The sequence below is a fragment of the Struthio camelus genome, chromosome 10, assembly GCF_040807025.1.
Source record: "Struthio camelus isolate bStrCam1 chromosome 10, bStrCam1.hap1, whole genome shotgun sequence".
NCBI lineage: Eukaryota > Metazoa > Chordata > Aves > Struthioniformes > Struthionidae > Struthio > Struthio camelus.
The window spans coordinates 352,233-472,474 of record NC_090951.1 but is presented as its reverse complement, the minus strand read 5'-3'; the positions used below and the strand labels follow the sequence as shown (position 1 = coordinate 472,474).

Genomic DNA, 120,242 nt, shown 5'->3' with positions numbered 1-120,242 from the left:
GCCGTGCCGTGCCGTGCCATGCCAAGCTGTGCCGAGCCGTGCCGAGTCGTGCCGTGCCGTGCCAAGCCGTGCCATGCCAAGCCGAGCCGTGCCGGGCCAAGCCGAGCTGTGCCGCGCCGGGCCGTGCCGTGCCGAGCCGGGCCAAAGCCGAGCCGGGCTGTGCCAAGCCGTGCCGGGCTGAGCCGAGCCGGGCCGAGCCGAGCCGAGCCAGGCCAGGCCGGGCAGCGCTGAGCCGAGCTGGGCTGAGCTGAGCCAGGCAGTGCCATGCCAAGCCGAGCCGTGCCGAGCTGTGCTGAGCCGTGCTGAGCCGTGCTGTGCTGTGCCGTGCTGAGCCAGGCCGGGCCGGGCCGGGCCGTGCCGTGCTGAGCCGGGCTGGGCCGTGCCGTGCTGTGCCAAGCCGTGCCGAGCCGTGCCGAGCCGTGCCGAGCCGAGCCGTGCCGTGCTGAGCCGAGCCATGCCGAGCCGTGCCGTGCTGAGCCGAGTCTGCCGTGCCGTGCCGAGCCGAGCTGTGCTGAGCCGAGCCGTGCCGAGCCGTGCCGAGCCGTGCCGTGCCGTGCCGTGCCGTGCCGTGCCATGCCAAGCTGTGCCGAGCCGTGCCGAGTCGTGCCGTGCCGTGCCAAGCCGTGCCATGCCAAGCCGAGCCGTGCCGAGCCGTGCCGAGCCGAGCCGAGCCGTGCCGTGCCGTGCCGTGCCAAGCCGAGCTGTGCTGTGCCGTGCCGAGCCGTGCCGTGCCAAGCCGAGCCGAGCCGTGCCGAGCCGTGCCGAGCCGAGCTGTGCCGTGCCGTGCCGTGCCGAGCCGAGCTGAGCCGTGCCGTGCCGTGCCGAGCCGAGCTGAGCCGTGCCGAGCCGTGCCGAGCCGAGCTGTGCCGTGCCGAGCCGTGCCGAGCCGAGCCGAGCCGTGCTGTGCCGTGCCGAGCTGAGCCGAGCTGAGCCGTGCCCGCGCTGCGCGCTCCGCGGCGGCGCCATCTTGCCCGTCTGTCTGTCCGGCCCTTTGTCTGTCTGCGGCTCCCGGCGCGGCGCGGCCGGGTAAGGCGGGTCGGGTTGGGCCGGGCCGGGCCGGCTGCGAGGGGCGGGGGGGGCGCGGGTCCGTCCGGGCCGGGTCGGTCTGTCTGCGCTGCGCCCCGCTCCGCCTGCCGCACCCGGAGCCCCCGGGCCGCTGCCGCTGCCGCTGCCGCCGAGCGGGATGCACCACTGCCGGAGGGTCGGGGGTCCGGGCGGGTCCGAGGGGATCCGGGGGTCCAGGCTGGATCCCCCCGTCCATGTGTCCGGGCTGCATCCCCGGGTCTGTCTGTCCACCTCGGGGAGACTGGGGGCTCAGCGCCTGCTTTCGTCCCTCTGTCTCGAGTTGTTGGGGTCACACCCGGCCTCCCAGTCTGGGGGATGCGGGGGTCAGCGTGGCCCCCTCCGTCCCCAGGCCCCCGACGGGGGGGACGCGGGGGTCGGCGCAGCCCCCTCCGTCCCCAGGCCCCCGACGGGGGGGACACGGGGGTCGGCGCGGCCCCCTCTGTCCCCCACCGTCCCCAGGCCCCCGACGGGGGGGACACGGGGGTCACCGTGGGAGGCAGCAGGCCCAGCAGGGCAGGAGCAGCTGCATCGCTCCCCTCCGTGTGTCCGTCTGCGGTGGCCCCCTCGGCTCCCTCCGCTGCCAGGCCCTGGGCTGTGGCCGTGGTGGGGCCACGGCTATGATGGGGCCGTTGAGGGGACCATGGCCGTGGTGGGGCTGCGATCGTGGTGGGCCATGGCCATGATGCACCATGGTGGACCATGTCCATGATGGGGCCATGGGGGGACCATGGCCGTGGTGGGGCTGCGACCGTGGTGGGCCATGGCCATGATGCGGCCGTGAGGGGGCCATGATGGGGCTGTGGGGAGGCCACGGCCATGTTGGGGCTGCGAGTGTGGTGGGGCCAGGGCCATGGTGGGGCTGTGGCCATGGTGGGGCTGGGGCTGGGGCTGTGGTTGGGCCACGACCGTGGTGAGGCCATGGCTGTGGTTGGGCCATGGCTGTGGTGGGGCCATTGTGGGGCCATGGCTGTGGTGGGGCCAGGGCTGTGGTGGGGCCATTGTGGGGCCAGGGCTGTGGTTGGGCCATGGCTGTGGTGGGGTCAGGGCTGGGTGGGGCCAGGGCTGTGGTGGGGCCATGCTGGGGCTGGGGCTGTGGTGGGGCTGTGACCGTGGTGAGGCCATGGCTGTGGTTGGGCCATGGCTGGGTGAGGCCAGGGCTGTGGTGGGGCCATTGTGGGGCCGTGGCTGTGGTTGTGCCATGGCTGTGGTGGGGCCATGGCTGTGGTGGGGCCATTGTGGGGCTGTGGCTGTGGTGGGGCCATGGTTGTGGTGGGGCCATTGTGGGGCCGTGGCTGTGGTTGGGCCATGGCTGTGGTGGGGCCATGGTTGTGGTGGGGCCATTGTGGGGCTGGGGCTGTGGTGGAGCCGGGGCTGTGGTTGGGCCAGGGCTGTGATGGGGCCAGGGCTGTGGTGGGGCCATTGTGGGGCTGTGGTGGGGCCAGGGCTGTGGTTGGGCCACAACCATGGTGAGGCCATGGCTGTGGTGGGGCCATGGTTGTGGTGGGGCCATTGTGGGGCTGGGGCTGTGGTGGGGCTGCGACCGTGGTGAGGCCATGGCTGTGGTTGGGCCATGGCTGGGTGAGGCCAGGGCTGTGGTGGGGCCAGGGCTGGGGTGGGGCCATTGTGGGGCTGTGGTGGGGCCAGGGCTGTGGTTGGGCCAGGGCTGTGGTGGGGCCATGGTTGTGGTGGGGCCATTGTGGGGCTGGGGCTGTGGTGGGGCTGCGACCATGGTGAGGCCATGGCTGGGTGGGGCCATGGTTGTGGTGGGGCCATTGTGGGGCCAGGGCTGTGGTTGGGCCATGGCTGTGGTGGGGCCAGGGCTGTGGTGGGGCCAGGGCTGTGGTTGGGCCATGGTTGTGGTGGGGCCATGGTGGGGCTGTGGCCATAGTGGGGCCAGCCCGCGCCTGCCCCGGAGCGTGTCCCCGGCGGCCGCGGTGGGGCCTCGGGCCCCGCCAGCGCCCGGGCAGGCAGCGAGGGCCGCGCCGGCGGCCGAGGTCGGTCGGGGCCCCGGCCTGGGCGCGCGGGGGAGGCGGGAGGGCTTCGGCCCGGGTCCCGGCCCCCTGGGAGCGGGGCGGGCTCGGCCCCCGGCCGCGCGCGCCTGACCGCCTCTGCTCTGCTGCGCTCCGCTCCCTCAGGCGAGCCCTCCGCCGCGGGACCGGCCCGGGGAACCATGTCCCGTCGGAAGCAGACCACTCCCAACAAAGTTCCCTGTGAGTATGGTGCCTCAGAGGACGGGGCCGGCCGGGCAGCGGGCCGGCCGGGCAGCAGGGGCGGCGGGACGCTGCAGCTGGCGGGGAGCGGGCCCTCCGCCGCGCTGCCGCCCGCCTGCGGCCCGCGAGCGGGGCCGGCCGCCTCCGGGGCCGCCATAAGCCTGGGCGGACGGCTGACGCGGCGGAGAGAGGAGCGCGCCCGGGGAGGGCAGCCGCGCTTTGCGTCCGCAGCGCCGCGGGCGCGAGCCGCTGTGCTAGACATGTGACTTTGGGGAGCCGAGGGACTTCTGGGCGGGTGGCTGGAAGCCAGCGCGTGCTGGCTCCTCAGCTTCGCCCTGCCACAGGCTCCGCTGCCTGGCCCCGGCACGACACCTCCGCGCGCTGTACCCCCGTTTCCTGCCGGATGGCGTAGAGAGCCGTGTGCCCGTTCCTTGCGGGAGCGGGCAGCGACCCAGTCAGCGAGCGGGCAGATCTTTCTTGATCTCAGCTGAGAGGACAGTTCTCTGGTCGTCCAGCGCTGTCGAGAGCCCGGCCTTTGTCCTGTAGCGGAGCAGCTGAAGGTGCTGCGCATCAGGCTTCCCGCGGGCAGGCTACTGCGAGCTGTTAGAGGCGCCGGGAGGCAGCCGTACCGGTGTTGGGCCGCGGAGTGGAAACCGCACGTCTACAGCTGTTGTTCGGCTGTAGCAGAGGAAAACCAGGAGGGGGGACGGGAGATACGCTCTTGCATAAGCCCGGCCTTGTGGCTGGAGACATGTCTGAACTCAGGGCGGGAGAGAGGACAAAAAGTTCCCGCTTTTGGGACAATGTGGAAGCAAGGCTGCTGAGGTGAGAAGGCAGAGGTATTGCTAGGGCGTCGCAGCTGCTGCGAGCACGGGACTGAGCGCTGAACGCTGCAGCCCTCACAGCATCTCACTTTGCCGATGCTGCTGCCTTGCATGTCTCTGTGTTTCTCTGCGCTCTCTGTATGTATGGGTAGGGCAACAGAAATCTATGCATGCTGCTCTCTGCACACTCAGCAAGTGTAATGTGGAAAATTGCCTCTGTTTGGGATTGTATATTGGGGAGAATTACCTCTGTCTGGGGTCTGAGAGCCTGCTACTAGGCTGCTAGAGCTGTGCACGGGTGGGCTGACAAAGCTTTTCTTGGTGGCTGGTGTAAGAGCATTGAGGGCTGACTTTCGGCAGCTGCGCTGTGACTTGTGCTCTCCAATTCCTGCTTCTCTGTGCTGGGTTCAACGCTGGGCACAGTGCAGCTTTGATTTGCCTGCTAGTACATTAATGGCTTTGGAATTGTCCTCGTTAGAGATATTTGATACGTCCTGTGTTTTCTCCTACCATGCCAGTAACACATCTTGCATCCACGTGTACTTGCTTCCAAGAGTGCACAGCTATTACTTGCTGCTGTTTAGATTAGACTTACATACAGCACGCTCTTGTGCCATCTCCGCTGGTGTAGAGTCTGGATGTATGGAGACCGAAGGGTAGCAGGTAGCTTTCCCATGGTGTTCGGGTGGACTCTCTGTTTGCTCTTCTGCACTCCACTGCATTAGGGTTACGTTCCTCAGAAGCTAGTACTGTTATATACAGAACTACGGAGTTCAGTTGTGCACTGTTTTCACAGTGAACATTACCTTTAATATCTGCAACAGAAGTGATTGCATCACTAGTTTTGGTCTCAGGGGAGTCTGTCTGACAAGCGTGCTACCAGCGGGCATGAGGTTGAGGTATGGTATCTGATACGCCTTAGAGAGAGGAGGTCTGGGACCAGTTTACCTCCTTTACATGCAATACATTAGCTATCAGAGCAACTATTGGATGGGAGTCACCAAGAGCAGCAAGCAGAACCACAAGAAGATAAAGGGACTGAAAGATACAAGGCAAATGACAGTGATGATGTCTCCACCTTGCGATGGAAAACTTGTCTGCCTTATGATGAACACCACCGTTCACCATCGTTGGGACTTCTCTGTCTACCTAGCCTGCTGTGTATCTGGAGGGCCCAGAAATGCCATGCAGAGCACTGGTGAATGACGAGGATGATCGGAGAGAGCGTCAGCTCCAAGAACTGGGTGAGCCAGCAGAATAAGGAGTCAGGCTGAGAGATAGCAGGCACGTTACTGAGACTTCTTCACAGGGACTGAAATGGTTTGGGAGGAGAGGAATAAAAGGGATCGCAGGTATGCAGCTTTTTATGCAGTTGTCTGCAACTGGGGTCTGATTTGCCAGGCTTTGGGGCTGGGGAACTGCTTTTTGGAATCACAAAAATACCACTGTGAATGCCTAATTGGACACATTCATGGAAGGATTGTGCCTACTTCCTTGCTTGACCGCTCCACGTTATCTTCCTTCTCAGATTCACTTGGGCAACAGCTGCAGAGCTCTCCCTGGCTTGCTCAGTGCCACCCCTTGTAATGTCCCAGGCTTGGCATGCCCCTCATCTAACCTCGCTCTCACAACAACATGGTTTGCTGTCCCCAATTAGTACAGAAGCACTTTGTTTGGCGTGCAGAGTGACTGGCTGGGAAGTTGTATGGTTACAAGTCAAATGGTTTGAAATGGAAGGTGAAGTGGGAGGAAATTTAAAATTATACAGAAACAGCATAAAAGTTACTGTTATCGCAAAAGTCTCATTCTGCACAATGGCCAGGGCTTCTACAATTCTGACTGTAGCCGTTTCCCCTTTGGCAGGGCTGCAGCACATAAGTGGCTCTTAATAATTTCATTTTGCTTGGCCACATGGGCCATGAAAAACACCTTCACCCAACAAAGCGATTACAAATAAAACTGCGATACTGGGATATACTTATTGCATTGCCCACTCCTTATTGAATTGGAAAATACAATGCAGTTCTCTTGTTCATGTGGAGAAATCTTCATTAGTTCAATTTGGTCTTCATTTTTTCCCAGTCTTGAAAGTATAACATCTCTCTGAGCAAATCATCTGATCTTGCACTCAAGCCCATCCATTGCTGCGCTCTCACTCCATCAGTTGTGAGCTAGTCCACTGTTCTCGTGCTTGCCAAAAGTTCTGCTGCAGGTTTTAGGGTTTCTTTTTCCCCTTCTCTCCCTGCTGTCCCATGAGCTGCTTGTCTTTCTATGGCTTGTACCCTTTGCAAGCGATGCTTATTTGAGAAGTCTTGAAAACAGCCTTTGCTAGTCAAATTAATTACCACTTCCTAGCTATTTATCATGTCCCAATATCCCATTAATCCTGCATTTCCTTCCCTCGCCCTCTGATACACACATACCCTATGCTCTTCAGTGTTCCTTGAATTCTGCTGTCTTTAATATCCCCACCTTGAGGAGAAAGTACCTCGCAAGAAGTAGCACACAGCATTCCAAACTAAGCAGAAATTGTTACTTGCATCACAATCCTTCATTCTTAAAGTGCTCTGTGGGCTGTGGTTATTAACTCTTTCAATTGTTGTTTTTCATTTCAGTAACCACTACAGCAGTGTGGACAACCCAGAATAGCGATGGGGCAGGTGGACTAGATTCACAGTGGTGGAAAGACTTGCAAATTTCAGGTCCAGGAAAGGAACACAGAGAAGACCTACATGAACAGGGACTTTAAACTGATGTGGGGAGAAAGTGGCTCATCTCTGAGAGACCTTTCCGTTTAGGAAGAAAGACAGGGGAATGATGCAGAGTTTCTTTTGATTTTGTTTTGTGGGTTTTCAGGTGGGGGTTGTTTGTTTATTTGTTTATTTTCCAGAACACCTGAGAGTTGTCCTGCATTCATACAGTTCAAGAAGGGAAGGGCTCAGGAAAAATGATTTCTGGCTGCCAAGCTGATACACCACCAGACCCTAGCAGTCATGACTGCCCCTGTTGCACAGTTCCACAGGGCTGCCCCTACTTTTACAGCTGCTCTCCTGGCATCCCACTCATTTACAAGACTGTGGAGAGGAGAACTGGAACACAGAGCAGAGGCATTTGTATGACCTTTCACTGTCCTACATCTCTAGCTGTTTGTAAAACAAATACAGTCACTTGTTTTGGTGTTGCAGTCAGCCTGCAGCCCTTTTTGTATTTAATAAAGAAACTTCTGGAGAAGAGTCTGTGCATTCAATATTGAGCATAATGTTCTTTACTGATAGTGGTGATCTTAAAGCTATTTCCTCTCTTATTCCATTCCAAATGAATATAACTGTAATTGAACGGGATGAGGGGTAAGTGTTCGTGTCTGAGCATAAGTGTGCAGAAACAATAAAGGCGTAACACTGTACCCATCAAACATTAAAGCAGTAAAGCTACATCAAAGTATGACTTAGTCCGTAAGTGGATGAACAGAACGCTCCTCCCTGGATTCTTTGGGAAACAATATTAGTTTAATACACAAGAAAATCCATATCAGCAAAAGATAGAGTTTTAAAAAGTTTTTTTCCCAATGCCATGATGCCTTTTAGATAGAGGCTAGTGGGGAACATACAAGATGTTGAGTGCCAACAGCAGTGGTTTGGTTAACAGTTTGCATTTCTAGCTGTAAGCCGATAGTTCTTTGCACTGTGCTGAATCAATTTTAACCTGGTTTTGCATGTGTTATACAGAAAGAGACTCGACAGACGTGATCACTCTGTTGGTTGTTGTGATTTACGTTAGTTTTCCTGATAGGAACAGAGTCCCCTCCTCTGTCATCTCTTACAAAGATCACAGCGTTTTAAAACCCTGACACTACAGACTGTCTGCACAGTCTCTGTCTCTGAGCAGGAACCTACCTGCTGTTATGCTCTGGGCTGCTGCTTAGGGGAGACGTAAGCCATCTGGAAGGGGAAAGGGGGAAGAAAACAAACACAAAACTGTGCTTCCACTAGCAGTTGCAGTGGTGTTTGGGAGTCCTGCTTTGTAACTCTGACACAGGCTGTCATGCCTGTCTTCTGCTGTAGAAGACATGCCTGTCTTCTACACGCTTGTCTTCCACTGTAGTTTTACATCTGTTCTGTGTATCACAGGTTTCCTCATTTCAGCATACTTTCCCTTTTACTTGCAACGCTCGTTTTGTCTCGGGGCTCTTTTCCTGGTTGGTTGTGGAGACCTGCTTCTCAGAGAGACACTGTAATTCTGTGGTCTCTGCTGTTAATACACGACCTGTATCTCAGTCCCACCAACGTGGGGCTGTGGTGCAGACAAAAGCCGCGCTCCAGGTTATGAAAACCATTCAGTGTTGCTTGAATGGGTCCTGGCTGGAGCACGTGTGTCACAGCAATAACCGGGGCACCTGCTGCTTTCAGTGGCAGGTAAGATTTAGGGTGCTCTGCAGCACCTCTCTTCAGCCCATGTGGATTGTGTTCCCAAGCCCTCTACAGAAATCTTTCTCGCGTTTCTGAGAAAGAACGCTGAAGGCCTTCAAATGCTTTTGGAAACCTCCATGGGGATGCTGGGAACTCAACCTCTTCTCCCCCAGTCTCCGTGAAACTTCTGAAGGTCTTTGAAATCTGACAAAAGTTACTACTTTGTAGAGCAATGCCAGAACCTGTGAGGTAAGCACCAGAAAGGCAGTGTGAGTACGGGGCAAAGCTGGCTGAAACAGCAGAGCACGGGGGAAAGCACCGGTTGCTGTAACCAAACTGGTCCTCTCTCAAAGGGCCAAGAATGCAACTCCCTGCTTATATTGGTGCTAGTTGTGACCCTATACTGAAAGGTTCGATTTTGTTCTGAAAGCTGTGTTTTGACTTCTTTGTTACATGTGAAAAACATATGTCATCTTCCTTGGCATATGTGTATTTGTGCTTTGAGTAGTTCCTGAGAACTTACAAATTGGTTGATAAATGTAATTAAAAAGCTGGAACTTTGGGAACTTTAGCACTTTGTCCCAAATACTCCCAGCTCATCCACTGATAGAAGCAAGTCATGACTACCTCTGGAGGAAGGCCATCTGTTTTAATGTGAAAAATAATGTTTGGCTTTTGCCGTTATTCTTTGGCACTGAAAGTTTTCCTTAGCAGAGATTGCTGCCATAAGTTTTCTTTCAGAGAAGCTCAAATAATTGCCTTCTTCCAATGTGTTTGGCATCTCCTGTTCTGCTGTTGAGTTGAGATATATCAGTGATCAGTGTCTGCTGTTGGCAACAAAGCAGACCGCAAGCTCTCCTCCGAAAGCATCTCAGGTGTCTGGGCTCACTCCCTTACAGTTTTCCCTTTCGAGCATGTATGGTGTCACCCAGAGTGATGGTGGCCAGGATAAGGCAGGCTGGTGAAGCAAGTTACCCATGACGCGAGCGGGAGAGCGCCAGCCCCGAGACGCCTCCCCGCAGGGCAGCTTGTCCGCGGCCCACGGGGGCAGGAGGCCGTTGGGGGCGGGCTGGGGACAGCCTCTGGGCTGCGGCGGGAGGAGGTGCCAGGCCTTTGGGAAGAGACCAGAACATTTTCATGTCTGTCTCTCTTGAAGGAGAAATATACGTGATGAAAAAGAATACCAATAAACGGCAATCCCGAATATCTTGCCTGCGAATGTCCAGGCCTACCTGTTGAAACATTTAGTCAGGAGACTGGGTGAGAGGAAGAGACCAGCGGGCTCGGCAGAGCGGAGGGGGAGCTGGATGCTGAAGGAAGGCTGCTTGCCCTGTGGAGGAGGCCGGGGGAGCAGGCTGTGCGTGGCCGCAGCCCCAGGCCGTGCCGGCAAAGCTCCTCCTCCGTAAGCTGGTCAGGCTGTGCCAGGGTTTGTGCTCTTCCGCTGCGCTCCAGCTGCTCCTGATCCGTACCCAGCTTCTGGGCCGCCAGCGTGGACCACCGGACAGAGCCCAGTCCATTAAGCTAATTAAAAATATATATAATTTTCTTTCTCCAAATAGCTAGGAAAAGCGTAGGATAGCATTTTATCTGGTTAATTATTTGCTGCCTATGGAACTTTTTAATAACTGCAGAAAAAAATTCACAAACAAATGTTACATGATGGCTATGTTAAGGATGAGACTGTTGCAGTGGGACTACACGGCAAGGAAACATGACAAATATTATAAGCAGGAAATGCCAACCTAGAATATTTAGAGTTTGGCTGAGGAGTTGTAATGATTTTAAGCTATGGAAGACCGCAGTTAAGGCAGGCACACAGACTTAGTCTGCCCTGTAGTTACACAGCAAGGAAGTACAGAGAGAAAAATAGAGCCTCTATTTAAACATTACTTTAACCTAGCTTGGGAATCACAAAAGCACTAATATCGGTGCTTTCCCAAACCTTAATACAGTTGGGCTGCTTTCTGAATACCCTGGCCAGTACCGCGGTCTGCTGCAGTACAGCTGGCTGCCTGTTACAGCAGGGAAGGATTTCGAAGAGCCTTAGAGCACTGTGCTTGGCTTGGGACGTGGCCATCACCCCTGCGTGGCGCCCGCGCGCCTGTGCTGCAGTCCCACCGGCAGGCAGGGGGCCTGTGTGGGGCCTGGCAGGCTCCTGACACGTGATGACACCTCCTCATGGTACATAAGGGTATGCCGTGAGCAGCCTGATGCCAGACATTTTCACTAGCGAGACTGTTGGAGACCTGGGGATTGGCCTCGTGTCACAGGTGCGGGAGGTTGGTGTTACGGGACAGGCGGGCACAGAGGTTATCTGCGTGTTTTGGAAGAGGTGGCTTTAGAGGTTCTGCACAGCGCCCGTGAGCAACCCCATGCCTTTGGTGGTGGAAACAGTGGGATGGCATCAGTCTGACTTTTTGTCCTTGTGGCTGCCAGGGGAGCAAGTCTTCGCAGGGCTGGAGGAGCAAGCCCGCCAAGCCATGATGAAAAACGACTTTCCTGCAGCTCTTGGGGACCAGAGGCCAGCTATTCCTCAGCTGCAAGACCATGACTCCAGCAGCAGTGAGTTTTGCCCCTTGTAGCAGTGGTGAGGCAGTGGCCTGGGAGGACGTTGAGGAGGGGTGGGGCTGGGGGCAGCACAGCTTGGGGAGGTCTCTGAGGCCTGCCCCATCCACCTCCTCCTCTGGGCCAGCCCTCGGCTCTTGCATGGGCTTGGAGCAATTGCTGTGTGTGTTCCAGGTGACAGTGACGATGAGGAAACCACACAGGATGAAGTTTCTTCCCATACGTCTGAGGAGGATGGCTCAATGGTGAAAGTGAAAAAAGAATTAGAGAATGCAGAACAACCTGTGGCTGGAACCCCACCGATGGGAGAACACAAGGCAAGTGTCCTGGCACCGCACTCTCTCTCTCCTCCCTGGGAGAGAGAAGGGCACTGTCTAAACACCCTCCTCTCCTCACCAAGATTTCTTATCTTCTCCTTCCCCCTCTCACCTCCTCCAAAGAGCCTCTCCAGGCAGGAGGAAATGGTATGAAGAGCTCTTGGGCTGCCAGCCACAGGAGATAGCAGGGACAAGCTGCCATTCTCCTGGCTGGCCGAGAAGCTGTCTCTGCAGAGTGTGCCCAGTTCCAGCTCCTTTCTCTGGCTGACTTCCCCTTCCCTCCTACGACAGAGCAGGTCTTATCTACCAGACCCACTGGGCTGGCAAGAGCTTAGGTGCAAGTAGAGGCCATGAGGCCTCTGTTTTTGTTTTTCTTCCCTGAGACCACAGGAGTTTTGCTCAGAGGTTGCAGAAAGGAAATTTTGGACTGTCTTCCTTATTGCCAGAGCAGCCAACCAGCCTCAGCGGGACTGGGCATCGCACCTGGTCTGTGCAAGACCTGTGCGCAGCGCTGAGTAGATGCTGAGGGAGGGTGGGGTGGCTACATGAGGATCTGCGTGCCTTACACCAGAATGGCTTTCCCTCCCTTGTAGGCGCCTGAGGGTTTGAATGCTGACCCCATGCTGGGGCTGTCACAGTGCCCCCTCTGCCAGCTGGAGTGTGGAAGCAGAGAGCAGCTCATTGCTCATGTATACCAGGTAGGGGATGGTTCCAAACCATGGGATATCTCTGGCCCTAACCCCCTCAGCTGCCCCAAAATCCAGAAACAATCCTCAAGGGGCACAGGGTGACTTCCTTATGGTCTTTGCAGCCACAGAACTGAGCTTCTAGCTAGGATGTGATTGAAGGTTACAGCAGATAGTCCAGAGAGAGTCCTGGGGCAAGAAGCAGCAAGACACCTGTGCGGTGATCTGGAGAACGCAGCTCTTTCCCAAGGCAGTCACTGCAGCAGTTCCAGGCAGTTCCTTCAGATTAAACGCAGAAGCAATTTTGCATCACTCAGTGAGATAAGGAACACTCCTCATCGCTCAGTTCTTTATTCTGCCCCTTTATCACAGTTCCTACCCATGACAACGGCTGTTCTTTCTCTGAAATGACTCCAGTGTTGCAGGAAATCTGTGCTGGGATCTCACAGGTTTTGTTGTCAGGGCTCTCTTCATAGCACATCAAAGTCCGTAAAAGGAGGAATGAAGCAATACTGAACTGGTCACCTGTCACTAGCTCCAGCTACTGTTATCGTGAGCGCTTCCTCATCGGCATCCTGCCCCCTGTTAGTCCAGTCATGCTTTGTCCAGCAAAAGCAGCTCCTCAGAGCTGCACTCAGGAGCAGCACTCCTGAAAACAAGGGCCAGTTCTTCTGATCCAAGTGTTTTGGCCCTGTTTCTCTTGTACTAGGGTGGAGCTGTAGGAAAGGTTTCCTCCTTGCTGTTTAATCTGTGACGCCCCAAATGTCTTGCGCTTGGACAAGGAGCTCCCAGGCAAAGGTTTTAGTGGTCAAATGGTCCTATTTCAAGAGGCTGAACTAAGTGGTTTGCTGTTGAGCGCGCCTCAGGCTGGGCAGGGGGCTGGACAATTTTCACTAACAACCTAATGGTTGCTTTGCAGCACACTGCAGCTGTGGTGAGCGCCAAGAGCTACATGTGTCCTGTATGCGGCAGAGCCCTCAGCTCACCCGGATCTCTTGGGCGACATCTCCTGATCCACTCAGAGGACCAGCTGTCCAACTGCGCAGTGTGCGGAGCACGCTTCACCAGCCACGCCACATTCAACAGGTCAGGGTCACCCTGGCTGGTGAGTGGGCTAGGGCACCCATGGTAAAGATTAAGCGAGTTGCTTTAAATGATGCGGGAATCATGTCTCTGGCCCTCCTAATGCCTGGAGAGCTGTGAACACCCCCAGCAAGCAACAGTCCCTCAAGCCCTTCCTGCCTACCGTTCCACATCACCTGCTAAGGGCTAGACCTCCCTAAGCCATGCTGCTAAAACGTTCCTACCGGTTCCTTAGGTCTGCGAAGAACTAGAACTGTGCAATGAGCACTGGCGTCTCCAGCTGCTGGAGAACAACCATTGCTTCCCTTGCCCAGCAGTCCATCAGGCTAGGTCGGCGCTGGCCAGTGTTTTTGAGTCCGCCTAGCAGGTTTCTTATTTCCAGGGCAGGACTAGAGGCAGAAACCAAAACGTTCCTAGTTTGCGTACTGCCTGGTGGAAGTTTAGCCACTGGCTAGTGGAACAGGGCTGAAGAGAGAAACCCAGCGATGATGGGGAGGAGCAGCTTGCTGGAAAATTCCTGCCTTTGCTCTCTCCCAACCCAGACACTGTGCTGGGCTCACTAACCCCCTTCCTACTCCTGTATATGATGTTGCTTGGTTTTAGCTATGCAGACACGTCTTGGCAGGAGCAGGGGCACTGTTCCTTGCATCCCCTAGGCAGAGCATGAGCTGGGGACTCTTTGTCAGCACCAGGTCTCTGATTCGCTGCTCTTTTGCTTTCCAGCGAGAAGCTGCCAGAGGTGCTCAGTGCAGAACACCTGCCCCCACCGCAGAGTGAAGGCCCCTCCAGTGTTGAGGGGAAGGACATTGCTTTTCATGCCCCTGTGTATCCTGCAGGCATCCTGCTAGTGTGCAACAACTGTGCTGCTTATCGTAAGCTGCTGGAGGCACAGACACCTGGTGTGCGAAAGTGGGCGCTTCGTCGGCAGAACGAGCCCCTGGAAGTGCGGCTGCAGCGTTTGGAGCGGGAGCGCACAGCCAAGAAGAGCCGGAGGGACAACGAGACACCTGAGGAACGGGAAGTGAGACGTATGCGGGATCGAGAGGCTAAGCGGCTGCAGCGAATGCAAGAGACAGATGAACAGAGGGCTCGACGGCTGCAGAGGGACCGAGAAGCCATGCGGCTGAAACGCGCCAACGAGACCCCGGAGAAGCGGCAGGCCCGGCTCATCCGGGAGCGTGAGGCCAAGAGGCTCAAGCGGCGCCTGGAGAAAATGGACATGATGCTCCGGGCACAGTTTGGCCAGGACCCCTCTGCCATGGCAGCTTTAGCAGCTGAAATGAACTTCTTCCAGCTGCCAGTGAGCAACGTTGAGCTGGAGAGCCAGCTGCTGGGCAAAATGGCCTTTGAGGAGCAGAACAACAGTGGACTGCATTGAGCTGCAGGTCAAGGACTGTGCCACCTCTGCGGCACCTGTCACAGGGGCACTAGCAGGCTTCTCTACTCAGTAGCTGCTGTGGGTGCCCTGGCTGACTCTCCCAGGCCCAGCCTCCCTCATACGGCCTTGTTTTCTCCTGGACATGGGAGGTGAACAGAGCTGAGAGATGTCTGCCAAAGTAGCCCTGGGGGGAGGCAGGCAGATCCTGTGGAGGCAAGCTGCTTTGGGGGGGGGGAGGGTGTGACACCACAGCCTGTGACTAGAGGGGAAAATAAATTAATTTTCACATTTATTTAGTCCCCTTCCTTGCCTTTTGCTTCATCCTGAGCTTGGACCCTTGCACCATAGTTGGGGTTGGGCTGCTGTAGTTCTGCTGTAGGCAGCAAGCCTACCTTACTGAAAAAAGAGCTTCTTTACTGCAGCATAACTTATGGAGCTGAGGACTTTGCCAGTCCTCCGGGAATAAATCTCTCGCTCTTGTGGCAATAAAAAGGAAGCAAAGGAGGACTTAATCTCCCTGGAAATGGCTGTGTACACCCTCTCTCTTAACTCTGTTGTTATGTGCTTATTTGCAGTAGCATCCATGGGAAAACTAAGAGGAAATTGAGTTCCTGTTCTAAGATACGCCATGTAAAAACTAACAGAAAAGCTGCCTGAGGTAAGCGCACAGGGAACAGAAGTTTGCTGGTCTACTCATGAGTTAATTTTTCACTTAAATAGTATTTCAAGTTTGCAGATGAAAAAGTTGATTGAATGGCAAACCATTAGGACAGATCAGTTCTCTCATACTGCATGGATTTCTTAGTAAGCTGAGCTTGTTCAACCATTTTAATACAGCCAAATGCAAAGATGCTCACCTGGAACCACTGGTCACACTCAAAGAACTCATTCCCATATTAAAGTCCTCTGTGACCAACAATGACTTTCAGTGGTCACTGTGAACAACGAGCTCGTAGTGGGGAACCATTAGTAAACAGAACAGCACAGGCAGAAAGAGAAAGCTGCTCACACTTCCACACGCCGCAGCAAAACCAATGGGACAAAGGCAGACAACTGGTGAGCCGGGGAGGAGCTATGGAAAGGTACGATAATTGTCTGCAAAAATGTACGTGATGGTAAGGAATTCAAGCCTCCTTTACTTTATTCAAGATGTAGCCAAAGGGAATGTCATCATAGCCCATATCTAAATGACAAGGTGCCCGATGTTACAGAAATTATAAAACTATGTAAAGTTAAATCTAGGCAGGTTCAAATTGAAGAAGGCAAAACATTAGCAGCAAAAGGGCTCACGGGGGGCAGAAGGGTGGTACATTCTCCCCTCTTTGGCTTCTCTAAGAATAAGGATCTAAAATGTATGCTTTAGCGCTGTGGTTCCCAAACCGCAGCCTACCGAAAACTGATGTGCTACACACCTGTGTGTTGTAGCCTGAAGAACCCTTCTGCTTCCATAGCATTTCCACTTAAGGTCTGCAGTACAGTCACATGGTGGTCTAAATACACTGAAAACCCCTGTTGTCTCTCTGATGACTGTTTCTCTGCATCGAGTCAGAAACGGTGACCACAAGACACCTCCGTGAGACCAAAAGAGGAAAGTTAAAACAAAGCAAAACAAAACAAGGTTTCAGCTACACTACTTAAAGATTTAATCAGAAACTTGATTTTTTCCCTTCTGTTTGTCAGTTTGAAAAAAAAAAAAGTTTTATAGAAGTCCCTGAAATGCTGTACTTAGTGTGTACAATAGTTGCCTTCAAAGTGCACAGTGTTGCATTTTTTCTGAAAGTTAACTAACCTAATAGACAGCCTTGTGGGTACTTGCTACAAAAAGCATTTCATCTTTTGAACCCCACAGGTTCCTCCAAACGCCACTGTAACATCCTTGTTTCCTCACCTGACAGAAATTGTTTTCACAAATCATTCATCACATAGAGCTGGCTTCCAGCAGCCACCCCTGCCCCTCTCAGCCTGGGAAAAGGTATCAGATCTTGCAAGGAGCCGTCCGGTCCCACGCTACCTTGTTCATATCTTCCTATGTTCTTTGAACTGATCTCTCACTTTTATTCTTACTTCTGTCCATTTTCATACTTCAACCGCTAAAGTTTGCTCTTTGCAATATTTGCTGTTACCCCATGTGTTTTGCTTGTCCAGTAGACATGTGGCTACACTATGCAAATTGTGTCTAAAATTTTCCCTGCGGCCTCACTGGGTAGCTGATGATTATTCCAAGCTTCACTTACTGATGAAACCACGGTATGAAAGGGGTTCATGAAAGAGCACATACAATCAGAAGCATTTGAGTACAGATATGGCTCATAACCCATCTGTCAGGCAGCCTTTACCAAATGCACGTCACAGTCTCCAGATCACTCTGCGTAAGACCAGAAAACCCACATCCAAATGATCACTGATGCCACAGACAAGCAAAAAGTCTCAAACGCCAAAGGAAAAGCTATTGGTTTATATATAGATATATATATATATATATATAGATATATACTGTGTTTACAGAGTCAACAAGTTAAATGCAATATTCATAAGAGCATTAACAATAAAAATACAATCTGTGTGTAGCCAAGTACAGACTTAAAATGGTAAAACAGGAAAAAGGATCTCACCAAAAGTACAAATATACAGTACAAATTGATTTATTTAAAACAGTTACAAAAAAAGCACAACAAAATAGAGATTATCCTTAGAATTATTAATGCTTTGTTAAAGATCAGGTAGGAAGAAAGGGGCAGGAACAAGGTCGGAGGGGAGCACCTGACTAGTTCTAAGGCTTTAGATACAATGCAGTTGGTTACATGTTAATACAGCCATTACATAACTGGGATTATAGTTGAGGGATCAGCACTTATCTACAAAGACCTCCTTGCCTCAGGGCAGCCCAGCCAGTTCCCCCAACACGACACGTCTGTTTCCCTGCTTTGTGTGGGCAGACCCTCCCCTGGCTCTAAGGTGCCATGAACGTGGAAAGCAACTCGCGTGTGCCTGGGTGCGTTTGCAGGGCGGTGCGGCAGCAGCCTAGAAGGACGTTAGGGGCAAGTTCTGTCCCCCGTGGACAGATATGAAGGCCGTGAAGGGGCCTTGACCATCAGCATGTTAAGCTACACATGGAACACACCCTGGGCCAAACTCTGTGCAAGAATGTGCATTCGTAGCCATCTTAGCAGCTTCCGCAAAGTTTCAGGCCCTAGGACAGACTGAAAGACAAAGAGCAGTTGTGAGCGATGCTAGGGAAAGGCACATGTACTGCTGTGGGCAGGAACTAGCATCTGGGCTAATCATTCATTTAAAACACTTTCTGAGTAACAAGGATTATTAGTTCTCTACTGGGGAAAGTGACTTCAAGTCGGGGGGGGGGGGACGGGGGGACGGGGACAGGGACACTGAATGTGAAAAGTGCATTATACTTGCGCACCTGCTGGGAAGGGGAGGCAGAGGGACCTCTGCAGCTTTCCTCCTTTCCAGACAGAGCTTCCTCTGCATAGTCTGGTAGTGATGAGTGCTCGTCACTCGGAGCAAGTCTCACGTTCCTGGAGGAACAATGTACACATAGCCTAGAAACAGGCCTGGCCTCTGCTGGGCAGCTGACCCAAGGAATGTTTCACGAGATGGAACAGATGGTTACAGATACTCATTATTGCATCCTACAGACTCTTCTCGCAGCCTCCCTGCGAGCTGGAGAGAAGACCAAGGCCAGGAGGTTCCCTCCTCCAGGTAGGACAGACCACAGCTCTCCCTCCTTTCACAATAGCAGCAGGGAAACGGTACATTCCTCCAAGTAGCCTGTCACATCTCTGCCAGCAGAAAAGCCTGGATAACCCACTCATTCCACAATGTCTTCTTAGTTTCATCTCCTCCTTTTCCTGTAAACTTAAGTGAAATAAAAGCCTCCTCCTTGGGCTCACTCATAGGCTCTGCTATAAGCAGAAAGGCTGTCTCACACACTCCCTCTCTCAGGAGAGCCTGAACACTCGATGCAACAACCCTCACCACAGAAGCTGAAGCAACACGGCCCAACCCAGCAAAGACGGGTTCCAGTGATTATGAGTACGGTTAAGCTGGGCCGGAGGACCTCCAGTGCTCCCTTCTCACCTCTGGCCCCTGGGGCAAGCAGCCAGGTGCCCAGATTCTTCATTGCAATACCCCCGCCATGAGATGTGCCCTAACTGTTGCTGCCACGGAGGAGCCGGCAGCTGAACCATGCACAAGGGGACTGACAAGGAGACTGGGCAGAAGCACCAAGGTCAAACTCACCCCGGCCTTTTCTACAGAGCTCAGAGCCGCGCTCCCCAACCGACGCACAGAGAGGCCACAGCCGAGGCCAGCGGCCAGGTGAAAACAAGGGAGAGCACCTGTACAGCCCTTCAGCTGCCTAGGGTACAAAGTTACTTTAGCCTCACAGCAACTTGTCTCATGTGTCATGTCTGCCCTTTCAGACCACTGATTAGTGCAGCTGAGATCTATGACTAGTAGGTACAGCAACACACGAGATACGGCAGGCTCTCCAAATCCTCTCTCTAGCAGACAGAGATTTCTGTGCTCAGAGAGGCACACGAGAGGCTCTGCACCATTCAGATGCTCAAAAGTCCCCTCTACGCATGCAACCAGCCCTTCCACATTCACACGCCATACACAGGTAAGATCCCTTTCTCAGCTGCCTGCCACAGCCTTGAATTCCTCTGCATGCACCATGCAAAGAACAGGCAACAGAACGTGGGCTCCTTTGCTTTCTGCTTGTGGCCACGGACATCCCGGATAGCCTGAGCATTATGTACCAACCGACACTGATTGAGGTCTTTGCGTAGGAGAGTCCAATGAGTAGCAAAGGAGAGACACATAAGGAAGAAGGCGATGCGGCCAGGCACCTGGACCCAGACAGTATGTTTTACTGACAAATAGTGCCATGAAAACAATATCTGTTCCCACCGCTGCTGCATCCAAGGAGGCAGAATCTTCACATGACAACGTCACCGTGACTTTACATTCCCACATGCAGTTGATGAGACTGACTGGAAGCAGCGCGTCATTTAGGGGAAGCTACAGAGGATACAGGCAGCATCCTCACTCTGGAAAAAACCCTGTGAGGCACAAACACTGAAGGCAAGAGCAGAGCACATCTCAACTAAGACCTGAAAGGAAACTGTTCTTCTAGCGCAGGCGTTTCAAAGGCAACATAAGCAGCTAGCAGCATGCTAGGACAACAGGCCTGATGCCCTGGAGGGAAGGAACATTCTGGAGACTCTCTAATTAGCAGAGCACCCCTTTGCCACACAGTCAGTTCCAGGGCACGTTTCTGCACAGTAGACAGAACAGTCGCGAGAGACAAAACCACTACGAGCTCAGCAGAAGGACAGTGACACAGACGGGAGGTGCTGACACACAGGGCGCCCACGCAAGGAGAGAAGCAATGCCCTAACAGCTAGGCACGCCTGACAGAAAAGCTCAGAAAGATGAGAAAAAGGAGACAGCAAATGGGATGCTAAACATCAGGAGCAGCAACAGGAATCTAGTGGGGGCCTGCACGCTAAAAAGAAACCCAACACCCTCTCGCAAGCATGGTCCTAGTACAGAGCCGGGCACCTTAAATACAAGGAATACTTAAACCCAAGTTAAGTCAGAGCGAAGACCCTTCTCCTCAACATAGCAGTGACTTTTTTTTTTTTAATTCTAGCTAAGCATTTAGAGTTGGTGTCATAACACGCTGTCAGAGAGGGCAAATTAGTGTAACTACAGGAACCTTTGCTTGAATGGAGTGTTATTACCATGACGAGGTATTAATATGCATTTGATTCGATCTCACCGTGAAAGAGACTACTCTCGATTTTACCATGTTGTTCTATAGAGGAACTCCAAAGCGAAGCACCAGAACAACTAACAGAAAAACACCTAAAAATGCCCTGTGATGCTGTGATATTTTTAGAGTCCCTATATCAATCACGGAACTGTAATTAAGAGAAGCTTTGTACCTTGCCTGCACATGCACAAACACTTGTCTGTTTTCTAGAGTTTATTCAGGAAACTGCCTGCAGTGAAGAATTAGCCATCTGGAAAGTTTTCTCCTGATTTAATTACAAAATAGTCTCAGTCTCCTCACAGTAGAAGAGTGTGGTTTAGCTTTAGGCCTAAGAGAAGTTTTTTTTGTTTTTTTTTTAAAGGGGTATGAACATGGGAAGAAAGATTTGATTTGGTGTCAAATAATTGAATGTATTTCTTAGCAGGAAACTGACATCTCTCATCCCAACTCATGTCCCATCCCAAGTGCTCAAGTCTTTTCCACAGTTTCCTATTCACCTGCACCCAAACCCATCCTTTTGGTCCTTCCTCTCCAATTTCTGTCATTCATGCAGATCTCTGCAGATTCTTTGCAAGAAGAAAGAACAGTTGGATTCAGTGGAAGAGACATTAAACAGAACCACCAGAGAAGCTTCTACAGCCTGCCCTCAAGAGCTCCATCGGTGAACGGTCCTTTTAAAGTGCATGTGTGAAGAAAGGGGATACTGGGAGTAGTGCCCCCTAAACTCCAGTGGGGACCCATCTTTCCCCATCATGAGAAAGGAGGAATAAAATCTTCAGCAATTTTATCTGCTACCTTAAGCTGTGTCTGCCCTTCTCATCTCCCCACCTATCCTGAATGCTCAGACCCTGCCCTGCAGGGAACCAGGTATTCAGGAAGGTGCAAAGCCCCAACCTCTGGAATGCTCTTGTCACAAGCTCTCAAGCACATCCCCCGTTCTCTACCCCAACTAGCCTGTTGCTGCTCCCTGAGGCACTGGAGCCCTCTCGATTCCCCAAGAGGATCTGGTCAGCGACCAAACTGGAGTAAATCCAGTTCTGCAGGGCAGAGAGCAGCCTTGCTGGTGAACCTGTCACAAAGTCTGTGCAATTTCTCCACCTGATGAAGGTGAGGCTCACGCACAGGGCACGCCCTAGCTCACAGCCTCAACGGGATCACTTCCCTGCATTAGAACGCCCTTCAATAGACAGCTTGACCTCCTGGGGAATGAAAGAGGGACGGAGCAGAGACGGCCGAGGCTCCTCTGCCTGCGTGCTGTATCTTTGGAAGCCCGGGGCTGTCCAGCTGTGCTGACTGCCAGTCTCAGGCTGAGAGGTTTCTGCATGAGAGCCCTGGGCTGCACTGTCCCTTTCTGCGTGGCTCTTCCTTTCAGCAGCTCTGTCAGGTGGTTCTCTGGACCCCTGCGCTGTTCTTTCAGATCTCTCTCGAGTAGATATCAACTGACCTGTGAGAGGGTAGTTAGCCTGAGAAGCAGAGTTGCCGTTCATGCTCTGTAAACTGATTGATATGCAGACGTCGCCCACCTGCAGCCTGTGACAGGGCAGAGCAAAGAGCTGAGCGGTCCGCCCTGGGCTACAGGAGGACCAACCCTGGCCATACACAAAGAAGGGATGCTCTGGGGGCACATCAATGCTCACTTTACTTTGTTGCTCCCCAACTACAAAATGCAACGTGACAAACCCAGGCCACTGGCTGTCCTGAATATCCACCACGGTGCTGGAGTCGATCTTCAGGCCCCCGCTCACCTCGGCACTGCGAACGAAGTCTTGAGTCTGCAGGTCCTCTACCCGCTTCAGCTCTCCTGTAGCCAGCTGGATGATGGCTCCTTTCATGAAGTGAGAGGGCAAGTGCGAGGAGCTGGGAGGCTGCAGTTGGGTCAATTCCTTTTCAAGCATGCTTCCTCGAGCCTGCGCATCTGGGCTCTGCCTCACCAGGGTATCTGAAGAGGAAGACCTGATGGGCTCAGACACAACGGGCACCAGGACTGGCTTGCCGTTGGCTATCACCATTCCTTTGGTTAATTGTCTTTGTCTAACCGTCTCTTCAGGGGACATTACATATGGACTCCTGGACTGGCTTTTCTCAGCAGCAGCCCTTTCCACCGTGCTCCTCAAAACATCCCTTGACTCCCCCTGCTGATCAGGGATGTTATGGCAAAGGTTTATAGGGCTCAGGTCATCTTTCCTCTGGGCTGCCAGAACATGGTAATCCTGAGATGCCAACACCCCCACCACCCTCTGAACCTCCAGATCAGTGTCTGGGGTGCTTCTGTGAGCTGGCACAGAGACCTCTGTTCTCAAAGTCTGGTAACCTGAAAGGAACTGTCCATCGACCACACATCCCACTGCAGTCCCTGGCAGACAGTCTTCAGCTTTACTGCCGGCAGAGTCCACAGCCTCACTGGTCCTCCTCACCACGTTATGCTCCAGATGTCTTTGTCCACCATTGGCGGCAACTGCCTCTGAACTCAGCTGACTGTCTTGCTGAGGAGGATCTGGGCTTCCACTTGCTGTAGGTGTCTCATATGCCGAATACCCTGGTGGGAGGCGGGACATCTGATAATAAACAGGAATTCTACCTGGTGCAATATCTAACGGCTGGGTCCCAGCATGGTGCTGCATCTGGCCAGAAGGAGAAATGGCAGAAGCAGATTTGTTGAAGGTGTGGGTAGGAGAGGTAGTCTGGGGGGAAGGAGCGGCTTCTTCCGTGAAGAGAGAGGCATATGGCACAAAGTGAGGGACGTGAGAGGTGGTGAGGTTGGTGGAAGGAGACAGGAGAGGACTAGGCAGGAAGCCAGGAGGGACAGCATAGGGCACCGTGTAATGGGAGCCGATGAACTGCAGAGACGTCGGGGGGATCTGCGCGTAGTGGATGGGAGGGTAGGGCACCCCTGGGTGCTGGATTAGCGGTGAGGTCACGTTAAAGGCCGGGGGCAAGGGGCTCACGTTCACCACGGGGTGCAGGCCCGTGGGGGAGAAGGTGGCGGGTGGCACCGCCACTTTGTAGAGCATCCCATACTGGTCCACCGTCAGCCCCGCCACGGCCTCTGCGCCGTCGCCAGGGCCATAGCGCAGGGCCGCAGGGCCCGGCCCCGCCGCCCGGCCCCACTCGGGGCCCTCGCCCGAGGCCTGGGCGCCCCCGGCCCGCCCTGCCTCCGCACCCGCGCTGGCAGCAGGCAGTTCCCGCTTCTTGGGCGGCAGGCACTCCTGGCTCCGCTCGTGGCCCGCTCTCATGGCGCCACACGGTGTCCCGGCAGGCCCGGCCGCGACGCTCGTTCATGGGGGCACCCCCAGGCGCCGCCACACGCCAGCTCCCGGATCCCCGCCGCCAGCTGCCGCCTCACCTGCACCGGGAACAGAGGGAGCCGTAAGCCCCGGTCCCCCGCCGGGCCGGGCACCGAGGGAGCCCCGGCCCCGGCTCCCGGCAGGGCGCCCAGAGCAGAGGGGCGGTGAGCCGCGGCCCCGGCGGCAGGAGGGCCCGTGACTCCCGGCCCGGCCCGGCCCGGCGGCGCCGCCACCCCCGGGGCCGGGGCCCCACCCCGCCGCCGCCCGCGGAGCCGGGATGCCGCAGCCGCGCCCGGGGCCCGGCCCGGCCCGCGACTCACCCGCCATCGCCCGGCGCCTCCGCCGCGGCCCCCATCGGCCCCGGCGCCGCCCGCCGCCGCCGCCGCCTCCGGCCCGGGCCCGGGCCCGACCCCTCCCCGCCCGCCGCGCGCCGCGATGACGCGCCGCGCCGCGCGCCGGAAGTGAGGGCGCTCGCGGCCGGCGTGACGTCACGGCGCCGGCGGCTGAGGCCGCCCCGGAGCGCTGGTGCCGGCGGGGCGGGGAGCGGCCGCGTGTCGCCTCGCTGCCGGGCTCGCCACCGCCCTCCTCCGCCGGGGCCGCTCCCGGGCCCGCCGCCGCCGCCGCCGCCCTTGGCCGCTCGTTGCCGCAGGCTGCGCTGCCGGCCCGGCCCGGCCCGCGGCCCCCGCCCGTCCTCCCTTAGCGCGCGCCGCTCTCTGCGGGGAGCGCGGGGGGGGAGCAGGGCGCGGGGCCGCTCGTTCGGCTCCTTCTGCCGCGGTATCTCGTCTGCGAAGCTCCTCTGGCTCCGGGGTTCGGCGCCTCCGTCCGCACAGCGGCGACCTGGAGGCTAGGGCCGGCGAGGGCCCCTCCCGGGCCCCTGTTCGTGGGTGCGCACAGACCCTTCCTCTTCCCGGAGCGCGAACCGGGACAAAGCGTGGCCGCTCCGCGGGCGCGGTGCTTACTGCCCAGCCCGCCCCGCTGCCCGGGCTGCAGCGGGAGCCGCGGCCCGCGCCTCTGCCGGGGCTGCCGCCACAAGGAAACCAGCGCCCGCTGGAGGCAGCGCCGCGGGGAACCGGCAGCTCGGGAACGATCTCGGCAGCCGCGGGCGGCCCTCTGCGCCGGGCCGGGCCGGGCCGAGCTGTGCTCGCCTCCCCCGGGACGGGACGGGACGGGGCGGGCCCAGCGCCGAGCGGACGCGGCTGGCGGCCCCGGCGGGGCGGCGGAGTCACGGCGAGGGGGCGGGGCCCGTGCCAGAGCCCGCCGCGAGGGGGCGGGGCCCGGGGAAGGGGCGGGGCCCATGCCAGAGCCCGCCGCGAGGGGGCGGGGACACGCGGAAGGGGCGGGGCACAGGCCAGAGCCCGCCGCGAGGGGGCGGGGACACGCGGAAGGGGCGGGGCACAGCCCGCAGCCTGCCGCGAGGGGCGGGGCGGGGCCGTGCGCGCTGCCGGCGGCCGCGGGGGCGTCGTGCTCCGCCCTCCCGCGTGCGCGGCCGGAACCTCCGTTCGGGGCAGCGCGACCCGCCCGGCCGCACCACGGGGCCGCGCTCGCCGCGGGGGACTACCCCGGCGCGTGACGTCATCAGTGACGGCCGCGCGCTGACGCGCCTCACTCGAACGCACAGTCTCGCGGATGCTTCCGCCGAGCAAAGTAGTTCCGGGAGCCCGTCCCGCGCCGCCGCCGGTCCTGCGCCGCCGCCGCCGCTGAGGCCGCTGCCGCCGCTGAGGCCGCCGCGGCCCTCCCCGCCACCGACGGCGGCCGGGAGAGCGAGGGCAGAGCGCCGGGCCGCGGATCCCTCCGCCTGCGGTATCGGTGCTGCGGCCGCGCCGCCGCCATTTTGAATGCCTGGCTCCTGCCGCCGCCGCCGTCTCCGCTCCAGGGACCGGCCCGGTGAGTGGGGCCCGCGCCGCCCGCCGCCCCCCACCCCCGCCCGCTGCCGCGCCCGGGCCCGCCCGCTCTGCTCTGCTCCGGTCCCCGCGCCGGGCCGCGCCGCGCCGCCGGTGCCCGCGGCCTGCAGCGGCCCCTGCCCCGGCGCCGCCGCCGGCTTTGCCCGCTCTGCGGGCCGCGGCTCGGCACCGGCACCGGCCTCGGCGGCCTCTCCGCCCTGCCGCGGCCCCCGCCGGCGAGGCCCGGCCCGGCCCCGGCGCGGCCGGCTGCCCGCGCCCCCCGTCCGGCCCCTGCGGGCCGCCCGGTGCCCCGCGAGGCGGCGGACAGCGCTGGCGCCGCGCTCGCGCGCTCGCTCGCTCTGCTGCTCGGAAGCCGTTGCCGACCCCTCTGCTGCCCCCGCCGCGCCCCTCCGGCGCTGGGACTCGGGGTTCCTTGCGCAACTTGTCCGCAGCGGAGCGCGCAGACACGCCGAGGAAGTTCCCTCGGTGGGAACACGGCGTGGCTTCGCGTTGGAGGCCCGGGGGGCCTGGGAAGGAGCTCGGACGTTTGCCTCCGGCCTTCCTCTGGCTTTTTCAGTACTTGTGCTGCACAGCGGCCCGGAGCGTTGCAGTTAGTTTCTCTGTGTCATTCTGACGGTGTTTGCACGTACTCTTACAGTTGCATAAGTTTTAATAGAGGCAAAAACGTCTTGTTTTTGGCCAGAGGCATTTACAGTAAATTGCAAGTACAAGTATAGGTTTGCCCTGGTCGTAGAATACTGCTCAAAAATCTGTTACTAAAGACAGCTTCGCGTCCCTTCTTGAGGGTTGGAGTTCTCCGTTTCCCCTTCTCTCCTCTCTCGAATCATAAGACTAGCTATATTTTTCTGACGCTTTTTGATGTGTGTAGGCATTCTTTTGAAAGTCTGCAGACAGAATGATTTTGTATTTTGTTGCATTGTAAATGATAATTTTTTAAAAAAAGCTTAGTGATGGATTTTCGTTTCTGATGCCTGAATCATTGACAGAACGGCATGGAATCCTGGTGAAACCCTTTGGAAAGGTGGCATTTCACGTGCAAGGCCTGAAAGTGTGTTTGACACCTATTAGCTTAAACAGAACAAAAGACTTTTTTTCCTGTACAGTGCCTTAGAATCTTACATTAAAACCTCACAGGTAGTGTTGTTAGTTTTCTTTATTCTGTTTTGCTTCTCTGCAATAATGTCTATCTCTTGTTTTTTCACGTGCCTACTTCCTTTCTTGTCGCTTTGTCTGAACTACACTGGTTGTCTTTTCTTTTGTTTATTTGCACGTCCCACTCTGCTGCCAAATTCTTTCTTTTGCCCGCTCATGCGCACTGTAGTATTTGGCATGGGATTTGAAAACTTTACTGGATACCTGAGCTCAGCAAAGGCAAGAGATTACGTTTTTCTGAGGCAGCATGCAGTGTAGGTTTCTCTCCTTCCTTCCATGGCAGGAGAAGGAAGGAGGTGTTTAAATTAAGGTATTTAAATTTCTGTGTGTTAAGAAGGAGAAAGAAAGGACGGGATGATTCTTTTGCGAGGGGATCCAGCTTTTCTTTCTTTGTGCATAATATAACTTTTAGATTTCCTCCTCCTTTTCATAGAAAGAAGAACATTCTCTTCTACTACTCCTGTTAATCTGACTTTTTTCTAAAGCTGATACAGTAAAAGTGGACAGGTCCTTCAGTACCTTTTCTTGCTGTGTCCTGGCCAGAGATTAAGGAAGATAAGATGTTCTGATTCTTGATAGTTTCTTTGTGCACAGAGCTTTGAATTAGCATCAGTGTAAACTAATGATATCAGTAAGCTTGACACGCGATGGTGTAGAAAGGTTGTAAGCGGCAACACAGGAATCGAAGGTCTCTGTTGAGGCATGCAGACAGAGACTGCGCTGGTTAATGCAGTTCAGGTTTGGAAAGCTGGCTTTCAAAGTGCAAAGGCTAATAAAAACCTTAGCTGCTTCAAGCAGCGCTCATTCAGAAAAGCTTCTTGTGCCTCTTTTTGTTTGAATACTTATGTTCTTATTATTGAGTTGGCAATGTATGTAACTTCAGAATGTGTTTTGGAGATGGGCTGCTTGTGTTCTTAATAACAGGGCAAAAAGCTCTTCTGATTGAAAGTGATATTAATTTGTTCTATGTGATATTTTGGCGTGTTCTGGGGAAAGGGGTCTAATCTACCTTGGTAGTAGTATTACTTTATTGGATGAGGTAGTAGTATTACTTTATTGAATGAGGGTTTTGAGGTTAATAAAGTAAATATGTGATGAGTCTTATTTAAATCTAGCCCAGGTTGCTATTACTCAAAAGTCAGAGTTACTGTAGCGTGCGCGCAAATGAATCTCTGCTAATATAACAAATAGTATTATTAGCCTTAATTGCAGTTTGGCAGAGATGCTCGAGGTGAACTCTAAGGTTAGAACTTCCTAGGACATGGGAGAAGTTACCTGAAGATATCACAGAGTTTGTGTTAATGCATGTTTTAAAAAAAAAAAAAAAGCAGCTATGTCTCATCTTTCATCTGGCATTAACTCTGTAAAGAAATATTTTTCTTTTCCATAATGTAGTAGCAAACAAAAGATTTTATTTCTTTTTTGGAAATCTTAAGTCTGCAAGAGACTGAACAGGAAATAAAATAACCAGATTACCTTACAGATAAAGATAGTTGGGATGCTGGAAGCAGATGAGAAAGACAGAGGTAATGCAGGTCAGACATGACTGAAGTATAGGAACAGGAACCAGGAAATCTATGTTGTCTCTCACACTGATCAGCTGTGTAGGACTTGTTAACTCTTCTCCCATCCCTTGATTTGTTAGCCTCTAAAAAAGAGGACATACTTATTTGCTCTTTTGGTAGGCGTTAGAGGATAACTTTTGCGATGACTTTTCCAAGGGCCAGAGACGCTCTCCTTCTCCCCTCAGTTTCTGAACAGCATGATGGCTTGTGCCTCTGGAATACTCTTGTGCTACGTTTCTTGATTTTAAAAGTAACTGGAAATAGTACCGTCGCTTTCTCTGACACTGTTTCTCAGATTTTGTTTTTAGGTGGGTTTTTTTCTTCCGTTTTTTCCCCCACGCTATCTTTGTGTAACGCGTGTTACTTTGCCTTTTATTATCATACTGTATTTTAACACCCTCCTCCCCGTTTATTTCTGGTTTCTCAATGTTACTTATTTTCCATGTTACAAGTTTCTCTGTTCCATGAAATAGCTATTTGTCAAAAGCGATTATTTTTCCACTTTTAATGTTGTATGATTGGTTGCTTTTCCTGTTAACTCTTTCTGTTGTCTTTGCCCTTCTTGATGGTGACCATGCTCCTTGGTTGCGTGTTTACCATTTCCTGTATAAATATTGATAGCACTAAACAATGTACCAGTAGCTCTAGTATTTTTCTTCACAACTTAATCCCTATTTGTAGTATGTATTTGCACTTCTGTCCTTACTGTCAATATATAATTTTTTTGAAGGGTCTGATCGTAGAATGAAGCATACTGATAGCAGTGTGGAGGTGAGGCCATCAGTCAATTTTAATTAACTGTTGCAGTTACTCCCCTCGTACAGTCTAGGCATGTCTTTCCGTTTCTGCACAGGAGGCTTGATTCAGTTCTACTGAAGCAAGCGGGGGAGTTCTGTTACTGATTTCAGTGGGAGCTGGGTCAGGCTTTAATTATGCAACTTCCGAAAGTCTGTTTTTGCTTGAGGAGTACGATTGCTTATGCATGAGTTGGGGTACAGCAACTTAATTCATCTATTTTAGATTTGTTTGAAAATACATGCTTCTGCAGTCTTGGGTTGCTTTTTAGAATGAGCCGAGTTCAGAAATACTACTTTCAGGAGGCTCTATTAACTGCATATATATCTCGTTTGGATTGCAATTGAGAAACATTTCCTCAAATGGTAAAGCTGTTTTATGAATAATTCCAGGAGCCTCAGCAGGTCTTATGCCTTATTGCTTCCAGAATTCAAGAGTAAATAATAATGGAATTTAAAAATGCTTGTGACTGCTACATTGAAAAAAAAAAAAAGTTGCTTAACAAGGCTGTTCATTTCATTAATATATTGAAAGTGTGATTTCAATATTTTTAGAGATATGCTGACATTTCTAAATACATTCCAGAGGGTAGGATTTCAACTTAATTGAATGTTTAAGGATTGTAAGTCCTTTTAACTTTACATACGGTTCCTGGTAGATGAATATAATTTAGCTGAAGCACTTGAGAGTTGTTTACATGTGGAATTTTGGTAATTTCGGATGCTGCTTGCAAATATCACAGAATCACAGAATGGTTGAGGTTGGAAGGGACCTCTGGAGATCATCCAGTCCAACCCTTCTGCTCAAGCAGGGTCCTCTAGAGCACGTTGCCCAGGATCATGTCCAGGTGGGTTTTGAATATCTCCAGGGAAGGAGACCCCACAACCTCTCTGGGCAACCTGTTCCAGTGCTCTGTCCCCCTCACAGGAAAGAAGTTCTTCCTCGTGTTCAGACAGAACTTCCTGTGTTTCCGTTTGTGCCCGTTGCCTCTTGTCCTGTCGCTGGGCACCACAGAGAAGAGCCTGGCCCCATCCTCTTGACACCCTCCCTTCAGACACTTGTATACATCTCATATTGTATACAATACATCTCATATACCCTCAGCCTTCTCTCCAGGCTGAACAGGCCCAGCTCTCTCAGCCTTTTGCTCACGTGAGAGATGCTCCAGTCCCCTCCTCATCTTTGCAGCCCTCTGCTGGACTCTCTCCAGCAGTGCCATGTCTCTCTTGCACTGGGGAGCCCAGAACTGGACACAGTACTCCAGGTGAGGCCTCCCCAGGGCTGAGGAGAGGGGCAGGATCACCTCCCTCCACCTGCTGGCAACACTCTGCCTCATGCAGCCCAGGATCCCATTGGCCTTCTTGGCTGCAAGGGCACACTGCTGGCTCATGCTTAACTTGTTGTCCACCAGGGCTCCCAGGTCCTTCTCTGCAGAGCTGCTTTGAGTTCCCAACCTGTCCTGGTGCCTGGGGTTATTCCTCTCCAGGTGCAGGACCCTGCACTTGCCTTTGCTGAACTTCATGAGTTTCCTCTCTGCCCAACTCTCCAGCCTGTCCAGGTCCCTCTGAATGGCAGCACAGCCTCCTGGTGTGTCAGCCACTCCTCAGCCAGTTTAGTATCATCAGCAAACTTGCTGAGGAGGCACTCTGTCCCTTCATCCAGGTCATAACTGTAATATCTAATAGAGGTATTTTATATATATATAAATATATATTTTGGTTATCAATTGTATTTGGTTATCAATTGTATTTGAGTATTATGGTGCTCTAAGAGAAATTTTTAGCAAGATTCTATAGTTAAATCTCTTTGGCATGCTGACCTCTTGAGTAAAAACTGAAAATTTGAAACAACACATGCTGAAGTACTAAAAGACTATATAATGGGGAGAAAATAACCATTTACACTAAATGTTTTTAATATTTATATTCTAATTTTTGTTTTCCTGATGATAATGTTTTCACTTGTGCATAGTTTAATAAGATGAGTTGGGTAAGGAAAGAAAGCCTTATTTGTTTGTTTGGGGGAAGAATTCATGAACAATAGAGGGAAGATAACTGAGTTAACACCTTTCATGACATCCAGAGAGTAAAAGGAAAAGCTGAGAAAAGGTGTGTGTGTGTGGTTTTTTTTTTTCCCCCAATTTTATTTATTTATTTTGTAAAGGCACCATGTTTCGGAACAGTCTGGCCTTGACAGTAGGTTACTCAAAAGCATGTAAGGCCTTGGAAATGAGAAGAGGAAAATAAAAATCCTCCACCTCATCAAGTCTGTGTTTGACCCTACCAGATTTTGTAAATATTAACTGCAAGTTTCTTTCCAGGTATTCAGGGACCATCCCTAAATTCTAGAGCTTGCAGTTAGTAAAGAAAAGGCAGAGGAACACAGCTGATGTAAGCAAAATGAGGAAAGAGATAATTACTTTTAAAACTTGCCTTGTCGTTTACATTAATGTGTAAAGAATAAACACATATGGCTGTACTGGGGGAACATGTTAACTAATCCTGAAAAACAAGACCTGCTACTTAGAGGGAAGTTCTCAACTGCTTTTAGCCAGCTGAAGTTAAACTTGGAGTCTGTTATTCCCAGACAACGTGCTTATCCTCTCTCTGCTAGTAAGTCAGTCATCTTGTGCAATAAAATGCATTTCTGTAACATAGAGAAGCACTTAACAATTCTTTGTTCTTGACAGTTTGGTATTTGATTGCTTTGTAGTTGTCACCTGAAGTTGACTTAAATTTTTCAAACGCTTCATAGACATTCTGATTTCAAGACAGAAATTGTGTAGTCAAAAATGAGTAGATCAGTTACTAAATAAGTTTTAATTGTTCTTAGCTCTAAATTCTTTAATCCCGTTCATCTTTTGGTCTTGTAATTTTTTAGTATTTTTTGTTCTAACCCTCATTAATAATCTGTTCAGTGGTGTATAGCTCTAATTCCTTCTCTTAGTGAAATCTGCATGGTCATATTTCAAGTCCCAGTGGGATTTTGATACCATTACCGTGTCACTGCTTTGGCAAAGGCATGCTCTGGTGCTGTGTGTTGTCCGTTCTTTGTCCGTGTGATCAAGAAAATCATAAGTATTTGTCAAAGCATCTTTGGGGGCTTGCTGGAGCCCTCTTCCATTTCTTATGCCTTTCGCTATGCTGCAGCTTCCTAGAGTGCCAGTCGTATATCCATGGAGGACATGAGAGACCTTGTGCCCTTTCTGTTACAGCTTGTCAGTGCGCTCAGTGAGCCTAGTCTCCAGTCGTGGATTGCTTGGCAGTGTGTACCTGAGAATTGTTTTTATTTCTTACTCTTTTCCTGTAATCAGTCAGAATGCTAGAAAAATTCATATACAAGGAATGCTTAAAGCTAATTTGACTGAAGGGAGGGGAGGATGCTTAGGTGTGTTTCTTCTAGAAAAGAACAGGAAAAGTAGAGCCAGTGCAGTCTTCACTTGCAGTTTTTTTTTTTCTTAGCTGTGCATTATGATCTGCAAGTACCTACTGGTTTGATTTATAACCAACATTAAAAGTACTTGGTAGCTTGCATAAATTAATGCTTCGCATCTGGTAGGAATACTCTTTTAACTTTCTCATTGCTTCCATTCTGCCTCTTCTGATGGCTTTTTCCACCAAGTCTGCAAAATGCATGCCTCTGGCCTGCAGTCATGCTACTTTAAATGACAGTTTTATGGGCTTATTAATTAAGTTGCAGTCTGCCCCCTGAATAGGAGGCATCCAGAGGAACATGGGATCGTACAGGAAGTGTTTTTGATGACTCATTGGGTCACCTTGGCTGAGTGTAACAATATATGGACCTCATGAAGCTAAAGGAGTTATCTTCTAAGAAAAAAGTGAAATTGAGGTTCTGAAAAATGTTTTAGCAAATCCTGTGATACCTGCACAAAACTTGATTTGTTGGCACAGATGGCTTGGAATTAGGCTGACTGACTTTCTTGACCCCTACCAACTGTGAATCTTGGTTTGCTTGATGACCGCAAGACCTATGCTGCCAACCTTTGCTTGTTTATCCCTCCCAGAGCTAGACATGAAAATAGCTGCTCAGACATCTGTGGCCCCCTTCACCAAATGTGTCTGAGCTGTGCGTGCAGCTGTGTCTTTGAATGTAAGTGGTAGTACCTTCCTTGGTAGTACCTGTTGGCTTGCTTTTTCCCTGTCTGGTAATTTACTCAGAAGACCCTGTGTCAATACCATCATCATGCTTGTCACCTGATGTAGTCACTGACATAAGAGCTGCAGTTGTTGGCAGTATGTGACTCTTAAGGTTAGCCTTGGCCAAAAAGAATAGTCAAAGTCTAGGTTGTTTGCTCTTTAAATGATTTAAACTTTTATACAGGAGGTGAAAAATATCGATCAGCATGTGGTTAGCATTGCTCTGTATTGTAAGAAGTGAGGAGCTGTTTAAGTCAAGCAGTAGAGAAAGTGTGATGTGGCAGGCATGGTATGGGTAAAAGTTTTTTTTTCAATGTAGGAGGACTTCAGTTTAGGAACCTAACTTCAGACTCTAGAGAAAGTCGCACAACTCCTCCCCCCCCCACCCCCCCCCCGAAAGTCCTTGAGCTGATGGGGTGTTGCTTGCAATATTGCAGTGGCATGTGGTTGGACAACGTGCTGTAGGTGACCTTGCTCGAGAGGGGCATTTGACTAGATGATCTCCAGAAGTCCCTTCCAACCTCAACTGTGTGATTCTATGACTTGTATGAGGTGAAAGAAGTGAGTATGGACAGACTAAGTATCAGGCAGTTCTGCTGCTCAGTTCGCAAAATCCATGTGGAGGTGTTGTATTAGGGACTTCCTTAATGATGGTGTAGAAGGGGAGAAACTCGGTTGATGATGGCTAATTTTAAGCTTTCTTTTTTAAAGGGAGGCTAGGAAGAATCTTTTGTGTGCAAAAAGGAAGTTTGGATTCCTGTATATGCCTGATGCAAGTAGTAGGAAGAAACTATTAAGTCTTTCTGTAGGTTGTAGCAAAACTGACCATATTTGATTGACCTTGGTGCTGCTTGGGATCGCACCACAGTAACAGAGTTACTTAAACTATTATCCCTTCAAAACCCCAGTGTGGTCAACATTTATGTTGTAGAGGTGGGAACTGAGACACTGAGGTGGTTTAGGAGAACTAATTTCCTGGTGGTTATGTGGAAGCGGTGTACGAATATGTCTTTCAAATATAACAAACTTTCTGGGAGAACCCATAAAAAGGAAGTGTAGGAACTGCTAAGTTGTTTAAAGACTCTTCTTGATGTATTCTTAAGCAAGATTGCTTGATTTTCCTGGCCTTACTGTTCTTAGTTGGTGTTCAGAACTCACTTTCCCAATACCACAGTGTGGAACAGAAGTAGTTATAGATGCATTTCTTTTATGTTTCAGTAACCCCTAAAGACTTTGTGCCTGGATAGGGCTCTGTTTTGTTACTCCAAGGTAAAATCAGTAATAACAAATTTTCAACAGGAAGTCAAACTCACCGGTATTTCTAAAGGACCTAAGAACTGTTCAGCTTGCACATCTGGTGCGTGGCCATCTTAACACCTTATTTACAACTGAACTAGGTAGTGATTTGTGTGATGCCAGTTTTCTAAAGGGGCTCCGGTATGGGACGCGGGAACTGCTGTGATTCTTGACAGTTATTAGTAAATGGATAAGTGTGGTCTGGATTATGAGATGGTTGGATTTTTTCAGAAGCCTTGACGGAGGCCTTGACAGAGGTTTTTATCGCGTGACTGTGCGGTTTTGCAAGGGAGATCCTCTTGTGAATTAATAACTGGCTGAGGGATAGAAACAAAGGTGGCCAGACAATGATAGCAAATCTGTATGCTTTAATGATAGAGGTTATTGAGAGGCTCTCTGAGAAACTGTACCATTAAGCATATTCATAAGTGATTTGGAAAAGAGGAGTGAATAGTAAGGTGATAGTTTGATTCTAAAACTATTGAAGGATTTCATGATACTAAGTGAGTATGCAATCAGATGGTGAATTGAATTTGTTGGCAATAAATGCAAAGCAATGCTTGTGGTGAAAAGAATTCATTATAATGATAAATATACAGTAAAATAAGCTATCACTCAAGAAGGGCATCTTAGAGCTATCTGTAATATCGTTATTAAAAAAACCTAGGTCAACAGGAGCCAAACAGGCAGTTAGTTTTCCCTAAACTTTTTTAACTTTCTAGGTGCAAAGAAAAAAATCTATGTAAACCTAAGGTGCACTCATTGCTTGAATACTTTCTTTAGGTCTACTCTCTATTAAAAAATATGTATATGTATAAAGCAAAATAAATTCATTTTTAAGGGAATTTATAATTAAACTGTGCAAAAAAAGAAAAGCTTGAGTGCTTTCAAGAAGTGATTAGACAAATCCACAGAGTTGTAGAGAGGTGTGCCACACACCTTTGGGTCAGGAAGTCTCAAACTGTAGCAGATCCTGGAAGCAGGGAAGATACTGAGGAGATATGCTCTCTCTGTTATTTCTCCTACACGCTTGCTACTTCCCATTCTGAGACAGGATACTAGGTTAGATCAGTTTTATGCCTTACCTGCCGCGGTTGTTCTTTGTTCTCTGCGGTTTTCGCTTTACTCCCTGTACTGTAGCGATACAGGGCAACGAGTATGTGATTGTGCAGTCCATTAGTGAGAAAGCTCTCACAATATTACTTTAATTGTTTGGGTGTATGCACATTGTGTCCTGTGCAGAGTGAGTCTACTTGAGAGAGTCAGCAGGAGTTACACAAGGTATATCACGTTAAAGGTTTGTTAGCATTGTGATAGGCTTTGGAATAGTTGGTATTAGGTAAATGTTAATCTGTTCTAGGACACAAGAATATTTATATTCAAAAGTATTCCAGATTTCTTGACACCTACAGTATCTACCACTTATACTTGCTTTAAAAATCCCAAGCGTAAACATGAGACAAGATTTCTGGTTAGTGTACAAACAGTCTTAAAGTTCCTGAGGGCAGAAATCAAATGCCTGATGTGAGAATTTCTTGGTTACAAGAGAATCCTTTCTTTATGAAAGGAGGAGGGGGGGGGGGGAAAAAGTCAACCTGATGTGTTGCATAGAAGCTTCTACATATTGGAACGCTAGAAAGATGTATGCATGAGAAAGCATCTCAGGGCCCAAGGAGTAGGTTCGTGGAATGATTAATTTTTATGAGAGGGGAATACTGTTATGTGGATTGGAACATGTGCAAAACTTTTTATGGGAAGAAATCATATATGTGTTTGAAAAATGCCAAATGATTTAGCATCGATAAAAGGATATGGAGTTGCAGCACAAGGACAGAAGTCATGCGTGTTGGAAAATAAGCAATAGTTTTGTCTTTTGCACTTTATGATGTCCTCCTTCAGAGCAGTTCCTAATTGTCCTGCTTTTATCAGACAAGAAGTGTGCAAGAGAGAGATGATTGCTCCTAGGAGGTAGTTCAGGTTGAACTGTCTGTACTAACTGCCTGTTAGCATATTACACAATTAAATGTAAAGTAGAGGTAGCCTCATAATGTAGTTATCATTTCATCAGCAGTATTTATTTATTCTTGAATTGCTTGCTTTCCTAAATGCTAGCTTCTGCTAACTTTCCTGTGGTTGTGATGTGAGGAGGAGAAATAATCTTTACAATGTGATTTGCTAATTGTTTGTTTTATGCAAGAGCATTTGTAAGTATAGGTTATGCATTTCTGTTCAGTTCAGTGAAATGGATTTCACCTTGGGGTGAAATCGTATTAGATCTCCAGCGTTTGCTTTCGTTTTACCTCTCCTGTCAGTGAGGTAGGAAGTCTTGCCTAAATGTCTGTGAAGGAAGAAGAATTAATATTCATAAAAAGCTGTGCTTAGAATATATGGTAACTTTGTTCAGTGCTGTTTCCCCTTGACTAAAGGGCAGTTTGTCCTTTTACTTTGTGTTGTCTAGGGCCAAGCTTAATTTAAAATGCTTAAGTCCTCTATGGGCGCATACCTACAGAATGAGTTTCAGGCATGTGGCCAGGAAAGCTATGCTGTTGTACAAGTCTCAGGCTGACGGTATCAGCGTTCAGCAGTTTATAATCTCTTCGAATACAGAATGGGAGCTAAAAGGATTTCTGATTTTAAAACAACTCCTTGCCAAACTTCAGTCTATTTGCAAACTATGCGTTAGAACTTTTCAAAAAGTTTGCAAAGAATTCTTTCCTTTAAAAAAAAAAAAAAAGTTTCAACTTGTAATAGCCCCTATCTAACTTTTCAGGAACATTAAAGATTTAGATCAACTTAACTAGACTGCAGAACCATAGCCTAAGTGTGGTTTACTGCCGGAGGGAGAACTTCACCCCAAATCTCCCAAAGCTGTAGTTTCTTGATGCCGCCTTTGTGTCGGCGCTAGCCAAACCGATCTGTCTGAAAACTGCTCTTTTTGGGAGGAAAGCGGCAAGCTGGTTTCCAGGTGGACAGGTTGCCTGAGCTGATACTCTGTGTCTCAGGAACGTGAATGTCAGTACAATGGGGGACAGAGTGAGACCACCTCTTTCAGCATTAGCCTGCACATAGGTCACCTTAGTGATTTTGAGACTGTTGCCTCAGACTGCAAAGGATTATTCTGGCAGTGGAGTGTTCTTACTTTGTTGTGGTTTAATTATTTTTTCCAAATTTTTCAGCAAGTGTTTGGGTGGACAAAACTGGTGGAGAAATGCATGGTGTGTACGTGTGAGGGCAGTCTGAACTTAATTATGAGCTCTGAGCTGGCCGTTGCCATCCAGGAATGAGATTTTGGATTTATGAAAGACTGTTCTATGAAAAACACAAGCCGAGCGCTTTGTAGCAATCGGAACCCCAAACTGATTGTTAGGAATGAATAGGAAGTAATGGGGGGAAAAGTAGAAGACGTTTATAGGACGTATAAAAACAATGGCGCCTCCATCTTTTAAATCCTGTCTGTAGTTTTACTTTCCCCCTTTCTTCCTCCCACCCCTTCAGAAAGGTCATAGGAGAACTGTAGGATGCACAGATAATGTAACAAAGATAACCTGGAGTCATGGACTGGAGAGAGTGAGCGGGAGACAAAAATGGAAAATACAAGATCATGAGTTTCACATAAAAGCTACATGGGGAATGACTGTTATTGTCTCTCCTAACAGAAGAATTGGAAGCATCAACAGAACCAAGCAGTTGGGAAAATACAGAGCAAGTGAAGGAGGTGGTTCTCCACAGTGTGCAATCAAGCTGGAACTCTGTTCTGCAGGATGTTGTTGATGCTAGAAGTTTACCTGGGTTCCAAACAGAACGAGGCAAATCTGGTGAAGATTTGATGCAATGTCTGGCTTTGGAAGTTCTTGAGCCACAAAATGTTGGAGACTGCAAGAGTATTCTGGGGAAGTGTTGCTAAGTGCTTGCCCTTGTTCTTATACTCTTCCCTAGGCTTCTGCTATTGGCCATTGTTGCAGACAGGATACTGAACAGGATGGAGCTTTGGTCTGACCTGGTATGGCCGTTATGTTTCTTTTGCTTTCTGCCACCTTTGGCTGTGCATTCAGTAAACACAGAGATATAGTTCCTTCTTAAGTTAGAAAATACTAGAGACGTTTCTAGTGAAGGGTGCCTAGAACATGTTCTTCATGTAAATTAGTAGAATGAGTTGACAGAAATGAGGGTTCAACTTGAATTAAGAATAGCTTTTGTAGGAGATTCATAAGACCAGATTTTATTTGTTTATTTATTTATAGCCTAGGTTCAACCACTTCTGATGTGATCATTTTAAAACAAACTTAAACTGGTGATGTTACAAGGATGCACAGAACTTGGGGGACTGTATCCTATCTTACTTCAGAATAGCCTCCCAGGTAGATAAACCCTGTGCCTTAAGTTTTATTCAGAGTTTCAGCTCTGAAGGCTCGCTCTAAGGATAGGCCTAGGCAGGCAAGTTACTGAGGAATGTGCTAGGGCGTAGTTGACAGCAGGTTAACGACTCTCCAGTAACAGCATACACTCTACTCTCTCTATCTCTTTTCACTAGGAATAAATTACCACAGAGTAAAGCAACACAACCAGGCAGCAACTGTGAAGCAAACATTGCACACTAAACCGACGCTCTAGCTTTCTCTGCAGTAATTAACTTTTACACAGTTACCTTAATTTTACATGCTGTTTAAAACCATGCTTTCATTTTTTTTAAGTTATTTTCAGATTTTTTTTTTAATATCTCTGCTAGTCTGAAATTTCTCAAGTAAGGCATTTGTCAGAGGCTTGTTGCAGGATTTTAGATAAGTCTATTTTGTCCTTTCAGGGTAGGAAAAGTATTTTATTATGGGTAGGTGAGAGGATATAGGGGGAGGGGGGAACCGATAGAATTAAACTGCCTTTTATTTGAAAAGCTTTGGAACCTTCATGGTTCTGGCTGAACCTATGCAAGTGGTAGGGGTTGTCCTTTTGTTTTGAGGATATATTGTGTTGTTTCTGTGAAAATCTTGTTCCAGTTTGGCCAAACAACGTTTGAAAAGTTGGTTTGTGCATGCTCCTTTGAGACTTGCACTTTAGAAGCTACAGCCTCCAGAGGCAGTGTCCAATAAACGTGTTCCAGTGCATAGCTCCCGATTCTCAGCAGGGTTTGTATGTTCGGTCTCTCGCGATCATAGAATTTTACCTTGCTGCTAGAAAGATGGTGCTCTAGGACTGTCGCTTGCAGTTGTTAGCTCAAGAGCAGAGCTCCGTGTTACCAGTCTAGGGAGTCACACCCAGCCAATGGTTTCCCCATGTACATATTGATATGATGCTGCCTGAAGAAAATCTTTCCAGTTTGCTTTCAAAAATTCAGAAATGTTGGGCAAGCATCATTGAAAGAACGTGACCGCAGCACTCAACGGCCTTTTTAATGCACGTTCAAATACTGTTCTGAAGACTGATTTCGTACTTTCCCTTGACCGTTTCTCTGATGCTCGTTAGTGCAGCATCTGAATGATTAGGAAGCACTAATTTATTTCATATCACAGTAATGTGAGGAACTGTTATTAACCTCATGTATGGAGAAGCGAGGCAAGACTAAGGACTAAAATAGCCAATAATCTTGATCCTTCACTTTGAGGCATCTTAGGGCAGAGTTTCCTTATGCTGAAAGAGCAACTCTTCATTTTCAAAATTGAATGTTTCTGCCAATTCAAGCTCTAGATATGAAGATGGGCAACTGGAATATGAGGCGCTACATAGTTTGACTGAAGTAACTTAATGTTATGTGTGAATTCTGTAGCAGATCAGGTTTATAATCCAGATCTGTAGAACAGCACTCAGCTGTTTTACTGTGAGGCCACCTTTACTCATTGTTTGTGTTTAATTTCTTTAGCAAACAAGTCCGCTACTAGCTCAGTATGCTTCTCAGCCTGCCTAGTCCCTCGTGCATTCCAATATACTGCGTCGTGTGTGCAAGTGATTCGTTGTGATACGGCAGCGCTTGAAATGTGTGAGACACTGATTTGGGAGAATGGTGACCCAGACAAAATCTGTAACAGACTGCCATGCTGAATAAGTTCTTGCAAGTTGGCAGGACATTTATGTGTCATCAGAATAGTTATCTTCAGTCTTGCATGCGTGAAAAAAGATTGTGAGGTACATGCATAGCCTGGTCTTCCTAAAAAGTCAAGAGACTGCTTTGGTGAGTATAAGAACTTGAATGCTCAACTGTTGGATATAATTCTTAAGTTTGACTTTTTTTAGAAAGCCATTTCTCTCTTGGGTATTCAAGAAAACAAATTGCTGTCTGGGTCAGACAGCTCAATCTGTGTTTCATCTGGTAAAATGAAACTGCTCAGAGTTCATGTAGGATAGACTTTCCTTTCACACAGTGCCACCAGATGATAATGTGAGGGGCTTATTTGTTTTAGAAAAGATTGTTCTGGCTGGTGTGTAATAAAGGGACAGTGTCAACTTGCCTTTTTTTTTTTCTTTCTTTCTTTCTTTTTTTAAAGAAGAGTCTCTGAAATGTATCCACACTGTCAGGATTGCTCTTGCAGTCTGCTTTTTTCTGCCTACTTTTATCCCTCTAAGAAAGAAGTGTGCATAGCACAAGGAGGCAGAATTTTTGAAGCATAGATATCAGAAACACCTCTCTGAAATTTTGTGTTCTTTATTAAGCAGCATTGATTTTTTTTCGTGAAGGATTTGCGTCCTAATTCATCAAGGTTTTGGGATCATCTCTATTTGAGCGTGACTTCTGGAGAAAGTCAGAAGATGTGAACGTGAGAACAGGCATTGCCAAGTTCCTTTCCTTCCCCTTTCAAGTGGGGAGTCATGTTATGTTCACTTGATAGCCAGCTCAGAGCATAGCAACTTCTGTCTGTAATGTTCTGTGAAAATGGAACAGCAAAGATGAGAACTTAAATTCCTGGGGTGTATAGAGAATTCCTCTGGTGTTCAAGTTTCATTTTAACCAAGCCCTGAAGCAGTCTATATTTTCTTGTTCCTTACATTTTTGTAATTGTGGGATAAGAAATAAATTTTCTTTATGCTAAAATATGAGGCAATTATGATGTCATCAGGTACAGTAGAGGGTTTACAGATCTTTCTTCCTCCCAGAGGATGCCAGCCCCTATCAGACTGCGGGAGCTGATCCGGACCATCCGGACAGCAAGAACCCAGGCAGAAGAGCGTGAGATGATCCAAAAGGAATGTGCTGCTATCCGATCATCCTTCAGAGAGGAAGATAACACGTACCGATGCAGAAATGTGGCAAAGCTGCTGTATATGCACATGCTGGGTTACCCCGCGCATTTTGGACAGGTAGGTCAGACTTTGGTGCTTGCTGTGTTATGTGCGCATGCCAGTCTGCTTTGTGTGTTTTGGGTACATTGCCTGGTTTAGAGCGTTATTAGCTGTAGTTTTGTTGTCTGCCGTTTGGGGGTCTGTCTTGACACGTTCTGAATCTGCATTAGTTTTTGACCATGTAAGTGGGATTTGCTATTTGAGATTTGTTCTTAGATAACTGTATGAGTTTCATAACAAAATATTCTGCTTTTGCCAGACTGTCTGCTCCTAACTGCCCATGTTTCTGCCGCGCCCAGTACATATGGGTATTTCTAGATGGGTTCAAAACAGCACTTCAGGGTTATGTCTCTGATGATGGAAATTGCAAGATGCTTCAGAGGAGGTTCTGTAACCACCACCTTCTACAGTAATTTGTTCTAGGCGGATAATAACTAGTCTATGCCCTGCTGTAAGACATTGCTGTTCCTTACCCCTATTTTAATGATGTGACCTGGTGAATGCTGGTTCCAGTTTTCTCAATCTCTTAGCTTATTTTTGGCACGTTATTCCTCCGGTAGACTATGGAAGAGGGAGACAGGAAAGATGAGAGTTCTTGATCTACAGAACATCTCTAAACATGTTTTTTGCTTTTGTACTCTGACTTAACTGGCATATCTGGTACATCAGAGGTCATGGAAGGTCAGCAGTGAATGTCTACTTCAAGATAAAGGAGCTGCTACTGGCTTTGCCCCGGCATTGCTACTGGCTTGCTGGGAGCTTCGGGCAGATCATTTAACCTTTGTTTGTTGTTTTTTCCCTATGACCAAAATGGGAAGAAAATATACTTTTTTTAGACACGTTCTCTGAGAGACCTAAGATGTGAACGTAAAAGTTCAAATCGCTTCTTCTTTAGTGAAGAAGTAATCTAAGCTAATTCTGTCCTTTTTATTTGTTTTCCAGTTGGAGTGCCTCAAGCTCATTGCCTCTCAGAAATTCACAGACAAGCGCATTGGGTATTTAGGTGCCATGTTGCTGCTGGATGAGCGACAGGATGTCCATCTTCTTATGACCAATTGCATCAAGAAGTAAGGGTGCCATCTCTTTCTCCATGAACACCTGTTTTGAGGTTTCAGGGTCTCAGAGTTTACTCCTGATGGTGATACTTTGAGTACTTCAGATTTTTTTCATTATGTTAGAATAATGGTATCTTCAATCTAGAAATCTACTGCTGTTGACTGTACAAGACTGTTTTAGTCTTGTGCTGCTTTGCATGATCCTATTCAGCTTCCTTAGAGGGAAGAGAATATAAAGTTGCATTGGTCCTGAATGCACATGGCAAACTACATTTGATGTAACCACTGTTTCAGAATGGTAATGTATATTTTCTGAAGGTCTGTTTAAGATGAATAAAATCAGGAAGCTGAAATAACCACAATAAGCTGCTCAGCCAGTGCAGAAAACCTCAAATTGCTGTGAAGAACTCTCTCCTAGTTCTGTAAAATAGTTACCTGCTAGCTTGCAGTAGGCAAAAGCCAGGCAAGGAATTAGTAATGCAGCATTATTGAAGATTCATCCACATTTTACATACGATTGAACTGGAAGATGTTTTTATAACACTGATAAAATGTTGTATGCTGGACATCCTATGGGCATCCTATGTCCCAAAATTGTAGATGTTGCTGTGGCCATGTTTTCTGGTATTTGCTCACTTGACTGTAGTGCTGATAAGCTCCGAGTTGCCTGACTTCAGAGATCAAGACTGTATATACTGACTTCTTTTTGGGACTGGCCTAGCAGTCTTGATGAATGTTTTTTCTTGGAAGCAAGGCAGCAACTTGGGATGTGCTGTCTACTTGGCATCTTGCTGAAATCAGATGGTGGGGGGGATTAGGATTCCCCTATGTGCCCCCTCCTTCCTCCCACTTTCTCCTGAGCAAAATGCCGCTAACCTGAGACTGTTTTACATTACAGTTTAGTAGATGATGGTGGTTGTGTTTCCTGGTGTTTTCAAGATGGAAGGGAGCAGGAGCGTAACAACTGGGGTCTTACTAGATTTATCCAAATGCCAGCTTGGTTGATGTTTTTTTGTTTTTATAGCACAACTTAGATTTTTTGCTGCAAAAATGAGCACCCTTCTGAAGCATATACTTGCTATATGCAGAGCGTGTAGCTGCCCAAAAATTTGTTAAGGAAAGAAGAGAAAAATGAACCCATTTAGCAGCATGTGCCATCTGCTCCTTCATCCACATGTTGCCATAGCACATGGTTGCTTGATGTCACAACCAGAATGCTGCCTCTTGTTTTTCTGCATGTTGTACGTATTTGGTTACATACCACTCATTTCCCATGCTCCCCCATCATACAAAAACACCTCAGACTAGGAACCATATTTTTACCTTCTTCACAATAGGATCATCATTTGTAACTGACTCCTGGATGCTGTGGTGACACAAGTACCAAGTAGCTTGATGAAAAGTGGTGAAGAAATCTGTTTTAAAGGCTCTTGGGATTGCCGTGTAGAAGCTCTGTTGTCCAGCACTCTGATGCTGGTGAATGGACACATAAATAGCATGTACTGATAGGTGATTTAACTTTTTATTGAGCGCTGTGGTGACTTCCTCAGGCACGGAAAGAGCTAGGATTGCTAAACAAAAGTCCTGCATTGATTCTTCTCAAGGTGTTGCTGTTTTTGTTTTTTAAGCTCAGGAAAACGAGGTATGTTGGAAGTAAGATAAATTCAGACAGGATATTCTACATAGATTTTTTTTTATATATATATATATACTGTCTGATTTGTAAGCGCAAATCCCATTTCTTCTGATCAATATTTGTGCTAAGTGTATAAGCTTTAGTAAATCTAGTATAAATTCTAATTTCACGTTATAATATAGTAAGTGCATACGAATTGTAGGTTACCCTTTTAGGACAAACCTGTATGAAGTTTTATAATTTATCCTTCAATTAACACTAATGAAATAGTGAAATAAAGCCGTGAAATAAGAGGAAGGGGACCAGCCAGAATTAAAAGGCACTGTAAATATATGCAGGAAATGAAACTACACAGAAATCTTAAGGCATAGAAACTGTGAAATAGGGTGTATAAACCAAAAGCCAGAGCTTATTCTAGAACACATTTAACTGGGACAACCACAAAGTCACTGCAGCACTGTATTTGATGTTAAGTTCTTTTCTGCATGCAAGTGCCAAAATACAAGGGTTTTCTAACTTTAGTAGTTTTAGTGGAGTTCTATGCGGTATTCCCCCTTCTTAGCTCAAGCATTGGATGCCCACCTGATGGTTTTACCCAAGTCTTAGATCTTTATAGCGGAGAATTCTAAATACAAGTAGAGGCAAACTCTGTGGTACATGCACTTAAAGCTGCTACTGCTCCTTACTCATACTCCCAAATAGCTGGGTATCCAGAGAGTTCTTCTGGGCCATGCATACAGCTGGCCAAATGACTATATGTACAGATACCATCTTTTCCTGTGTTCAGGTTTTCTGAGCGTGCTGATTGGCTTTTTTGTTCTTCTTTACAGTGACCTTAATCACAGCACACAATATGTGCAGGGGCTAGCACTCTGTACTCTTGGCTGCATGGGTTCCTCAGAGATGTGCAGAGACCTTGCAGGAGAGGTGGAAAAACTCCTGAAAACTTCAAACTCCTATCTTAGGAAGAAGGTACTTCAGGGAACTGAGTACTTTGTTGTGAACTAAAACTTAAGATTGATGGGATACCTTACTGATATCTGAAATGCTAAACAGGTTAGATCACACCGGCTGAATATTTCCCAGTGTGTGTGACATAGGTAGAGACTGGACCCCCTGTGTCTGTCCATAGCAGAAGTAAAACAGTGGATAGTAGGAATGTTCGTAAGCCTCTCCAAGACATGCCTTCAACAGATGAGGCAACTGTTTTTACTTTGATACTCTGTATGTTGAAGTTATTGATTATAATGTAAGCATCTCCCTGTTATCAGGCACTAACCCCAATCTTTTAGTGTTTTTTTTTTTTTTTTCCTAAATCTTCTCACATCAGTCCAGAGAGAGAGTTTTATTGAACTCTTCTCCATGATGCTGTTTGGCATTGCTGCTAGCAGTGAGATAGAATATGGTACCATGAACTTTCTAGACCTTTGTGTTTCAAGAACATTGTGGTAGTTCCCACTGTTAGGTGTTTTCAAAACATATATTGTTGCCATTGTGGTATGTGCTAATGGAGCTGTTTTCCTTTACAGGCAGCGTTGTGTGCTGTTCATGTCATTAGAAAGGTGCCTGAACTCATGGAGATGTTCCTGCCAGCCACCAAAAACTTGCTTAATGAGAAGAATCATGGTAATGTCTAGCAGAGCTATGCCATTTTTTATGGGATGGCACACCTGCTACCTAAGCTTTTTGTTTAGCGAGAACTTTTGAGGGGTAATTATATGATGTGTGTGTTCATATTGTTATGCAGGGAAAGCAAAGGTCGTTCAGGTGCATATGACTACGTTATTTAGCAGGACTTTACATGGCATAGGTGACAAAAGGATATCTTTCACTTTTTTTGTTGTTATTGAAACACTTAAGAGCAGGTGAAAACAGTGAAATTTGTTGTTTTTTTTTTTTAATCTAATACACTATCTAAAGGAACTTTATTATATTGTTTAATCTGTTGTGTGTCCTCTGTTAGCATAACACTATAGGATTTTTCAACATCATTTTACCTCCAGGTTATATTTGTTCAGTATGCAGAAACAAATTTCTTGGCTACCAAGGTTGCACACTCCACCTGAGACTTGAGAAAACAATTCCTGTCCCTGACTTTTTTGTTTATAAAGATAATCATAAAATTCCTAACTGAAATGGCAAAAAGTTCAGCAGGCGTTCCCAGGACGGAGATACTATAGCGCTGTCAGGAAAGAGTCTTTTCTCAATGCTATTTTTGAACAGAACCTCATCATAAAACAAATTCTCACTTTAATAATTTTTTGCTAGATGAGACTTCTGTTTTAATACATTTTTTTGTACACGTTTCCAGAAAACTATTGAAAGAGAGTTACAAAAATTATTAACGCCTTGACTAATTTGGATCAGCCCAGCGCTCGCTTTGCAAAATCTTTGTCCCATAGCATATGTACAATGAATATATGCCTTAAGAAAATAGGCAGGTATGCTAGGAGGAGTCTTGCAGTAGATGTTTGCAGTGCTGGAAACCCATTACAGGGAGAAATTCTCTCTCTCAAGCCCTGGTAGTTGTTAACTGCAACACTATTAACGTGCCAAATTAGCTCCCTGAGAAGCTGTTAATTCCAGTTTTTTTGCTGCATGTGTTGTGCATCTTTGAGGTACAGGACAGTTGACCTGTGGAGTGTGGTTCATGTATGTGCAACTAGTTTATTTTGAATTAAAATATGCTGATTTAGAACCCTTTGTCCAGGCACTGTTTCAGATAGGCAGTGGTCTGTAAGACTCTGTTCATAGGTGATGCCTCTGTGGTCCCCCATGGTAGTGTAGCATCCTCTGTCTTTGTTATGCAACCCTGAAAGGCAGAGAGCTGCTCTTTTTCCTCTTTAAAAATGGGAGTGGAGGCACTGAGTGATTTGCCCAACTTCTTTAAGCCTTGGCCAAGAAAAGAATTGAGTCTAGGCTCACCTGAATCCCAGAACAACTGGGTCATCCTTTCTGCTTTCCTCATTGTTAAAAATCAGCTTCTGCTTTCCAGCAGAGTCTTTAGTGGTGACCTTTGTGATGGGCTTTCTCTGAAGCCCGATATATATGAAACCCTTTTATCAGCCTTTTAGGAAGCCTCACTTTTGGGAAGCGTCAGTGTTAAGAAAGCTGTAACACAAGCTGTAGGTACTTGTGCACTTCAAAACAGACTTTGGATAGGACCTGCAATGGGTGAGAAGCCAGCATATCTTCTGGAATATCAATATTTTCTTTCCTGTAGAAAACACTGCTTGGTAAGCAAACTTCCAGTCTTTTCTGAATCAGGAACTCTCAGGTACAGACTTGGCAGCTACAAAAAATAGATAACTGAGAATAATTGTATCCAAGAAGAAAGATATTTGTGTTTCAGCTGAATGTGAGAGTAAAATAATGCTTATTGTTGAAGGTCCATACCTTACACATTTATATCTCACTAACAGTAGTTATTTAGCATTAACTTCTAGTTAAATGGTTTGTAGCTGGCCTGCCTTTTCTAACTGTTTTCAGAGATACTTTAACTGAGTTCCATTAAGGCAGGATACACAGCAGCTGGCTGGCTGTGTACACATGCTAACTTCCCCAGTGTTTTTCCAGACTGAGGTCTGGGATGCTCTAAGGAATGCCCAATTCAGGTCATTAAGGTTGGCTAGGGCCTTCAAATCAGGAGGAAACTAGGAAGCATGAGTAACCAAACATCTAGAAAGCGATTAGCACGTTTTGCCCTTCTGGACTCTTGTGTTTGCGTGTCTGTTACTATCTTTCTATGTATTTAATATGCAAGTTGCTTCAGACAAGGTCAGTTTCTCTCCTCGCTTTAGCTCCTACTCTTAACACATGAACACACAGCCGTCTACTTTCCCTTGGGCACAGCTGCAAGCGCAAGTATCTTTTGGAGCAGATGTGTTGGATTCAAGCAGTGTGTGTTTTGTATGACTTGTTATTTTCCTCTGATTTGTGTCATATGCCTGGAAATTGTCATATGCACTGAAACTGTGTTAAATACAGATTTTTTTTTTTTTTCCTTCCCCTGACCTTTAGGTGTTCTTCACACATCAGTTGTCCTCCTCACAGAGATGTGTGAGAGAAGCCCAGACATGCTTGCGCACTTTAGAAAGGTAAGTGCAAGCTGCTACATTGTAGAGTTAATAGTCATGTTTTATTTTTTGACCGATATGTCCTCTTAGCCTTCCTAGTAAAGGCAGAGTGCACGTTTTTTTAATAAAATCCTTACACTTATTTGAGTGAAAAAATTGATGATGCCCTCTGCTTGTTTTCAAAATAAAAAATTTAACTTTCTGCACAAAACCATCAAAATCTTTATATCTGGGAGTTTTGGGGGTCTCTAGCCATAACATCTACAAGAAGGGGGTAAGTTATGAAACATCACTGTTAGGGCGGTGTAGTATGATGCTCATACTAAAGTTAGAATTACAGTATCCTCTTTGATTAAGGTCCACTTTTGTTGCTTTGTCAGTTTTTTTGCTCTTTGAACGTAATTGCATAGTGGTATTGGGGATGGTATATGTATTGCGTAAAGAAACAAAGATGAAAAACTCAGGCTCAAACTGGCACTTGAATGCCTTAACCACAGGCATACAGTGTTATAAACTCAGGTCAAAAATACCAATGGAAGTTCTGACTCTGTAGATACCTCATCTCTGGTGCATGCCATGTTAAGTCATTTCTCCTCTTAAGTTAAGAGCTTGAGAGTCAACATCATTTCTCCTCCTCTGATCAGGAGGTTTTTTTTCTTCCCTCTTAGCATGAACTTCCTTATGCTGCTTGCTGTAATTTGCTTTGCAGTATTTATTGCCATATTAGAGAGTCCTAATAGAAGAGTATCTGAAAGCGTTAAGATTCTGATCTTGGGGCCAAAGAAGGAACTAGAAATTGAACAAAACTGATAGAACGGAAGTGGCTAATTGCTCCTCTGAAAAGTCTTGAAGATGTTTGTTTATTTGCATGTCCGGTTCTTCCTTGGCTTGTCTATATCGTTAGGAATCTCAAACCATACATCCTTGCATCTTGGCACTTTAGCATGCATCTTGCCTTGCCCTGGTTGTATATGTCAGAGCAGGAATGAGTGTGGAAGTGGCACTGGGGCCATCTTGAAGGTACTCATCCCTGCCGCTAATTGCTCACTTAAGATAATAGTCCTGGGAAAAGAGCTGAGTTCACAGCCTTTAGGTATGTTCTTTTCTAGCTATCTCTTGTGGTTGTTTATGCTGTAAATGGTATAACACTGATCTGTCCCTAATGCCTGCTTCGTCTGTTTTGTCCCTTTTGTCTGTTTGGAATCCTGCTGTGTGTTAGAATGAAAAGGTAAGAGTTAATTATTCTAGATGGTGCATGCTTGCATTGAATCTGTAGAGGTTTCTGTCTCTTGTGAGGCAGTGCCTGTTAATACCACATTTGTGATTAATGCCGCAAGCTAATCAACTGTACTTGTCTAACGCTTTTTGTGTTCCGATCTCATCATTAAACTTCCATACCCATGGCAGCCCTGAATCTCAGTTGTGGCCTTCTCCAAACGTGAGCCTGCTTTTTCCTCAAGCCCTCTCTCATTCGAGGAATACTAGGGAAATTCTTGTGCACTTGCACACCATATCCCTGGGCTTTCTTTCCGCAAACTGGACTTTATGTCTTTGCCTGCAACGTGGGATAGCTACTTTTATACAGAAAGGAGCAGGAGAGGCACCTGGAAGCGGGCTCACTGTGCTGCAAAGACTACTGGGTACAGCTCCATTGTTGATATTTTCTGTGGGTGTAATTTGACTGTAGAGGATAGGTGGGAGCCTTCAACTGATCTCCATGGCTGTAATGTTTCCCTTTGTTTGTCCTGTTCTCAGTCCTGATAATGCTGCTGCATGTAAGAAAGCAAAGAAAATGTTAATCAGGCTTCCAAGAATGCTCCAGCAGGTCACTCCACTCAGGTGTTATTCTGTCTTGAGGCAAGATGGTACAGCATCCTCTGGTTTCCTCTTGAGACAGGCAATACGAGAGTCATGGTTTCTTTTGTTTGTAAAACACACGTTTTGTGAAACACGTTTTCAGAGGAGTATGTGATTCCTGAAGAGCAAAGGTAGGAATAAAAAGAGACGATGGGGAAACTGAGCTGGTTTCCTTCTTGCACAGCACCACAGAAATACAGGATATTACTCCAGAAAACATTGCCTGTGTAGTACACCTGTGCGCAGCTGTTGGGCTCCATAAATCACATAGTTGCAGCAGTTGCTAAGAGCACAATCTGTCCCAAAGCTGAAGCCCCATCTTGATGTGATGTTGTCAGAAATGGCAAACTTTACTTTAGGAAATCTCTGTTCTGGTAGAAATTCAGATTTCATAGTGAGTTCGTTAGAGTGCAGGGGCAGCCAGTCTCAAGGGTGGGAGACTCCATTAAGTCTTAGGGGTGAATTGCGAAGAAGATTCTTTTAGAGCATGCTTTGATAAACTGTAATTGTCCTACATGAAATGAGAGAGAGAATGATGCTATCCTGGTGCCAACTGCGCTCCAGGAATGAAAAATCCACTTCAGTACAACTGCCACAGCACCTCTGTATAGTCTATAACCTCATCTCCAGGCAGCATCTGGATTTTTTTAATAATATGAGCACTGAGAGGAATGGAAGAAACTTCCTGTAGGAAAGAATAGATCTTGGAGAGGTCTACAGCTGTACTCCATCCACCAGGAATGGTTTTCTCTTACAGCTCAATGAGAATTAGTCCAGTTTCTCTCTTATAGCCTTGAGGTTTTTCTTAGTATGTGTTGGCAGCGGGCTTCTGTTTCATCCCTGAGACCATTTTCATATTCACAGCTGCTGTGAAGATTTTTTTTTTTTTTTTTTGCAGATAAATATTAGGTTTGTTACAGCTTGCCTGGTTAATTGACTGACGTATTTGCCACGTTCTGCCCTAAACCGCTTACTTGCTGGGCATATGCGTGCTACCACAGAGCGATTCTATTATGCTACTTCAGAATTGCCCTGATGGTTGAGAGACCCACTGCTGGAAATGCCTAAGGTGGAGGGGTTAAGCCGAACCTTTACAAGCAAATGACGTTTCTTCAAAGCTGTTTACAAGTCCTGAAACATGACTTACTCTTGTGGAGTAGATGCCTACCAGCAGATCAGTGCAATCAACATCTGAGGGATCTGAACTTCTTTTGAAAATTTTTAGCGCTCCCAGTTGGAAATAAACACGAGCAGTGTAAATTGATATGGTTTTGTGCTCCCGAGTCTGGCAGTAGCATGCGTAGGAGCAGTGCTTCAATCAGTTTTTCTGCTATTATGCAGAAGCCTTCTAATGGCAGTGAACCAAAGAGTTGGGGTCAATTTAGTATTGCAGCTCTGGTTGAAAAATTTAGGATGAAGAGGAGGAGAATAGACCCTGAAACTACTTGCGGGGAAGGAGGAGCCTAGCAATAGAGCCCTGGGGGAAGGTTGGGGGGGAATCTACTCCTACGCAGGAGCTCTTGGAGAAGAAGCAGAGCACTAAGCTTTTCTTTTTAGAACCTAGGTCGGATGGAGTGTCAAACTTGAAGCAATCTTTAACAATTGATTCATAGTAGCACCTGAAAGGATCAAATCTCTTAGCTATGCCTGGTGTTCCACACAAGCAGATGATGCATGCTATATGGAGATTTGCTGGTGTAAGAAAGCTCCCAAGCAAGGTCCTGGAACAATGCCGTTCTAATAGTCCCGGTAGCCCCCCTTTTCATGAGAAGCTGAATTTCTTAAGTTGGTACTTCTTGAGCATCACCTGTTGTACTCTGGTAGATTTAGTAACTTAAAGATACAATGTGCTGCTCAGGTCCCTGCTTAATTGTTTATAGTTGTTCTCTAGCTGAAGTATGGCTGAACTTTGTGGAAAAACCTGTGAACTGATTTTGCATCTAAACATAATATTTGTTGTTTGGACCCCTACTTCAAAAACTAGGAAGAAAAAACCCTACTAGGTAAGCTTTCTGACAACTCTCCTCTTCACAGCTTGTTCCCCAATTAGTTCGTATTCTGAAGAACCTTATCATGTCTGGATACTCACCAGAGCATGACGTGTCTGGGATCAGTGACCCCTTTTTGCAGGTAAGAACTGATGTAAAGTGTAATCTGTAGCTTTAGTCCCAGTACTGTGTTTTGAGACTTAGATATGGTGAGGTATTTACCTGAGGGCAGCTGTGTTGTCCTTGTGCGAGTGCTCTTCATCCACCTCAGTGCAAGGACGCCTGGCTTAGTTTAAACAGCAGTTACCATGCTCTGTAATTTTGTGCTAACTTATGGTAGAAGGAGAAAGAAACAACTCCTGTGTTGGTCTTTAAGGCTGTGCCTACTGGGTAGTGGGAGTACTCTTAACAGCCCTGGGTAGTGGGAGGAAGCATAAGCATAGCATGGGTCTGTACTTGCTGGTAGAGATCTTGTTGAGGATAGAATCAAATCCTCGTTTTGCTTTGGAACAGAAAATCAGGAGCTTGTCTTGCTTCTCTGCCACTCCTCAGGAGGAGTACTGGACGTTTAATGGTGCTCCCATGTAAAGCACGTCCAGCCAGTGAAATTTCCTTTGCTTTACTTTGTGACATAGGTGCGAATCCTGCGGTTACTAAGAATTCTAGGGCGAAATGATGATGATTCAAGTGAAGCAATGAATGATATACTTGCACAGGTGAGGTTTGCAAGGTTGATAATCAGCCTAAACTTTCCCTTTCTTATTTCTTACTAATTCAAATTTGGCATCGCTGGGGAGGAGACAGCTGCTTGCAGTGCTGGGGTGAATTTTATCACCAGAGGTGCGTGTTCCTAAGCAACACGGCTAGTTTGTCAAAGATCAGCTAGTGTAGCTGTCTATTGTGCAGAGCCGCACACAAGGGGTCTAGGTAGCATGTGTTGGAGTGATTTATATTCTGGGGTGTTTTTTTTACCCTCCAGGTTGCCACTAATACAGAAACGAGTAAAAATGTGGGGAATGCCATTCTCTATGAAACTGTGCTGACTATTATGGACATAAAATCTGAGAGTGGACTGAGAGTAAGTTGCCTTTGCTAGAGTTCCCCCCCCTCCCCCCCAAGCCTATATTAGAGGGAGTAACTCACCTAGGGGACACATGAGGCAAAGTCATTTCACCCAAAGGTAGCTGCATGGCTGGCTCTAGACAAGACTAGCATCTTGGGAAAATTTAAAAAAGGGCTGGGGGCAGGGGTAGGTGGATGTTGGAAAAACCCTTCTGCAGACAGTTCCCTTGAGTGCAGGAGAGAACCTTTGCTGTGTTTGTCTTGGCTTTGCTTCTGCTTAGCCAGCCTGTAGAGTTCTTTGTGTTATGCTGTTGGCCAAGAACCCCAGTGGTAGTTTTGACATGTTGCCTTTAAAAGTCATCTTGAAACAATGATGAAGGCTAGCAACCTTCTCTTATCACTGACATTCCCTAACTTTTTCTGCAGGTGTTAGCCATTAACATCCTAGGCCGTTTCTTACTAAACAATGACAAAAATATTAGGTAAGTTGTATGAAGCACGTTCTGGTTACACCCAGTTAAAAATGCGTGGGAGGGAATTAGTCAAAGGTTATGCTGAAGTAGAGCTTCCCAGAAGAGTATTGGGAAGTGCAGTTGGTGGGATTAGTATCACTGATGAGTTTGCTCTTTTTCTCAGCTCCTTCTTTTCTCTGTCAGAGTCTTATTGTGGCCCTCTCCTTAGCTGGTGAGTCTAGGTCCACAATCTAATTCTTACCAGGTGGTTTCTTAGTCTGGTCCAGAGTGTTTTTTTTGCAAATAGCCTGTGAATCTCCTGTCTTGTCCCGACTGGTTTCTGGTAGCGTTCAATTCAGAATTGGCATTGGAGATCTGACAAATTAGCCAGAGAATATGTTTTTTTTTCTGATTGCATACTGTCAGCAACAAAGTCTGCTTTGTGATTTTTGAAAGGGTGTGGTTATTCCGAATCTGGAGACGGAATTTATTGCAACTGCCAGAATGAGGTACCATCTCTAGGAATTTTGTTTGCAAATCATGGTGCTGGTAGAAGGCTCTAGCCTCGGGAATTGCAGCTCACGTGCTGGTTTCAGAATGTGATCTGAAGAGTTCTAACATTTAATTGTTTACACTTTCCGAAACGTTCTGTGAAAACAGAGCAATTGGCATGAGCCCAGAAATTGGGACAAATGCTTGTCTGGGCAGCAGGATATTGTTAGGTATGTTACACTTCTGTATGGTATCTTCCAGGCAGTCCCCTGGAAGACTTCCATTTCTTCTGGAATGCAAGAGAACTCCGTTCTGTCACAAAAGAAAACTAAATTTGGGAGGGTTGCATAGAAATTGCATGGCTGCTGTCAAGTGATGTTTTACCTTACGTCCTTATCCCAGATATGTAGCTTTGACGTCATTGTTGAAGACTGTACAGACAGACCATAATGCGGTACAGCGACACAGAAGCACGATTGTGGACTGCCTGAAGGATCTTGATGTCTCCATTAAAAGGTAATTGAAATATCAGTGAAATAGACTCTCAAGGTTGACAGCCTATGGAAAGTGAGCAGGATGTAGGAGAAAATGGAGTCGTGTAAGGGAGGCTAGTATTAATGCATAGCATGGTTTCTACTTCAAAGGGGATGTGCAACCACCTTTATGGGGAAGCTGCTCCTATGTTTTAAGCATCTTGGATTGGAGGAGGAGAAGCACTACAGCTTTTTTTGGTGGGCCTAAATTTCTCCACCGACTCCACTTTGGAAATCAGATTGTGTGCTCGCAAGAAGATGCAAGGTCTCCACTGAAGCATGGTCCTAGCGAAAGCTACATTGATGTGCTCAGTGTTTCTTCTCTTTCTGGGATGAGAAGGCAGTGCTACATTTGTTAAAAAGCAGCGTTAAGCCATCCAAATAACGGATGCTAGATTAAATGTGTGTGAGACAGTGGTAGAATTCAGACTTGATTGTTTGGGTCTTTTGCTTACAAACTGTTTCCTGTTGTGTGTTCTTGATGTTCAGCTGTCATTTAACTAGTGATACGTTGGTACTTCTCTGGCCAGCGAGAGAGCTTGCAACCTGACACATCTCACTACTGCTCGCCTCAGAAAGGCTTCTTCTTGATGCTCAATCTAAATGTTGTCTCTTTCCTCTTATTACTTCAGTTATGTTCGCTTTATTCATGACCCCTAAGAGTTTTTTTTAACTCGTGAAATCTAGCTTTCTTCTGTTTCTGTCAGGCATTCATAGGTAGTCTTGTAATGCTTGTTCCCATTTTTTGCCAGCTTTTGTGAAGTTACTGTTGCTCTTAATCTTTCTCCTAAATTGAGTCTTTTAGGCTGTTAATTGCTTACTCTTTCTTTCAGAACTCTTTCATGCTCATCATTATTCTTTCTGTGACTGGTGATCTGAGCGCAGTGCGCCATACAACATGTGTCAGAGTGACAGGGACTGTTGCATCCCTGTTGCATCTTGTGGAACATGTCTGCAGCAGGCCAAAATTTCATTAACCTCTGGTCACGTTACCAATATATTTTGATTCTTTCAGAACTGCTGCACATCCTCTTTTCTCCACCCTGTCAAACGGTGCTTAAATGTGCCATAGATATTCATGCTGATTGGCCTTTTTCAAATTTATGCCTCTGTTTTAATCTCTAGATTTGTAACAGTGCTGCTCGGTCTTTCTGATTTCTTTCCTGTTCTTGTCATATTAGATCTTTCTGCTGAACCTTAGTTTGAATTATCTCGTGATGTTATTTTGCAATCTAGCTTTACAGTTGCATTCCATCCCAAAAGGTAAACTTGCATCTTACATGCTGAGCAAGTCAGGCTGTTGCTGCTGTTCTGTGCCAGAGCCTGCATGAGGTTAGAAGGCTGTGGAATAAAAAAGCCCCACCTAGGTTTTGGATGGAAGGTCACAAAAACATTTTATTGGTGCCTGCTAGGAGAACACAGGTATGCTGAAAACAGTAGAGCTTCAAGTCTGAGTGCTGTTGGAGGATGAAGCCTTTGAGTGATCCATCGACAGAGCACGATGTTGCCATGCTGACACTCACGCTGCTGACAACGCACTGGCCTTGTTGAAGTAATAAGCTGACTAGATGTCAGAGTCCCCAAGGAGCAAGTTCAATGGCTGGGACTTGATGGAAGGACGTGATTCTCTACCTGGTTTTGGTTGTCATGTCAAGTATTGCCTGTTCCCATCTTCTTTTAACCGTTGTAGTGTATGTTTGGTCTCGTACAGTTCAGAATGGCTTTGGCCTTTAATTCAAGTCTTATCTGTCTGCTTACTATGATCAAATTACATGATTAGGAATTTTGTGATATAAGTGAATTCTGTAACATAATTGAAGGTAAGCACTAGGTGTTGAGATAAATGCCCTGTGTTAAGATTGCAAAGGACCTCTGTGCACCTGTAGTGTTGATTCATTTGCTATAATGTGACTAAAATTTATGCTTAAACGTGAAACTCGCCAGGGTTAGGTGTTAAGAGTTGGAAACGGATTGGAAGAATGAAAGCGGTTCTAGTAATGGTATAGGTTTTCACCCAGCCACAGGTGTAGATGATAAAAGGTGACAATTACATATTTCGACCCTAATTTTGAGCCCTTTAAAAAAAACAAAAAACAAAAAAACCCCACCCTCCCCTCCAAGTCACTGAGTATTAGTTTGGGGAAAAAGCTCAGTAACACATTTACAATTCACAGTGTTGTAGAAATACTTCTTACTACAGCAGGAGCTAGGGAGATGTTAAAAAGCAGTGCAAGCTGGATGTCTTCAGATTTTCAAGAACAAATGGCTTGTGCCCAATACCATTGGATTGGACAATGCACCTGGTATATTTTACTGATGTTTCACGAACACTGAGAAAATCTTAAGCAGCTAGAAAAAATTACTGTTTCCATGTAGCGGCAGGTTGACTAGCTTGACACTGGAGCTAGTCAGAATCAGTGGGACTGCTTAGAGGTTTGCTGCCAATAAGTATGTGAAAAGATGGCGGCTTAATTTGTGTTAGTCAGTGTGATTTTAATGAAAATTGAGGTTAAATTCTGAAATCTGATTTGTTTAGAGATAAAGTATATAAGTTATGTAATAGACTTTAGGTCATTTGGCCTAATCTTTTACAACATTCGTTTTACAACAAAGACTACACAATCATTGTACATAAATAGTTCAGAAACTGGCTAGATGATTTTCAAAAGCTAATTGAAATGGAGGAGGAAGTTTCTAATGTGCTATAAGGGTCTTATGTGTTCTGATAGCCTGTCCCAACGACAGGCAGAGAATAAAGTTCCTGACGGTATGGGGGGCACGGTTTGGGGGTGGTGGTCTTGCTGACACTGAACGTTCAGTTTTACAGTGTAGTCTCTGTTTAGCGAGGCTGTTTTAATGCATTATTTTAATGCATTTTAACATAACCTGTTGCCAAGGTTGTACAGTCATAAGCCCAGAAAGCCACTGCATTTAAAGATAGTAGTTTTCATCCCAAAAAGCTGGGAAGGACTGAAGAGCTGTGCTAGATCCAACTGCAGAAGCTTCAGGTAGAAGGGCTAAGGGCTAACCTCTGACCTTTGGGTGAGTGCACCAAGGAGTATCAGATTGCCAGTACTCTGTCTAGTTGTAGTGTCAATTTATGGGGGAATAAAAATGAAATGGGTTCGAAAAGAGCATCCAGGGTAATGTTGGGTTCTAGAGATCTTATATAGGCTATCTGCCAAGATATAATAAAGCTTATCAGTTAGTATTTTATTTGGAAATAAATCTCTAATGTATAGCGATTGGAAGAGGTCCCTCCTAGATCCCTGAAATTGGAGGAAGTGTGTTTGGATAAGTTTCTTATTGCAGCTGTGTGTCAGATGTGACCAGCATGTAATTACAAATACCTGGATGATCAGAAGTTTAACAATACCTGGATGATCAGAATTTAACAGTGGTTACTGAAAGATATTTCTAGCCTCTCAGGTGTCTGGATGGGTCTTTCTAGAAGTGCTGGAGACTCCCCTCACTCCATTCCTGTTTGGTTTTTTTTCTGGTGGGTATTTAGTGTCTGCCCATGAACTGGAAAATACTGGCACGTTAATTGTGGAAGGCCGTTCTCATAGGATTAATGAAGACTGCTCTCTTCTTTGTTGAAAGGTAAGTGGAGTTGAGTAGCTGGAAGATATTTTATTGGTTTTTCTGTCTCTTGCCCTAGGCGTGCAATGGAACTGAGCTTTGCTCTTGTTAATGGGAACAACGTCCGTGGAATGATGAAGGAATTGCTGTATTTCCTGGATTCCTGTGAGCCGGAGTTCAAGGCAGACTGTGCATCTGGAATATTTCTTGCAGCAGAAAAGTATGGGGTCAATTTACATGCTATTAATTTTTTGTCCGTCCTGGGAATTATGAGCATTTTGTGTTTCAGTTTGTTGTCCCGTTCTCCCCCTCCCCCTCCCCCCCACCAAGAGAGAATATGTTGATCATCTCTTCTTCATTTGCTGGCCTGTGTTTAGTTTGTCAGTTTTACCCACCCTGAAGAACAAGGCACGCTGCCTATGGTGCTCTTGACAGTGGATTTATATGGGCAGGCATTAGATTATATCCCTGAGCTAGTCTAGTGTATTGATTTCTGTTGCTCTTTGGAACAGGTGTTGTGTTGATGCATGTGCATCCCCTCACATTAGTTGTACAGTGAGATTATTTCATTACTGTTGTGGCAGTATAAGCAGCAGCCTGACCTTGAATGTGTGGTACTGCCGTGCTGTATCGTAACTGTGGCCACGTGCGCTCATTCAGTCTTTCAATGTCAGCGTTAGTACAAAATGTCAAAGAATGACATGTTTTACTGGGAAGCAATGGGCCAGGAGGTGACTGAAAGGGGAGGCTCTGATAATTTTGTTGGATTTCTTGCTGGTATTGAATGATAATAATTACTGCTCTGTAACTTTTTTTTAATTTTATCAGATATGCCCCTTCTAAACGCTGGCACATAGACACAATTATGAGAGTCTTAACAACGGTAAGTGGAGTTCCCTCTCTTGTGTGCCTATACAAAAATTCTTGGATTCTGTAGGAAGTTAATCCTCGTGAAGTGGGAGATGGCTATAAAGGCTGGCAGGTAATAAATGCTACAATACACAAAGGCAGTGTGCTTGTATGGGTATGATAGTGACCTAAGGCAGCCAGTCAGGAAGTAAATATGACTAAATGATTTTTAGAAAGCATATATGACTTCAGAAACATGTTAAAAAAACAGCACCTAGCAGAGTTTGTGTTTCTATTGCAGTAATCACATGAGCTTCCAAGTCAGGGCATCTCTTGTGCTGTCTGTGCTTCTGATATATAGGGGTTTTTTTGTTTTTTTTTTTTTTGTTTTTTTTAAGGGAAGAGCTAACACAGCGCAAAGTGACTTAAAAAGAGAAAGAGAGTGAAGTCATGTCTTGGAGCTCTTCCAAACTGAATTTATGAAAGCTTTTTAATAAAACTGTTATAAACAGCTTTACTTGAATCTCCTTATAAACACAACAGCTGAGGTGGAACTGGAGTAGCATTTTGGCAAACCAGAGAGAGACCTTGCTAACTTGGGTGGGCAGTGTGTTCCCTGAGCAAAGGTGTGGGAAAGGATTTTGTCAATGTGAATGTTAGAATTTGAGAAGTTCCTTTATCAAGAAGTGAATCTGTGACTTGTGTGCTATCGTGCAGTCCTGTAAGAGAGAGAGGTGGATTCTTCAGGACTGAGAATCAATTTCCATTAGAAAGTTAGCTGTGAGGATTACTTTCAAATGACTCCCTTTAATAAAGTAACTTCTTCCCCTAACCTGCTAAAGAAACCATTGATGAAATTGTATTCATGAGACTGCCTGTTGCTTACTCTTCTAGGTAAACATCCTGTTCAGTCTACCAGACTTAAGAGACTAAAACAGAATGATGGCTTCCACCCCTTGCTTTGGCTAGCTGGTGTCTGTCTGACTTAATTGACCTAATTGGGCCTGCTTAATTTCCTTCTTTTTGTATGCTCTGTTCTCAGTGCCAGAGGTATATCTACACAGAACAGAATTTGAGCAGTGTACGTTTTTCCTTCAGCGCCAGAGCTATGCGACTGTGTATTGTTGTGTTTATTTTGCTGGCCTGGAAGCGGGCTGTTCCCTGCCTCTGAACTCTGTATTCCTGTCCTCTGACTAATGAGTGCTAGGCAGGCAAGTCCCTGGGCCTTGTGCCGATTAGCATGGAACCTGACTTTGAGAAAGTGATTGAATAAGATGCCTTCTGCCCCCGGAGTTTATTACTTTGACGAAAGCCTCCTATTTCACAAAAAAATATTTTGTGTTGCTTTCTGTTCCTCCTGTGGTTCTAAATCGCAGGATAATTGTATCTACATTCTGTCATCTTTACAGACGTTCACCATATTGATAGTATAGTTTTCCCCTAGGTATAGCTGAGTGCTTGATGAAAATGTACTGTCTTGTACTTATCTGATCCAGCTCAAAATCAGCCATGCTTGGGGATGGAGGCAGTTTGGTTATCAGTATGCACATCAGGTGGCCTTCTGAAGGATATCAGCAGATGCCGGGTATTATTGAGGGTCAGATGGTGAAACTTAACAACTTTTTTGTCTCTCTTGACTACACAAATGTTTCTTGCAGGCAGGAAGTTATGTTCGTGATGATGCTGTTCCCAACCTAATTCAGCTCATAACTAACAGTGTGGAAATGCATGCCTACACCGTGCAGAGACTCTACAAAGCCATCCTCGGCGATTACTCCCAGGTAATACCCAACTCTGCCAGCTTCAATTTCCATGTTGTACTGCAATAAGCATGTTTCCTAAGCAGCTCAAGGTAAGTCAACATCACACTGTCTAGCCCTAAAGGCCAGATTGCAGAGAAGGTATGTATTCTATCAGTTTCTGGGTTTTTTTGTTTATTTGTTTTGTTTTGGTTTTTTTTAAACTTATCTCTAATTCTTGTACAGAATTCCCAATCAAATCAAATCCTTTTTCTTCTGCCATAGAGATCTCCTTTGGCTGGAAGGAGGGCTAAACTTGCTCATGAAAATGGTGGTGTTTTACTTCATCGTACAGGCATCCATTTATTTCTGAGGTGTCTTTTTTTTTTTTCTCCCCTCCTTCCCCCCCCCCCTCCCCCACCCCCCTTACAGCAGCCCTTGGTACAAGTGGCCTCCTGGTGCATAGGAGAGTATGGAGATCTTCTGGTGTCTGGTCAGTGTGAAGAAGAGGAACCAATCCAGGTATAGCTTGAGAAAGGAGAATGAGCATGTAGTTGGCTGAGCCTGGAGCTGCTTGATATGCTGGCTAAGTTAGGGGAGCGCTTGCAGCGCTAACTTAGCGATGATGTCCATGATGCTGTCTGACCCTGCACAGGAATCTCCTTTCCCTGCCACAGCATAGGCTCAGTACACATAGCCAGCTTTGTCTGAGGAATGAAGCTACAGTGGGCAGTGCTCTGTGGTTTCAGTGCTAACCTAGTTTGCCAGGTGTGGGTGGGTTGTGTGTGTGGTTGTTTGGGGTTTTTTTTTTGTTTTATTTTTTGGGATAGATCTGCTCTTCAATGTGTGGAACAGGAACAGTATTTTAAAGCTAATATCATAAGATGTCTACCTAGAGACACCTGGCTCCTACATTGTCAACATATGCTGTAGGCTCACAAAGTTGCTGAGGAGGACCCATTTAAGGGAGACGCAACGTTTTACAGTATGCCCTGGAAGGTTTGCTGCAAAGCCTCTCTCTGTCTCAGCCCAACCTTTCTGTACCTTTTCAGGTAACAGAGGATGAAGTTCTTGATATTTTAGAAAGCGTCCTGATATCTAATATGTCTGCATCTGTTACACGAGGCTATGCTCTCACTGCCATCATGAAGCTTTCCACAAGGTTCACCTGCACTGTCAAGTGAGTTCTTTTTGGTGTTGTGCTGCGCAGGGCTTTGTTGCAAATATGTAAGCATCAGCTGTCTTCAGTAGAAGAAAGTATTCCTTGGACATGTTTTGCTTCCATGGTTTATAAGGCTTTTCTCCTTGTTGTTTGTTGGCTTTTACGGTCCTCCTTTCCTTGCAGGCTGGAGGACTATTGTCCCAATTTAGACCGTTTTCTCTGGATGTGGATGGCCTTTACTGTGTGGGTGGGGGCTTAACACATGTTGCCCTTACTTGAAAATTCTGTAATGGGAAAGAAAGTCCGTATCTTTCCAGTGCCTTTCTCTAATGATGGAGAGAAAAATAGCCATATTTTCTACTGGTGGCTTGTCTATGGACAGTTTAGCTCTAGCATGGTATACCCTATGGTATATTAAACAGCTGCTGATTCTGTTTTGAAGGGATAGAACAGTTCAAAAACTGATGTTATGTAGATATTTAGCAAAACAGCAATGACTGTTTTCAAATCAGTTACACAGGATACCTGTTGGGCAGAGGCCAGATGGTGATCTAGTGTCTGATACATGCTAATCCCTAGCTCAGTTCTGGTAATTCCATGGCTTTTTATTTTGCCTGGCAGTCGCATTAAGAAGGTGGTCTCCATTTATGGCAGCAGCATTGATGTGGAGCTACAGCAGAGGGCAGTGGAATATAATGCACTTTTCAAGAAATATGATCACATGAGGTAAGTGCTGATGAGTCTTGGTATTTGAAAAGGCATCGTTATAATCTACTCTTACCTCCTGTATAGCACAGCTAGAGAGCTTTACCCAATGATACTGGTAGGATTATAGAGGAACTAGAATCTTTGATCTATAGGGTTAGTGAGAGCTTTAAGAATTTAGCATATCCTGGGAGAAGATACTCTGTGATCAGTAGCTTTCTCTGCCAAAACACAGATACTGTTTTGAGCTTGAACTTTGCTAATTTTCACTTCCAGGTGTTGAATCTTAAATCTGCTAGCTAAATGAGCATCTGCAGATAGCTTTTCCTGTGTCAGCATTACAACAGTCATTAGGTTCAAACTGATTTCAAAATTTCTGTCATAAGCATGATGAGATCCGTTGACCTTTCATTAAGAAAGGATGTATTGTATTCTGAACTTTAATTCTTCTGATTCTTAATACTTTTCAGTTTTTCAGACTATCTTTTTAATTTACTGTATCTTCATGTAGTATCTGTTAAAATTTCAAGCTCTGCATGCAGAGGCATACCATTTCTCTGCACCACTCGGTGTCCTTGTTTTACAATCTGTGAGCATGTTAGCCTCCTTGCACCTTATAATTTAGAGGTCCCTTGTCCTCGTCGTTTTACTTCACTGGTTGTTTCTCTATGAGAAAGTTCAAAACCGGCTTTGTTGTAATAACTAAAGTTGTGGTTCTTAGCATAATCATTCCTCTGCTGTGTACAATAGTTAATTGTTGATACATAGGAGCATTGCCTCTATTCCATGAGGCACATAAGATTGGAGGAGATCTCTGGGGACATCCAGCCTTGAAATCTTTCAATAAGATTACATTCTTAAATGCTATTTTAAAAATAGGGGGGGTTGGGAAAGGATTGCCTTATCTGGAAGAGCAAGGACTGCCATGTTTGTTTAAGTATAGTGGAGTAAGGTGACTTTTAGGCTTAGGTGGAGGAACAGCCATTTCAGAGTCTATGTGAGAGGAGAGGACAGAGGGAAAATGAGTGTCACCGGACTAAATACTGCCTGTGTCTGTAGGGGCTTCCAAACCTCATTTCAAAGGCTTTTCACAGTTGCTTTTTTTGCATAGCTACCATTCCATTCACTGCTGGGTAAGACGCAACATCACTGATTTTTATTTTTATTTTTCTCTCTTTCTTCCTCCCCTTAAGATCCATGCAACAACTCTCATTGTTCCCTTGGAAGAGTCATGTGAATGAGCTAGGGTGTGTGAGTAGCCTAGGGCTTTACATAAGGGTTTGTGAATGAGTTATGAAAAATCTAGCTCGAGAGTGGTTAGCTGATCTAGTGGCTAGTGGTTAGCTGATCTAACCACTGCAGACGTCAGTGTCTGGCGATCAGCTGGCTTCTGGTCAAATGGCAGTATATGTCATTCATAGTTTTGGGAAGCTTTGCACTTTAGAAAAAAGTGTGTGAACTTCATTCAGTTTTACAAGAGAGCATCCGTGTAGTTTTTTTCCAGTGAAAATGTTGGCGTTTAACAGTTTCTGCACATTAAGGCTTTGTTTGTGGTTGAAAATGCAGCCCACTGTGAGGTTTATTGATGCTGCAACACTTTTTTAGCCCAAAAGATATGGATAAGTCAGGCTGTCTACACATTACATGCAGTCCTCTATGTCTTGATCCACAGGAGTAATGGCCTTTTTTTAATATTACAAACTAGTTCTCCCTATATGGACTTTTCCTAGTTCTCTGTTTTGGTGTCAGGATTCTCTGTTTTGGTGTCAGGATTCTGGATCCCGGGCTGCTTCTCCTGTAGTCTCTGCATCCTTTAAGGAAGGTCCTCTGAAGGACTAAACTTAATCTCTTTGGAAAGTGGAATTTGGTTAAATGAGAGCATGATGCTTTGCTTTTCCAGTTTAGTCTCTTGTTCTGGTGGCTAATCTTCCTGCAAAGAGAAATCGGTCATCCTACCCTCTGACTGCGCTGCATGCGGAGCAGAGCAGTCAAGTGTTCTGTGTCTGCAGTTAGTCCACCGATCCTTGAGTCTTGGGCTTGTTATCCCAGCCCCACAGTGGCTGGGATTATGTTCTAGGGCAGAGGGCAGGAGGGCTTGTCTTGGCTTTTGGCTGTCAGCTGGTGTGTTTCCACTGATGCAGAAGGTCAGAGATTGTCTCTGACCATCTTAAGCTGAGTCATGTAGTTTTATAATTCACCTGTATGGGAGCTAAAGGAAAAGGCAGGTTGTCTTGTGTACATCACCTCCTGAATGTTTGAGTACTTGGATTGGGATCCAGGAAGATGGCACAGTGTAACTATGTCAGCTTCTTTCAGGCCAGCCCTGCTTGAGAGAATGCCAGTAATGGAGAAAGTCACCACAAATGGCCCTACTGAGGTTGTACAGACCAATGGAGAGACAGAGCCAGCAGTGCTGGAAACCAAACCTCCACCCACTGGATTGCAGCCTACTAGCCAGGTAATGGAAACTGGTCTAGGATAAGTTTCCACTGTCTGTCAGACCACTGTACTTTCCACTACCCTTTCAACAGTAAGCTGAGACCATCTCCTTCTCCCTCTCTGCCTCTGTGCTGGTTCTGGCCTGGTGGTGATTGTGTCATATCTCTACCCTGATGGTTCTAGTGTTAAGAACACACGTGGGGAAGGGGTTGTGGTGAGGAGCATGAGAGCAGGATGGGATAAGGCCATGTAAAAGCCTGACCTATCTCAGTGTCCACAAATCCTATCCTTTACTGTTATTGTGGCTCAGAGAGTGTGGAAACTAGATCTTTCCTGCAGCATGAGACTGTGGCCAGCAGCTTTGTTAGCCTTTAAGCTGAGAGCAAGTGGAATCCCTTATATTTGCAAGGGAAGGCAGCAGGAAATTGAATGTGTAACTATTTTGTCCGCTTTTTCATTAGGCAAATGATTTGTTGGACTTGTTGGGGGGAAATGATATAACACCTGTAATCCCCACTGCACCTACAAGCAAGCCAGCTTCTGCTGGTGGAGAGCTCCTTGATCTCTTGGGAGACCTCAACCTAACAGGTGAGCAGGCGGCATCTCTTGAAAGCCTAGATCCTCTCTCCTGGGGTGGGATGTCAGTCTGATGGCCAGCAATGGGAGAGGGATGGCTAGCAAGTGTTCCTCACTCTCTGTCAAGTTGCAGTCTTCACCCTTATTCTTCCCAGAGTCCATATCAGCATCCAGGTGTGAGTCAGTGAATGAGGTCACAGGTTGACTCTGTGTGATTAGAGATTTGCTGATGAGATTTGGGCGTTTTCACACTCCAGCCTGAAAGGCTATCAGCCTTTCCAGAGGGGAATCAGGAGATGAGAGGAGTTCATTCTTTTTGGAAGCCTGCTAGCTCAAGAGGAGCCAGTCCTTGCTCATTGCAAGGATGGTGAATGCAGATGGTGATTCCCTTGGTGAATGCAGAAGGGGAAGATGACAACATAGATGACACTTGTAGAGCTTGATGTATGGAAACATGGTATGCTGCAAGTGATCTTGAAGAAGGGGTAATTAGCCTTCATTTTCTGACACCTAAATTTTATAATTCTCCAATATTTTCCTTGTAGGTTCTCCTGTCTCTGCCCCTGCCCCTGCCCCCCAGATATCACAACCTCCATTCCTGCTTGATGGGCTTTCATCACAACCTCTCTTCAATGATATTGCTACAGGTAGGGCCATGTAAATCCTAAGCCTAAAGTGCGATGGCACCCACCTTCAGGAGGAAAGAGATGGGCTGGTAACAGAAAGTGAGGGCCTGGGAGGGTTTGGGAGGGAAGTGTGGAAGCATAACACAAGTGTGGAGGCGGGGGGGGGGGGGTGCTTAATCTTCAGAAGAGCTCAGATCTGGGGTAAGGTGAATGAGCTCCCTGATGCTGTGAGTGATCTCCAGATTCTGCAGGTCTGCTGCTCTTACGTTTTCTGCAGGAATCCCCTCAATTACTGCATACAGCAAGAATGGGCTGAAGATTGACTTCACCTTTGAGAGGTCAAACACCAACCCCAGCGTCACTGTAATCACAATACAGGCCTCCAACAGCACAGAGCTGGATATGACAGATTTTGTTTTCCAAGCTGCAGTACCAAAGGTAGAGCCACTTAGGGCAACTGTGGTGATGAGTTGAGGGCCAGCTGCAAATACTTATTGATCTGTGATTTCCTACAGAGAGAAACAAGCAGCACGGTAAACAAGGCAATGGAAGGCTAGTTCTGTCAGTTTGGGCTTTTTCTGCTTGGACAAGTCCTTGCTTTAAATCCACTACATTCAAAGAAGGCTGCTAAACTACACCCAGAAAAATGTTAGGTTAAAAGGAAGACCAAGACACCAATCTTTCCCTTATTCTTAAGAACCATGTCATGCTTTTTGCAGCTATTAATACATGAAAAAAATGTTTTGAAGTTATTGGCTCCTTATAAAAGGAGAGATGAAGAGTTTCCAAATGGTGATTAGTAACTGTCCTCCTGTAAGTAGTGGATTGCCCTTGCGTCTCCTTGCATGTAGCTGCAGCACAAAGTGCAGGAGATGGATATTGCCTAGTTTGTAGTAGAGCAGACCATTTAAGCAGGGTAAGATTGGAATGTTCCTCAAGTTTGGGAGAATATATTCACTTCTGGGAATTAATAATGGTCTAGCTGGCTTAATTCAGCTAAGTTTCATACAAGCCACAGGAAGTAACAGGTGTGCTGAGCAGTCTTGGCTGTTCTTCTGAGTGTGGTGCTTCAAACAGTGCATAACTACTGACCTTGGCATGCTACAGTGAGCCCTTGTCCCCTAGGATTTGTCATCTGGACCTTACTCATATAGCATGCTTGTGGGCCAGTGATGACTTTTTTTTTTTTTTTTTTTTTTTTGGTATGGATAGGGAAATGAAGCAGTGATTGTTTGACTTCTTGGTCCTGACAGTTATATATACAGCCACGAGGACCTTCTTTGCCTTCTCTTGATGCAGAGAAATCTTTTAATTTATATTCTTATTTGATTAGACATCAAACTGTTTCTGAAAAGCCTTTGTCCTTTCTTCAGACATTCCAGCTGCAGCTCCTGTCTCCCAGCAGCAGTGTCATCCCTGCATTTAACTCGGGGACCATCACACAGGTTATTAAAGTCCTGAATCCGCAAAAGGTGAGTAATTCTGAGAACAGTTAAGACTGTTGTCTGGAAATTGAGCATTTAATTGTGGTTGGTTACGGATGCATCTCTGGGAGATAGGGAATGATGTGTTGTAATGACAGTCACTTTTGTTTAGGGTCTGGAAAAAGTTATGAAAAAGGACTCCTTGCAATGGTTTGGCCTTTTATTTGGTCATACTGCGAAAACAGCTTCACTGCTTTGCTGTCTTCTTGAATTTCTGGAGTGTTTCTGCATCAGCATGGTTGTTAAACACATTTTTAGATGTCTCTTCCAAAGGAGCTGAACTTTATTTTTGTGTGTGTTGCATAAATGAAGTCTGAAAGGAAAGTGTCTTACCAGAGAAATGTATTTAAGGTTCTCTCTTGCTAGCTGCAGGAGCATTTCTTAATCTTTGTTGCACAAAAATTGCTTGACCCATAATCTTAGCAAAATTGTCTGTTTTCTCAGGTTGTCATTTGTGTATAATATGTGATGCGTGTATTTTTAAACACTTAAGGGGAAGAATCTTTAACTATGATTTAATAGCAATTCCATTTGTTCTATAGTCTTCAGAGATAGGCTTCCAGGACTGGGAGAAAACAGACTTGAGGGGAGGGAGGGCATGACCCACATGTCCTCCTTAAAAGAGGTTTTGCAAGTATTCAGAAGACATCAGAAAGAAAGATAAGAGATCACTGTTTCCTCTTCTGTGGAACAGCTTTAAGATCTTCCTACCTTAAGCATTAACCTGTGAAAAACTTAGGTACTGCTCTGGATATGTTAAAGTATTACTGCTAGACTGATGTACAAATTAGAAAAATTCTCCAGTCTTAGCAAAAGATTTCGTTGAAGTGACTGTCTTCTAGTGCGTGGTGTCTGTGATTCCCATGCCCTTCCCTCTGTCTCTATGCAGTGTGTTCCCCTCTGCCCCTACATAATGAGGTTTAAGGGTAGTTATTCTCTTTTGTGTCTTGCACATATCTGAATTTCTGTGTGGACGAAACTTGGTGGTACTGGAGAGCACCTTTCAAAGACCACCTGAAAGTTATTTTCTGAACTTGGGAGGTTTTAGGAGTTTTCCTGTAAGGTGTCTGGAGTTGTAATGTGCCCATCTCAGATGGGCCCTCAAGCCAAAATATACTTAGATAGTTGGATGCTTTCTTGCTGGAATACCAGAACTCCTGTGAACACTTTGGAATGCTGAGGTGCAAAATAGTATTTCACTGGCCTGTGCTCTTGACCACTCTTTATCTAGTTCTACATCAGGCATTTGTGCATCTCTTACTGTCATTTTGATTGCTACTGCCTGAATGTGCAACTTTGCAAGAACCTTGTCCATTAGGTAGTGTAGTTACCTGGAATATTGAGGGAGGGAACCTCAGAACAGCTTTGCTATTTAGGAGGTAGCTTTTTATCTTGTCACAGTTGTAAAAAGGCCTGTTCACCCGGACATGGACCATGTCATTCTGGCTTGAAGCTGATGGTGAAGGTGAGAACTGTGATGAGCAGGTTGAAAGGCTGGCAGATCTTAAAATTGAACTCTTGTCAGTGCGGATGAGCAAGGTTACACTCGTACGGTGGAATGGCCAGTTTCCCAAGACAGCACCAAATCTAACAAAAACTGAAACTGGTTAATATAGGTCTCCTAACAGTAAAGCACAGTTTCCTTAGCCTGAAGCTGGCTGGGGAAGTCTTTGTCCTCCCTTCCTCCCATGTGCTGTTTTTGCATATTTCCCTCTAGGTTTTGCCTGGTATGGGGAGAAAAGACAGAAGTAGCCAGTTTTTTGCTTTTCTTTCTAGGGTTTCTGCAAACAAGGCTTTTTGGGAGTGAGGAGAGCAGAGAACCTGGCTGGAGCATGCTGTGCTCTGGCTATTATTAAGGGGCACCTAGTATCTGGATGACAACCAGCTGAGGGAGTGTAAAACAGTCTCTGAGCTGTTTCATCATTTACTCACACCAGGAGGAAATGCTGTTAAGAGTCTCTGTTTCCAGTCTATCTTAGGCTTTTTCCTGCAGTGCTACTGAGCTATGCAGTACTTGAAGTTACCAGGCCACTTCTGCTTCGCTGAGTGATGAACAGCTAGCATGAGAAATGACAACTCTCCCTTTGAGCCCAAGTGCAGAGCAGCAGAGTCCAGATCCATCTTCTGTATTCTTCCATTGTTGACTGGGATTTGAAGGCAGTTATTGTTGTATTTAAGGCTTTTAGTGCTTGAGAGAGCAGGAGCAGTGCAGAGATGTGAGTAGAAGCTGTGCTATAGGTTTTCTGAGCAAGCTCGTACCTGACCTGAGAACTACAGTGAGCAAGCAACGTTCTGCCAAATTAAGCACTTATCTACAGTGTCATAGCTCACCCTGGACATCCTTCCAGCAAGCTCTTGTGGTGAGGAAAGGTCCATATTTTGCCCTCCTTGGGGGTGGGGATGGACTTGAGGGGATTCACTAATCTTTAATGAAGACCTGAGTGTGTTGTGTTTTTTTTTTTTTTTTTTTCTCTTGTAGCAACAACTACGTATGCGGATTAAGTTGACGTATAATCACAAGGGCTCAGCAATGCAGGATCTAGCAGAAGTCAACAACTTCCCCCCTCAGTCTTGGCAGTGAGGCTCTGGCACCATTCTTATTCTCACCCCACCCAATCAAAGGAACTCTGGGAAGAAGGTTGTGATCCCTGGAAATCCCCCCAAACCGCACCATGGGCATGGGGAACAGATGAGACCTGCTGATGAGGAGGAATTTTCCTGAAGTGATTGCTGACTTTGAAGCATATCTGTTAAGACTAATCTCCTCTCCTCCGCTGATGAGGCTGGCTGCTTGTGGAGGCTACTCTGCACTCCCTCACACATGCATTCACAGCCAGAAGCAACATTCCCTTCTCCCCCCCCAAAGAAACACAGCCTGGTTGGAAGAGAAGTCTGGAATTTCTTGCAGGGAAACTTTCTTCTCTCTGCAGCAAGTGAACAGCTGCCCCTTCTTTCTGCTGTCCTTTTTCCCTGGGGAGGGCAAGGTGCGTTTTCATTCATTACTAGCTGGCTTATCTTCAGGCACTTTCATTTGGGGCTCAGATTGGGGACTTAAAGAATGTTAGGGTGCCCTGCCTCTTTCTTCCTGTATCTCCTTTGTCTGAAGGGGTTGGAGGCTTCTTGTGGCCTATTCTGTGCATCACTATACACACACACCTCTTAGTTACGCGATACATACCAAGAGCAAGTCAGGCCTTAGGAGTTCATCTGCAAACCTGGGACAGTGTGAGCAAGGAGGTGCCTGGTGAAAGTTGATCAAATTGCTTTGGTGCTGTACTTGAAAGTTTAAGCCCTGACACTTGAATTTTCTTTGCTTTCTATCATTGGCTGCAGCTGTGCAGATTCACAGTCAGTTTTCTGTAGCTGCCCCAGGGAGTGTGATGATGTATGAAAGATGTAGAGATCCAAGCAGCTGGTTTACTGCTACAGACATTTTCAAAGCCTTTAACCCATTGACTGTGGTTTATGGGTAAAAAGGACATGCTCAATTTTGTAGATCACCCTTTGAGCAAGGGCCCTGTTGCCTGCTGGGAGACTCATCAGAGACTATGCTGCAAAGTCACTTTTCCCAGTTATTCCAGACCTTCTCCCCAATTTAATTTCCAGAGCCTGTTGTAGATCCCTGGATTCCATTTGAGTTTGTTCTGACTGGGACATTTGTGTTGTATCTGTAACATTGGCACTGAAATAAAGACCATGCGGTTTAAAGAGACCTTTTCCCATTTTGTTACTTAATTGATCCTTATAGTTTGCTCCTTGCTCCCCTTTCAGATAAATCTGTAATAGTTCAGGCTCATCCTCAGACTGAAAGGAACTGAAGTGTGTTTTTTGTTTGTTTGTTTGTTTGTTTTAAATAAAGGCCAGTTGTTTTGAGTATGTGGGTCCAAAAATGTGAAGTCTAATACTCTTCTAAGCGTAGGGAACAGCCGTGTTGAGTCATGCTTCCTAGTACGAACTGTTGTTCAGGTAGCAATGTTTCATGGAGATGATATATAGGGCATAAGGCACAGTGTGAGAGGACTATTCAGGTGTTCAGCACCCTTCAGGGAGCGAGAGGGAAGGGCGTATCTCGGATGTTCATCTGTGAGCGTGCTGGTACTGCAGCTTCCAACCCCAATGCTGGGGGTTGCATCTTCTTTATTTCTGTTACAGGGCTTTCCAGACGGTAATCCTTCAGTGGTGTGACAGCAAGCTTAGGCCCTGGCCTTTATGTGGCTGCAAAAGTGCTAACACTGGGCTCTAGTCCTTGCCAGAAATATTGCAGGAGTGGAGCACAGTGTGTTTAGGGAGAATTAAAGGACCAATTCTGCCCTTGAATCTGAAGCAGGAGGCCATTTTAGTTTTTCAAATTGCTTTAGTTTTAACTGCATTAAGCAATATGGCATTGGACTAACTGCATCAATGACTTCAGCGTTCATCCGTGTGGTGGAATGAGTTCTTGTTGGAGGATGTTTTTGCTGCCTTACTGAGAAAACCAGTTAGGGCCTTTGAACTGGGGAAGAGGCATTTTATTCTATTGGAACTAGCATCAGCAAGGGGCTATAAAATCTAGCAAGAAAGACATGATTGCCTTAGAACAGAACTGGTGCTGGGTTGTGACAGGATCTTGGCTTGGTATCTGTGGTTAGGTGCTCTGCTTCAGCTAGAAGCACAGTGAAACAGGCAGTCATGTACAAAATGACCAAATCGGAGTCCATTCTTGGGTGCTGAGCATCCACTCTTGTTATTTCAACTGCAGTTGTGTTTATTCATCACCCCACTAGCTCAAACTCCTTAGCATCACAAACTGAGCATGTGGAATCTAGACTAATGAGCTCTGAGGGTGTCCCAGATATGATACTGAGCTAATGGAAAGTCTGTGCCTTAGTTCCTGAAAGCCCCATGAGCTCCCTCATTCTCCTCAGAGATTTGCATGTGGTCACTTGTACTGAAGACTGTACTCAGTCTCTGTTCCTTTTTGTCAAGAGCATCACTGCTACAGTAGGATTAGATGAGGGGGAAAAAGAAGTAAATGGTCTCTCTCCTGGCCAACTTGTTGCAGCATAGTTGGGAGCAGAGTATCTTGTCCCTCTTGTTGCACTTGTTTTCTGTCTGCTAGAGCAGGTGAATTTTGTAGTTGGTCTGGTAAGCTTTTTGCGGATAAGTTCCTCTTCTGTTCTTGGCTTCTCCAACCACCTTTGTGCAGAAGTGTGTGTTGTGAGGTTATTCTGCCTGTCATATTTCTGAGTCAGGCTAAAGGAGATGGTGCATGTACCTGAAGGGTATTCTGCTTGAAGCCGTCCCTTGGCTTTGAAGTACTCCCTTGTGGCGGCTGAACATTCCTGTTGTCCTTGGAACTCTTTCCCTTTCTCTTGCTAAGGGATAGGGTGCTAACGTTATCCCAAAATGAAGGCTGGGTTTCACACTTTCCCCTATCTTCAATGCCAGATCCCTTTGCTTGCTCCTTGACCCTTGGTACATCTCTTAGCCTCTGTGCTGCTTCTTTGTTTTGTCGCTGGAGAGTACTCGCTTGTCCACCTCGTGAAGCGCTCTGAGGACAGAGTGCGTTCAGTCTTTATTCCACCAGCAGAATGCAAGAGTTTTTATCAGTCTGCTCAACCTGCTCCTTGCTTTAAGGTAAGGGGGACATACAGGGAGCAAGATACAGACTTCATGGCTAATCTTATTTATATCTGCATTGGAGACTTTTTAGCTGGGAGAGGTTGAATGTTTTTTTTCAAGTGAATGTATTGTCTTTTGAGCCAAGAGATGGCAAAAAGATTAGTGGCCATATTGGACCTGAAGGGGGAGGAGACATGGGAAGGTCTTAAGATTTGACTTTGTCCAGCTTTGGAAGGGACAAAATATGGCCTTGAACAACTTTTTGAAGCAATAGCAGTGAGGGGGCTGCCACCTATACAGGACCATGGATCTTTAACTCAGAAGATGCTGAAACAGCTGGCACAGGTGCTTCAGTCCCTTCCCCAGGGCTGGTACTGGCTGCAAGATGGAGCAGCAAAGATGGCTTTTTTTAGACCTGCTGGTGCGCTTTCTATGTGTTCATTTTCTACTTGGGGGCTGTGAGGGAAGAAGCTATGGGACTGCTTCCCTCTGTGAACTTTCACTCTATTCCTGTATAGTCCTTTTTCTTTCCTGACGTTGTAATTTGCATTTTACATGAATCCCCATCCCACCTCCTTCACAGTATATTTAAAAAATAAAAAAATTAAAAAAAAATGAACATGCCATTGGAGCAGGGAGCCTGGTGGTGTTCTAACTTCTGCAGACTTATTTTTGAGATGTGAAAAATTTAAATAATTGCTAAGTCTTAGGTGAGTGAGGAGCATAACGGATGTAAACATTTACATGGGATGCATTAGACTTCTGCTGTGTGTATTGTCTTTTGGTTGAAACAAATTACGAAGTGACTAACAATAAAATGAGTCAATATTCAATGATTTAAAAGCTGTGCCTTGTTGCTTTTTGCAAGTACAGGGGGATAGGCCTTTTTTGTTCTTACAGTTGGCCATAACAAGGTCGGACAATGTGAAATAATAAGCAAGAAGGTAGTGCAGATTTTTCAAAGTTTTCTGGGAAGCTTAAAGAGCAAAATGAGTGCTGACAATTATGAAAAATTATTAAACAAGTGATGTGAAATATCCTTCTAAAAGAGAGCTTGTCAGCTAGAGGCAGCAATACACGTCCAGGTGCTAGAAAGATGTGATGAGAATTGAACATAAGAAAAACTTTCCTGTATCTGCAGCCTGTCCTTGGAGTTGATTCCCTCACTAATTAAAAAGCCTCTTTTCATATTCTGTATGCCTCTAGGATGAAGACTGCTGTAATCCCATTATCCATTAAAGCAATATAAGTGCCTGCTCTGAGTTCTTCCGTGTTTTCTAGTTGCAGTAACATTGCATTAGACAATCTTCTCGTGTGCGCTCCGGCACACAATTGCACTTCCTTCTGCAAAATGTGATAGCCTCTGTATTGCCATGTGTCCATCCTTTATGGAAATTCTCTTGAGGCAAAATAGTTACAGAACTATTGCTATACTATTGCTATAATGCTGTAGCTAAAATCCATTATAATTCTACCTTTCTGTAGGGAAAGCTCCGTGAAAAATGGATTTGATTTTTTTTCCCCCCAAGCTTTTCAGCTTATTTATGTAGTATGGAGGTGTTAAGAACTAGATGGCCTTTTCTGTGACTGCCTTGGCTAATGACATGAATTAATAAAAAGTGGCTAGGACTGCACTTAACTACAGTGATGGGATGAGTTGTCTGTCAGTTCCATATTCCTCCAGATACTCACCTGAGCATTTAGATATGGTATCTAAAACTGCCAGTTTGCATGGCATCAAGAAGTCACTCGTCACAGGTCCTAGTTCTGGAGCGGGACAGATTGTTCAGAAGCATTTCCTTGTCATTCCTTCCATCAGGACAATGCTGACCCAGTTATCCCTGTGAGTCTAGCCTTAGCCCTGAAAATACTGCACGGGCAGTGCTGTGCACTTTCAGAGTGTACGCAACACATACGCCTGCAATCCTGATTCTTTGACAGCCCAGGAAGATGGCAGGAACTTTTTAAAGGAAATGTATTAGAACTAAGAGAGCGTTTGGCACAGTAATAATGCCAGTAGGGACACATAATTTGGAAAGCACATCTGGAGTTAACTCTGAAATTAGACCGGAAGTCAATGTATCGGGAAAGAATTGTGATGATGACTTAAGATTGAGCCCAGATGCTCTCTTGAGAGCGGACTTGTCGTGAGGGTGTTTGACTTGTGTCTTTGTTAAAGTTTGGAAACACTGGTGATTATGGAGAAGGCAGGAGGCTTTTGTTACCTTGTTTTTTAAATGCTTGACCTTGTGCGGGAATGAACAATACCCGCCTCAAAGCATTCTTTTCAGTCTGCTAAAACAGCATAGCAGTGAAAATTAGCATGTAATAGTTAAGACTGCCTGGTGCTGATGTGATGGACAGCAATTGCAGGAAGAAGATTTTCAGATGCTCTGCTATGTAACTTCAGCCATGGGAGGCAGGAACACGGGTTTTGCTATTGCTTGTCTGAGTAAGGCTTCATCCACTTAGATGTGAAACTTTGAGTGACTGGTAACAGACACTTGGGAGGTGAGCACCCAAAATCTTGTGATAGACGGTTCTACAAAATACAGGTAAGCTTTTATCTTCTTTCCTTACCTGGTTCGTAAGTAATTCCTACCTCTTTCCCTTCTTAAGAAATAGCTGTATAACTTGCATTAGCGAAATTGCAAAAATATCCCGAGCAAGTTATTTTTGGTCGGCTAATGTCACAGTCCTCATGTGCTGACTTTACAAATTTTTCTGGAATGTCTCCAGTTTAATGCTAATTTTGAAATACAGAAGATACCTGCTTTAATTCCAGGCAATTAAAATAATGGAAAATCCGAATCTATAATCTTAGTGAAAAATTCTAGGGTCACAGTTTGGTTGTTGAATGATTCTTAATACATTAATTTGTGTGTTTTAGCTGTGTTAAATGGAGTAAAAATGGACACTTGCTAAGCTTCGAAGCCTATTCTGAATTATTCTGGGGGTCTTGATCGGTTTTTGGCCTTTTGAACGTCAGTGCCCCGGGAAGGGGGGGACGGAAGGAAGTGCTGAGGCCGGGAGAGGAGGGGGGAGAACGAGAAGGGGCCGGCGACGCTGTCGGAAACCTTCGCTCTTGGTGCAGCGCGGGGTGCTGCGAGCGCCCCCCCCCCCCGTCCGGTCCCGCTCCCCCCCCCTCCCCCGGTCCGGTCCGGTCTGGTCCGGTCCGGCCCGGTCCGGTTCCGCCCCCCCTCCCCCCCCCGGTCCGGTCCGGTCCGGCCCGGTCCGGTTCCGCTCCCCCCCCCCCCGGTCCGGCCCGGTCCGGTCCCGCTCCCCCCCCACCCCCGGTCCGGTCCGGTTCCGGCTCCCCCACCCCCGGTCCGGTCCGGTCCGGTCCGGTTCGATCCGGTCCGGTCCCGCTCCCCTCCCCCTCGCGGTGCGGTGCGGTCCCCCCTCGTCTGGTTCCGCCGCCCTCCCGGTCCGGCCCCCCCCCCCCCCCCGCGGCGGGGCGGGACGGGGCGACGGAAGCCCGCGTGCTTCCGGGGCGGGGCCTGCGCGGGGCCGGTCCGCCGCCGCCGCCGCCGGCCGAGGTCTCGCCGTCCGGCCAGTGATGGGGGAGGCCGGGCCGGGGCCGGGGCCCAGGGCGCCGCCGGAGCCCGAGGAGGCGGCGGCGGCGGCGCCTGGCGGCGCGCGAGGAGGGGGCCGGGCGGGGCCCCGCGGCGGCATCCGGGTGCTGAAGGTGGGGCCGGGGCCGGGACCCTCCGGCGGCCGCCCCCGCCGCGCCGCCCTTGGCGGCAGCCGGGCGAGGCCGGGGGTCGGGTGGGGGCCGGGCCGGGCCGGGCCGGGCCGGGGGGGCGGCGGCGCTGCCCGTCTCGACCTTGCCGGGCCGGGCCGGGCCGGGGGGGGCGGCGGCGGCCTGCAGCCCCGCCTGGCTGCGAGCGCGGCCGGGCGGAGGGGGCGGCGGGGCCCCCCGGCGGGTCCGGGGCGGCACGCCTGCCGGAGGGGGAGAGCAGCCGAGGTAGCACCTAACGGTCTTGTTTTGCTCCCTTGGCAGAGAAACGTGAAGCGCAATGGGAGCAGAAGCTGCTTGAACAGGAGTCGGTTTGGTTCCCGTGAGAGGGACTGGCTGAGAGAGGACGTTGGACGAGGCTGCGTATACGTTTATGGAGGAGATTCTGCAGTTACTGCTTCCTCTGACTTGCGCTTGGTCCTTTGTACGGTGGACACCCCGGTATCTGAGATATGCGATGGAGAAGAGAGGGAAAACCTCTTTCTGCAGCTTCATGGAGACCTGGTCAGGTGAGGGCTGAGGAAGCATAGCTCTGCTTTGAGGAATATGTGCTGTAACATGCAGGGCTCTCTGCTTGTTGTATGCCTACATATGTCATCAGGGTTGATATGGAACAGACAGAGGTGGCCCAGAGTACTGCAGTTCATAAAGCAAGGTCGTGGTGAGCCTTTTGCACATCTTAGTCAAGCCATAGGTATTTTAGCTGGGAGGGGCTGACTGGCTCTCCAACCAGAAATAGATCCGTATTTTGTAGGTAGAGGTTACTGTTCATGTACTTCTTTATTATCGTTTGTCTTAGTGCTGTTTTAAAATCAATAAAACGTAAGCCGGTTAAGAGGCTGTAAGCGATTATTCTGAGTCAGTAAAACAGGTATAGTACTTTGACAGTTATGTCTAATAATGTTTATATGTTAGTAATTTTTTGGCTAAAAATATCTTCTTAAAATGAATTGCAAGGTAAATAACAATTAAAAGTAGACACAGAGGTAGCATAAGGGTTATATAAAGAAAGCTTATGCTTCAGGTCATGCATTTTATGTCTGCAGGTTGAAAATAGACCTTGGCATAGGGTTTAATGTGTGCGAACTTTATGCTGAGTGTATTATGGACTCCTCTAGGTTTACAAGCACCCATTAGGGATGTTAGAATTTAGACTTTGCATTGATTCTTCTGGACTTAAAATTCAGTTATAAAGTTGCTGCTCCTCTTTCCTCACAAAAAAAATGCACTATGATCCTGTTACTAAAGACTAGGCGGTAGAGATTGACATCACGAGCTGAACAGGAGCAGTATCTGGCTTCCAGAAATTGAAATGAAAATCGTATGTTGTACGGGTCCAAGGATAGAAAACATATCACGTATGTTTGATCAGATAGGGGGGGTGCGAGAGGCAAGAGATGTGGAGAATAGGATGCAATTAAAACTGACCGTTGAAAATGGTATTTAGACCTGTTTGTCTTGTCGTGTCTGGGTTATAGGAAACGGAGATAGGTCAGTTAGAAAGCCGTTAGATGAGGATAGACAGACACTTGAGTGGAGCCATGGAGGCAGCTGAAAATCTCCATTCATTGACTGAAGTATTTATAAGGAAATTAGCTTGCTCTGTACCATTGCAGAGAATAGAGAGAGCATTTAGAAGAAAGCATTGACCCCTTACTGCCGATCGCAGGAAGACTGGCTGAATGTATATCTCTCTTTTTGCGCTAGATAGCAGTGCCTGTCTTTGATTTGTGGCCAGCTTTGCACTGGATTGACAAATTGGTCCTGCCACCAATGTTCTGGAAGCAAACACCAAGTTGTAAACCTGGTTAATTCCCACTCGTAAACTTGTTGCTTCATGGTGCGTCTAGCAATTTGTCAAGCTTTATCTTGAGTTTGATGGAGAGTTTTTGATTCTTGCATGTCTGTTGCCTTTGTAATTCTCAGAATATATTTGCCACAAGAGGGATCCCTAAATTACTTCCCGTTTGAGGTGTTCTCAGTAGACAAATGGGAGTTACCAGTGTTGCTTCAATCTCTGTTGATAACCGGAAGCATGCCCAAATGGTACCTGCTTGCATTTCCACAGGAAGATGACAAAATGCTCAAGGTATCCTCATGCTCTGCTGAGATAATTCCTTCCTTGCACAAAGTTTGCTGATTACTTTAATAACGTGTTTGTGAATACAGATTGCTCAATCAAGCATCTGATTGCATTTTTCCATGAGTGTGTTAGTCTCCCAAATAGCTTCTGAATTCTCCACCCTTTTAATCTCAGTAGGTGACTTTCTGTCAAAACCTGAGTATGGCAAAGGATCATATGGTGTGGTACCTGACTGAATGCTACCTGGACAGCAAATGGAAGAATAACAGAAAACTTCTTCTTCATGTATTTGCTTTAAATATTCAGTAGTGTCCTTGTGATCTTTCTGCAGTTCCCTTCTAAGTATGTATGCAGTGGAGTCGGTTTCTGACAGAATTTTGTCTTATTCTTCACAGTGCAAGTCAAGGATCTTCAAGGTTTTCCTTGCTAGAATCTTTCTGTTAGCATCCTTTCCTATTCAAAAATATCCCTTCCTGCAGAGGGGAGGATTAGACAAAAATAGCATGGATACCTTCTTTGGTCTGGATACCCATCGCTACAAAACTTCTACTTAAGAAGGTTTGAAAACTGATTGTTACCAGTGAAGAAGAGCTACACGTGCAGTGGGAATTGTGAAATTGTTGCTGCTTCGTTTTGGCTTTGCTTCTGTCTTCTTACCACTTGCACGTTTGCCTAACAGAGCTGCCTCTCCCACTCAGTGGAAGCGGCCAGTATGCGATACGGATGCGGGTATAATGGGTTGTTTGTATCAAGTAGCAGCTGCTGTGACTGCCATGGTGCCAAGTATTCTAGCGTCTAGCGCGTATTCACATTTCTTCCTCTCAAAGGGAAAATGTATTTTTCTACCTCAAACTTTAATCGTTGCCTCTGGAACCTGTTGGCCTTGGTCATGCTAAGGAAGAAGGTTCCGTATAGAAACTCTGCCATTCAAGCCACTTGTTCCAGATACTGGATTTAGTTTTCCCTTTCCTGCTTTCCAGACCTGTCTTAGATTTTTATTAGTAGACCGCATTGCTCTTGACAGGAGTTGGAGCAGTGATCCATTCAATCAGGACTCCAGAATGTCTCTAAGGGCATCCAGTGAACTGCTTCATACCCTGGTTTGAAAGTGGTTAGTAGGCAGCAAGCTGGTTTGTTCACTGCTTTATTTACAGCACCCGTACTAGACCTCTGTGTGTGAACCTGAGACATGTCATTAAGTAAACATTTGGACTCTGCTCTGGTGTCTCTCGAGTCACAGACCCAACTTACAGCTGGTACCAGAAGAATAGCTCTGCCAGGGGCTGCAGTCAAACATCCTCCCGCCAGATCTCGATGCTTGAAATGTGTAACACCAAGCCATGCTTCATCTGCTCAGTGGTCAGTCATTGCATCCTGTGTGCCTACAACTTTTTAGGTGCAGATTTTTCTGTAAACTCCGGATCTTTTGCAAAATAACAAACTTTGAACAGCTTGCAGCTTGTGGCAGTCAACTTAAATTCAGGCAGCTTAATTTTTTGGCCCTGGCTCTTGTTTTACAAGATATAAAGTGGATAGCATCATCAAGTGTAAAGTCTTCCCAGTTACATAGGCAAGCTGTCTTTTTCCTGATACTGAGGCAAACTTGGATTCTGTTTTCTAAAAAACATGAAGCGTTACCAGGTTACTTCCATGTGTTTTTCAGATCAAAGTTTGGCACAGCTATAGATAGATTGTAAGAAACTTCTTAGGAGATAACGAGTTCCATTTTACTAGTGCAAAAGGATGGACTGACTTCTGAAAAATCATGTGTTTAAAGTTTTAAAATGTTTGCACTACTGTTTTGTATGATTTAGTGCAATAATTGCTGTGGAGGTTAAACTCACTTTCTAGTGACTATAGAAATAGAAAGAACTGTACTGTTGGCAAGTTGAGCAGTAGTAATTGTCTGAGCTTAATACTCTGGCATTACATACCTTAAACTCCTGTGAATGCTGAGCGTTTGTTCAATTTGTTTTGGAAAGTTCAGGTGAATTTGGCTTTCCTACAATTTTTTCACTTCAAAAGGCATTCTAAATAATTGAAGACTGTGCTTTTGTTTGTCACACACATGTGACAGCATGTGACTTGGATACTAAAAGAGAATAGCAAGGCTTTCTTTGCAAAAAAAAAAAAAAAACAGTTATATTTCAACATAAAGCACTACATTATCTGGATATGTGTACAATTGTTGGCTGTCTCTTTATTTCTTTTTCTTTGCTGGTTTAAAGAAGGGGCAGAAAGAAGCAGCCGTTTTCTGCATCTCGGTTGTTGTTTTAATTGAAAAATCCCAAACCAGCAGCAGCAACACCCCCTCTCCCTCCCTCCCTCCCTCCCTGGCACACACCTGATTACATCTTAAACTTTAAACTTGTCTGAGTATAGTTTTAATGGATAAATTTTGGAGTTGCTTTTGGTCACATTGCAAACTTTATGAGATTAGGATAGCCCTTAAAAATCAATTAAAAACTGTAACTGGCGACAGGCCTTGGTAAGAATAAACAACGTTTTTGGTTGGTTAAGACAGCTGATGTTTGATAAACTAAACTTAAAATCCTATCAGTCCTATAAAGGGCGGAAGAACGACAGATTTCCAAGCAAATCAGCTACATCAGTGAGTGATCCTCTGGGTGGGTTTGGGGAGAGAGCAAAATTTCCTTTCTTTGTCCGTTAACTTACTTATGGGTTGACATTTCCCAATAATTTCTGCTTATGTTTAGGGTTGACTAGAGTCTGTAAATTCTACAGAGTTTATTGTCAGTTTATTGGTCGGTAGAGCTCCAAGTGGGAGGAAGGGGGCCATTTCATATTCAGTCCTTTGGATAGCGAGCTGATGTATTTCCATATTAAAAAATATAGACTTGCCCTAATATGACTTAGCAAGCATTGAGAGGTAAGAACTGGTTTTTTGTTTTGTTTCGTTTTTGTCTCAGTTGCATGTCAACCACATTTTCTTTTTGTGGTAGAAACTTTGTTGTTTTGGACTTCAACTTTGAGAGTAATCCTGCTTCAGTGTCTGATCCAAAGATCCTATCTGTGAAGCGAAAGAATTGCAATATATGTGCTTGAAATGCCTGAGATCAGTTAACTTCTTGAGGTGTGTGTCCTTCTGTTGACTACAAAGGAAGTCTGAATGACTAGATGCTTTTAGATGGTGCATGTTTTGTGAAATCGGTCCTGCCTTAAATATAACTGGCAGCTGTAAAGCTGTCAGTAATAGTGGAAATACCATAGAATAATCATTAAAAAGAATCATTAAATATTTTTGTACTTCGGTTGAGAAGAAGGTGGAAGGTTTGTAACATACAATAGTAAAATATTTCAGGTTAGGACATGCTGTATGAATGATGTATAATGCCAGTTAAAGTTTAGTAGAGAACAGGCCTTAACGACCTTGATCTTGATACTTTGAAATTTCAAGCTTGGTCGCCAAAGGCGTTAGCCATGTGTTGCACTACATGATGTTCTGATATGATTGAGAGAAAAGCAACACACAACCAATAAAACTGGTTGATGTCTTACAAACTGGAAATCGTTATTCAGTGTAAGGGGTTTTCTGGAAGGGGGGGGTTGTCTGAATTAAGAAAAGGAGACTACTTATACTGTTCAGTTGCTCTATTAATGATCTATGGCTAAAAGAAAAAGGAAACAATCAGGAAAAAGAGATTATGGGAGTGATAAGTATTGACAAGTCAGTGCTACAGGCTGATCTAGTTGGTTTAACATGGCAGTATTCTCTGGAAGAGGCTGCTTTTCAATATAGCTCAATGTATTTTTGTAAAAACCTAGTATACTAAATACTAAAGAATAGAGGAAGGGGGTATAACTTGCAAAAACTGCTGCTCAAAAGGACGTGTGGATTGAAGGGACGTGAACAAATGTGCCATTCAGTCACAACATCACAGTAGCTGAGGTTGGAAGGGCCCTTTGGAGATCGTCTAGTTCAAACCTCTGCTCAAGGATGGTCAGCTAGAGCAGGCTGCTCGGGACTGTGTCCAGTCGCGTCTTAAATATCTCCAAGGATGAGGACTCCACAACTTCTCTGGGCAACTTGTTTCAGTGTTGTCTTATGTTCAGATGGCATCTCCTGTGTTTCAATTTGTGCCCGCTGCCTTTTGTTCTGTCAATGAGAAGAGTCTGGCTCCATCTTCTTTACACCCTCCCATGAGATATTTATTCACATTGATAAGATCCCGCCCCCGAGCCTTCTCTTCTCCAGGCTAAACAGTCCTAGCCCTTTGAGCTTTTCTTTGTATGAGAGATGCTCCAGCCCCTTGGTCATCTTTGTGACCCTTTACTGGACTCACTCCAGCAGGTCCATGTCTGTCTTGTACTGTACAGCCCAGAAGTGGACACAGCTCTCCAGGTGTGGCCTCACCAGTGCTGAGTAGAGGGGAAGGATCACCTCCATCAAACTGCTGGTGATGCTCTTCCTAATGCAGCCCAGGATACTGTTGGCTTTCTTTGCCATGAGGCTGCATTGCTAGCCCATATTCAACTTGTTGTCCACCAGGACCCTCGTGTCCTTCTCTTTCCAGCTGCTTTCCAGCCAATCGACATCTGGCCTGTACTGGTGCATGGGGTTATTTCTGACTGAGGCAGGACTTTGCACTTCCCTTTGTTGAACTTGATGAGTTTTCTCTCTGCCCATTTCTCCAGCCTGTTGAAGTTCCTCTGAATGATGGCACAACCATCTGGTGTATCAGCCGCTCCTCCCTTTTGTGTCCTCAGCAAACTTGCTGAGGATGCACTATGTCCCATCAGCCAGGTCATCAGTGAAGATGTTAAGCAGTACTGGAGCCAGTACTGACCCCTGGGATACCCACTAGTGACTGGCCTCCAGGTGGACTTTATGCCGCTGATCACAACCCTCTGAGCTCTGCTGTCCAGCCAGTTTTCAATCCACCTCAGTGTCCGCTTATCTAGTCTGTACTTCATCAGCTTATCTGTGAGGATGTTATGAGTGACAGTGTCAAAATTCTCACTAAAGAGAAGATAAGTGACATCTGCTGCTCTTCCCTTATCCACCAAGCCAGTTATCTCATTGTAGAAGGCTATCAGGTTGGTCAAGCACAATTTCCCCATCGTAAATCCGTGCTGACTACTCCCAATCACCTTCTTGTCTTTCCTGTGTCTGGAAACGGTGCTCAGGATTAGTTGCTCCATCATCTTCCTGGGGATTGAGGTGAGGCTGTCCAGCCTGTAGTTTCCCAGATCCTCCTCCTCGAAGACAGGAGAGATTTGCTTTCTTCCAGTCCTCAGGAATGTCTCCTGATGGCCATGACCTTTCAAAGATTATCGAGAGTGGCCTTGCAGTGACATTGGCCAGCTCCCTCAGCACTTACAGGTGCATCCTGTTACGTTCCCACACGTTCATGTCCAATTTGTTCAAATATTCCCTAAACTGATCTTCTTCCACTGAGGGTAAATCTTCCTTGCTCCAGACTTTCCCGCTGGTCTCAGAAGCCTGAGATTCCTGAAGACCGGTGAGAATCTTCAGATTCCTGAAGACTCAGTCTTCTCCATGTCCTTTGTCACCAGGTCCCCTGCGCCATTCAGCAGTGGGCCCATGTTTTCCCTGGCCTTCCTTTTGCTGCTAAGGTAACTTGTAGAAGCCTTTCTTGTAGCCCTCCACGTCCCTCCTCTGGGACAGAGCCCAGCTGGGCTTTGGTTTTCCTAACCTCATCCCTGCACACTCAGTCTCTCTGCAATCCTCCTGGGTCACCTATACCTTCCTCCTCCTCCTTATGTTGGAGTTTAGGCAGGAGCTCCTTGTTCATCTGTGCAGGTCACTTGCTGCTTTTGCTTGATTACCCGCTCATCAGGATGGACCATTCTTGAGCTTGGAGGAGATGATCCTTGAATACTTTCTCTACAGGGCTTCCAAGGATTCTTCCAAGCAGATCCTTGAAGAGGTCAAAGTCTGCTCTTCTGAAGTCCAGGGTTGTGATCCTGCTTTTTGCCCTGCTCCCTCCTTGTAGGATCCTGAACCCTACCATCTTGAGGTCACTGCAGCCAGTGTTGCCCCTGACTTTCACATCCCTGTCAGTCCTTCCTTGTTTGTAAGTATGAGGTCCAACAGGGCACTTCTCCTCCTTGGGCTCCTCGAACACCTGTGTTAGGAAGTTGTCACCAGCACACTCCAGAAATTTTCTGGATTGCTTGTGCCCTGCTATGTTGTCCCTCCAGCAGATATCAGGGTGGCTAAGGTTCCCCCATAAGGACTGTGACCTGCAAATGCGAAGCTTCTTCCAGCTATCTGCAGAAGGCCTCATCTACTTCTTCCTGATCAGGCAGTCTGTAGCAGACGTCCACTAAAATGTCACCCATGCCAGTGTGCCTGCTAACGCTGACCCATATGCTCAAAGCTAACTCTTCACCTATCCCCAGGCCAAGCTCCATGCGTTCCAGTTGCCCTCTCATGTAAAGGGTAACTGCCCCTACTTGCCTTCCTGGCCGGTCCTTCCTAAAGAGCCTGCATCCGTCCGTCGCAGCACATCCGTCACAGTCGTGTGAGCTATCCCACCATGTCTCCATGCTCTCAATGAGCTTGTAGTGCTGTAACTGCACACAGCCTTCTAATTCCTGCTATTTGTTCCCCATGCTGCATGCATTAGTGAACAGTACTTGAGAGGCACCCAGGCATGCTGATTTCCCAGAAAGGGTACGAGAGTTTTTCCCATAATGTTGTCCTGTAGGCACTTCCTTGTTTACGTGTGTATGCTCGGGGTGATTTCACTTCAGCCCCGTTTTGTTGATTACAAGGTCCCTTCTGTTCGTTTGACCCCAGACCTTCTGCTTGCCAACCCCATCCGCCACTCCCTCACTTGATTGTTGGTCATTCTCTCTCACCCCCATCATTCCTAGTTTATATCTCTTTTTTTACTAGACTGGCCAGCCTGTTGCCAAAGATATTTTTGCCCCACTTAGTCAGGTGGATCCCGACTCTTCCACGAAGTCGTTGGTCAAAAGAGGGTCCCATGGAGAAGAGATGATAATTTGAACCTGGAATATAAATGCTGCAGCATATTGAGAAGAATCAAGAAGTCACCATACCTTATTTGGATAGTCCCTTCATGGATACAGCAAACAATAATGGTGCTAGCACTTACAGAGTACTGATAAGCTAAAAAATTTTAAAGAGTGTGGTAAAAAATGATTTTGAGTCAAGGTAAACTCATTGTACTGCAATAAATTTTGAAGAGCATGTTAAGCTTCATCTTGAAGAGGAAGTCTGAGATGGTTTGATTCCTGATTTATAAACACCCACTTAAAAAGTAGATGACTAAAACACAAGGTCCAGTGACTGGAACCTGAAATGGGGCACATTTAGGTTAAAAATGAGGATTTTTAATGGTGGATAATGAGTGGAGCAATTGTAACAATTTATTTTAATTCCATCTTACATCTTCAGGGCTAAATCTTTTAAATTGAGGGGTGTTTTTTTCCCTAAAATAAAGTTCTAGCTTAGCCAGAAACTGTGGTTTTATTGCAGAAAATAACAATCCAGAATCTCTGGAGGAAGTGGGATAAGAAGATCAGAAAATGTCTCTTCTGTTCTGAATATACTAAACCTGATGTTTTGGGAGAAGTTACTCCCATTTATTCAGGTTAGCCCCTGAATCCTTCCTACTGTATGTTGCAGTTCTAAAAATGTCTTTTATTTAAACATGCTATTTGAGTTGGTTTATCAAAGTTTGAGAGTCTTACGCTGATGAGATCTAAAGAGAAGGGGAAATTGTTTTTCTTGTCTTTCTTTTTAGAAGTCATCCTTCTGCAGGATTCTCATGTGCTTTGCTCCCAGCTGTATTTGGAAGAGAAATGTGTTTAAGTAGAGTTCTTTTATATCTTTCAATAATTGTAAATAGGATTTTTTTTTGTTTTGGGGGGTCTAGATTTTTTTTGTGCAGTATTCCTGATTTTGTTTCTTGTCACTGTTTCCTCCTGCTATTCTTTGAATCATGGATGGAAAATGATCACTTTGGATTGTATGGGTTATACCCGTTGCTTTTGCTCTCCGCTTCCCCTCTGCAATGTAATTCTTCAAAGTGCTACAGTTTTGACAAGCGGGAAGTACAGAGCCCAAGGATATGTGTTTGCCAGACCTTTTTGGAGGAGCAGAACAACCAGTATGTCAGTGCTCCTTAACACTCTTAACTGCAATAAGACATAATAAATCTTTCTTGCCTTCTCGAACTTTCTTGTATGTTTCGACAGGAGACTGGAGCCCACGGAAAAACCCCTTCAGATTGTGTATGACTACTTGGCTGGCTTGGGTTTTGAGGATCCTGCCAGAATGCAGGAAGAGGCAGCAAACTCTGATCTCAGCTGTATGATTCGCTTTTACAGTGGTAAGAACTTGTATACGCGCATGCCGTCAATCTTCCTATAGCTTTAGCTGTGAGATGAAAGTCAGCTGAAGCACAAGTCCTTGACTATTGGGTTTATAGGTGGCTGCTTCAAACATACAAGATATCAGTAGGCCTTTCTTAAAATAATTTTCAAAATTAATTAGAAAAAGCATAATGAATTTTGTAGTTCTCTTGACTGTATCTGTGTGCCTTGGAGAAAAGACAACTCCATAGGAAGCCACGAGATTGCTCTGTTGTCTTTATTTTTTGATGTTACGACAAACAGCTCAGAGCTCCAAACGGGATCAGAACAGGGGACAGAATGTGTGAGATTGGCTGAGAGAATGGTGTAGGAGTGGGGGGCTTTCTCTCAAAAAAGATGCTGAGAAGACAGAGGCCCGTGACTCAGACTGGATGGGCAAGCTCAGAGCTCGAATGTTGTGGGATCTTTACGTGCCTCAACAGCATACCAAATGGAAGAAGCTCTCTAGAGCCCAAACTGCCCATTTGTGTCAGATGTGACAGATGGGAATCTTAGCGGGTCACAGACTTTCTCTGATGGGGAATTGTCTTTATTCCTGCTATGGCTATAGGTGGACTTGTATAAAGTGTAGGCTGCTGTTGGAGGTGCTAGCTCTGCCTGTTGATGCCTGCCTGTCCTTACTGCATGGGAGTGTGTGTGCTTGCTAATGGGAGTATGGAGTTAAGCATGGTCACAGTGATTTTCAAGTCCACGCTTAGAGCTGGAAAGAGTGAGAGGAGCTTGCCTATGCCTGGAAATTAAGACTATCCTTATGCACAACCTGAGGAGCTACATAATAGCTGGGATCCAGAGTGGAAATCCTTGGACATCAGCTTCAGGCCTGTTATTAGTGCTACAGCGTGAGTGGCACAAACGTTTGAGAGGGGATAGGGAAACCAGGGGATTGGTGTAGCTTCCTAGTTAATAATATCTAGTACTTGAAACAGTACTGCTGTGGCAGTGAGTAGGATACCAGTTTTGATCCCATAATACTGTTTTCTTACAAAAGTGGGGAGCTGGTCTTTCAGCTTGACCAGATCCAAGCACTCGTTATGTGGATGATGAGAGTTCCTCACTGTAAAGGGTATCTTATGCCAAACTTCGTGTCCCTGATCCGAACATGGGAGCATCTCAACAAAGTTGCTGTTATAAATAGCTAACTATTTTAGCTACGTTCAGCCCAACATAGACAATGTCAAACGTTTAAAATTTGGCAAACTTAAAACCCTACTTTTGGACCGAGAAGCAGTATGATAGCTTAGTAGGTGCTTACCGTTTTGCTGTAAGGAAAGTCTGGAGTATGGTTTGTGTCTGGAAGTGGGGTGTATATGTAATCAATAATGAGAATATTTTTCCAGCAGGTTTAATTAGCGTTTTTGTCATTGTCTGGCATACATATGGGCTACTCAATACCTGCGGGTTCCTGCTGCTAACAGGCATCAAGATGCTTTCCTAAGTAAGACAAAGGACCAGCTGCTGGGGTCTGTCTTATGGATTATTTTGGATAAAATGCATATAAACTTAAGATGGGGAGGTTCTTAAAATTTGAAACTCATTGGTCCATCATTCAGACTTGTTTATGTTTTTAAAATATTCCATTAAGTCTGAATGTTTGGAAAATTATCCTGAGTTTCTTAACCAGTAAGATACCTAAACAGTAGAGAGTAGAACCAGTAAGATACCTCAACAGTAGAGAGTAGAACCTCAGAAAAGCATTTGGAAGATTTTTCATTATCTTGGAGGGGGGAAGAGGTAGGATGACCTAAAAGTAAGCGTGTTTAGATTAGAAGGCGGAAGTAGAATTCTGTTTTGCTCAGTAGAGTCACAGTGCTCCACTGAAGTGAAGTGATCAGCACTGCTAATGCCCTTGCTGCTTGCATAGGAAGACTACTAAGTTGACAGAAGAGTGGAGAATCTCTCAGCAGTCTAGAATGTGTGTCTGGTCTGAGTTAAAATAAGTTTCAACTAGTATAGCAATCCAAAACGGTATTCTAGGGAATGGAGGTGGAAGGGAGCAATAATTCTAGTGGCTTTTAGAATGGAACTTCATGAACTTACAAATAAGAGTGCACTAAGAAAGGGCTTGGATAGATCGAGACACAGAGTCCATTGCTATTGAGAAATTAGGGCTTGCAGCAGTCAGAAGTTGTAAACCAATTGATTATTTTATCAAGAAAGCTTGTAGGTCTGGTCAGATTAGAAAAATCAGAATACGTTAAGTATGTAGGAGTCCTCAAGAGATATTTAAGAAAGAAATGAAAATGATAAATGGAGAAGCAACGTGTGAGTAAGAGTGTGAAACGCTACAATCCACACCTCGCTCTTACCTTAAGTTGGATATGATTTTGTACCTAGAGATTTCTGTTTCAGGGTAAGTATTTCTTTGTAGTTCAGCACATAGATAGCTGCAAAGATTGCAGGTCAGTGACATTATTAGTATCTGGTGGAGACATGCTGTGCATTAAAAGTAAAATATATTCAGAATCAGGTGGCAGTTTGACTTTAGTCCTCCAATGCTCTGTATAAAATTCTCCGAAACATATTTCCTCCTTTATTACAGAGCCTAGGGTAACAAGATATATAGTCAGCAAAACAGAATATGTGACCCATTTTTAGGATTAGAAGCCTTCCTTGTGTTTCTCACGTGGGTTCTTTTGATATCTCAATAACACGGCATGTCAGTCTACCTTGAGGAGGAATTGACAGGGTGAATGGATTTCTCTCGCAGGAGAAGAATGCAGTATTTCGCACTTCAGAACGTTTGCTGTTGGGGTGTATTCAGCGTTTTGGCTTGTGGCTATTAGAGGCTGTCAGGTGCTGCAGCCTCTCAGTTCTTCCCCAGCTCTGTTAGCTTGCCCCATGTGGAATGAAAGTTTGTTTCCAGGGGCAGCACTGTTCTAATGATTTAATGTTTATATTCAGTGTAGAGTGTGAAAGGGTTCATATCTACTGAAATGCTCTTACTTTGCTTGTGACTACTCTGAAGTGTCTCTAGGATTCTTTTACGCTCTTCTAACTTGTGTCAAACACTTCCTAAAATGCAGGTTTTCTTTATCAAAGAACAATGTAATTTGGAACAGATTTCTGTGTATTCATTGTAGTTTGGTCTTTTGTCATGTGGTTTAAAGTGTAGGTATTGAAATAAGCTTCACAGTGTCCTATCAAGATGTTCTTTTGGGGGCTTCATTGCTATTAATTCTCATAGCCCCATTTCCTCCTTATTAAGTAGGATTGTAGAATGACAGATTAGAAGGATAGAATAACCATTTCAGCCATCTAATTTGGACAACTTCAGCCTCTAACCGTTCCGTTATATTATTTTCTTCAGAGACTGAAGAGTTTGCTATGTAATTGTTCTCCCTATTTTGTACTCTTAGACTAAGATTCTATCACCTTTACCTTTTCTTAGATAAACTAACGATCAAATTCTTCTGTCTGTCGTTGAAGCGAGTTTTTTCCAATCCTTTAATTATTCTTTGTTCTGTAAGTGTTTTCTGCGTACCAGTTTCCATTCCTCTTGTACGTTCTCTGGTTTATATGTCAGTAGATTTAATTAGTTCTTCTAGTCTGTCCCATACTGGTAGTTCGTGTCCAGCTGATTGAGAAGAACATGAAAGACTCGGTGAATAGGTTTTGTCTCCAAGGACAGGGGTCTTTGTGTCTCAGTGCAGGGTTTTATGTTTTTTCCATTTTTTTTTTATCACCTGCTTTCAGAACATCAAAATAATTATGTATTTTGACCTGTTCTTTGTCCCGGTCTTTTAAAATACTTTCCTCTTGTTGAGGAAAGAGTAGTGAATAGTGCAGAACCAAGAATGCATCTTCTGGTACACCCTTTTAAAATAATGATTCCTTGTTCGTAATTACAGCCAAACATACCAGTTGTCAGCGTAGTGTGTCACATATAACTCGTACTGCTTTTCTTTCTTAAAAGGAATATTGAGCAGCACAGAAGTGCTAATATGTATTGCTGCATAAATATTTGTTATTGAGGCTTCATCGAGGTGCTTCATGCCATTTGTAAGTCTACCTGTTTAATTTGTGTTTTAGCTTCTGGATCGTTTTGAGGGGTTTTTTTTACTTTTTTTACTTTGATCATTTTTAGCTTCATCATTTTGAGTCACCAAAATGACAAACAGCCCAAACAGCCACAGTTTGACCCTGATTTAGAAGCATTGCTGTGAAGAGTCAGTGAGACTACTTAAAGTGACCATTTGAAAGAAATAGAGACAGTAACTGTAGCAAATACAGCGTATTTGAAGTTCTCTCTTTTATACAGAGTCCCCCCCCGCCCCTGCAGTACTGTTTTTCTAAGGTCTGTTTTTCATGTTTGAAGTTCATGACTCCTGGTCAGAGCTGTGTGCCTGCGATGTCCACGGTTGTGTCTGCCACCTGCTTCTGTTGAGGAGAGCTTAAAGACTGCCTTGGCTTTTTCTTGCACAGAGATTGAAGATGCAAATTAATTTCCTATTGGTAGTACTTCTAAAAAACTATGGAATTGTTTCGTCTTCTACAGTACATTCCAGTAATTGTGCCTCTGCATTTCAGTCTCTCGTCAATAGCTCTTCTGTAGCTTCCTATTGTCAGGATCTTCCATTTCATTCTGGAGAAATTGATGATGGCTGCCCATCGGATATTTGTCTACGTAGACCCTCCGTTCTTTGTTTGATTTGGCAACAGGAAGAGTACCATAACAATCATGGTGGTTCTGAAACTGAGGCTGTAGTTTCATGAACATTTTTCATTGTCAGGTTGACTGCCTGCTTTAACTAAACCTTTATCTCTTTTCATTTTCTTTTTTTGCTATTTCTGGTTTTGGATTTCTCATGTTGGAAGGCTATTTGGCTTGTTGAAGTATCTATAGTGTCTGACTAGGAAATGCAACATGCAGTAATTCTGTCGAATCTAGAAAAAGAGCGCTCCAGTTGCCGGAGAGCTACTCAGATTTTGTGGAACCACGTGCATAGTTGGTCAGAAAATCAATGTTGTTAATTTTTTATTGTCGTTTCTGACGTCCTGAGGGGAAGGAAGCATAGGAAGCCCCAATTCCTAGATGTCCTTGAAATAGTATCCCTAAAACAAGAGGTCTGTATTTCTAGATGCCTAATTTTAGGATTTATGATGAATAGAGAACTTTAGATCTCGTGCCAGATCACTGCCTCAAGCAGCTAGTGTTCTGTATTGAAAGGAAGAAAAATCTCTAAAAATGATAATTATAACCTTACAATGGCTAAATGGTGCTAATAGTCAATGTCTGGGGTCTTCTATTGTGTCTTGCTTATTTCCAGTGAATGTTTGCAAAGTCCTATTTTATCGATCAGGAGAGTAACAAGCAGGAGGCAGTTACTTTGTTCACGTTTTCCAAGCCTGTTTTTTCAGCTATTCATAAAAAACTTTGTACTTCAAATGCATGCTTTTTGTTGTTGTTCTATGATTTCTGCCCCTTTGCTTGCATACTCCACAGGTTGTAATGCACGTAGCACAGCCTACAACCAGTCAGCGCTCTAATCCTTTTGTTTGAATCATCTTCAGGGAAATAACATCATTCTTCCGTAGTTTTTTTTTCCAGGCCTTCTTTTAAAGCCCAGTAGGTAGAAGCCACTTACTTGGTGGCTTCTGCAACTGTAGCAGTCTCTCTCAATAAGACTGCAACTACTTTTTCAGCTTGGTCTTTAATGAAGGATGTTTGGCATGTACATCACTTTGACAAGGCCTGTAATTGCCTGTAGATTAAAAACACACTACACAGCTGCCATTGTAGGCCTTTCAGTATAATGGCATAATGGTTACTCATCATTACAAAACTGTAAACCTTAATGCACTGATTGTGGAAGTTGCTTGTCTTTCTGCATGAGCGTTTTTTTCTTGAGTACGCTAATATGTCTTGTCTTTACTTATCCTTTGCAATAACTGATTTTGCATGTTAACAGCTGTGTTGCTATTTGTGCTCTCACAGCTGAAAATAAAGAACAAATGGAAAATAAAGGCTACTGTCCCTTTTTCTTCAGAAAAGCCATACCAAGTGGAACAGTTAGATCGCATCCTGCTCTCTGGAATCTATAACGTGCGCAAAGGAAAGACCCAGCTGCACAAATGGGCGGAACGCTTGGTAATTCTCTGTGGCACCTGCCTCATTGTGTCCTCTGTGAAAGATAGCCACACGGGGAAGATGCACATCTTGCCTCTCATTGGGGGAAAGGTAAGACTTTTTCTTCGTTAGCTTCCTGTGGCTTAGGAAGGAAGAAGGGATTACAATTATGGATGTTATCCACAAAAAGTTAATCTAGGCTGTTGCAGCAAATTACTCCATTAACAGGTGCAGAGAGAGTAGCACAGCTCCTTTCTACTTACTTTGCTTAGGTGATCTTAAGGCTAATAAAACACTTGAAGAGTCACTGGTTCTGCTTTCATATTAGCAGCCAGTGTTGCGAATGGGCATCCCAGAAATAATTACTTATTGGATCCACTTCAGCAGAAAGATGCTAAAAGGGATTACTTCTGTGTTTCTCTCCAATGCCTTTACAGCTGTGTTTTTAGCGGTGTTGTAAATTGCTGGAGTTTAGGGAAGCTGTTTTTGTTCTCGTTTTTCCCATTGCAGGTGGAAGAGATGAAACGTCGGCAGTATACGCTCGCTTTTACATCTGCTGGAGCCCAAGCACAAACATACCATGTTTCCTTTGAAACGCTGGCAGAATGTCAGCGGTGGCACCGACAGGCATCCACGGTGAGGCTCTGGAGGCTGCAGTAGCCATGGTGGTGGGTAAAATAGCTGGAGGGAGTTCTGATACAGGTTTGGTCTTAAGGCAGATGTTAGGCCACGATGCTGAAGAAAGTATCCAGGATGCTTTCCAGCTTTCTTAATTTTTGTATGTGCTCTGTACTGCAGAGGCTTTCTTTCAGCATTCTCTTGGTGCTCTGTCTGTGCAGCAGTAGAAATTCTGCATTTATTCATGCCCATTGCACCTGTTCAGAGTAGCTATAAGAAACCTCAGAGACTGGTTGACTTCATAGCCGTAGAAATCTGTGAATGGTTCCTGCTGACATACCTGCATCTGCCTGAACTGTGGCCCAGATGGGCGTGGGGGCCACACTGATAGCTTGAAGTTAACACAGAGATCATAGGTCAGCAGGGGGAGTGTAGTTTGTTTGGAGTTATATCCTTATTCCACATAAAAGCACAGTTAGATTGAGATAGCTCAATGCTGAGCCACGCTTTAACCTCATATATATATATATGTGTGTACATATCTGTGTGTGTGTGTGTGTTTTATATATATATATATATATATATAACATATTTTGAAATATGAAATGATTTACAGGATAATGCAGGTCATAAAACCTGGAATGAAGCACCTAAGAACTGGAGACAAAGCATACTTAATACAAGAAGATCTGATATTTGCAGAGATTTTATGAAATGTTGCAAAAACATAATTCGTAAAACCTGTCCATCGTAACAGAAGTGATATTCCTAATAATATTTTCTGAGCAAGCAAACAGGAGAAGGTCAGAAGGAACAGCTAGGCCAAGCACATGTTCTGTAATCCCTAAATGACTGAACTGGAATGTCAGCTGCTTCCTGTTGCTACTTGCATCTTTGCATGTGGAAGGTTCAAAGAGGTTATGCTTCCTCAGCAGTTTCCTCAGTGAGAAATACAATTTTCTTCCTTGGGCTGGTGGTCTTACGGTCTAACTTTTAGGCAGGCTCCATGGCACATACTGGGCAGAGCAAGGCTTTCCGTGTGTCATCGTTGTTGATATCCAGATATGCCTCCGTGTCATGTGGCTTGCAGAGACAGTAGTAGCAAATGGCATAAACTTGGACTCCATAACTCCGTTTCCTGCATGTACCTTCGTTTGGTACAAGGGGGTTCTTTCATTTTCTTGCTGGTAAACAAACCACTTGCATGCTTTGGCCTTCCATTAGATTATCACTAGACTGAACCAGAAAAAAACGTTGGCGCAGCTGCAACTCCTCCTTCTTTTCAGGTTGTGTCTCTGCGACTTGGCATGGTTGATCTTTCATGCTATAGCCTCGAGGAAGTACCTGAGCACCTCTTCTACAGTCAGGACATCACCTACCTCAACCTACGACACAATTTTATGAGACCAAGTGGAGCAGGGAGTCTTGACTCTCTTTGCAGGTCTGCAGAGAATTATTTTTCTACTACTTTGGGGGTTCTGGACACATCCACCTAGGGATGGAGAAGAGGGAGTGAATTGCCCATTCTGGTGGGATGTGCATGTCTTTGTAAAAGCTTGGTCTTCTGGAAGCTCTAATAAATGAGGAGACTAGGAAACTGAACTGAATGCTGCAGGCAGGCCTAAGATTCCAACAATTGACAGTATTCATGAACTCCCTTCCACAGATTCTGTTTGAGTTTGGGCTGAATCTTGCAGAATGATATGCCATTTATATAGGCAAGATGCAGCAGTGATATACTGCTACTTGCTAAAAAGATAGCATTTTAGGATATAAAATAAAAGGTGAGGGAAAGCATAATGCATACCTTTACTTTGGGAACTTCTAATGGTCTGCTTTTAAGAGGATGGCAGTTGTATGGTGGGATGGAGGTATGATGCAGTCATCTCAGGTAAATTAAACAGTATTGCAGAAATGTTTTCTTAATAAATTCCTAAAACCATAACAATTCGTAGGAAGATTAGAGCATTGATATCTCTATGCTAGCCATGCAAAAAAATGCGAGAAGTCATTCTATGAAGTTCTCAGAACCGTTAAGCAGCCTGTAGTAATATTGTCAAATGGCTGTGTCTTTGGAACACATTGTGCCTTAAGAGAAATACATTTTGAGAAGCCTTGCAAACCTGCAGTCTGGTTTCTTTTTATATCTCTAGATGCTTGTTACTAGGGGTTTTTTGTTTTTTTTCCTTACAGTATAATGACATGCTTGGATATCCGTGAGGGTATATAGAAAAAAAATCACTCAACTGTGGGAGTTCTTTGCAGTTTCACTGAGAGCAAAATTCTAGTCTTCTAGACCAGATTTTCGGATTCCAAAAGCTGAGAACTTTGATCTGTCATAGATCTGCTAAAGTTGAACCAGTTCATGAGAACACTGAAATCTGTATGTTTATCCTGATCGTTTCCTTTTTTTTTAATCCAAAATTATTGTGAAGTTCTGTGTACAGTAACATTTTCATATCTTTGCATCATACTACTTGTTCTCTTTAGGACAGCTGTTACCAATGCAGCATCTTCCTCTTCGGCTTTCAGTCGCGTCATGGAAGAGTCTATTTGCGGTTGCAACACGCATAAAGTGCCTGTGCCCTTATTTATAGGACAGGGCACTTTCACAAAACAAATAACCCATGTCTGAGTTTCAGATACGCTCCCTATTCCAAGAAAAAGAAAAAACAAAAGGGAATTCAAAGTAAAATGGAGAAATAGGATGCATAGTTCCCACACAGATCGTTCCAGGAATGGAAGCAGTAATATTCTCCCTCAAGTTAATATACCTTGTTGTTTTATCTACCTATATTAAAACATGTGCTTCAAGATAAGAACTAATCACCATTGCCTAGCAAAAATATGCTAGATGGAGCATACTGATGAAACTATATGTTCCCAAGAAGTACTTGTTCGGTACATGCAGAGTAGATTCACAATTGTTTTATAAAAGCATGGTATTAATTTCCCTGCTGAATTCATTTCTGATGGTTCCACTTTGGGATGGGGAGCATTATTTGGTCACATGACTACTTGGGAAAAATACCTGTGTTTCCTGTAACAAGAGGTAGGAGCACCTTGAGAAGATCCTTTTGCATATTACCCCAGCCCAGGCTCTGCTTGTTCTCTCCCTTTGGACCTGAGGCACTGATAGAGGAACTGGAATAGGCAGCCTTCTGTTAAGCACAGATGTGGGATTGTAGTGTCTGTAAGGGCTACTTCAGTACTTGGGTGACTGTACCTATGGTACAGCCTGCCAAGCAAGTGGCACTTGAAGTGTGGAATCCCCTTCAGGGGCCTCCAGGTTACAGGTCTTTGGGGTGTTCAGCAAGGAGTTAGCTCTTTCTTGACTTTCCCTTTTACAAGTCTGCTAGGCCCTTGAGGGTGCTTCCACTGTGCCTGGCTTGAAATGGTATTCCCGTCTTTTATTTTATTCTCAAAATAATGCAGGTTTTGATTCACATTTTCAGCTCCTATTTTTGCAGTTTCACTATTGTAGACTGTTATTCCAAATAATCCTTTTAAGTTAAATTTAGTGAACTGAGGATTTTGAGTCTCCCTAAACATCATCATAGCAACAGTCACTAGGAGGAGGTCTCTCAGGAATCAGGGTAGAATCAGGGTAGGCTGTTGTCTGTCTCTGAAGAGAAACGTGGTATTTGACCACTGTCAGCATTACGAATGAGACATGAAATATCAGTGAATTAAAATTGGATTTGTGCAGAAACTACCGTTTAGAGCTAGCTGACTGTATCAGTCCATATACAAAGGCTTAAAAAAGCCTTTAAGACTGTTTTTTTTTTTGTATGTTTTTGCCTCTGAGACCATGGAGGTTTGTGATTTAACTAGTATTCTTGCCATTAGGTTTTCTCAGTTGAAGAGCCTGAACCTGTCTCATAATAAACTGGGAGAGTTTCCTGTATCACTGTGTGAGATCTCTACTCTGACAGAGCTCAATATTTCCTGTAATGGACTTCACCACTTACCAAGCCAGACTGGCAAACTCTTGAAGTAAGTATATTCCTTTTATCTGTGGTCATAAACTTGCTTAGTGCTTCGGTAGAGCGCAGCCAAAGTGAAGATGTTACTTATGAAAGTATGAGTACTCAGGCAGCCTGCTTTCTCTGTGAAGACTGACTCATGGACTTGACTCCAGTAGAAGGTTGAGAACCAAGATGTACAATAAGCTTTATTTTTCCTTGAAAGAGAGCGTAATATATTTATACAGTTGCAGTTTAAAAAGTCACTGGCATTTAGCAAGTTATTCTTCATCATTTGTGACTTCCTGCCTATTCTAACTATGTAAAATATGCCGGTGTAAATCACTTTTCTAATAGTGGAGGTTAATGAATTTTGCCCTAGGAGGCCACTTAACAGGCCTAGGAGGTCACTTAACAGTCAGTTAATATTACTTGACTCACAGGTGCCACCTTGCTAAACCACAGTAACTAGAAGGCTTCAAAGCATGTGAATATACTCTTACTTAAGGTTTTGTAAATTTGAAGCTTTTTCTGTTTTATGGGTTTTTTTTTTTTTCAATCTGACTTAGTGACTTGCATGTTTTCTTGGTCTACATCTTCTGCTGCTTAACATTATATTTATCATTCCTTGGAAGTAGGTTTATAAAAAGGAGGAGTATCTCAACAACAAAGAGGATTTGGACATCTCTTGTTCTCTTTGCATCTGCTGCCATTTTGCGTTCTCTTCTTCTCTGCCCTCTTAGTATTTCCCTCCTTCATCCTCTTCTAATCAGATTCTTTTTTTTTTCCCTGCTATTATGGTGGTGCCTTATGGGTTAATAAACAAATAATTTTTTAGAAAATAGCATTCTGTTGTAATAACAGTTACAAAAAAATGCACAGAACGCTCCTGTTTTTTACAGTTAATTTTAATGTAATGCCTTTAGAACTAGCATAAAGGGTGAATCAGCCACCACATCAATTCAGACTTTGTCAAAAGAGAGAGATTAGCGTATGCTTGAGGTGTTTGTCACCCTTTGAGTTAGTGTTGGGTTTGTTTTAGTTTGTGCTGCTCTGGGTTGCTCAGGCAATGCTACGTGGTTTTTTTTCCCTGGAGTTTGCACACAGCTGCAGCTCTTAGCGTTGTTCATCAAACTTGTGATTCCCTGCTATTCCTGTCAGCTCTGGAGGCATCTGACAAGCAGCAGAGCACCTCGCCTCCCCCAGCCCCTACTTCTCCACAATTACTTTTAAAGTAGACAATTTCTCTGCCTGTTAGAGGTGAATCTCAGAGTAATGTCCTTCCAAATAAGGACCATGCAGGAAGGCAATTACTAGTTTGCTTCTGCTCACGCTACCACCTACCTGTCCCTATCTCACGAGCAATTTGCAGCAGTGCCTACAAAATGTTAGTGTGCGTGTGCTGCTCCTTGTAATAGCCTCCTTCCTCTCACCAGTACTCATAGCCCCAGATTTCACTTCTCCCATGCCAGAGGCTGCTCCGAAAGTTCTTTGTTGGAACACAGCTGGTGATAATAAGGGAACTGGCTTTTTTTTTTTTGTTTGATTTTGTTTCCCCTGATTCTCAAAAGCCATGCAAACTTTAAAACAATTCATCTTGCAGCAGAAAGCTACCCTGGAAAATATTATTGTTTTCTAAGTGGCTGAAAGGAAGACTAGAATGGGAAAAGCTGTTAACAGTGTTTAATTATTGTAATAATTGTGATTTAACTAAGAAAAAGTGCCGTAATAGTGATATGAGACTCCAGAGATTGGATGATGGTGCAGTTAATTTTTATTATGTTTCTGTTATTATTAGTTGATGTGATATCATTAGAACTATGAGATAGATATCTATTGTTACTGCTGTTGTTTCTGTGTTTGAAGTTTGTCATAGGTCTTTTAAAGATTGTCCAGTATGCTAAATGAATTCTTCTTAGTTTGTAAAAATGCGAGTGATTAAGTAGATATATTTATGCCATAGGTAGTGAATTGTATTTTGCTTATGTTAACTTACGCTATTTGGCACAAACCTAAGTTTATCTCCAAAATAAATTTAGAACTCTTTGGTATTGCATACATGCAGTTCCAAGCATATTAGCTATCAGGTGAGTGAGAATTATAGGTACTCCAGTAACTTTATGCATATAAGAATAAAATACCAATTAGGTACCATAAAAAATAACCACATAGCTAGCTGTACAAGTAGTTTTACTGAAAATGTTAAATGTGATGTTCATTCCTCTTCACTAATTCCCCCCCACCCCACCCTGCTGCAGTCTCCAGACCTTCTTGCTTGATGGGAATTTCCTGACATCTTTACCAGAAGAGCTGGGAAGTCTGCAGCAGCTTAGTTGTCTTGGGCTTTCCTTCAATAACTTCTGCAAGCTGCCAGCAGTTTGTGAGAAACTCATCGTCTTGGACAAACTAGCCCTGGCAGGGAACTTGCTGGAGACCCTGGATCTTGCAGCACTGAACCGTATGAGCCACATCAAAAGCGTAGATCTGAGGTAAGGGGAGAAACTTGCATATGTATAGACCAGGTTGGCCCTTTCCCCTTACATCAGAGGAGCTGTGTAAATTTTAGTACATTTTGCAGTAAGCCAGGTGTCATTCTTCTCTTATTGATTCTTTAGCTTTCAGGGAGCTTTGTTTACTTAGAGAAAGAAGGTTAACTGAGCAACGGGGCTCAAGTCCTCTAGTTTCCTCTTTTGATATGCAACTACCATGAGCTACGTAGTCAAGTCAAGTCTCTCCTAACTTTATCTTCCCCCTTTTTTTTTTTCTAGAGGTGGGGTAGTTCCTGATTCTTCAGGCTGCTGTCTGCAGAGCTCTCAGAAAGGGACAAAGAACTTTATGATTGTGGCAAGGCAGTCTAGTACTTAGTCTCTGCATTACCTTCCTCTGTCAGTGCTACGTAGCTGTCCATTGACCTGGCTTATAGTTTCTAGGCTGTGGTCTTCAGGACCTCTTAAATGCTGGGGAATGAGTATAAGTAAGTGTTTCACATAGTAGTGCAGACGCAGGCTTTGTTTGTTTTTTTTTTTTTTCCTGTATTCACTTCCTGAAAGCCCCTCGTTACTCTTCGTATATCTCAATGTGCTCATCTTTGGGGTTAGTCTTCAGGAGAGCTCTTCCTTTCCTCTTCTTTCTTCTTCCTTCTTATTGATGCCTTGCGTTCAGTGTCCTATTTTCTGACTTTGTAACTCATCTCTGAGTGTTTAGGCTGAACAACCTGAAGAGAGCAGCAGTTGACAGCCTGGAGGGGAATACATCCGTGATCTACATGGATTTACGAGACAATCAGCTGACGGATCTGGATCTGAGCTCCTTGAGCAGCCTGGAACAGCTGCACTGTGAACGGAATAAGCTGAAAGAGTTGACACTGAGTGGCTTCTCCCTTCGGGCCCTCTATGCCAACAGCAATTGTACGTCTGTTTGCCTCCTTCACCTGCCTGCTCCTTCTGAAGCCCTTTGAACAGAGGAAACGGCATTTTGCATTATCCCACACAGAAAAATAGTTATGCCAGTGTTACATTAGTGAGACTACATGATGGGTCTTCTGGGGTCAGCTCCTAGGGAATGAACCCATTATGGATATAGATGCACAGCCCATTTAACAGGGAGAGATTGTGGTGCTGAACTGCTGTCCAAGGAACTTGTTTTCCAGAGAGATCTCTTTGGGAGTGAGTCCACACATAGAGGTGCAGTTCTTCCTTGTTCTGGTGCCCCATGTGGCAGATGTAGAGAGAGAGAGAGAGAGAGAGAGAGTTGTAGCGCCATGTGGCATATGTATGAAATGCGGACTCTGTCCTGGGAAGGGTGGGTAGGGATGTTGAGCGTCCAGGGGGAAAGACTACAAGTCTCACTTGCTAGCTAGTCTAGTTCTTTGCTGCATGCTGTGCGTGCTTCTCTGTGCTATTTTCCCTTTAGAGCTCTGCAGTCACAGTTGTTTGCTTTATTTCATCAGGTCTGACAGCTGTCAGTGTTTATCCAGTTCCTGGTCAACTGACATGTCTGGAACTGTCCCGGTAAGTGACTTTACCCCGCAGAACACAAAGCAAATATCTGGACACCTTTGCTGTTTATTGCAGAATTGTTTCGAGCTTTTAAGCTTTTGAAAGAGCTGAGAGCAATAGAGGGAAGACACTCCATCTTCACAATAGAACTGGAAATCCCAGCACTGAAGAATAATGAAATGTCCCAGACCAGAAGCCCCTTTGAACAAGTTTGACCTGACTAGGTGGCTGGTTGTCCTTCAGATATAGGTTGTAAGCAGCAAAAAAAAGGCAAGCAGGGACCTCTGAACTGGTGGTAGCTGACTGGGCTGAATGATGGGAACCTCTGGAGCAAGCATTTAGAGTAGCTGCTAGTGATTGCTACTATTAGCTTTATTGTTCAAGTCTCCTCTTGGAGCAGCATTATCAGACATGGAAATGGGAGAGCCAGAGCACCTGAGTGCCTTTCGCTTCAGTTCTGGGATGATGCACAATAGCAGGGTAGCATTGTGTAGCCTGTCCTGTTGATGCCAGTGCTGTAGACAAAAGCCTGATCAGTACAGTTTTCCACCAGTACTTTCTACTAATCAGGTACCAGCTTAGTTTGCATTACACAGCTAGCCATGAGATAACTTCCATGTGTCTGTGGTTCATTTTCCACCTGTTGATTTTGGGGCAGCTGTCACTAGTGCTATGCAGTGTTCAAAGAGGGCGTGTTCCATACAGAGTGGTGGTATCTAGGTTTTTCTCATTTCTCTTCTCAGCAATCAACTGCGGTGTGTCCCGGACTGGGCCTGTGAAGCAAAGAAACTGGAGGTTTTAGATGTAAGCTACAACCTCCTCGTGGAACTCCCATCGAGGTCAGCAAACCTTTTTGTACAGAGCTGAGCTTTCTCCCGCAGGGAGCTGAGCGGGGAGACAGAAGCAGTGCCAATCCAGTTGTTTTACTCCTTGTTGTGCGGAGACACAATGAACTTATTCTCTCTGTTGCAGAGTGTCCAAAATGCTCTGTATTCAGAAGCTGGAAAGAACTGACTTCTAAATCAGCCTCTTGAATAGGAGATGCCAGATAATTTCATCTTGTGCTTCTGGCTTCTGCTACAGCTCTTTGCAGCCGAACTGGAACGCACTGCTATGAGTTATCTTTATTTGTGTTACGATAGCGTCTGTGAATACCAGTCATAGATGAGGTCCTAATATGCCTTGCATTGTCCCAGAGAGGTTTCATCTGTTACCTTTTGATAGGTGATCACAGAGATATGATATAGCTGATCTCAAAGGCTGTTTTCACAACAGGGTCAGCCACCTCCTTTCTTCCTGCTCCCCTCCCAGTTTTTGCAGAAATGTAGTAAAGGGCAACCAAGAACTAACAGAATTTTGCAGATATTTATAACAATTTCTGCAAGGTACCAGAGGTATCATGGGAGAAGCAAAGCACAAATGTTCTTAGCCTAACAAGTGTGTTTGGCAGGGGGTGTGGTTGCAATGAAATGAGAGGTGATTTGTTAGGGTAAGCTGTACTGAAATTGAATTGAAGGGAGGATTGCCATGAAGAAATGCAGAGAGCGGCTGGAACAGTTAAAGCAGCAGGCGTAGGAAATCTTTGCAGCAACATTTTAATGGCTGTCAAAGGCAAGTTTGCATACCTCAAAGGCAAGAAAAGGATGTGGCAGGGACGAGATGATGAGAACTTCGAAAAGCATTTCATCCATGCAGATGGATCACAGAATCACAGAACGGTTGAGGTTGGAAGGGACCTCTGGAGATCATCTAGTCCAACGCCCCTGCTCAAGCAGGGTCCTTCCTCTAGAGCACATTGCCCAGGACCCTGTCCAGGCGGGTTTTGAATGTCTCCAGGGATGGAGACTTAACCTCTGTGGGCAACCTGCTCCAGTGCTCTGTCACCCTCGCAGTAAAAGTTTTTCCTTATGTTCACATGGAACTTCCTGTGTTTCAGTTTGTGCCCCTTATTGTGCCATCCTGTCACTGGGATGAAAAAAGGCACGTTTTAAGTATGGTATGCAAAAAGAATCTGCAGAATCCGGACACACAAATGTATATTGTGAAAAGAAGGAACCTTTAAAAAACCTTGACTTAAGTGCTGGAATTGACCATATCCATTGGAAGCTCCTCCAGTATGTTTTTGTCCTCAACACTGTAGGTGTATGTCTGTCTTCCAGTTTGAACGCCTCTACCTTTGATTTTCAGACATTGATCAGGTTAATCTAGCTGACTAAACCATAAGAAGCCTTGCATACAGGCTTATGGATCACCATGAAGTTGCCTTTTACCCTTGTATCTGAAAACAAAATTGTATCAGAATGATGCAAGACAGTGTTGAGAGGAGATACCCAAGCCAGCTCTGGGTTAGTTAACTTGAATATGGAAACTGGTGTATCTGCATTTGCATGGCGCTTGGCCCAATGTAATTAGCTTATGTTAAGAAGCCACAGCATACAGAAAGAAACAGAAGTAATTGGCCTGTGTGGAGCAGTGCCCTAATGTGGCTCCAGCATTTCTGGGTCCAAAGCTCTCCTGTACAGGGCTATCAGGATACAGTTCCAAATTATCACCTCACCCAAATGGGCAGGGTGGTTCCAGGCTATGCCCAGGTGTGCTCAGGCATCCTTTCTCAAAACTCCTGACATTCTCTTTGCAGTTAGTGGGGATAGAGGCCTTTTATTTCAATAAAGAGTGTAATTCTGGAGACTGTGACAACAGCCTCAGAAATAATACCGGAGGGCTGAGCAGGCTGTTCAAGCTCTGAATCTAAGTTGGCACAGGGGAAGCATTGTTACCACATGAGCTTTTCTGCTTTGCTGCGTTTTACGGATCACTGTATTTTAATTTTCTTTAGCAGTACAGTCCAATTAGAACTGGTTAAATATCCCCTTCTCCCATTCTGGGGATGTGAGGAGGAGTGAACCAAGTTGGTGTAGTAAAACCTACATCTTTCTAGGATCCTCAGCAGCCTGAGCCTTCGGAAGTTGATGGTGGGGCACAATCATCTGCAGACCCTTCCACCTCTGCTAGAACACATTCCACTGGAGGTGCTGGACCTTCAGCACAATCTGATGACTAAACTCCCTGAGACACTCTTTCTCAAGGCTCTGAAGTGAGTGACAGTAGCATGTTGTCTTCTGTCTGCCTTACCTTTGGAGCTGTGAAGGTTGATAGTGGCATCTGCGTGACCATCCTTTGGTGTGCTGTAGGCTTTATTGCTAGTTGCCTAAGAGATAATGAGACATGCACTTTATGAGGAGGTAGTTCAGGTGCTATGAGAGACGTCATCAAACTGATTTGAGGAATCAGTCCATGTTACTAATTAATAATGGGAAACAGACTGGCCTAACCCACCAACCAAACAGGGAATTAGCTTCAGTTGCAGCTGCTTCTAATACCATGTTACTTCCTGGAGAGCTTTATCTTTAAAACCAGTGCACAAATTCAGGTGCAAAAGAGAAGTCATACAGATTCTCGGATGTTAAGTGGAAAGTACATCAGGTCCTAGGAGAACAGCAAGAAAGACTGAACAAACAACCCCTCATAAACGTTTGTCTATTCAGACATGATTCATCACTTCCTAAGAGACTGTAAGAGCTTACGTAGTCTGCTTCCAGCAGTACTACCCATCCCCTCACAGGCTCAGCTTGTGAGCTCTTCAGTACTCAGTTTATTGTAAAATGCTGTGCGCATCTGTAGTGCTGAGTAGCTAATAAGCCATTTGTAGACCCATAAAACTTAATGCAAGTAGGGTTGTTACACTGTGTTACCTGACCTCCTGCCTAATGCTGTTGCTCTTGTCACACTAGGCATTTGTATAGCTCTTCTTCCTACTGTTACTTGGAGTGATTTAGATGATGTGAAGTCTGATGGTTTTTGCGCTTGCTATGGTTAGCCTCAGGTACCTGAATGCATCTGCAAACAGCCTGGAGTCCTTGCCCTCTGCATGTACAGGGGAGGAGAGTCTGAGCGTGCTGCAGCTGCTTTACTTGACCAATAATAACCTCACAGATCAATGCATCCCTGTCTTGGTGGGACACCTGAACCTACGGATCCTTCATCTGGCGAACAACCATCTACAGACCTTCCCTGCAAGGTAAATACATAAGGCTGGTGGAGGAGACAGTGCTTACTAGCAGGATGTTGGCTGCCTTACTTTAATTGTGCCTGGATCAGTGTCAAACCAAGATGCCATCCCTGCAGCTTGATGACAAAAAACCTGCCATTCCCAGAGGCACGTTGCTAGGAGTGACTGATTCAGGGTAGTGCTGGCTGCAGTGGTTCCTGTCCTTCGAGGAGTTGTGGTGAATGTGTATGGTGGGGGGATGGGGGCAGTACTTCTGACACTTTCAAAATTACTGGCATGCAGCTTGCTGAGCTGTAGTTATTCACTTTTCACGGTCTTGCACTGAAAGGCCAGAAGGCCATCATCCAGGCTTGTGTGAACCTGTGCCCAACAGAGCTCATATACTTTCATCCATTAATTGATATACTAGGCTCACAGTTGGAGTTGAAATAAAGAGAAAGCCATGCTTAATATACAAACCTAAGAGGCTAGGGACTCCCATGTATTCCTAGTAAGTTGTTTCTGTTGCTCTCAGTTTTGTAAGTCTGCATCTTATTTTTGGTGAGAAACATTTAGCTTCCTCCATCAACCGGTATATCACACTGTCGTTCTAATATGAGAGCCATGTAGTATCAGATAATTTCCAAGCGTAGCTTAAGAAACCTTTAGCTTTCTATTCAATATGATAAATAGACTCAGCCTCTTTAGTTTCTCAGGGGGTGGGGAAGCTTTCTAGGCCTTACATCATTCTTGTAGCTCATCTCTGAACCCTTTCCAATTTTCAGTGTTTTTTCTGGGTATTTGGACAGCAAAACTGAACACAGCTCTACTGAAAATCAAAAGCAGAGGTAATTTGGGCTCCCAGCACCTACCTGAGTCCCCTTCTGGTGACATTTTATTATATACTGATTTGTCCTGAGTACTGGTTCCTCTGACTCATAAGCCTTTTTTGGAGCCATGACTCTGAGGATTGTTTTCTCTCTAATTGTGACTGGTAGAAGTTCCTATGTGCATAACATTACTTACCTAACGTAAATCACATGCCATTAAGGTTACCGAATAGTTCATATTACTGTATGTTGAAACCGTGATTCCAACAGATTTTTTTATCTGCAATTTTTACTCTATATTGTTTTGTGAATGTGTATGTTTTTATTATTAATCATTGATCTACTGATTGTCAGTGAATCAGATATATGTTGTTGCAGAGACCCTGCTAGAAGGATTTTCACTGAATGATGATTCTTAATTCATTATTTTTTTCCCAGTGTCCTCCACAATCCAGCTTTGGTGTATTGAATGTATTTGTTTCTTCAGAATATACTACAGAGCTGGTGCTATACTGGTAGACTTCTGTGTCAGCTAAATTTGTAGTCTCATAAAAAACAATTTCTGTTACATTAACACAAAAGTATAAGTAATTTTTTTTGTTGTTAATTATGTCAGCACAATTAATTTGGTATTGATTGCATCTCTGCCAGCCTTGCCATGATTCTGCCTGGAACTGGTGTCAGGCTAAACAACCACTTCTAGATAAGTCTGTTTGTTCCTACAAAGTACACTTACACTGCTTAGTTTTTTCCAGTCATCTGAGATTTTTCTAGTTCTCATGATTTCTTAAATGGTTTCATTAATAGGCTGAAGAGCCCTTTTGGCAGTTCCTTTGAAAGTGATGTCATGCAGGTTTTCAAATTCAGCTATCACAACGCTCTGTTTTAGTGCTGTAGGAGTCAGGGGCAAAGGGATCTGACTGTTGCCAAGTCAGGCATCTGGGGACCCCCAGATCTTATTACAGCATCTCTTTGGACTTGCTGTCTTCTGTCGACAATTAGAAATGTAGCTGGTAAAGGACAGTGTCTGTGAATACTGTATCTGCAGATTCAGAAGGTGACAAGTTCTGGTCTATAAGGCGTGGTATGCTTTTCTTTCAGCAAACTGAGTAAGCTGGAGCACTTGGAAGAGCTGAATCTCAGCGGCAACAAACTGAAAACAATTCCCACAACAGTGGCAAACTGCAAGCTACTTCATACGCTTATTGCACACTCTAATGAAATCAGCATCTTTCCAGAGATCCTGCATTTGCCCCATATTCAGGTATTCTTATGGAGAGAGTAAAGAGATGTCAGGTTTGGGTGGGAGAATGGAAAGTAACTGGTAGGAGAGGAACTAGAGATTCCAGTGTTTTGCTTGATCAGTCTGAGAGTACAGAATGTGTGTTCTAGATCTGTCGCTTCACTTAGCTGAACAAGGATGGTTCATCTCTTATTCATCATCTGTCTCTGACTTGGTATATTTCTGATGTATCATTTGAGGCGGTAGGAAGTGTTACATAGCTAGGTAAATGTATATGTAGGCCTTGTATTATCTTTAGTGAGACCTATTCTTTCAATATTGGGGTCCTGGCTATTGTGGGTTATAAGTATTTGCTGCTTATAAGCCACTCTTCTACTGATAGGTCAGCCCCTTTTTCATGGCCTCTTTGTGGGATGTGGTGAGTGGTGGGTAAGAAAAGTAGCAATGGAGCCTCCAGTGAGGCCAGGATAACAGGGTCACGGGGGCAGGGGTCACAGAGTAGTCTATAGAGGTAAGGAGCACGTGATGTTAGGAAGGAACACTAGAGTAACTGATCCTATGAGAGAACAGAAAATAGTTCCTTTTTCGTTGTGCTTTTCTGATACTGCAGTTCGTAGACTTGAGCTGCAATGAATTAACTGAAATCCTGATCCCTGAGGCACTGCCAGGTACCTTGCAGGAGTTGGACCTGACCGGAAACACAAACCTGGTGCTAGAACACAAGACACTGGACATCTTCAGGTAAGCCATGGAGATGCCAGGTCAGTAGTGACAGGCACAGGGAAGGTTAACCCTTTCCCGGGAGGGAAACGGGATACCAATGTGTGTACTGCAGCACTGCAAAACGTCATAATGTTCCTCGCCTGAGGCAGCTGAAGCTTTCTGTCCTGTGGCGATGACCAAGGCTGGGTCTGTAACAGCAGAGCAAGCAGAAAATTTCTTAGGTGGTATGAGTTTCTCCCAGCTGTCTCTGGCATAAGCCACTAGATGTCTCTAAAGGCCAAATCCTTAATCTCCTTTCCTTGGTGCAGTTTTTTCCACAGGCTTCTGTCTAAAACTCTAGACTGGACGTGGTCTTTTGGCCACAAGCTGTTCAGTGGGGTCTACGAAAAAAATGACTTTTCTTCTCTCTCCGTAGTCACATTACCGCACTGAAGATTGATGCTAAGCCCTCCCTCACAGCAGACTCAGCACTCGCTTCTACCTTCTGGAGTCATGGGGTAGCTGAGATGGCAGGCCAAAGAAATAAGTGAGTATTGTGATCTGCGGGACCCTGACACTGTGTCCTCAGAGTGCTAGGCTGGACGCGCTGCTAGCGCCCGAGCAGACTTGCTTTACTAGGTAGCTCGTCCATCCCTCTGTCTCCCTGGATCTCTTGATCAGTCCTCGTAACTCAAGTCTCCTTTTTGCCTTCTCCCTCACTTCTCATGCTTATCCTGGGATGCTTGGGCTTTGCTTCCCACCCTAGCAAGATGCTTCTGCTCTCACTTGCTGGCTGTGCCCGTTGTCCTCTCCCCAGTGTGGACAAGGAGAGTCCAGGAGTTCCAGTAGTAACTGGAAGCTATATATCTTATGGAGCAGTGGGCAAAGGGACAGTGGCTTTGTTGCCCTGTGAGAACAGCACTCATGGCAAAGTTCCTGATGCCTGTGGTGATGGGGACCGTGTAATCCTTTGAGATAGATTGACTTTACCTATATGCTTTTCTGACAGGCTGTGTGTGTCATCCCTGGCCCTGGGGAGCTTTGCAGAGGGGGTAGAGGCTGTGTATGGCATGTTTGATGGTGATAAGAATGAGGAGTTGCCACGCCTGCTGCAATGCACTATGGCCGATGTGCTCCTGGAGGAGGTGCAGCAGTCAGACACGATGTTCATGTGCAACACCTTCTTGGTCTCCCACAGGTAGGACAGTGAACGAGCTGGTCCCAGTGGGACCCTCATAGGCGCATCACTTAATGTGCTTTGTGGGGTAAGGCAGCCCTCCAGAATGCCTGTCGTTGGAGTATGGAGCCTTCCTACACCTTCTCCTCCAACAGGAAGCTGGGCATGGCTGGGCAGAAGCTGGGCTCCTCTGCTGTCCTTTGCTACATTCGTCATGATGTGGCTGACCCAGCCAGCAACTTTTCTCTGACGGTGGCCAACGTGGGGACGTGCCAAGCCGTTCTGTGCCGAAGTGGAAAACCACTGCTCCTCTCCAAGGTCTTCAGTCTTGAACGATGTTCGGAAGAAGCCAAGAGAGTCAAGGAGCAAAAAGCCATTATAACAGAGGTTGGTTTGGACCTTCTTCACTTCACCTTCTGCCCTCCAGGAAAGGCTTGATTCAAATACATGCCATGCTGAGCTCTGCTGGCTGCACAATACAGTAGGGGCAAGGATGGCATGAAGATGTTGGGATGACTTGTCTGTTGCTTCTCACTGTGCTTCTCTTGCTAATTACCTATTCAGTATGACTTGTTCCCAAAACACCCACCAGGGCCTGCGAATGATAGAAACGGGACACACAGGATGGTTTAGGGAGGAAGGGGAAAGAAAGAAAATAGGTATGAAGCTGAAGGGAGGGGAAGTACCTGATACAGAGCAGGACTTGGGTGAGTGTGAAGAGCCGCTCCAAGCAGCAGGGCAGGGCCTGAAACATCATCTTGTCTCAAAACCTATGAAATATCTAGTCCATCTTTGGTGCCTCTTGGAAAGCCTGTCTCAAGTATGTCTCCTTGGAGTTCTTCCATGTTTCACTCAGCAGAGATGGAGGATTAGTGGCTCTTGGGACATGCAGAACATGGATATCGAGTATACTACATGTGGAAATGTTAATGTAGAAAAGACAGAAATATTTAGTATTAGAAAACTAAAAGTATTAGAATAATTTCTGGAGAAATCGCTCAGGGTTAATTCTTTTAATTTGGAAATGGCAGAGAAGTTCCAAAGAACTGGAAAATAGCTGGTATATGCCAAAGAGAAGATGGGATGGAAATTTGTAGAGCCCTTAGTTGGTGCTCATATGGTTGATGTCGGTGTTGATCCAGAATGGATCACTGAGAAATCAGTGCCGGTCCTATTAGTTTTATGTACAGTGGTCTCTTAAAAAGCATCAGGTTTGTTTGGTAAAAGTGAGATCAAAAGCTTTTTTCTGACGGGGATAATCTCTTAGTGTGTTATAGCTCTGTGAGGCACTGTATTCCACAGCGTTCTGACCAAAAATAATCGTGGAATCAATGTAGCACACTAAGTGATTTAAAAAGTGGATGACCAGTGGATTCTGAAAAATACCTTGCAAATGAAATCATTGTCTAAGGAGACGTCTCTGCTGCTTCTTTATAATAATCGTTATCAGCAACACTTAACAACATGTAGCGGGTACAGAAATTGATGGAGTTGTAAATAATGATTTGGACGAGTCAGTTCTGTGCTTTATTCTGGATTATTTGAGAACATGGGCTCATGTGAACAATATGCTACTTAATATGCAAGAAGTTAAACAACAGCAAAAAACACTGGGGAAACTGTATAATCTGTTTGCGCTGACCTGGAAAAGAGACCGAGGGCTCTCTTGGTAATTTTGTATCCAGGAGACTGAAGGCTGGCCTTGTACTAGTGAGCCAGAGGACTATCCGGTGGGAACAGAAAAGACCTCCAGGTTACAGCAGTAGTGCGATCACTGCTTGCTGTTTCCTTCCTCAGGATGTAATGTCCACGCTTCAGAATGCATGTTAACAAAGTTGGAAATAGTTCAGAAAATGAACAGAAATTATGTAATGCTTGCCTTGCAAGGAGAAAGTAGAAAGCCATAATCTCACTCATTCAGAAAAAAATTAGTTTCGTGCAAGAGCCTTAAGTGAGATTCTCTGGCCAATGTGCTGCAGGTAGTTCAGCTGCACGTTTCGAAAGATTCACTGCAACACGCCCCGTTCAGAACGCAGCAAAAACACTTGTCGGATAACGCTTTGCTACTGCCAGCATGGGGCATGATAGGTACTGTGAAGGTCTGTGCTGTGGTACCTGGACCCTGATCCCTTGTTCCTAGACTGTAGCTGACTTAGCTGTGTCTGTGTTGCACTGGCGTGTCTCAAGGGCTTTAAACCAGTATGTGGGCAGAGGAAAGACTGCTCTCAGAATGATCTGTTGGTAGGCCTAATGCTACTGCTCTGTTTCTCTTTGTCTGCAGGACAACAAGGTTAATGGTGTGACTTGCTGTACTCGGATGCTGGGCTGCACGTACTTGCATCCCTGGATCCTGCCCAAGCCTCATATCAGTTCCATTCCACTGACTGTACAAGATGAGCTGCTACTTCTGGGGAACAAAGCTCTCTGGGAATACCTTTCTTACACAGAGGCTATCTCAGCTGTGCGCCATCTACACGACCCGCTAGCTGCTGCAAAGAAACTCTGCACTTTAGCCCAAAGCTATGGTTGCCAAGACAACGTAGGTGCAATGGTGGTGTGCCTGAACATTAGTGAGGACAACTGCACTTGCGAGATGCATGGACTCACCCTGCCAGGCCCTGGGGGTTTTAGTTCAACCACCACCAAACTAGCGACACCTTCCTCTAGCAGTGGAATTGCTTCAGAGTTCAACAGTGAGCTGTCTGCTTCTGAGGTTAGCAGTGAGGTGGGCTCTACTGCTTCAGATGAACACAACGGTGCTGGCCTTGAGGGCAGCTTACTGCCACGACAAGAGCGACGTTGCAGCCTACATCCTGTACCCCCCTCAGGCATCTTTCAGCGCCAACCTTCCTGTGCCACCTTCTCTAGTAACCAGTCTGACAATGGGCTGGATAGCGATGATGAGCAGCCTGTGGAAGGTGTCATGACGAATGGCAGTAAAGTGGAGGTGGAGGTGGACATCCACTGTTGTAAAGGAAAGGGGCTGGAGTTTGAACCTCCTGCTGCAGAGTACAGCTCCTCTGCTGCAGTGCCAGAGGATGACTCTGATGGGCTTGTCCTCATGATTCAGAGACAGAACAGTGTAAACAGCAACACTGTGCAGGCAGGAGTCAAGGAAAAGTGTGAACTACAGAAATCATCTTCCACATGCTGCCTCTATGGAAAGAAGCTTTCCAATGGCTCCATAGTGCCCTTGGAGGAGAGCCTCAACCTCATCGAAGTAGCCACAGAGGCACCCAAGAAGAAAACAGGCTATTTTGCTGCTCCGTCCCAGATGGAGCCAGAGGATCAGTTTGTGGTGCCACCTGATCTGGAGGAGGAAGTGAAGGAACAAATGAAGCAGCACCAGGAAAATGGAACAGATCAAAGGCAGAAAGAGGACCCTGCAGTGGCTCTGCCAGAGGAGTTTGATACAGCTTTGTAACCCTATAAGTACTGCTCCCACTTTGTCTGTCCCAGGAAGCCCTGTCCCATAAGGGTTGTCTTGCCCTCCAAGGGGAGCTGGGATCTGTAAGGAGCACAGGCATCTGCTGCTTCCTCAGTGGAGTAGAGGAAGATTTGGGAGTGCTAAGGTCTGGGCTGTCCGCTTTTCACTGTAGAGCCTCAGCTGTTCTGTGAGCACTCAGACTAGCAGCTGAGCTCTGTTAGGGACTGCCTGGGAATTGTGCAAGTGGAAGAAAGCAGGTGGCCCAACACCTGCCAATAACTCCTTCCCCCAGAGGTTCTGCCAGCTCTGCAGGTGAGGGGCTGGCATCTGTGTGGGGTGAGGAGGCTGCTAAGGGGCATATGCAGTGTTCAGAGTCACGTGAATGTTTCTGACCCAGCCCCCTGACAGCACCTGACTTTGTTTTTCCTTGAAAGAATACAGCCAGTTGCAATGAAGCTGACCAAGAATGGTTTCCTACATGCATTGCAAGCACTTTCATTGATTGCACTCAGGCTATTCTCCTCCCCATCAGCCCAGCACTTTATTACTTAGGGTCAGGGGAGAGAGCGCTCCAGTGCCACTGTCCACAGCTGATGTGCGAGGGGTTTTTCCCAATGGGTATTGTTAGGGCACTGGAGGACTCGGGGTACCAGTACCCTACTGATAAGCGCTGGTGCAGGGAAGAGTAAGGGGTTTGATGGGGTCAGCCTAAGCAGGATGAGGAAGTACACAGCTGGGTCATAAGTGGATGCCTGCTGATGTTTTACATGGAGCACAGGAGAGATCAATGGTGGGCTTGTTGATTGATGTATTGTGTAGAGGTAGTGCTTACAGCTGCAGGGCACAGACCCATCCCAGCAGCTTGGCCATCTCCATCATGGATGCGTCACGGTAGAGGATTCCTATATCCAAAAGATATAGGATGAAACCAAGGGCTCCTGCTTGTTTTGGTGAGGTACTCAATCTACAGGAAACACAGATGTGAGCAGTGGTGTGCTGGTCTAAGGTTAGTGAGCAGTTGGGCTGCCCCTCATATGCTGGAGAAGCATACATTGATCTGTTCCATCAACACAAACCTCTGCAACCACAGCATCTTTGCTTGCCTCTGAAAGCAGGAGTCATTTTGCAAATCCACAGCCACCACCAGCATTTAATGGTACATGCCCAAACTGGCAGCAAACAAGCTGAAAGCGTGCTTGTTTCTGCTTAGTTTTCAATGCAAAAGGAAAAACGTATTTTTTTCACCTTAAGAACATCTTTATCAGCACTGGGAAGGAGATGCTTAAAACAGTTCTACCAGTGGTGAACTGGCCAGTGTCCACTCAGCAGATGCACTGTGGTTCCTTTAAGGTTTTTGACACAGGGCATCAATTGGCTGCCTATGTCATCGCCTTCAGAAAGGGTTGTGAAGAGACCACCGCCTGTAGTGTGCAGACGTCTTCCTTAGCTGGCAGAGAGCTGGACAGCAGCTACCCCAGTCACGTCAGTGGTGTAATAACTCTGACTGTAACATGGGCTAGTGCCTTTTCTTCTTTATGAATTATATTTATGAAGAAAAACCTGAAAGTTTTTTCTCAAGAGTTCTGAGGGATTGGAGTTGTATATTTTGGATGAAACTCAGGCCTTGCTCAAAAGGAAATACTGTGTAGACAACTTATTGGATTCTGACAACACAGATTTTGTGACAAAAAACTAATAGAGTTTTGTTCAGATTTCAGAGCTCCTTGAATTTCTTTTCACTAGGAAAAAAAATGTATTTTTACCATGCATAAGAGAACAGTATTTTAGGATATACCTTGTGCTAGTCACCATGTAATCATAAGACAAAACAACCCAAGTTTTTCCAAAGTTTTAAACCCACTGGAATTCGTTTGTTTTTAAACATCCATTTCATTTGGAAACGGAGAGAAAAGCTTATTCTTAGAACCGCAGGAACAGCAGCATTTTGAATCCCTCAGGAATCAACAGCAGAAAAATATTTAAAAACTAAAAATCAATTCTTTTGGGTTCTGTTCATATAGTATGCAGAAAAGGCTCATCCCAGCATGTTTGACAGTTAGCTTTAATTCTTTCACTGGTGATAATTTTATCAAAAATCTGTGCCCAACCCAACAGTTTCTGAAACCTGGCAACAGGGCTGCAAAACAGCCTCTGTGCAGTGTGGAGCTGATGCAGAAACGCACCCTGTTTTCTGCATAAGACTGTTGCAGATTTTGCACTAGGAGAGTGGCACATGTTAATGTAAATCGGGTCTGTATTTCTTGCACTGATGTGGAAAATCCAGTGGGTCTGTGCCAGTCTGAACCTGTAGCAGTGCAGGAAGTTTGTCATGAATGGCTCTACTCGGCTCAGTGGGGAAAGGACAGGAGTAAGCAAAATTAAAAGCTCCAGCTTTGGAGCACGCGAGATGGCTGAGCTGCCCCCCTCATGGGACTGGCAAAATGGAGTGAGTACAAGGAATTCCCTCTTAGCCTTTTCTCTAAAGCGGTTTCTGGTTTTGAAGCAGAGAGGAAGTTTAGTACAACCAGCTGCTATTTTTTTTTCTGTGGGTGTGAACTGGCAGAACATGACTTGTTGTCTCAAACACTAGGTAGAATCCACAGCTTCCTCTGGTCTCTCTAGGCTGATGTTATGAACTGCTTGTGCCATTCTGGGCAGCACAGCCTGAGCGCTCCCCTCTGCCTTCTTTTGTTTCCCTAGAGGCAAAAAGTGTCTACCTTGTCTTCCTCACCCTATTAACACCACCTTATATTTCAGGCTCCTTAGGAGCACTACTGTCTGTGGAACAGGTACGAATGGGCAAGTCTAGAGAGGGACTCACAGCAGGGGATAGAAAGTGTTATCCCACTTCCTTTCCTGTCCTTTTCCCATCTCTTCTCAGCATTTCGTATGTGGTTGTTGCACAGATACATCATCTCCACAGAACCGCAGCACTGAGAACGTCCCATTCATTAATTATCAGGATAAATGGACTTACTGTTGGAGAGAGGTTCTTAGCTTGGGGTCATCGGGCACTCTCTTGTCCCTGCTGAGAGCAGTGCCAGGCCTGCCGTGTCCCAGGGGCCACGGTCAAGTTTGGCTGGTGGGTTAGAGTTTATTCATCTCTTCAGTAATTCTGGCCCTGCTGATGAGCACGCTCACCAAGAACGGGGACTCTGAGAAGGCAATGACCTGTCTGCTCTGTCCTTTCCAGTAAGGCTTCAGCGAAAGGAATTAATACAGGATATATTCAGCGAGGAGTGGTTGATTCCAGAGTATTAAGGATGAGGAATAGCTTCCAGATTGCTCCCAGTGCATGGGACGGGCCAGGCAGAGGCAGCACTACAGCTTCCTGGAATTTGATCAGACTCCTCAACTGGAGGGGAGGGTAAAATTTTCCAAGAAGCAAGTATTTTCCTTTCTAGGGGAAAGGTGGCTTTGCGGCCTGCAATCCTTTTAGTACACAGGACATATAGCCACGCCTGAGGCCCTTGGACTTCAGGAGTTTTTGCACTCTTCCTGGCTGGTGATGGCTTTCGTGTCACTTGCCAAAGGGCCTTCTTCAGGCAGTAGGTTCACCCCTTTGGTTTTGTGCGATCATTATTTGATGTTCTATTGCTGTCTGAAGACTCATAGTGTGGTTGGTTTTGTTTGTTTGTTTTTTAATTTTTAAATATTACCTTTTTTAACTTGACTCACACGAGCCAGAGCATGTTAAAGAAAAATTGCAGCACATCTATTGTTTATAAAATTTTTTTCATGCTTTTTGTTTTAAAACGGAGACTATTTTATGAATTCCACTCTAGCATGAAGCTATTATAATCCCCTTTTTTCATTGTATATGGGAGTAGGATGTTTAATGAATGCACCTTCAGCACTGTAGCCTGTGTGTGTGTGTGTGGCTTTGGAGAGGCAAATGGTGTAAGATTGCTAGAAAACACTATTCCATTGATTCTTTATTCAGATGTACAGAACAGTTCAGGAAGGAAGAATATTTTTGCATCAACTTTTCAGCTGACTTAGCAATAAAGATTTTTACTTTCGTCTAACTATATATGCTGGTTCCATTACTGCACTGGAGGGAATTTGTGCAATATCCCAGGCAAGCATAGCTGTGGCTAGCCGTAGCCATGCTGTAGGGTCTCCTTCGCTGAGCTCTGTGTGGCTCCTTCCTCTCAACAGCCTCCCCTGCATAAGCTCCTTGCAGAACACTGTGAAGGTAGAATTCATAGGTACCAAGCCTTAGGCGGCTTCCTGTTCCCTGCAGAGGAATCCTGCCCAGTAAATTTGCTCTAAATGGTACTGCTGCTCCCTGAAGTAGTTTAGTGGCTACTAAGAGGGAGGAGAAATCAAATAAACCCAAAAGTACCTGGACTGTTACTGTTAAGAATGTTTCTTCTACTTTTATATCTCTACTTCCAACCAGTATTCCATAGCTTCAAAAAACATGAAGATTTAGTCACTGGCGCCAGTGAAACTGGAGATACATCCAAGACTAAGCACAGTTCTGGTGTTCAGCTGGCTTTTCTTTTCTTTTATGTACAGGACTGGTCTGTGAGACCAGTGGTTGTTCCATCTTCATATGGACAATGCACACATGGGCATCGCTCAGAAATAACATTTCATTCTGAGGCATGATTATGTGATTCTAGTGCTACATTTTTTGTTACGTTTCCTATACAAGTAAAAAAAAAATTAGAACCTTTTTGAAAGAGTTAATTTCACCTTTAATTGTTTATAAGCAGTGCAAGATCAGCATCTCATTTCCTCAACTTTTACATTGAGAACAATATAATTCTGTCTTAAACCACCTGTTTTTCAGTTTTAAGCTCATACAGCTTTTGTCTGGTTGTCCCAACTCTGGGAGTCTTTTCAAGCAAAACTGCTTCATAAAAGATATAAAAGACCACTTCATACAGAAAGATGCCATCCCCAGGACAGTTTGAGAAGAAGGCACTGTGTTACGGATTAGGCTGAGCGTATGTATCATTTTACACGTTTATCTCAGGACTCTCTGATGACGATATAAATGCCATGTTCAGGCTGCCCTGTCAGTTCCAAGAGACCGGTCACAAAGCAACAATACCTGCCACAACCACAGGCCTACAGAAAGGTAGCTGAGGGATAGATCCTAGCTATGCTACCCGAAACGTTGCCAGATTGTTGACATAAAGTGCCTTATTGCTGCGAAGCCGCTGTGTGCGACGCTTCCCCAGAAGCGCTGTCCTAGCGCGCAGGGTACTAGACGAGTGAGAAGCAAACCCAGAGCCTGGCTAAGGAAACCTTCATTTCAGCTACCTACATCTGGAACGCTGATTTCTCCAGAAGAGGAGCTGAACAAGCTTGCATAGCCTGCAAGCGTTCAAAACAGATCTGCTATTTAGACAAAGATACTGTGCGTTACTACTGCTGTTTTAAAAATCCCTTTACTTTATGAGAACAACAGCTGCTGTTGCCTTTTCAGTCCCTGATGCATATTGGTAGTGCAGAACCATTATTAAAAAAGCAATTGTTTTAACAGTAAGTGAGAGGAAGTGCAAACACTGGTGGACCACATCTGAGATAACAGCGGGCTTGGAGTATAATCGCAGCTGTAACGCTCGGCTCTCTTCCAGTTTCATCATTTCCTGCTTACTGCGGTATGAGGGGTAAGAACAAACTTTGTTCAAATATGCAACGGTGAGAAAAGAGATGCGCATCTGGTCCCTCTTGTATCTATCTGATTTGTCATATCTATTCCTTAGCTGCATCTATTCATTCCTACTCATTATCGAGGGTGTCTTGCCAGCAACACGTAGCCAGACCTCGCTGGAGGAGAGCAAGACGTCCCGCACAGAGGGGATGGGAGGCAGTGCAACTTGTAAAGCAGGCAGCTTGCTGCAGTCAGCTACCAGGGGAAGGTTATTCCTACGAAGAGACAGCCACCAGATGAAGACAATCCATGGGACTAATTACGCGTCCACTAATAATTTAACAACGCGAATTGGAGTCAAGAACAGGGTGGCTCTGAAGCGGTTCTCTGTCGGAGGGGGCGCTGCCCACGGGCAAGGAAAAGCGTGCTGCTTCGTCTGCCTGGAGCTGGCGCAAGGGCCCCTGCAGGAGCAGCAGCGCGGAGCTCCGCCGTAAACCTCTTCCGCCTGCACCGGCGTCTGCTGCGGGCGCTGAGCAGGCACGCCGCCCGGCAGCTCTGCCCCTGCGGGCTGCCCCGCTCCCCGCTCCCCGCCCGGCCCGTGTGGCCTCCGGCGGAGCCGCGGGACACGGGGCCGCAGGCGAGGGCGGGCGGCGGCACGACCAGCCCCTCCGGCCCCCGCCGC

The 120,242-nt window shown here is 45.8% G+C and overlaps 4 protein-coding genes and 1 non-coding gene across 11 annotated transcripts; 4 read left to right on the top strand and 1 right to left on the bottom strand.

Moving 5' to 3' along the window:
• Nucleotides 1–903: 903 nt before the first annotated feature.
• Nucleotides 904–15,448, top strand: ZNF821 (zinc finger protein 821). 4 transcript variants are annotated; one of them, XM_068955258.1, is made up of 7 exons: nucleotides 904–1,026; nucleotides 3,201–3,275; nucleotides 10,942–11,067; nucleotides 11,245–11,387; nucleotides 11,981–12,085; nucleotides 12,993–13,159; nucleotides 13,880–15,448. In XM_068955258.1, exons 2-7 carry the CDS (start codon nucleotides 3,236–3,238, stop codon nucleotides 14,532–14,534), a joined length of 1,236 nt encoding a protein of 411 aa, XP_068811359.1. In that variant the 5' UTR covers nucleotides 904–1,026; nucleotides 3,201–3,235; the 3' UTR covers nucleotides 14,535–15,448. The 4 variants fall into 4 exon arrangements, 2 of the variants coding, with proteins under 2 accessions (XP_068811359.1, XP_068811360.1); XM_068955259.1 differs by lacking the exon at nucleotides 11,981–12,085 and having other exon boundaries at nucleotides 13,880–15,055; XR_011143105.1 differs by lacking the exons at nucleotides 10,942–11,067; nucleotides 11,245–11,387; nucleotides 11,981–12,085; nucleotides 12,993–13,159; nucleotides 13,880–15,448 and adding exons at nucleotides 5,253–5,343; nucleotides 6,715–7,332 and having other exon boundaries at nucleotides 963–1,026.
• Nucleotides 15,449–19,411: 3,963 nt separating this feature from the next.
• Nucleotides 19,412–24,015, bottom strand: ATXN1L (ataxin 1 like). The gene is made up of 2 exons (XM_068955257.1): nucleotides 23,936–24,015; nucleotides 19,412–23,674 (listed from the first exon to the last, which is right to left on the bottom strand). Exon 2 carries the CDS (start codon nucleotides 23,562–23,564, stop codon nucleotides 21,486–21,488), a length of 2,079 nt encoding a protein of 692 aa, XP_068811358.1. The 5' UTR covers nucleotides 23,565–23,674; nucleotides 23,936–24,015; the 3' UTR covers nucleotides 19,412–21,485.
• A 1,083-nt stretch (nucleotides 24,016–25,098) lies between these two features.
• Nucleotides 25,099–71,772, top strand: AP1G1 (adaptor related protein complex 1 subunit gamma 1). Of its 3 annotated transcripts, XM_068956445.1 has the most exons (24): nucleotides 25,344–25,499; nucleotides 38,138–38,481; nucleotides 41,562–41,765; nucleotides 42,690–42,814; nucleotides 45,269–45,410; nucleotides 45,968–46,064; nucleotides 48,459–48,535; nucleotides 52,406–52,501; nucleotides 52,995–53,075; nucleotides 53,339–53,437; nucleotides 53,848–53,903; nucleotides 54,768–54,881; nucleotides 58,560–58,700; nucleotides 59,309–59,363; nucleotides 60,988–61,110; nucleotides 61,501–61,590; nucleotides 62,121–62,248; nucleotides 62,852–62,956; nucleotides 65,252–65,393; nucleotides 65,836–65,962; nucleotides 66,496–66,597; nucleotides 66,854–67,014; nucleotides 67,950–68,048; nucleotides 70,540–71,772. In XM_068956445.1, the coding sequence occupies exons 2-24, from the start codon at nucleotides 38,461–38,463 to the stop codon at nucleotides 70,639–70,641; spliced, it is 2,487 nt and encodes an 828-aa protein (XP_068812546.1). In that variant the 5' UTR covers nucleotides 25,344–25,499; nucleotides 38,138–38,460; the 3' UTR covers nucleotides 70,642–71,772. The 3 variants fall into 3 exon arrangements, with proteins under 3 accessions (XP_068812547.1, XP_068812546.1, XP_068812545.1); XM_068956446.1 differs by lacking the exon at nucleotides 38,138–38,481 and having other exon boundaries at nucleotides 25,099–25,499; XM_068956444.1 differs by lacking the exons at nucleotides 25,344–25,499; nucleotides 38,138–38,481 and adding an exon at nucleotides 40,359–40,641.
• On the top strand, nucleotides 56,352–56,438 carry LOC138068551 (small nucleolar RNA SNORD71). The gene has a single exon (XR_011143363.1). It is a non-coding gene; the product is annotated as a small nucleolar RNA SNORD71 (small nucleolar RNA).
• A 5,448-nt stretch (nucleotides 71,773–77,220) lies between the features above and the next one.
• On the top strand, nucleotides 77,221–117,982 carry PHLPP2 (PH domain and leucine rich repeat protein phosphatase 2). Of its 2 annotated transcripts, XM_068956443.1 has the most exons (20): nucleotides 77,320–77,349; nucleotides 77,665–77,909; nucleotides 79,327–79,489; nucleotides 87,698–87,831; nucleotides 93,862–94,052; nucleotides 94,452–94,577; nucleotides 95,846–96,000; nucleotides 98,409–98,555; nucleotides 100,783–101,013; nucleotides 101,729–101,931; nucleotides 102,474–102,534; nucleotides 103,266–103,361; nucleotides 105,461–105,616; nucleotides 106,400–106,600; nucleotides 108,502–108,664; nucleotides 109,254–109,384; nucleotides 109,782–109,892; nucleotides 110,355–110,543; nucleotides 110,678–110,909; nucleotides 112,804–117,982. In XM_068956443.1, the coding sequence occupies exons 3-20, from the start codon at nucleotides 79,473–79,475 to the stop codon at nucleotides 113,944–113,946; spliced, it is 3,687 nt and encodes a 1,228-aa protein (XP_068812544.1). In that variant the 5' UTR covers nucleotides 77,320–77,349; nucleotides 77,665–77,909; nucleotides 79,327–79,472; the 3' UTR covers nucleotides 113,947–117,982. The 2 variants fall into 2 exon arrangements, with proteins under 2 accessions (XP_068812543.1, XP_068812544.1); XM_068956442.1 differs by lacking the exon at nucleotides 79,327–79,489 and having other exon boundaries at nucleotides 77,221–77,349.
• The last annotated feature ends 2,260 nt before the right edge of the window (nucleotides 117,983–120,242 follow it).

What these genes read in the sequence shown, in the direction of transcription:
- ZNF821 (XM_068955258.1), top strand. Translation starts at nt 3,236, where the DNA reads ATGTCCCGTCGGAAGCAGACCACTCCCAACAAAGTTCCCT. An exon ending in CACCGATGGGAGAACACAAG is followed by an intron (nt 11,388 to 11,980) that starts GCAAGTGTCCTG and finishes CCTCCCTTGTAG; the next exon opens with GCGCCTGAGGGTTTGAATGC. An exon ending in AGCCACGCCACATTCAACAG is followed by an intron (nt 13,160 to 13,879) that starts GTCAGGGTCACC and finishes TTTGCTTTCCAG; the next exon opens with CGAGAAGCTGCCAGAGGTGC.
- ATXN1L (XM_068955257.1), bottom strand. Translation starts at nt 23,564, where the DNA reads ATGAGAGCGGGCCACGAGCGGAGCCAGGAGTGCCTGCCGCCCAAGAAG.
- AP1G1 (XM_068956444.1), top strand. Translation starts at nt 40,600, where the DNA reads ATGCATAGCCTGGTCTTCCTAAAAAGTCAAGAGACTGCTTTG. An exon ending in ACTCCTATCTTAGGAAGAAG is followed by an intron (nt 45,411 to 45,967) that starts GTACTTCAGGGA and finishes TTTCCTTTACAG; the next exon opens with GCAGCGTTGTGTGCTGTTCA. An exon ending in AAGAAATATGATCACATGAG is followed by an intron (nt 62,957 to 65,251) that starts GTAAGTGCTGAT and finishes AGCTTCTTTCAG; the next exon opens with GCCAGCCCTGCTTGAGAGAA.
- PHLPP2 (XM_068956442.1), top strand. Translation starts at nt 77,221, where the DNA reads ATGGGGGAGGCCGGGCCGGGGCCGGGGCCCAGGGCGCCGCCGGAGCCC. An exon ending in CTTCATGGAGACCTGGTCAG is followed by an intron (nt 77,910 to 87,697) that starts GTGAGGGCTGAG and finishes ATGTTTCGACAG; the next exon opens with GAGACTGGAGCCCACGGAAA. An exon ending in CAGACTGGCAAACTCTTGAA is followed by an intron (nt 98,556 to 100,782) that starts GTAAGTATATTC and finishes ACCCTGCTGCAG; the next exon opens with TCTCCAGACCTTCTTGCTTG.